This window comes from Cervus canadensis, chromosome 2 (assembly GCF_019320065.1).
Source record: "Cervus canadensis isolate Bull #8, Minnesota chromosome 2, ASM1932006v1, whole genome shotgun sequence".
Lineage (NCBI taxonomy): Eukaryota > Metazoa > Chordata > Mammalia > Artiodactyla > Cervidae > Cervus > Cervus canadensis.
This window is the reverse complement of record NC_057387.1, coordinates 95262112-95405461: the sequence shown is the minus strand read 5'-3', so window position 1 is coordinate 95405461 and position 143350 is coordinate 95262112. Positions and strand designations below refer to the sequence as shown.

General features: G+C 41.2%; 6 protein-coding genes, 1 non-coding gene and 1 pseudogene across 11 annotated transcripts; 5 read left to right on the top strand and 3 right to left on the bottom strand.

Annotated features, from left to right (window-relative positions):
• Positions 1-10597: 10597 nt before the first annotated feature.
• LOC122437539 lies at positions 10598-10710 on the bottom strand (annotated as a pseudogene).
• A 3311-nt stretch (positions 10711-14021) lies between these two features.
• On the top strand, positions 14022-26066 carry AKR1A1 (aldo-keto reductase family 1 member A1). 2 transcript variants are annotated; one of them, XM_043461490.1, is made up of 9 exons: positions 14022-14214; positions 19879-19967; positions 22962-23081; positions 23251-23402; positions 24010-24205; positions 24536-24735; positions 24985-25057; positions 25197-25283; positions 25899-26066. In XM_043461490.1, the coding sequence occupies exons 1-9, from the start codon at positions 14124-14126 to the stop codon at positions 25962-25964; spliced, it is 1074 nt and encodes a 357-aa protein (XP_043317425.1). In that variant the 5' UTR covers positions 14022-14123; the 3' UTR covers positions 25965-26066. The 2 variants fall into 2 exon arrangements, with proteins under 2 accessions (XP_043317425.1, XP_043317426.1); XM_043461491.1 differs by lacking the exon at positions 14022-14214 and adding an exon at positions 14280-14436.
• Positions 26067-36693: 10627 nt separating this feature from the next.
• TRNAS-GCU lies at positions 36694-36766 on the top strand. The gene has a single exon. It is a non-coding gene; the product is annotated as a tRNA-Ser (tRNA).
• A 1521-nt stretch (positions 36767-38287) lies between these two features.
• LOC122437044 (nuclear autoantigenic sperm protein) lies at positions 38288-67820 on the top strand. Of its 2 annotated transcripts, XM_043461484.1 has the most exons (15): positions 38288-38464; positions 52083-52133; positions 54546-54656; positions 56838-56918; positions 57965-58074; positions 58790-59770; positions 62960-63039; positions 63679-63764; positions 63876-63949; positions 64431-64619; positions 64773-64939; positions 65329-65385; positions 65483-65560; positions 66361-66489; positions 66959-67820. In XM_043461484.1, exons 1-15 carry the CDS (start codon positions 38406-38408, stop codon positions 67037-67039), a joined length of 2334 nt encoding a protein of 777 aa, XP_043317419.1. In that variant the 5' UTR covers positions 38288-38405; the 3' UTR covers positions 67040-67820. The 2 variants fall into 2 exon arrangements, with proteins under 2 accessions (XP_043317419.1, XP_043317421.1); XM_043461486.1 differs by lacking the exon at positions 58790-59770 and having other exon boundaries at positions 38292-38464.
• A 939-nt stretch (positions 67821-68759) lies between these two features.
• CCDC17 (coiled-coil domain containing 17) lies at positions 68760-73166 on the bottom strand. Its single transcript, XM_043449425.1, is given in 13 exon segments — positions 68760-68939; positions 69226-69336; positions 69409-69619; positions 69790-69993; positions 70148-70245; positions 70362-70492; positions 70723-70839; positions 71031-71200; positions 71297-71380; positions 71553-71715; positions 71901-72123; positions 72233-72307; positions 72394-73166. Coding segments are annotated over 13 exon segments (1932 nt in total). The 5' UTR covers positions 72559-73166.
• A 1352-nt stretch (positions 73167-74518) lies between these two features.
• GPBP1L1 (GC-rich promoter binding protein 1 like 1) lies at positions 74519-136336 on the bottom strand. 2 transcript variants are annotated; one of them, XM_043461488.1, is made up of 12 exons: positions 136234-136336; positions 105706-106728; positions 104765-104879; positions 102157-102286; positions 101482-101768; positions 87859-87931; positions 86569-86762; positions 79598-79738; positions 78993-79151; positions 77949-78073; positions 76467-76569; positions 74519-75417 (listed from the first exon to the last, which is right to left on the bottom strand). In XM_043461488.1, the coding sequence occupies exons 3-12, from the start codon at positions 104822-104824 to the stop codon at positions 75265-75267; spliced, it is 1425 nt and encodes a 474-aa protein (XP_043317423.1). In that variant the 5' UTR covers positions 104825-104879; positions 105706-106728; positions 136234-136336; the 3' UTR covers positions 74519-75264. The 2 variants fall into 2 exon arrangements, with proteins under 2 accessions (XP_043317423.1, XP_043317422.1); XM_043461487.1 differs by lacking the exon at positions 136234-136336 and adding an exon at positions 135617-135767.
• On the top strand, positions 132726-133050 carry LOC122437046 (NADH dehydrogenase [ubiquinone] 1 alpha subcomplex subunit 3-like). The gene has a single exon (XM_043461489.1). The coding sequence runs from the start codon at positions 132738-132740 to the stop codon at positions 132990-132992; it is 255 nt and encodes an 84-aa protein (XP_043317424.1). The 5' UTR covers positions 132726-132737; the 3' UTR covers positions 132993-133050.
• Positions 136337-138594: 2258 nt separating the features above from the next.
• TMEM69 (transmembrane protein 69) lies at positions 138595-142996 on the top strand. Of its 2 annotated transcripts, none has more exons than XM_043461482.1 (3): positions 138595-138709; positions 140675-140814; positions 141992-142996. In XM_043461482.1, the coding sequence occupies exons 2-3, from the start codon at positions 140761-140763 to the stop codon at positions 142703-142705; spliced, it is 768 nt and encodes a 255-aa protein (XP_043317417.1). In that variant the 5' UTR covers positions 138595-138709; positions 140675-140760; the 3' UTR covers positions 142706-142996. The 2 variants fall into 2 exon arrangements, with proteins under 2 accessions (XP_043317417.1, XP_043317418.1); XM_043461483.1 differs by having other exon boundaries at positions 138605-138709; positions 140678-140814.
• Positions 142997-143350: the final 354 nt, after the last annotated feature.

Here is a 143350-nt window from a genome sequence, read left to right as displayed (position 1 = left end):
CAGTCTCAAACTCCCTCACTATCTCTTCCTCCCATTCTTCCCCTTACTATCTAACTTCTTGAGTAGTACATTTCTGTGCTCACTCTCATTCACTGATCGAACAACCTTTCTTGATCTTGGTGAAACAGGCACTCTCTTTGAAATTAGCTGCATTTTTTTTTTTTGGCCTCTCCACATGGCTTAAGAGATTTTAGTTCCCTGACCAGGCAAACCCAGGGCAATGGAAGCACGAAGTCCTAACCACGAAAATTCCCTGAAAGTGAAAGTCACTCAGTGGTGTCCAATTCCTTGGAACCCCATACTATACAGTCCATGGAATTCTCCAGGCCAGAATACTGGAGTGGGTAGCCCTTCCCTTCTCCAGGGGATCTTCCCAAACCAGGGATAGAACCGAGGTCTTCTGCATTGCAGGCGGATTCTTTACCAACTGAGCTATCAGGGAAGCCTGAGCCAACATCTTTAATCCTATCTTCACTATTTTGTTATTTTAAGCAAGTCACTAAGCCTCTCTAACACTCAACTTACCCCACTTTAAAATAAGAATAATAATACCAACATATTGGACTACCAAGAGGATTAAATGAGATACAGGGGATCAGGAGGCATCAATCACTCTAAAAAGTTTTTGTCAGGGAAATTCCCTGACAGTCCAGTGGTTTGGCTTTCACTTTTGAGGCCCTGGGTTCAATCCCTGGTCAGGGAATTAAGATCCCTCAAGCCATGTGGTGCAGCCAAAAGAAAAAGTATTTATCAGTGTGTCCTCCGATCTGAGGCAGACGACCTATGCTCTCTTGCCTACTCAAAAATGTTGCTATTGCGATTATTTTCTCTTTCTCCTGAACTGTCAGTGTTTCTCACTCTGATGGATTAGCACATAACCTGCCATACCAGTGTGCCTGCCAATTCAGGCAGAAACATATCTCACCTTTGACTTCATTACACATCCAACTACCATCCCATTTTGCTATAGCAAAATTCCTAAAAGAATTACTTATATACACTTTGTCCACTTCTTCACCTCCAGTTCTTTTCTTAAATTGCTGTAGATGAGCTTTGTCTATATTACTTCACTGAAACATCTATTGTTGAGACCACCAATGGCTGCCATTATGCCAAACCAGTAGTCAAGCCTCATTCCTCATCTTAAATGACATCTTGGCAGCATTTGTCCTGGTTGGTCATTCTCTCCCTGAAAAGCTTTCTTTACATGACTTCTGGGATTTTTCGTTCTCCTGATTTTTCTTTCATTTATTGGTTGCTTTCCTGGGTCCTTTTCCTGACTTCTAAATATTGCAGGGCCATCCAGAAGAGAGTCTTTGGTTTTCACGTCTCTTATGTCTCATTCATTCCCTAGGTGAGCTCCTTCAGGTTCAAGACCTCAGACATCATTTATACAGTCCAAACTTCATCCCTGGGCTCTGCACTCATATACCCGAGGCCTCCTTGGTGCCCGTCTTTTATGATATATAGACATTTTAAACTCAATTGTCCAGAAAGAACTATTTTCTCCCTACCACTCGCATACTGCTTTTCCAGTTTTCCCCATTTAGGAAAAGACATCAACATTTGCCCAGTTGCTCAGGTCAAAACCCCAGGGTAATCCTTAATACCTCTCTCCCTCCTTATCTATCAATAATAATACATCCTAGGACTTCCCTGGTTGTCCAGTGGTTAAGACTTCAAGCTCCCAGTGCAGGGGACCCGGGTTTGATCCCTGGTCAGGGAACTAGATCCTTCATGCTGAAACTAAAAGATGCATGCCACAACAAAGATCGAAGATCTTGCGTGCCACAACTAAAATCCAGCACGGCCAAATAAATCTAAAATAATAATAATAAAAACACACCCGGTCAGCTCTCTCTTCAAAATGTATGCCAAATCTGACCACTTCTCACCACCTTATTACCTCCACCCTTATCTAAGTCATGATCATCTCAAGTATGGTTTACTTTTAGAGCGTCCTAACTATTCCTCACACAGCAGTCAAGGATGCAGGCCTGATGCCTAGGCAAGACTTACTTGGTCACTGCAGCCCAGGGAATTTTTATTAGGGAATCCTAGCTCAGGGGATCTTACCAGCATTTACAAACTCAGAAAGGACTGATATATAAATTAGAAAATCAATATATTAATTCACCATGGAAAGATTTCTTTTCCAGGATGCATATATGTTCCTCCTGGCCCTCCAGAACACTCTCTTCTTAGCATTAAGAAACATAGAGGACTTTCCTGGTGATACAGTGGATGGGAATCTGCCTGCCAATGCAGGGAACATGAGTTCAATCCCTGACCCAGGAGGATTCCACATGCCCCAGAGCAACTAAGCCCATGCACCACAACCACTGAAGTCCAAGCATCTAGACCCTATGCTCAGCAACAAGAAAAGCCACCGCAACAAGAAGTCGCAGCACTGCAGTGAAGAGTAGCCCCTGCATGCCACAACTAGAGAAAGCCCTAGTGCAGCAAAAAAAAAACCACAAAATAAAAAATTGTAAAATATAGAAAGCAGAACATTACTAAGAACTTTGCTTTGATGTATGTGGAATTAGGGAAAAGGCCATGAAATGGTTCCGAGGACTAATCCCCTCCGAGTTAAGGAAAACCATATGGGCTTTCAAGTCCACCAAGCCCCCAACAGAAGTGCCTTCCCCAATGACTCCTTCCCTTCCATAGTAATTTATAACATCTTGATTCCATTGTCATTGTTGTTGTTGAGTCGCTAAGTCAAGTCTGACTCTTTGTGATCCCATGGACTATAGCCCGCCAGGCTCCTCTGTCCATGGGAATTCCCAGGCAAGAATACTGGAGTGGGTTGCCCTTTCCTTCTCCACAACCCAGGGTTGGAACCTGACCCAGGGTTGGAACCTGTGTCTCCTGCTTGGCAGGCAGATTCTTCCCCAGTGAACCATTTGGGAAGTTCAGTTATTGACATTAGAATGGTGTTAATTAAGTTGGTCCTTAGGTACGCTATGACAGATTATAGTCTGTTAGAGTTTTAGCAGAAGTTTGCAATCCTGGTGCTTTTTCCCTTTGACTTTGGAGGCAGACAAGGATCGTTCACTTTATTCTAGTAATGAAGTACCTCCCTAACTCAGACTCTTACAACACAGGCTTGGGCCTTGTGCTGTTTCTGATTTCTAACCAAAACTGCATCTACCTATTATGTTTTACCCAATTAATCCTCCCAATGTATTCCTCTAATTGTTTTTTTGTTTGTTTTTTCCCACTTAGAACCTTTACTATCTCTGCAAAGTCCAAACTTCTTGGCTAAGCAGTCAATGTTCTACATGAACCTACTCCCCAGCTGAAGTGGCCCTCTGGCTAAGCATATTTTGGTTCTTCTTGTCAACCTGACTTTGCTAATTAATGTTCGAGAATATTCCCTCCCTCCATTTTTGCCTATTAAACTGATACAAACATCATGGGAAAATACTGTCTCTAAAGTTATAGCTTTCAATCTTTTTTCTAACTTATGTCCTATGACTCACTTTCCAAACACCCTCGATCCCACTATTACAGAATTTTTTTTTTTAATTATTTTCCCCAGGAACTTCACCGGAGGTAGAGTGGTTAAGACTCCAAACTTTCAATGCAGGGGGCATGGGTTCCATGGCCAACAAACAAACAAAATCTATTTTTCTCACATACACAAGCATCATGAGAATAAACAGAATTTCTATTATTAAATCACCAACAAATAAATAGAATAATTATTTTAGTAGTTTAGATTACAATACAATTCAAACCATAAACACACACAGAGAAAAACCCATAAACACAAAAGTAGGAAATAATTTCTTATATGCTATAATAGTGACTGTCGTTAAGTAGTTGGACTGTTGTTTTTGTATTTTATGAAGTTGCAATAAGGGGCTTCACTGGTAGCTCAGTGATAAAGAATCCACCTGCTAATGCAAGAGACACATTTTCAATCCCCGATCCAGGAAGATCCCACATGCTGCAGAGTAAATTAAGCTGTGTGCCACAACTATTGAGCCTGTGCTCTAGAGCCTGGGAGCCACAGCTACTGAAGCCTTCACACCCTGGAGCCAGTGCTCCACAACAAGAAAAGCCACCGCAATGAGAAACAGGCGCACCAACTAGAGAGTAGTCCCCACTCCCCGCGACTAGAGAAAAGCCTGTGAAGCAAGGAAGACTCAGTGCAGCCAAAAATAAATAAATAAATAAATAAAATTACTTAAAAAAAAAAGTTGCAATAAACATTGTAAATAAACTATACTCCAATACAAATTATTTTTTTTAAGTTACAATGAAAATATGTATTGGTTTTATAAAGGAAGCACACTATTTTTTTTAAAGAAAAGAAATACCTAAGTATGATACCTTTTGTTTGTTTTTGTTTTTTTTTTTCTTCAAGTATTATGTCTTATTTGAGACCACTCGAAAGTCAGACACTGAGACTAGGACTTAAGTATAGATCATTTATTTGGGAGACGACCCTAAGAATTAGAAGGAAGGGAGTGGGGACGTAAGACAGAAAAGGGAAAAGGTTAATACATCAACTACTTAAGACTATGGGCAACTGGAATCAATCCATGTAGGATTCTTCTGAAAAACTCTGGAAAAAAAATCTCAAAATTATCCCATTGAAGGCTGCTGGGAGGTATTACCCCCAGGCCCCTTTCTTTTCATTTTCTGAGGGTTTCCTCTGGAAACCATAACTCCCTCACACTTTCAGGTTGCAGTGGCACACAGCTGAGCTGCCTTCCACAGCATGGAGAAAGCCCCGGGGCAGCAAAGCCGAGAGACACCATGGTACACGGTTGACACTGTAAGTTACTGACCTCAGTCATGTTAGATCAGGCAGGTTGAGGCATCACACAAATCTCCTACAACAAGAAAGACAGAATAATCGTTGGAAAGTTCTGTGCCCAACCTCAGTAGCTACTGGGAGTGTCCTTGGGTTTCTATTTGGAGGCATCACTGTCTCCAGTAGCTATTTCCAGCTGATGGCAACCATACTAGCGCCTAGAGGTGTGTGCCTTCTGTCGGTGGTACTCTCGAGAACCACTGATCTACGAAGGCCTGACTCTAGTCACTGCTAATCCCTACTATTTGTTACTCCTTTGAGTGTGTGTTGGACCATATATGCAAACAATTTTCAGAAGTTTATTCACTGAGCCCTTAGTATGAACCAAACATCATGCTTAGCAGCAGGGTCACAGAGATCAACAACCCACTACGAGAGGCAAAGGAGTGTCCTGGAAAAAGCATCCTTGCCTTTGTGACTTTGGAGTCACAGATGAAGGTTGCAAGAGTTCCATTTACTGTGTGAGCTTCATAAATCGTTTAGCCTCTTCTCAACTGCAAAAGGGGGATAATGGTCCTTACTTTCAGGGTTGTTGTGAAGATTAAGCAAGGTGATTTCTATGAAATATTCAGTACAGTGCCTGATACATATAGAAAGAGCCCAATAAATATTAGCTACTGTTTTGCTATTTAAAATAGTAGCTAGGAATTCCCTGGTGGTCCAGTGGTTAAGACTTCGTGCTTTCACTGCCAGGGCCCAATTTCAGTCCTTGCTCAAGAAATCAAAATCCTATATGCAGTTCAGCCAAGAAAAGAAAAACAACAACAACAACAATTTAATTAAAAAATAAAAAGATAGCTAAGGCAAGCTTCCTAAATCGATCTCTGGCCTCAAAGAGATGGTCCCAGTCCTGTGGGTAACAGGATAGAGCACAGTCTTAGTTCACAGTGAAATATGGTACAGTGGAGTCATGCACAGGTGCAATGTCATGCTGGGGAAATGAGGGGATTAGAGCTTGAACCTAGATTGATGAGGAAGGAGTCTGCCTGGTATAGCTCTGAGGGCCTGATGCCAGCCTTGCTCCCTCAGCAGGCTCTTAAATTGGGTCACAGGCTCCAAGGAGCTGAGGAAGACAGTGATGCCTCCAAATAGAAACCCAAGGACACTCCCAGTAGCTACTGAGGCAGGGAGTCTCACTCTTAAGCAAAATTAGTCAAGTCTTGTCAAGCTGTATCATCCATTTGCTGGAAGTTTCTGCATCAAGGGCTGGTTTCTGAGCTGTCCACCGTTTAGAAATGATTCTGCCCTTTAGGGACATTCATGGATTGGAAAGAATTCAGATGTTCCCTAAATATACCCTGCCCTGTATTATTATATCACTAGAGGGTCAGCTCAAGAAGACAAGGTCTTATTTATGGTATCCCCAGCAACCTAGCAGAATATCTAGCACATGGTAGGGGCTCAATAAGTGTTAGTTGAATGACTGCTGAATGAAAAAGCAGTCAGCCATGAGCACCTGAAGGTGAGACTAGATTTAAGGTCTCCCTCTCCTTCCAGGAATTCTGACATACAAGGGGTTCAGATCCAAGAGTTTGAGAGGCCCAGCTGAGGAGCAAGCCAGAGGGTATGAACCCCTTTCATGGTCTTGTCTCAGGTTCCTTTCATCTAGATAAGGTACTTAGGCCTCTGCTTCTCCTGGCTATGTTTCTGGAGTGGCCTTTTTATTACCTTGATTTGCATAAGGCTCCTTGGTGAACTTGAACTTTGTTCTTGAATTCTCAGATAATCCATTCCAAAGTAAGCAGGAACTGCCAGCAAACAAACCACTGGTATAGACTCAGAAACCTGGAAAGAGGCCATTTCCTCATCCCTCTGACCTGACCACATTCCTCTCAGATTCTATTATAGACACTTTTGCCAAATGCTGAAATGCTTGGTGAAGCAGGGCTGAGAAATTGTTACTCCCACCTAGTAGTCCAGAGTGGGGCACACCCTCCTCATTCCTAGGAGACCCCTCTTACTTTCCAACTCTTCATCTGTTTGAGCCTTGTCTCGCCTGCATCCCATGACACTGCCTCTGTGCACCCGTCTTGGGGTCTGCTTTCCACCTCTTTTACTTTAGCCCCTCTGAACTGTGAACCTTAAAGCCAGATGACAAGTCTGATCCATTTTTATGTCCCTCTTTGCACCTAGAAAAAGACTAGGTGCTATAGTCTGAATGTTTGGCTCTCTGCCTCTCCACTCCCATTAATATGTTGAAATTCTAGTACCCAAGGTGACATGGTAATTCCCATGGGGTATCTGGGAAGTGTGTAAGTCATGTGAGTGGAATTCCTTATAAAAGAGGCTCTGGAGAGATCCCTTGCCCATCTGCCATGTGAGACATACAATAAGTCTATGATCTAGAAGAGGGCCCTTACCTGATCCTGCTGGCCCCTGACCTTGGACTTCCATCCTCCATAATGGTTGGCAATAAATTTCTGCTGTTTGTAAATCACCCAGTCTGCAGTATCTGAAGCAGTCAGAAAACAAACTAAGATAGTAGTGCTTAGTAAATTCTCAGTAAATGTTAGCTGAAAGCATGATTCCTCCCATTATTCTCTCTTTTCATAGCTCCACTTTCTTCCACTGGACCCTTCCCTTAGCACATGTTCATATTCAAATTCCCCATATAGAGAAAAACTCTCCCTCTATCTGCTTTTCTCTCAAGCCACTAATCCATCACTTTCCTTCCCTTCTTTATTTTCTTGAGAAGTCTGCCCTCTGATTTTCCACATCTTAATCTCCTCTTCACCCCTAAATCCAAGCCATCTGGTTCAGGATTAACCAGCCATTCCACAGAGCCAGCTCTCCACAAAGTCACCAGTGATCTTCATGCCAATTGAATTCAAAAGTTTCTGCTGTGAAGATTAGAGAGCAGAAACATAAAGAGTATGGCAGATAGTAGATGCTTAGTAAAATGGTAATTGTTCTTACCTGTCTTAGTTTCCCTAACATTCCTCACTTCTGGTATGTCTTTTTAATCATTTTCCCCTCCTTCTCTCCACTCATTATAAAGGTATATAGTTTTATCCTAGCCTGTTGCCCTGGAAAACGAAAGCTCAGGGCAAAATTTACATGCTAAGACTTTATTCTGATGTTCAATAAACAATATTCAGGGCAAGAATGAGGGGAAATCAGGAAGTAAGAGAAAGAAAAGTAAAGGTGGTGTGCTACAGAGCTACAGATTTATAAGATACAGCTAATTGCTTAGTTATATAGGACTGAGAGATTGTGTAAAATGACTATATGGTGTCTAGGAATAATTTCTCAGGAAGAGGAAGAGAAAACTGCTGACTCTTCCCTTCTATCTCACATGAATCAACTTCCTTATACTGTGTGTGGGTGCTAATCGCTTCAGTTATGTCTGACTCTGTGTGACCCTGTGGACTGTAGCTGGCCAAGCTCTTCTGTCCATGGGATTCTCTAGGCAAGAATATAGGAGTGGTTGTCATCCCTCCTCCAGGGGATCTTCCCGACCCCGGATCAAAACCACGTCTCTCGCGTCTCCTGCATTGGCCGTCAGCTTCTTTACCACTAACACCACCTGGGAAGCCCTGAATGAAACATCAACTCCCTTGTACTTCCAGATTATATCCTGGATCCTCAAGGGAGTCTTGGGAGATTGATCTCAATCCACAGCAAGTCATTCAGCTTATTTTGGAAGTGGTGTTGAGTGAGATTTTCAATGGATCTGGCTAAGTCAGACCTGAGTGTCATAGATGCTGCAGCTCCTGCTACAGCAGGTGAGATAAAGAAAGTACAGAAGTCTGGCCCGCACACTTGGGGAAGCTGAAGCAGACTACTGCATCAGGAGATGGGCTCACTGTAATGACTAGCTCTCCACTGAGTGGAGAGGCAGGAAGCAGGTGGGTCCAAGTGAGTCTGGAGAGGTATTCAGCTGGATTCAATACAAGAGCTATGTTTCAAAAACTTGATAAACACAGAAGAAAGACAAAATAACCTATTCATCCAGAAGTCAAAAGCAATGCTGCAATTATTTTGGTATTGCAAAAGACTGGTATTTTCCAGTCTTTTTCCTTACACATATAGGTTTTTCTTTTTTTAATTTGAACGGATTTTCTTACTTTCTGATTGGAGTGTAACATATGGAAAGTGTACAGATTAAGTGTATAACTTGATAAATTTTCACAAATTTAATGTTTCTTTTTAAATTAAATCAAGAAATAGATAATTACTATCACCCCACAAGTTTCCCTTCTTGCCCATTTCCAGTCACTACATCTCTAAGGGTAATCACTATCCTGACTTTTAACAAAATAGATTAGTTTTTACTGGTTTTATACTTTATAAAAATAAAATTATACAGTATATATACTCTTTCATGTCTGTTTTATTTCACTCAAAAGTAAGTTTGGCAAATTTATTCTTGTTGAGTGTAGAAGTAGTTAATTCCTTTCCAATGTTGTATAATATTCTATGTCCAGCATTTCTATTTAGCACTTTTTGGCTCTTTTTCTTTCATGCCATTGCATTCTTTTTTTCTTACTTGTAATATTTTTATTAAATTCATATTAAATGAAAAAAGGTTGCTAACACCATTCATATAATATGCATTTTGAGAGTAAGCTCACATAAAGGATTTTCTTTTTTTAATTAACTTATTTTTAATTGAAGGATAATTGCTTTACAGAATTTTGCTGTTTTCTGTCAAACCTCAACATGAATCAGCCATAGGTATACATATATCCTCTCCCTCTTGAACCTCCCTCCCGCCTCTCTCACCATCCCACCCTTCTAGGTTGATATAGAGCCCCTGTTTGAGTCTCCTGAGATATACAGCAAATTTCCGTTGGCTATCTATTTTACACATGGTGATGTAGGTTTCCATGTTACTCTCTCCTTACATCTCACCCTCTCCTCCCCTCTCCCCATGTCCATAAGTCTGTTCTCTATTTCTGTTTCTCCATTGCTGCCCTGCAAATAAATTCTTCAGTACCATCTTTCTAGATTCCATATATATGTATTCATATATGATATTTATCTTTCTCTTCCTGACTTACTTCACTCTGTAAAACAGTCTCTAGGTTCATCCACCTCTTCTGAGTCAGTTTGCGTTTATGGGAAGCTAAAGACTGTTTCTGATGGTCTTAGGGAAGGATTGTCCCTCACTCATTTGAGAGCTCTCAGAAGTTAGTTCTCTGGAAAAAAAAAAAAGAAGTTAGTTCTCTGAAGAATGTGGTAGCTGATATGAGGGTAGAAGTGTCATAATCATTTGCCACCATGAGGGGGTCAACTTCAGGATGAAGATGTGAGACTGAAAAGCAGAGAGAAGAAATGGAGAGAAAATGGGATCCTGATGACATTGTGGAGCTGCCAAATCAAACCAGGCTTGAAACCTGTCTATGTGAGTCCATAAATTTCCTTATTGTTGAAGCCAATTTAAATTAGGTTTTCTGCTAAGGGCAACATAGAGTCTTAACTTATCTATGGGTCAGTGGAGGAAGCTTTGGAAACACAGAAGTGGGGCACATAACTCAGTCTGAGTCAATCAGGGTGAGAGAACTAATTCTTAGGTAGATTGATAAGGAGTCTGGGGCCCTCAAGGAGAAAGGGGTCCGGGGCCCTCAAAGAGGAGAAAGGGGTACAGGGTTCTTGAGGAAGAGAAAAGGACAAACATTTTTTCCTATATTCTTTTGTCTTTTTTTTTTTTTTTAATTATTGCAGTAAGTTTATTTATTTATTGAAGGTCAAGTTTAAATTTAATGACTTTGGTATTAACTACAGACATACTAGTAAGTGCTAAGACTTAAAATCTTCCGGTTCGGTTGTGACTCCAGACAGGATCCAGAGAGGAGTTCTAAAAGTCTCTTCTCTGGGTTTTATGGAGACTTTCTTTACCCTCCTGTGTTAGCCTCTTAAGGAACTGTGTCACATTCTTTTGTCTTAATCACAGAAAATGTTTTTTCTTTATGCCTAGAGCTAATGGCTCAATGGTATGTTTTTCCTCAAGCTCTGTACTAATGATTATATAATAAAAATGTGTCTTGCTCGAGGACATGTTTCTCCTTCTTAACAAGAATCTTCTGACTAATCTTGTTATCTTCAGAGTTATGTTGTGGGAGTGGGTCTGATAAGACCTTTCTATTGTTCTAATCTTATTAATTTAAGATGTATGTTGTTGGAGTAGGTCTGGTAAAAGTATATAAGGCCTTGATAAGACTAGCAAGTGGGGCATTCTCCATCGCCCTTCTGATATCTATGTCGAAAACTTTTTCTGAAAAAAAAACAAAAAAGAAAACTTTTTCTGTCCTTTTTCACTGTAATAAAACAAAAGCTCTGAGTAATCAAGCCTTGTCCCTGATCCTGAAGCTGAATCTTCTTCTTCGGAGATCATGAATCCGAGCCGTTTGCTGTAAGCTATCAAGGGGAGGCTTCCTCAGTAAAGATGTTTTGGAAGTAGGGGATATTTAAAAGAAAGTGTGTTGTAGGTAGGAAGAGCATATGCAAAGACCCAAAGTGAGAGAAAACATGGTGTGTTTGGGAAACCATTCACCATCCTCACCAGCCTCATATGTATTCAAGCTGGAAACCCAGGAGTCATTCCAGGGTTTTTGTTTTTATTAAAGTATATTAATAAAAAAAATAATAAAAAATAAATTTAAAAAAACCAAAAAAACAAAAAAAAAGTATATTAATTTGCAATGTTGTGCCAATCTATGCTGTATAGCAAAGTGAATCAGTTATACACATGTACATTCTTTTTTATATTCTTTTCCATTATAGCTTATCATAGAATATTGAATATAGTTCCCTGTGTTATAATAGAAACTTTTTTTTAATCCATTCTAAATGTAACAGTTTGCATCTACCAACCCCAAACTCCCAGTCCATCTCTCTCCCTTTCCCTCTTCTCCTTGGCAACTACAAGTCTGTTCTCTATGTTTTTTTTTAATCTCCTTCATCTAGTGGATCACATTACATCTAGTGCTGCCAATTCTACTCCTAAATATTTCTAAAATGTGTCTCTATTCCATGATGAGAGTGTGAGCTGCTGTCCTAAGACAGACTTTGGAAGAACACCCTCCACAGACAGAATTGTAGGCTATCTCAGAAGGTGAGGATGGTCCTGAAACATGGGAGTGATTAGTTTTCATGGCTGGGTAATTTCATAGGCTACCAAGTGGGAAGGTTATTCCAACTATTTCGGGGGAGGAGGTGGAAATTTCCAGGAATTGGGCCATCACCCACTTTCTGGCCTTTTATGGTCAGTCTTGAAACTGTCATGGTACCTGTGGGTGTGCTTTTAGCGTATGTTAATGTATTATAATGAGTGTATAATAAGGCTCAAGGTCTACAGGAAGTCGAATCTTCCACAGTCTTGGGCCTAATAGTTTCTAACCAGTTTTTGTTGCATCCTCAATGGCTATATCATTCTCCTAAAGGATATGCCTTGACCTCTTCCCTCTTATCTCAGTTCCTCTTACATTTTATGCAATACCTGAATCATCACGAAAAGACATGAAAAAACATATTCACAGTTTAGTAAACAATCCTAATTTGATATTTTCTCTTTCCATCACCTTTTTTTGAGTAACCTATGATTTACTTCTTCTCCTTGTAGCCTCTGATACTATTTTTACTCTCTTGTGTCTGTTAGAGTTCTCTAGTTGTAAGCAGCAAACACTGGCTTTATTTAACCAAAGAAAAAGAATTTTTTTGGAAGGCCATAGGAAAATTGCAGGATCAAAGGGAAGGCAGGGCATAGGATTGGCAGAAACCAGGTAACTTCAGGGAGGCTTCCCAAATGGCACTGGTGGTAAAGAACCTGCCTACCAATGCAGGAGACTTAAGAGATGCTGGTTAGATCCTTGGGTGGGGAAGATCCCCTGGAGGAGGGCACAGCAACCTATTCCAGTATTCTTGCCTGGGAATTCTGCTGCCCACTGGCAGCAAAGCCTGGTGGGCTACAGTCCATAATGTCTCAAAGAGTCAGACATGACTGAAGCAACTTAGCACACACACAGGTGACTTAGAGTTCAGTTCAGCCGCTCAGTTGTGTCCAACTCTGCGGCCCCATGAACCGCAGCTCACCAGGCCTCCCTGGCCATCACCAACTCCCAGAGTTTACCCAAACTCATGTCCGTTGAGTTGGTGATGCCATCCAACCATCTAATCCTCTGTCGTCCCCTTCTCTTCCTGCCTTCAATCTTTCCCAGCATCAGGGTCTTTTCAAATGAGTCAGCTCTTCGCATCTGGTGGCCAAAATATTGGAGTTTCACCTTCAACATCAGTCCTTCCAATGAACACCCAGGACTGATCTCCTTTAAGATGGACTGCTTGGATCTCCTTGCAGTCCAAGGGACTCTCAAGAGTCTCCTCCAACACCATAGTTCAAAAGCATCAATTCTTTGGTGCTCAGCTTCTTTATAGTCCAACTCTCACATCCATACATGACTACTGGAAAAACCATAGTCTTGACTAGACGGACATTTGTTGGCAAAGTAATGTCTCTGTTTTTTATTTGTTTATTTATTGATTTTTTGTCTCTGCTTTTTAATATGCTGTCTAGGTTGGTCATAACTTTTCTTCCAGGGAGTAAGCGTCTTTTAATTTCATGGCTGTAATCACCATCTGCAGTGATTTTGGAGCCCAAAAAGTGAAATGTTGGAGACATAGTTCATCAGGACACCACTTCTTTTTTTTTTTTTTTTTTTTGACACCACTTCTACTGGAGAGACAATGGGGAGTAATCCGGCCTATAAACAAATGATGGGGAAGGGACTTCCCCTGAGACATTGGAAGGTTACGAATCCACCTTCCAATGCTGGGAGCCAAAATTGGATCCCTGGTTTGTTAACTAAGCTCCCACATGCCTCACAGTGTGGCCTAGAAATAAATAAGCTTAAAAAATGAGAAGAGTCGCGCTGGCAGAGTACGGACTGCAAGTGCACTAGATGGTGATTACAACGAAAAAGAAAAGAATCAGAGTTGTATGTTTAAGATTTGTGCATTGCTCTGTATGTACTAATGAATAAAAAACATATTGACAGTCTAAAAGTTGAATTATGTTTTATTCGGTGGAGCGACGGAAGAGCCCACTGCAGAAGAAGCCGCCATGAGGCCGCCGGATTCTCCCTCCCGCAGGAGAAAGAGCAGGGACCGCCCAGAGCCGCCTTACAGGCGGCGCGCGGTGCAGTGTGGGCCAGGCAGAGGCGCGGCCTGGTCCCGCCCTCGGGGCCGCCTACGTGACCCTAGGCGCGTGCCTTTCACGCGGGAGTTCGCCAAACCAGTGGTGTGCAGTGTCCAAGCTCCACAGCAGGATACGCTGTGTGGACCCACATTCCGCAGGATGCTCGTGGGCAATCCACTCATCACCATCCTGCGGAATGGATGGTGCAGCCTCCGAGCTCAGGCTTCCACTCCTCGGCTTCTTTCTGGAGGTAGGGGCGGGGTCCACCACGCGCGTGATGCTGAACGCCCGGCCCCGGCCACTCCTCTGGGAGGAGCTTCCGCTTCGCCGCCAGGCTTAAGTACCTGCCTCCAAGCGCAGGCGGGTTTCTCCTGCTGCCCATCAGTCCCGGAAGCTGAGGCTTGCTTGGTGGCTAGCAGGGCGCGGGACTGAGCTGAGAAGCCCCACTACCCTGTTAACGCTCTGTGCCGAGGTGAGTCTCTCCTCTGCTGCCCTGTTTCTTTGGCGCAGTGGAGATGGCCTCGAACCTTTACTCCAGATGTGTACGCCCCCATGTTTCGAGCGAAGAGCAAATGCTCTGGAGGCGGCCAGACTTTGTTTCGGATTTGCACTTCCTCTTATTCTCTAAATGATCTTGGATAAGTCCTCAGTTTCTCTGGCCCTCAGTTTTCTCAGCGGTAAAAATCAGTTTCTACATCAGAACTGGAGCAAGAGTTAAGTGAGATAAAGCTCTTAAAAGCTACACGCACCGATTGTCAGTTAGTTTTGGTTGCCATCTTCTTTTTTTGTTTGCCCACCGACATGGTTTTTCCAGGAAATCTGGCTTATATTAATTATGAAGTTAATAAAGCCTGACGTGGCAAGAGGGGCGTGGGTTCGCTAGCTTTGGGACCTGCCTTGGGTTTGGGAAAGCCAGGGCATGTTTCTGTTTTGCCCGACTGCTCTTTCAAACTGAAATCTGAACCTTCACCGGATGGGGTTATTATTAATTAACTCTTTCCTTCTGCCTGTCCATACTCAGGGCTGCACGACCTCCCTTAGAAGAGTCTTGAGGGTTCTGATGAGTCTTGTTACTGTCCCCAAAGTCTCAGTTTTCTTGCCTGTAATGCGAGAGCAATACCTAATGGAATCACTGGGATTTTTTTTTTTTTTTCCTTAATCGGAGATGGTAAAGTGCTTTGTTATTTTTCAGAGATCGTTGTTTCCAGGTTGTCTAAGAAGTAAAGGAAGAAGGTGATGGAGGCAGTGACTTTCTCAGATGCACCTCCAGCTGTCAAGATCTCCCCTGTTTGCCTGTGTGTGGGGTAGGGGAAATGGGAAGCAGGCATTGTAGCAGCTACCAGATTAGACAAATGACAGGCCCTGACCTTGAGGAGTACTTAAATTTCTGAGGGAAAATGAGCACACAAATGCAGTGTTATGCACAGCTATCAGTTCATGGGAGGAGCCAGGAATTTAAAGCTAGCTGAAGGGTGAGCTGCAGTTAGCCAGGCAAGGGTGGGACTTGTGCAGAAGGGAAGTGTGCAGAGGCCTGGGATCAAGTATGGTGGCTGCTTTTGCAGAGTCTGGAATATGTTGTCTGAAGTGAAGAGGTGGAGAGATGGGGGAGGTGGGAGCCGGGTTATAAAGGGTATTACTAAGGAGTCTGGACTTTACCCGGGTGGTAGGAGAGAACTACTGGAAGAGAGCCTGGGAGTCACATGGTCAGATTTGGGGACTGCTTGGTCGGGGAGAGGGGCCTCACTGGATCAGAGCAATCCCTGGTTCTGGGAAGGGTGGTCACAGCTGGAGCAGTGGCCCTGGAGGTGGATATGGATGGGTTGGGTAAAGATTTAAAGAGTATATATTTTAAAATTCTTTTCACATACATTAAGAAGTCCAGAGAGTAGTATTGCAGTCTTAGGTGTTACATTACAGTTTAGAGCAAATAGTATCTTTTTAAAAATATTTACAAGTATTTACAGGATTTTTAACCCAGTCAGATAGACCAAATCTTGGCCACTGTTTCATATTTAAGGTGGCTTTCCATGTTGGCGTCTTCAAAGTTCAGGAGAAACTATATTCCCCTTCCCACTACCTGTCAAAACCCTAATCTTATAATACTCAGAAATGCCTCAAACAAACTGAAATACTTGAGACGGCTTTTGTAAGATCCCCATGGACTATACTGTGAACATGTTGTCTGGTTTGCTTTCACACTTGTCATGCAGGGCCTTGAGTCCTGGGGGAACAGAGTATATAGAACAAAGAACATGATCAGGCGCTGTGCAGAGGGGTTTAGGCATAATATCTCTTCAAAATGGAGGAGCTGAGATTTAAGCCCAGGTCTGTGCAACTCCAGAACTTGAACTGTTTCCTCTGTGCTCTGTTGTTGGGTTTGATAAGTTTAGTTCTGGACATGTTGAGTCTCATACCTGTAGGATATACTGGTGGAAATGTCCAAAGGGAGGTGAATATATAGAACTGGGGTGGGAAGAATTAGTGATTAATGTCATCACTGAAGCTTGACTAGGGAACGAGAAGGGATTGAGGACAGAACCGTGAGGGACACCAATATTTTTTGTGGGGGAAGGTGGCAGAGAGGGAAGGCCTATGCAGCCAGGGAACACTCATGTGAAGACTGCTTCTTCTTCCTGTGTTTTCAAGTTTCTTGCATCCTGGCAGCAACTACAGAGCCCTTTTCTGAGAAGGGAAGACTAAGCCCCAGAGAGGAGGAACCTAGCCACTGATCTGGGATTAATAAAACCTGAGTCCTGATACTGCCCTCACCCGGCCCCCTACACACTCAGCTGCTCTTTCTTTTCCACCTTGAACCTCTCCCATGATAATATGGGGGGTGTCTGAATGCTGCTAGAGGTCCAGCTAGGCAGATGCTGACAAGCTCAGAGCCTTTTAACACAGGGCTAGGCCGAAAGGCTGATGCACAGGCAGAAGATAAGGAAGTCAGGACCTGGCAGAGGATGACTTCCTGTCCTCTGATAGAGAAAAACATCTGTCCTCTGCCTTCCATCTGTCCTTTGGAGCATTTGTTCTTTGAAGATCTGTGTTTAGTGTTTCTACCTCTGATCCCTGCCCCCCAAGCCTTAGCCTTTTTGGTTTTCAGTTTCACCAGCAAAAGAAAGGGGAGAGGCAAGCTTCAGGTTTCTTCTTCCTTTTCCCCCCAGGCCAGGTTTTTGTTCACACTCTCAGCCCAGGTGTAATTTCAGAGCCAACCCTTGTGTTCTGAGAAATCTGGCAGAGGCCAGGAGGTCACAGGTTGAAGATCAAGCCCAGGAAACCAGCCATAGTCCCTGGTAGCAGCTGGCAGGCTAGTTCCTCCTGTGAAGTACAGACATGTTTGCCTGATCCTGGACAGTTTGTGTCCCTGAGAAGTTTGGTAACAGAGTATTGCCCTCAGTGGTCCATGGTTTGCTGCCAATATTGAACTGTTTTCATTTTAGCACAAAGGGTGGTCTCCAAAAGGTTGTGTGTATGTGGGTGTGTACGTGCGTGCTCAGTCAGGTCCGACTCTGCCACTCCGTGGACTGTAGCCCACCAGGCTCCTCTATCCATGGAATTTTCCAGGCAAGAATACTGGAATGGTTTGCCATTTCCTACTCCAGGGGATTTTCCCGACCCAGGGATCAAACCCGCAGTTGTGTTTCCTGCATTGGTAGGTGGCAGTTCTTTACCACTGAGCCTCCTGGGAAGCCCACTAGACTATAATAATCTTCCTGGTGGTCCAGTGGTTAATTTAAGACTCTGCACTTCCACTGCAGAGGGTGCAGGGGGTGTGGGTTTGATCCCTTGTCAGAGAACAAAGATCCCACTTGCCACAAGGCAAAAATAAATAAATAAATAATAAAGTAATAACCTTAAAAAAATTCTTCCTGAGTCAGAAATGTTAAGGACAGAGTTGGTGTGTCAGTTACACTTGCAACTTATCCAGTTACCTACTCTACCATAATATTCTTGATATCCTTTCTGAACTTGGAAACAAAGGTTATGATAATAAAGGTATTGACCAGCAATGAACTCAACCCCAAGAGAATGATATTTACAGTATTGATGAGAGCAAGGGAAAAGGTTGTTTCTATATTGATTCTTGGGGTGAGCCCTCTTTCTCCTTCCCCTTCTCTTGGATAAATCCTGTTCATCAAAGCTCGACTCACATGTCACCTCCAAGAAGCCATCCCAGCCAGGTCACTTTTTTCTTGTAGCCCTTGTGCAGGTTTTGGTCCCGTCTTATGTGTTGTGACATCCTCTGTCCTCTCCTGACCAGACCATGAACTCCAAGAGAGCAAGAACTATTTGAATATGTGTGTCTCTTGTGTCTAGCATAAGACCATTCATCATCTGTTGACTGAATGAGTATTCTTGGGCCACTGGAGACTTCTGATTTTCATAGCTCTCCAAATGGGGTTGTTGCAGTTACCCACATGCTTTGTTCACTTGGAAATTTTTAGATACATGTGATTTACTGCTTTCCACTGCACTGAAGTTCTGTGTCTGGTTCCTCTTCCTGGAAAGACTCCTCTTTTACTCTTTTTTAAAAAAATTTATTTATTTTTGGCTGCACTGGGTCTTTGTTGCTTTGCACAGGCTTTCTTTAGTTTAGGCTAGTGGAATCTATTCTTTGTTGCAGTACTTGGGCTTCCCATTGCGGTGGCTTCCCTTGTTGCAGGGCACAGGTTCTAGGCAGCAGAGCTTCAGTTGTTGAAGTATTTGGGCTCTGGATTTCAGGCTCGGTAGTTACTCTGGGGCATGTGAAATCTTCCCGGACCAGGGATTGAACCAGTGTCCCCTGCATTGGCAGGCGGATTCTCATCCATTGTGCCACCAGGGAAGTCCTTCCTTTTACTCTTGGGACAATCCAACTCATCTTAAAAGCCAGTGTTGGGACTATCCCTAGTGCTCCAGTGGCTAAGACTCTGCACTCCCAATGCAGAGGGCCTGGGTTCAATCCCTGGTCAGGAAACTTGATCCCACATGCTGCAAATAAGAGTTATGCTGGGGGGAAAAAAAAAAGAGTTATGCTGCTACTAAAAGATCCTGCATGCCACAGCTAAAGATCTCGCATGCTGCAGTGAAGATTGAAGATCCTGTGTGCTGCAACTAAGACCCGGTGCAGCTGAATAAATAAATATTTAAAAAAAAAAAAAAAAAGACAATGTCATTATTCTCTTGTCCTTGCCCTACAGAAGTCACTTGTTTTTCTGTAATACAGTGTACACGTGTCTGCTATGAGGCATAGCACATGTATTTTATTGGCCTGTGTTCACTTGCCTTTTCCTGCCTTTTCTATCAGCTCCTTCTTGAATTGTTGGCTCTCTCTGTCACTTAGCTGTTGATTTGGGGCAAATAACTATCTGTCTGGGCCTGTTTTTGTGTTTGTTTTTTTTTTAATCTAAAAAATAGGATACTTCCCTTGTAAGAGCCCACTCAGGCCTCGTAGCATGGCTGATCAGATCTCTGTGAGAGGGACTCAGTCTCTGTAATGCTAACAATCTCCTGGAACGTTCATCTCATCCTTCAATCCTGAGCCTGTCTGTCACCTGGTCTCCCTTTGTCTCATAAAGGCTTTTGCTTATCTTATACTGGCTTGAGACCTCATGTAGTCAAGGTTGAGTACTTCTGGGTAGCCACCTCACCTTTGTTTTTAGGTTTAAGAGCTCTTTAACCAGACCCTTAGCCTGGTGAAAGGAAGGGCAGCCAGACTGGTGGTCCTGTTAGTGTTTGTCTGGGAGCTACTGGCTTTGGTTGGTTCTGGGCACCCCGTCTCAGCCGCCTTTGCTCCCAGGCATATACACATGACCCAGTGTCTGTTCTCCTGTCACCTCTGTGCCCCTTTCCTCCCATGTTTTACAGGAGCCTTGACCAGTCACCCTAACAGCAGCACTGACCCTCACACCGTTCTCTTCCATCTGTGTTTCAGGGGCAATGGCGGCTTCCTGTATCCTCCTACACACTGGGCAGAAGATGCCCCTGATTGGACTGGGCACCTGGAAGAGCGACCCTGGCCAGGTGAGGGGTGGGGGCAGAAGAAGGGGGTTCTTGCCCCTCTTCTAGGGAAAAGGCACTATTGGGGAAAGGGTCCTTGTGTTTTCACTATCACCCCCACCCCTATACTTCACATCTGGTAGGGATAAGCCTGGAGGGCGGTGGGAGGAAACAAGGGAAGAAGGGACCCATAGTGAGCTCTTGGCGTCCCCAACTGATCCAGAGCAGTGGTTAAGGGGCCCAGCAGGGCCTCAAGCATAGGAAGGAGCCCATTCCCTGATGATCTGCACTGAGTGCTATGGAGATGTGGGACTCCTTTGTGCCTGACCCTGGGCTGACCCCTAAGGTGCCATTTATCACCCTGCACTGTGATCGTGTTTTCTGTTCCACATTTGGTTCCTTATACACAGCAGGTTGTTGTTCAGTTGTTCAGTCCTGTCCGACTCTTTGCAACCCCTTGGACTGCAGCACACCAGGCTTTCCCGTCCTTCACCATCTCCTTGAGCTTGCTCAGACTCACGTCCATTGAATCGGTGACGTCATCCAGCCATTTCATCCTCTGTCGTCACCTTCTCCTCCTGCCATTCCAGTATCAGGGTCTTTTCCAATGAGTTGGCTCTTTGTATCAGGTGGCCAAATTATTTGAACTTCAGCCTCAGCATCAGTCCGTCCAATGAATATTCAGGATTGATTTCCTTTAGAATTGACTAATTTGGTCTCCTTGCAGTCCAAGAGACTCTCAAGAGTCTTCTCCAACACCACGGTTCAAAAGCATCAATTCTTCAGTGTTCAGCCTTCTTTATGGTCCAACTCTCACATCCATACTTGACTACTGGAAAAGCCATAGCTCTGACTAGATGGACCTTTGTTGGCAAAGTAATGTCTCTGCTTTTTAGTATACTGTCTAGGTTGGTCATAGCTGTTCTTCCAAGGAGCAAGCGTCTTTTAATTTCATGGCTGCAGTCACCATCTGCAGTGATTTTAGAGCCCAAGAAAATAAAGTCTGTCACTGTTTCCATTGTTTCCCCATCTATTTGCCATGAAGTGGTAAAACTGGATGCCATGATTCTTAGTCTTCTGAATGTTGAGTTTTAAGCCAACTTTTTCACTCTCCTCTTTCACCTTCATCAAGAGGCTCTTTAGTTCCTCTTCACTTTCTGCCATAAGGGTGGTGTCATCTGCATTATTGATATTTCTCCTGGCAATCTTGATTCCAGCTTGTGCTTCATCCAGCCAGGCATTTTGTGTGATGTACTCTGTATATAAGTTAAATAAGCAGGGTGACAATATATAGCCTGATACCGGTGACAATATGCAGCCTGATACGGGGTGACAATATGTAGCCAGATACACACAGCGTAAAGAATAACTAAAGAATAACTCGGTCAACTGTTTTTACCAAAGGTCAGCAAACTGTTTCTTAAAGGACATGGTGGTTAATAATTTAGATTTTGTCAGACAACTTGCAAAATGCAGGTGGTTATGTACTTATATAACTATTTAAAAATATAAAACTTGTTCTTAGCTCAAGGGCTGAAAAAAAACAAAAGGCATCTGCTAGCTGGAGTTTAGTAACCCCTGCTATAGACCTTCCAGCCTAGGGGAGCCTGGGAATGAAAACCTGCTTTCGTGGATGGACACAGGTAGAGACTCAGCTCCCACCTAGGGTGGAGCAGCTCCCACCTGGGTGTTCCTTGTTCTTGGAATCTGAGTCAGAGTTGATAGAAGTTTGGGAGGAACTCTGGCAGGGAGAACAGCCTCTTCTTTCTGGGATTTAGGCTGGGATTGGTGGCGTGGTTGAATGAACTCTGTCTGCCTTTTCTCCTTTTGCTTTCCTTTCTACAGCTGCCTAGAGTCTGGTGCTGTAGGCAGGCACTGACACTGCCTGGGACAAGTCCAGGAGCTAGATGAAGGCCGGGGGTGGAGGCCAGAGCCAGGGCCAAGACGGGGTCAGGGATGGAGGGGTGGGAAATGGGATGGAGTAGGGTCGGTGAGAAGGGCACATGTCTGGATAGTAACAACTGCACCTAAATGGGGATCTTGAGTGACAGGGCGCCTAACACCCTTGGATCTGCTCCTGATGCCATGTTTCTAATCTGGTTTTTAACAAATTGCCTGACCCATCATCCTCCTTGGTGCCTGCTTTATTCTCTTCTGGTGGGAGACTCTGGGCCCAGCTTCTATTTCACTTTTCCACCTTCCTTAGTTTTCCCTTCTCCCCCCTTCACCTCTTCTACTTGTCTGAGCCATGGTCTACATGGCTTCCCCTTTAAGTATATATATATATTTAAAATGGAATTTCAATTTATATATATGTGTGATTTTTTATTTACATTTTTTGGGCTGCACTGGGTCTTTGCTGCACACAGGCTGTCTCTAGTTGCAGTGCAGTGAGCGGGGACTACTCTCTAGTCACGGTGCATGGGCTTCTCATTGCAATGGCTTCTCTTATTGTGCAGCACGGGCTCTAGTCTCCGCAGCTCAGTAGCTGCAATGCACAGGCTTAGTTGCTTCATGGCATGTAGACCCTTCCTAGACCAGGGGTGGAACCCATGTCCCCTGCTTTGGCAGGTGGATTCTTAACCACTGGACCACCAAGGAAGTCCCCACTTGGCTTCCTAAGGATCTCTCTCCATGTGGCCTTGCTCTGGGAACTACTTACCTGTGTATCATGTTTCCCTAACCAGCTCCTCAGGGTTGGAACCTATCTCCATGACTATACTTCTGCTTTCTGTCCTATCGATGTATCCATGCATCTTCTGAGCATCTAGCAGGGAACGTATTGTTAGTTTTTGCTGGGCCCTGCTGAGATCACTTGGATAGGAAGGAACCTTGGAAGTTAGTGGCGGGGAGGAAAAAGGGTTTGGGGTCTCCACGCCATCTTCTATCTTCTCACTTCCACCGTGTGGATGACTACAGTGATAAATTCCTGCCCCCTCCCCCCATCAGTGACCCTCAGGAGGGCAGTTGCTGGTCCAGGCCAACAGAGTTAAAACTTTCGCTTTTCTTGCCTGGCAGGTTAAAGCAGCTATTAAGTATGCCCTGAGTGTAGGCTACCGCCACATTGACTGTGCTGCTATCTATGGCAATGAGACTGAAATCGGGGAAGCCCTGAAGGAGAATGTGGGACCTGGCAAGGTGAGGACGGGCTACAGAGGGGTGGGGTGAGAAGACTCAGAGGCTGGGGCTGAGGGCTGACTAGAGGGATCTGGCATCAGCTTCCTTCTAATTCTTCTCCCAAAGGTGAGGGTGGGCAAAACTGGGTGCCCTTGGCTCTTCTCACTGTGGACTCTGCCCCCTGTACCAGTTGGTGCCTCGGGAGGAGCTCTTTGTGACTTCCAAGCTGTGGAACACAAAGCACCACCCCGAGGATGTGGAGCCTGCCCTCCGGAAGACACTAGCTGACCTGCAGCTGGAGTATCTGGACCTGTACCTGATACACTGGCCCTACGCCTTTGAGTGAGCCTTGCCAGGGTCTTCATCTAGGAATCAGGGACTGGGGGAGTCATGTTAGTAACTTTTTGTAAGTAATAGGAGCCGAGCAAGAGAGGAGTACTCAGTCTTTTCTGCTACAGTCTAGCTACAGAAAAATGGAGTGCCGCTTCACATGGCATGTATCCTAGGGTGTATACGGATGAGTCCTCCTGCTGCCTTTATACATTGGGGAAATGTTCTAGCTTTTGCTGGGCTCGGCCCTGGGGTTGCAGTAGAGTAAGCTCCCACAGAGGGTATGGGAGGAGACGACCATAGCTCCGTGCTCTGTACTTGAAGAAGGCTGTAGGAGCCTACAATGCAGTTTCCCGAGACGGGGCAGAAGGAGTTAAGGATGACTTCCCAGAGGGGAGGGGATATAATCTGTGTCTAGGAAGAAGAGAAGGGGGGATGGGCATTCCATGTGGAGTTAACACTTGGCTCATGACCTGGAAAGGTGAAAAACCATGCTTGTTTCTCATTCTTGGCCCTTTACCCTTTCTGGGCTTCGATTATGGGATGTAGAATGGCTGGACGGCAGATAGACAGGAGCCTGGCATGTGTGCCCACACCTGGGGGGCTGTCTTTCACTCAGGCGGGGAGACAGCCTCTTCCCTAAGAATGCTGATGGGACTATACGCTATGACTCCACCCACTACAAGGAGACCTGGAGGGCTCTGGAGGCACTGGTGGCTAAGGGGCTGGTGCGGGCTCTGGGTCTGTCCAACTTCAACAGTCGGCAGATTGACGATGTGCTCAGCATGGCCTCTGTGCGCCCAGCTGTCCTGCAGGTGAGCACAGCAAAGCAGATCAGTTGGTTTGGGGATGGTGTGCATGTATGTGTGTGTGTGCGTGCGTGTGTGTAAATGAACATGAGTGAGCAGATGATGAGTTTACTTCAGGAAATAGCTAGAAAGTTGTCAGAAGTGTTGGTGCAGAAATCCTCCGAAGTGTGGGAAAAGAATGAAATAGACATTGGAAAACTGTCTAGAGAGTGAGAAAAGCAGAGTGAGGGGAAGTGGGGGGTCAGCAATTCAGGGTTGGTCAGAACGTGCATGTCCGGGTGGGGCCAGCAAGCCAGCTGCGGCCACCCCGTGCTGATAGGTTGTTTCTTGGCTTAGGTGGAATGCCACCCATACCTGGCTCAGAATGAGCTGATTGCCCACTGCCAAGCACGAGGCCTGGAGGTGACTGCTTATAGCCCTCTGGGCTCCTCTGATCGTGCATGGCGTGATCCTGAGGAGCCTGTCCTGCTTAAGGAGCCAGTGGTCCTGGCATTGGCTGAAAAGCATGGTCGGTCTCCAGCTCAGATCTTGCTCCGGTAAGAGCAGTCTTAGGGAAAGACAATCAGGTTAGGGAGAGGGCTCCTGGGCTGGGAGGCAAGGGTTGAGGGGTTCCCAGTGCCTGAATGAGACTGAGAATCTTGCCGTGTTATCTCGGGAGAGGCCATTCTGAGGCTCGTTCCTTCTTCCAGTGGGGCTCGGGGGCTCTAGGAGCTCAGAGAAGCCTGCATGGAGGACAAAATGCTCATGAGTACTGACTGTTTCGTTTACTTCCATCCCCCACTTAGGTGGCAGGTCCAGCGGAAAGTGAGCTGCATCCCCAAGAGTGTCACGCCTTCCCGTATCCTTGAGAACATCCAGGTACTTGATGTGTCTGTCCTGTCTTCTTTAGCCCACTGGGACACAGTCTGACCCTGACTCTGGCTAAGAAGGCAGTGGTCTGGAACCCCAACTTCCACTCACAAAACTGGCTTTCCTGACCCCCACCTTCCATTCCCAGGTGTTTGACTTCACCTTTAGCCCAGAGGAGATGAAGCAGCTGGATGCCCTGAATAAAAATTTGCGATTGATTGTGCCCATGCTTACGGTGAGTGTGTATCACCCCCCAGAATCAGGGAATGTGAGATTCGGGGCAGCATTCTGGCCTTCATGTTGCTGATTAGAGGCTTGGCAGGATGGTATTGTTGGTAGGATTGCTGTCCTGGACACAGTGGGCTGTTTTTTCTTTATTGAGCTCCCAGAAGTAATCTGGTTCAGGGATAAGGCATTTAGCCTGTGAGTTCCAGTCCTGACTCTCAATACCTTGTAACCTAGAGCAAGTGATTTAACTTGTCTAAGCTTTAGCTTCCTATGTGTAAAATGATCCCAGTTCCTGACACGTAACAATTTCTCAGTATAAATGGGGCATTCTCAACCTTGTTAGAAAGGGAAATAAATAGTTCCTTATCCCAGCTGAGACTGTAAACTCTTAGGGATAGAGTCAGCCACGTACCAGGCTGTGGGTTTGGTGCTGGAATGTTGTTGGTACTGTGGCATTCTCTGAGGCTAGGTCCCTGTCACTGACATCTGTCAGTGCTGTACACAGGTGAGGCTGTTCAGGAAGATTCTTGGGAAAAGATGTCCTGGAATGTCTAACTAGGGGGACGGGCAGGGTGCGGGAATGTCACCTCCTGCTAATGGAGTCATCTGTCTGTCTCTCCAGGTGGATGGGAAGAGGGTCCCAAGAGATGCAGGGCACCCTCTGTACCCCTTCAATGACCCATATTGAGATCACAGTTTCCTGGCTTCCTGTTCATCTCTCCGGCTGTAAGGTCCTGCGGTCCCCAGAAAGGAGGAGTTAATAAAGCCCTTGGAGTATCCATCCATGCTACTTGGTTGTCTTATTTGTCTGGTCAGACTTGGTATGGAAATTGTTTCTCTTTGGGATGCTGGGTGTGACCTGCCCTGAGCCCAAACCCCCTTGTTTTCTCGGTTCTGGAGAAACAAGCATGTAGCTGAATTCCATTTCCACTTTCATAAGTTAGATACATTAGTGGAGTATCGCCATCTAGTGGCATCTATTAGCACTGCATGCCGCCCCAGAGTAGTCTTTGTGAGAATAACAAAAATTGGTCACTTATGGACTGATATCAGAGTCCTGTGGTTTCTTGGTCCTGCTGGGCATGGGTCTTGAGTTCCCACACTCTGCCCCTCCTCCTAGTTAGTGCCTTGATTTATGAATATGAAGAGCCAAAAAAACTTACATTCTGAAGTTTGGGAGTTCCAGCTTGGAGAATCAGGACAGAGGCTTTTTCTCTCAGACACTATAGTCAATGTGCATAGGCTACCTGAAGGAGGCAGAGTCAGCACCAAAACTTGTCATTGTACCTAAGTTTCTATCTTATATAATTTATGGTCCCACCAGAGACAACTAAGATTTTAGGAGGGTTTTTGGAAAAACCCTCTAAACTCCAAGCACATAAAACTCATTTTAGTTTGCTAGTTGAACCATTGCTCTTCATTCAGAAGATATTAATGGAGTCCTTATATGGGTTAGACACAAATGCTAGGCCCTGGGGATATAGCTATAACTAAGACACAGGTCCCTGCAGCTTACTTGAAACAGACTAAGTAATTGCATAATTAGTTTAATTACAGTTGGTAGAAGTGCTGTGAAAAAGCACAGAGCAAGAAGCCTACTGATTTAATTGGCTAAGATCTGAAGGATGAGTAGGAAATAATTTGTTAAAAGAGGTGAGAGTGGTAATAGTGTTCCAGGCAAATTGGATAGCTTTGGGGGAAAACTTTGTAACTGGAAGAAGCTGTTGGAAAAACCTAAAGAAGTCTTCTGTGACAAACTGGAAACGAGGTGGGGGTAGTGGGGGTATGGAATGGCATGGGACAATGCTGGAATAAGATAGGGACCTGATGCTGGGAAGCCTAGGAGACTGGGTTAAGATCTTAGGTTCTTTAATCCTGAATGCAGCAGGAAGCTATGGAAGAGTTTTGAGCAGGAATAACATGGCATGATTTGTATCTTAGAAATACAGCACAGCTGCTCTTGCCTTCTGAGATGGCCCATGCTCTGTGGAGTGTGTTTCTCTCTAAATATATCCACTTTTTAATCTATCAAAAAAAAAAAAAAAAAAAGAAGAAATAGCAGCACTAGAGCAGTGGGGAAACTGGATTAGTAGGATAAAAAGTGGTTGGAGGAAGGCATGTTGCAAGTTAGTCTTTTTTTATTTTATTAATAGTGTAGTCAAAGCTATGGTTTTCCCAGTAGTCATGTATGGATATGAGAGTTGGACCATAAAGAAGGCTGAGCACAGAAGAATTGATGCTTTCAAACTGTGGTGCTAGAGACTTGAGAGTCCCTTGGACTGGAAGGAGATCCAAACCAGTCAATCCTAAAGGAAATCAACCCTGAATATTCATTGGAAGGACGAGTGCTGAGACTGAAGCTCCAAAATTTTGACCACCTGATGTGAAGAGCTGACTCATTGGAAAAGACCCTGATGCTGGGAAAGATTGAGGGCAAGAGGAGAAGGGGGCAATAGAGGATGCAGTGGTTGAATGGCATCACTGACTCAATGGACATGAGTTTGAGCAAACTTCAGGGTATAGCGAAGGACAGGGAAGCCTGACATACTGCAATCTGTGGGGTCGCAGAGTTGGACATGGCTTAGCGACTGAACAATAGTTGATTTACAATGTTGTGTCAATCTCTGCAGTACTGCAAAGTGACTGTGAAATACATATGTACATTCTTAGGGCTTCCCAGGTGACACCAGTTGTAAAGAACCTGCCTGCCAATGCAGAAGACAAAAAAGAGACTTGGGTTCAGTCCCTGGGTTGGGAAGATTCCCCTGGAGGAGGGCATAGCAACCCACTTCAGTATTCTTGCCTGGAAAATCCCACAGACAGAGGAGCTTGGCAGGCTATAGTCCATAGAGTCACAAAGAGTCGGACACGACTGAAGTGACTTAGCATGCACATGTACATTCTTACTTTTTATGTTCTTTTCTGTCATGGTTAATAACAGAATATTGAATATAGTTTCCCATGCTATACATTGGGGCTTCCCTGGTGGCTTAGACAGTAAAGCATCTGCCTGCAATGTGGGAGACCTGGGTTTGATCCCTGGGTCAGGAAGAGCCCCTGGAGAAGGCAATGGCTACCTACTCCAGGATTCTTGCCTGGAGAATTCCATGGACAGAGGAGCCTGGTGAGTGACAGTCCATGGATACATTAAGACAGTCAATGGATACATCCATTCTAAATGTAATAGTTTACGTCTAGCAACCTGAGAAGTTAGTCTTTCATCTCCAGTCCTTTCTACCTGGAACCTGTTACCCCACTGTTGGGTGAACATCTATTACTAAACATTCCATTTAGCTGTCACTTCTCTGGAACATTTTCCTGATCTCACTTTCCCCAGGTGGCTTGCTGTATGATTCCATAGCCTACTTATACCCTTTCATGATCCAAGTTTCCACAGTTAGGAGATAGTGTGAGTTTGAAGTGTATTAGTTTGCTGGGACTGCCATGACAGTACCACATAATGGGTGATTTAAACAACAGAAATTTGTTTTCTTACAGTTTTGGAAATTTAGAAGTCTGAGATCAAAGCAGGATAGGTTCCCTCCGGTGTAAGAGAAGGGTTGTTCTAGGCCTCTCTCCTTGGCTTGTAGATGGACATCTCCCTGTGACTTTATATTGTCTGTCTTCTGTACACATCTGTGTCCAAATTTCTTTTTTTGTTTAATTTTTTGGCCATGCTGCATGCTTTGTGAAATCTCTCTTCCCCTACCAGGGATTGAACCCAGGCCCCCGCAGTGAAGAGGTAGGGTCCTAACCACTGGACTGCCAGAAATTCCCTGTGCCCAAATTCCTTATAAGGCAGTCTACTGAATTAGGGCCCATCATAATGATCTCATTATAACTGAAGACCCTGTCTCCGCGTACAGTCACATTCTGAGGTATTAAGGGTTAGTACTTAAGCACAGGGGCTTCCCAGGTGGCTCAGAGGTAAAGAATCCACCTGCAATGTAGGAGGTGGCCTGCAGCGCAGGAGATGGGGGTTCGATCCCTGGGTAGGGAAGGTGCCCTGGGGGAGGAAATGGCAACCCACTCCAGTATCCTTGCCGGGATAATCCCATGATTATCCTGATGGGCTGCAGTCTATGGGGTCACAAGAGTCGACCCTACTTAGTGACTAAACCACCACCACCATAAGAATTTGAGGGAGGAGGACACAATTCAGCTCATATCAGGAAGTGAAAGTTGTCATAACATCAAATTATTCATGAGTAAACTGACTATTTAGGAATCATTCTTGACTCAGACATCTCAACCTGCTGAATGTTAGCATTTCTCTATTGACATCTTTGTCTAAATCACTGAGCAGTACAGTTTATATCCACTGAAAAATGAAATTGCACAGCTTGCAAAAGAAAAGTCTTTAAGAAGCAATGAAGTGATATTGGGAACTTAACACATCATACCCAAAGCAATAGAAAAGTGAGGATCTGACAGTTAATTGGGAAAGAAAATCAAAGATTAAGACACTAGACTTCAAAAGAAGATACGTGGCTTATCAAGGTATTAAGGACGGACTTTGAGAAAACCATGGCGTCCTTGGGACTTCCCTGGTAGTCCAGTGGTTAAGACTCTGAACTTCCAATGTAGGGGATGTGGGTTTGACGCCTTGTCAGGGAACTAAGTTTCTATGTACCATTCAGTACAGTTCAAAATAACAGCAACAAACTGTCAACAACAACAAACTATGAGGTCCTTAAGTAGTTTTGCAAAAAAGGATTCTTTATATGACTGTTTTGAGTAAAAGACCAGAGACTCATTTTAAAATGAGACTTGCCTTTATAAGACTACATTCTAGAAGGAAGGGGTTGCTCACCAGCCAGAGGCTAGCACCACCACATTCCAGTTCCTTATATCAGAATTCCTTATACACAAGTACAATCTTAAACCCCTCTCAGAAACTGCTCTGTGGTCTGCAAGGGAGGAGGGCTGGGCTATCTCACACTCAAGTAGGAAAAATGAGACTTTGTGATGTTCTGTAGGAGAAGAAATGTGAACCTGTAGTCAAAGTCAGGCAAACTGAAAGAGAATACTTGAAAAATGGGACTAATAACATACATTTGAAAGAGATCACAATATTTGTCCAGGAAAATGTGATCTATGGAGTTCTTGCATTTGTCCAAAGCAGTAAAACGCTGAAAATCTCTTTATTTGTTTGAGCTGTTTACTTCTAGAATGTTCATGACAAGTTCTGTTGATTTTCCTCTTTGAGGATCATCTGTACTCTGACATCTGTTTATTCATGAGGCTATAAATATGCCTGTACAGATGTATCTTTGTTTTATTTCACTGCCCCTTGGGCCTTTGGCTAATCAAGGTTTTAATAGGTTGTTTTATACAACATGACAAGTAAGCCTAAGCCAGTATAATGAGTACAGGAGAGCATTTTTTTTTTTCAGGATAATTAATGCACTTTTGTTATTATTGTTGTTCAGTTGCTAAGTTGTGTCTGACTCTTTTGCAGCCCCATGGACTGTAGCCTGCCAGGCTCCTCTCTCCATGGGATTTCCCAGACAAGAATACTGGAGTGGGTTGCCATTTCCTTCTCCAGGGGCTCTTCTCTACCCAGGGATCAAATCCACTTCTCAATTACATTTAAATATCATTCTGTTTCATTTCCCTACATCCAGGATCTATCTGAATTAATTAAACAGTTCTCAATACAGTGGAGAACCAAGACTGTTTAATTTCAGAGATGTTTCTTTTGTTTTTCTTCTTCTTTTTTTTTTTTTCCTTTCTTGTGTGGGATCTTCCTGGACCAGGGATTGAACCCATGTCTCCTGCATTGGCAGGTGGATTCTTTACCACTGAGCCACCAGGGAAACCCTAGGGATGTTTCTTTCTAGTTGACTATACAGTTTAATAATTTGTGTTGACAACAGTGTAAACATCACCATGAGCTATGAACATGAGGTCAAGAGCCATTCAATTCTGCCACAACAGAGGTAGATGATACTTCTGTGTGTGGGGATCTGGGGTGTCACTTTTTGCATTAAAGCTTTGCTCTAGTATTCCAGAGATATTAAAATGACTTGTGGTGACCAATAAAAAGAAAAATTATGTGTTGGTTCCAAGTGAAGGCTTTAAGAGCAAGTATACGTTCCAACATATTCTCTCTTTCCATCTGAAACGGTGACAAGCAATACTCTACAGTATAATTTATGGTCGCTGTTTCATCCGCTTGAGACCTAGAGTGAGGATGACACAAACAAAGGCTCCAGCTCACGTGAGATGAAAACATAGTGTGAGTGAAGACTGAACCTTATTGAATGAAGACATTGAAGTTTTGGGGTTACTTGCTACTACAGCAAAATTTACCCTGTCTTGATTAGTGCAGTTAGCTAATACTTTATTTAGGATATATGCAATGACATTCATAAGTGAAAGGGGCTTGCAACTCTGTTTTGTATATTTTTCTACTTTTAGAATCAAGAATACATTACCTTTTGGACTTCCCTGGCAAAAAGGGATTAAGTCTGTGATTCCCTGGTTTAAGGGAATTAAGACTGTGTTTCCACTGCAGGGGGCACAGGTTTGATTCCTGGTCAAGGAACTAAGATCCCATGTGGCCAGTGGAGTGCCCCCCCATTGCTATGTATGAATGCAGGTGCTCAACCCACCATTTTAATTGGAAGTCTTCCCTAAATCTATTAATAAAAATCAGGGTTCTGGACTTCCCTGGTGGCACAGTGGATAAGAATCTGACTGCTAATGCAGGGGACCTGGGCTTGATCCCTGCTCCGGGAAGATCTCACATGCCTTGATGCAACTAAGCTCAAACTCCACAAATACTGAGCCCCTGCTCTAGAGCCTGTGAGCCACAACTACTAAGCCTGAATACTGCAATCACTAAAGCCTCAGCGCCTAAAGCCTGTGCTCCACAATGAAGAGTAGCCCCCACTAGCCTGTGCAAAAAAACAAAGACCCAGCACTGCCAAAAAAAAAAAAAAAAAATCCTAGAAAAGCTTTTTTCCCCCTATGTATGGAAATGTTTCTTGAAAATATGTTGTGAGAGTGTTAGTCACTCAGTTGTGTCCGACTCTTTGCAATCCCATGGACTGTAGCTCACCACACTCCTCTGTCCATGGAATGTGTTAACTTCACCTATAAAGCCATCTGGGCATTTGAGGGAAATGGTAATTCAACTACCATTTTCAAACGTGTATTATTTATTGATCTACTTAAAGTTTCTGTTTCTTCTTGTGCCAGTTTTGGCACTTTTTTCTTAGGATTACTCCATTAGGTTTTCAAATTTAAATTTATTAGCAAATAGTTATTATTAACATAATTATCTTTCCATTGTACTTATTTCTTCTGCACTTCCTTTTTTTTTGTATTTGCCATCTGTATTTTTCTATTTTTATAATTTTTTTCAAATAACTAGTTTCTAGTTATGTTAATCTTTTATTTCTGTTGATTCCTGCCCTGTCTTTCTTATGTCCTTTCCTTTTTTAAAATAATTTTTGGTTGCACTAGGTCTTCATTGCTGCACCAGGGCTTTCCCTAGTTGGAGTGAATGGGGGCTACCCTTCATTGCAGTGCTTCTCATTGTGGTGGCTTCTCTTGTTGTGGTGCACAGGCTTCAGTAGTTGTGGTACACGACTTAGTTGCTCAGAGGCATGTGGAATCTTCCCAGACCAGGGATTGAACCTGTGTCCCCTGCAGTGGTAGGCAGATTCTTATCCATTGTACAACCAGGGAAGTCTCCTTCATGTTTTACAAGGGCTATTTATATTATTTGTACAATATATAAATGTTAATTTGCAATGCAATAAAATTTTGTGGATAGAGAAGATTGTCTACATGATAATGATTCTTTAGAATGTCTGAGGCTTTCTTTGTGGCCTAATACATGGTCCATTTTTGTAAGTGATCTATGATGTTTGAATATAATGTGCATTTGCTGTTTTTAATATTTAGTTTTTGGCTGTGCTGGATCTTAGTTGCGGCATGTAGTATCGTTTTTCCTTTAGTTGTAGCATGCAGAGTCTTCAGTTGCAGCATGAGGGATCTAGTTCTCTGACCAAGGTTCCAGCCTAGGCCCCCTGCTTTGGGAGCATGGTGTCTTAGGTACTGGACCACCGGAAAGTCCCTGTATTTGCTGTTTTTTGAGTATAGATTTCCATATATGTTTAGTGACTGAGCACACACACAAACACACTAGAGCATATCAATAATATTGGTCGTATCTTCTCTATCTCTGTTTATTTTTTTTGTCTACTTGTTTCTGAGTGACATGAGTTAAAAATTTTCAACTACAATTGATGATTTATCTCTATTTCTTTGGCAGTTCTTATAGTCTTGGCTTGATATATGATGGATATATCTAAGAAGTTTATTTTACTCTTATATAACATTTTTGGAGTAAGTAGTCTAGAGCTTGTACAGTGGCTCTGCGATGCTAGGAAATAGTCCCTGGGGTCGCAAAGAGCTGGCCACAGCTGAGCGACTTTCACTTTCACTTTCAAGCATCTTACTAATTTGTCATTCCTGGTGCATCACACTGATTTGACTTTGTCCAAGTTGGTTCACCACCATGTCTTCTGGAAAGACAGGCCCCTTCCCTTTGATGTTGCTACATGGAAGTTGCACATGTTACTTCTGTTCACTTTCCTTTGACCAGAATGTCATCATGTGAGCACTTCTAGTTCCAAGGGACATTGACAATTTTGGTTTTTGTTCTGGTGGCTATGCACTAAAATGAATGTATAAATAAATTAATAAAAATCAGGGTTCTATTTACTACTATAGGAGAGAAAAATAGATAGTGGAAGACAACTAGGAGTCTATCACAAGGTCTCAGTGTTTTGTATGTGGTCATTCATTTAATCCCTTTCTTTTCTATATACTTCTTCTACCCTCAACTTTCACTTAGTTCAACCTCCTTATTGTTTTACCCTCTCCATAAAATAAACTTCCAGTTTTCCATTGCCTTGGGGAAGACGATTTGTCAGCCTAAGCTGCTTTTTAAAGCCCTGGGAGACACAGGTTAGATCCCTGGGTCAGGAAGATCCCTTAAAGGAGGAAATGGCAATTCACTCCAGCATCCTTGCCTGGAAAATCCTATGGACAGAAGAGCCTGGTCTGCTACAGTCCATGGGGTCACAGAGTTGGATACAATGAGTAACTGAGCACGGACGCATGTACTTCTTCCCATACTCTTAAAAGAACCTGCTGCAACCAATTCATGAGCCTTTTGTGACTTCTCTGTTGTCAACCTAATTGCTTCTTGGCTTTCCCATTCGGATTCTCTCTCTCTCTTTAATGATTTTATTTATTTATCTATGGCTGTGCTGGGTCTTCATTGCTATGCAGGGGCTTTCCCTAATTGTGATGAGCAGGGACTACTTTCTAGTGGAGGTGCACAGACTTCTCCTTGTGGTAGTTTCTGTTGTGGCCCAGCATGAGCTCAAGGGCATTCAGGTTTCAGTAGTTGTGGCTTGAGGGTTCTAGAACACAGGCTCAATAGCAGTGCCTACTTGGCTGCAGCAAGTGGGATCTTCCTGAACCAGGGATTGAACCCATGTCTCTCACATTGGCAGGCGGATTCTTTATCATTGAGCCACCAGGGAAGCCTGAATTCTTTCTTGGGTGCTAGGTCAGTTACTACTTGTCCATCTCTTTTCCAGCTTTAAAAATTTTGTTGCTATTGCTTCCTTTCCCATTCTCTGTGATCTTGCCAGTCTATCTTTAAAAAACAAATTAAAAGTTTCTTTATTGCTATGTAGACAGGTTTCAAAGGAAATGGGTATAAATGTGTTCAACACACCATCTTTAACTGGAAGTCCTCCCTAAATCATGTTAAATATAATTTTAAAATTACTATGAAATCTTGTGGCTTGTTTTGTTTTTTGCCGCTGCTCTTGGGATCATATTTCCCCAACCTTGGTCCTTAACAGTGAAGCATGGAGTCAACCACTGGATTGCCAGGAAATTCTCCAAATCTTGGTTTCTATTTTAAGTAGATATATTTTAAGTGAAACTCTTTCCAGTTCTAATTATGATTATATTATGATTATTTTATTCATTCATTTGATAAGTTCATTTTGGACACCTAGTATGCATCAACCACTGGTAAATGCATTGGGCATTTAGCTGTAAATAAGACAGAAAAGGGCACATGAAGCCTATATATTTAGAAGTGGTAAGAATAAAATAAAAATGAATAACTTCAGATTTTGATAAGTACAAAGGAAGAAATAAACACTAGGAAGCTAACTTTGATTGAGTGGCTAGGGAAGGTTCCTTTGGGGAAGTAATACTTGAGATGAGGCCTAAAGGAAGAAAAGCTGCTGCTAAGTCACGTCAGTCGCGTCCGACTCTTTGTGACCCCATAGACGGACCCTGTCCCTGGGATTCTCCAGGCAGGAATAGTGAAGTTGGTTGCCATTTCCTTCTCCAGTGCATGAAAGTGAAAAGTGAAAGTGAAGTCGCTCAGTCGTGTCCGACTCTTCACAACCCCATGGACTGCATAACACAGTCTCCTCTGTCCATGGGATTTCCCAGGCGAGAGTACTGGAGTGGGGTGCCATTGCCTTCGCCAAAGGAAGAACAGGAGCTAGTTATTCAAAGTATTGGTAGAAGAGCTTTTTAGGTAGTAAGACAGCAAGTGTAAAGCCCCCTGGATATGAGAAAGGGCTTGTGCATTCAAAGGAACAGGGAGAAAGTGTGGTAGGAAAATCAGGTGAAGGAAGAGGAGTAGTATGAGATGAATTTTGGAAAGGTGAATTGAAGCCAGATCATGTAGGACTTGTAGATAATGATAAGGAGCTCAAAATTTCTTCTAACAGCAATGGAAAGCTATTTCAGGAGAGTGACATGATCTGACTTACACTTTAAAAAGATTTTTCTGGAGAGGGTTAAGTAGAGATCAGAAGGTATGCAGTAGTACAGGCAAGAGATGAGTGGTGGTAGTAAAAACTGAAGGTAGTGGATGGATTTAAAATCCATTTTTTATAAGACTGAGTTCCTCAAAGGCAGAGACCATGTATTTTGTCCTTAGGACTTAGAACAAAGCCTTGAGAAATTATAGCTGTTCAGTGAATATTAGTATAATGAGGGACTTCCGTAGTGATCCAGTGGTTGAGAATCCATCTGCCAATGCAGGGGACATGGATTTGGTTCCTAGTCCAGGAAGATCCCACATGGCATGGAGCAATTAAGCCTGGGTGTTGAAACTACTGAAGCCCACACACCCTAGATCCCCTGCTCAGCAACAAAAGAAGGCACCTCATTGAGAAGCCCGAACACCTCAACGAGAAATTAGCCCTTGCTGGCCACAACTAGGAAAAGCCCCTGCACAGCAATGAAGACCCTGCACAGCTAAAAATAAAATAAAAATATTTTAAAAATTAGTATAACAAATGAGTGGATCACACAAGTTTCTGGACTGGATTTGTCAGGCCCTACTCCTGGCTGCTTCCCTGGTGGCTCAGATGGTAAAGCGTCTGCCTGCTATGCAGGAGACCCGGGTTCGATCCCTGGGTCAGGAAGATCCCAGGAGGAGGAAATGGCAACCCACTCTAGTACTCTTGCCTGGAAAATTCCAGGGACAGAGGAGCCTGGTAGGCTACAGTCCATGGGGTGCAAAGAGTCGGACATGACTGAGCAACTTTACTTCACTCACTCCTGGCTGCTAGGACTCTGGAGAGATCTCCCCGGAGCTCAATCCTCCAGTCACTGTGTTATCAGGCTGTTGTAGCCATTTAGTAAATGGTTAGCATGACCCAGGCATAGTGCTGATTGTTGAAGCATCATCTGGAATTCTCACAATATTCTTAAAGGGTGGATACTGATATTGTCCTCATTTTACATTTAATCTTATATGGTTACTTGACTTGGCTCAGGTCACCCAGCTATAAAGGGAGAACCCAAATCTGTTTGCTACAGGAATTGGCATTTACAGGAATTGGCTCTTTTTCCCTAAAAGTTCCCAACTGCCTGAGTCTTGACAGGCTGGAATAAGAACACTCCCCAGGAATCTTTCGCAGTATGTCTGAACCTGGACGAAAATAAAATTACTGTTCTGCTCACGGTACGCAAGGCCATGGTGGAAGGCAATGGATGGTGCTCCAGGTGTGAGGAAGTGCAATCATTTCAGCCTGCCAGTTATCTTCCACTCAGCCAGCTGCAGGAAACGAGGCACACTACTTCCCATAAACGGCTTGTCTTGCAACTTTCTGCGCTAGTCAAACCTTCTCTGAACTTTGGTTTCCATTTCTACCAAATGGGGCTGAGAACACCGTTGTCACTAGTAAGCTTTGGTGTAAAGTTAAGTAAGACAGTTAATAGCTTTAGATGTTTAAGCACAGTGCCCCCGCATGTAGTGGAGAAACGATAAGATAAATCGAAGCTCGATAAATCGTAATCAGCTAGTCAGATTTGGAGTCTGGGGTCGGGTCTAAGAGGATGGCGTCAGCGGATTGGGCCAGTCGAAGCGGGGCGGGTCCAGAGGGAGGAGCCAGCTGCGTCCCGCCACAGCCCCGAGCTCTGAATCAAGCGCGGTAGTTTCAAGCGGTGACCAATCCTAGGACAGCACTGTTATGCGTCAGTTGTTGCGGAGGTTCAGAGCCACGCGTCTCTCACCGATAACAGTTCTAGCCGTTGCAGGTATACCCGTGCTCGGCTCCTGCGTGTCCATCCGTTACGACTCAGAGGACAGAGAGAAAGTCACAGTTCCCCTCCTAAGTATCGGGCCTAGAAAGAGACTCCAGGCTACTCGCTCTAAAAATGTAGAGCAGCACTAGCTTCTTTTCTGGAAGCCGCTGGCCAACGTCCAGTTAGGAGCTGTAGTGCCAAAATCCTAGTTCTTACGCGACTTGCTAGAGAAGCAAAAAGTTGCTTTCTTCGAGGAAGGCAGACTAGGGAGGAAAGGTACCCGGCAGAACCAGATGGTGCGGGCGGGGGATATCCTTGGGTTGGTTTGGGTCTGGGTCCTGGCCCTTTAAACTCGAGGGGGAGGATCCGGAAGTGGATAGGCGGGGCGAAGGGCCCTGGTATATAAGAGGACCCAGCCGCGCGGGGTCTCCAATCTGCCATTTTCTGTCCCTGAATAAGTCTCTGGTGTCCCGAATTCCGTCTGTTTTTCTCACAGGCTGTGTCCCGTCCGTTGGCCCACCACCTCAGGGGAACGATGGCCGCAGAGTCCACAGCCACTGCCGCCATCACCGCAGAGCTGGTTTCCGCCGACAAGTAAGCCGGACCGGGGAGAGCTTGAGGCACTGGCCAGTCCTCAGGGAGGGGGTGGTGGACGGAGGCTCCCTGGGAGGGGCACACCGGAGGGTTGGAGGACGTGCCTTCCAATGAACAACCGTCGCTATTCGGGAAGGCTCGGACACTGGAGAAGCTCACCTCTTGTAGAGTCTCTCTCAATATCAGTAACGCCGGTCGGCTGGCGCCCCCTGCCCCGCTTTTCGCGGCCGCCATCTTGCCGGGGGCAGCGGTGGCTGTCTCCATTGCCTGCCCCTCTCTTTCCTCCCCCGGCCCGGGGCTATCGGTGGGGGGGCGGGGCCCAGGAGCGCCGGTGTGCCTTCATGCCCCTGCTATCCCCACACAACTGGTGTGCGCCTCCGGTAGTATTCTCAAACACCTCGGGAAAATAACCAACAGAGATTTGGCGCCAAAAAAAAAAAAAAAATCCTGCACGAGGAAGGAGGCTGGACTGCTGGCTCGGGGTGGGCGGGACCTCTAGGGGGCGGGGTCGTGCGCTGTTGCGTTCGCTTCCCTCCGCGGGCTCTGGAGCAGGGGGCGGGGCCCCGAGGAGGCGGGAAAACTCCATTGTTTGGGGCTGTGCGGCTCGCGGTCCGCCTCGGACTTCCGTGGTGGGACACTGGGAAGCTTGTTCCCCGCTGTCTCCTTGCTCACCTAGTAACCTCCTACCCACAGCTAGGCCCATTTCTTTTTGTGGTGGAGAGCATCGTGGTTCTTTTTGATTTTAGCAATGTTGGCAGGGGACTTGATTGCTTGTAGGGGACTTGATCGGGTCTGAAGCATCTTCAGCGCTGCGTTGAGGTCTCACTTGTAGCAGCGTTTGGTTGCTAGGAGAGTGGGCAGTATTATGCGTGAAGTGCAGTAGAAGGGAAGACATGATTGCTGTAAAAACGGTACAGTGCCACTCAGGTATTTTTTGAACAGTGAGGGCAAACGGGACGTTTATTTGAAGAAACATAATTTAAATTATTGTCAGATTCTGGTTAAGCCCTAGTATTTCACGTTTTTATTCCCTCATTTCTCATCCTTCCTCCATCCCCAAAGCTTACTTGAGAGGAAATTGCATGAAAATTTAATTAGCTAGTTGGAGAGAACAGTAAAGGCAGCATTCCTCAGTTAAATTCTTGGAACAGTTCAGGGGTAAGGCGTTTATGGGGGAGGGTGAAAAAAATTAACATGAATTTAGATTCTATTAAGAATGCACATTATAATTCCAGTAAAACCATTGAAAGAATAAAAAACACATAACTTTCAAACCAGTAGAGAGAAAAAAATGGAATGAGAAATAAACCTTAATTCAGAGTTGACTTTGATACCACTTTCATTGCTCAAGTAGTGAGCGTAGGGCCACAGTTTTGTCATCTCTAAAAAGCTTCAGTTTGGCTTCTGTTCCCTTATGCCATTTAAACAGCATTGGTAAAGTTTATCAATGACTGTCTAAATGTTAAATCAGTCCTTGTCCTCACTAGCTTTCTGAATAGTTCTAACTAATTTTTAATGTTTTTATGTTACAATAGATAAAGAATATAACAGTTTGTAATGTAGTGGTAAGGAGGAATGAGAAAACTTAGGAAGTCTTATGTGGTGCACTGAATTTTAGTTTAGCTGTCTTATTGTTTCTGAGCTACATAATTGTACCTTTAGATGAGAGATGCCAAAGTAAAAATGAGTGGTTTAGCTCAATCCTTAAAGTTCTGGAGTTTGTTGTTTCTGTAAGTGTAAGGTTCATCTGTGTTGGTGTGAGGCTTATTTTGGTGCTTAGTATTCAGCTATTTAAAGTGAGATCAATAACTTCTTGTATTGGGTTGGCCAGAAAGTTTGTTTGGGTTTTTTTCCATAAGCTCAATAACTAGGCTTTACCATGAGATGCATTAATGTCACAGTAATTAGAATATAAGATTTAGCCAAGGTAGCCATGGTACTAATTTTTGGTGGATTGGAGATGTTAGGCCAGTATATTAGCTCAGATGTGTAAATGAGAAGAGTCTCGGTGGACCTGCAAAAAAAAATTCCTGTTCTTACAAGATCGTTTTATTTACTCATTAATTTTTTTGTGGCGTGGCATGTGGGATCTTAGTTTACCGATCAGGACCTTGAACCCGAGCCCCTTGCATTGAAAGCTCTCGGTCTTAACCATTGGACCACCAGGGAAGCCTCTTTAGAAGATTGTTTTAAATGAAATCTGATATTTGATAATCTCAGGATGGTTTTGAGGTGAAGGACAAGAACAGATCAGAAAAATAAATGGAATATTGAAATTATTTCTGAACAAGATGAATATGACTTGTACTCTTAGGACAAGCTTTCTCATCATGACATCCATTAACTTTGATAATCTATGTGTGTCCAAAAGAATTCTTCACTTACCACTTTAAAAGCTGGGGTTCAGAGAATTCCTGGTGGTCCACTGGTTAGGACTCAGTGATTACACTGCAGAGGGCAAGATGTGCGGCCCATCCAAAAAAAAATAAATTGTTTTTAAAAAAGCCCTGAGGTTCACCCTTAAGATTCCACACAAAAAAAATGTCCTTTGTTCATGGGCTGGAATGCTTGATACTGTTAAGATGTTCATACTACCCAAAGAGATCTGTAGATTCAACAGTCTGTCAAAACACCAGTTTTGTAGAAATAGGAAAATGCATCCTAAAACGCATAAGAAACCTCAAGGGATCCCAAATAGCCCAAACATTTTTGTTGTTGTTGTTTTTGGCCTTTCCTTGGCCTGGGCCCTTAGCAGTGAGAATGTGGATCCACTGGACCACCAAGGAATTCCCTGCCAAAACAGTTTTGAAAAACAATGAAGTGTGTAAGTCTCACTTCCTGATTTCAAAACATTGCAAAGCTATAATAATTAAAACAGGGTGGTACTGGCATGATGGAGCAATGGAATGTAATAGTCCAGAAATAAATCCTTGCATGTCGTCAAATGATTTTTGTTAAGGATGCCAAGACCACTTAGTGAGGGCAGGACATTCTTTTCAACAAATCGTGTTGGGACAACAGGATGTACACATGCAGAAGAATGAAGTTAGACCCTTGTATACAAAAATGAGCTGAAAATGGATTAAAGTCCTAGATATAAGGCCTTAAACTATACATCTCCTAGGAGAAAGCATAAGTTGAAAGTTCCATGGGACTTCCCTGGTTGTCCAGTGGCTAAGACTCTGTGTTTCCAGTGCAAGGGATGGGGATTCGATCCTTGGTCAGGGAACTAGATCTCCATATGCCTCAACTAAGAGTTCACCAAAAAATAAATAAAAACAAATATTAAAAGCCCGTTGGAAATTCCCTGGTGGTCCAGTGGTTAGGATTCAGTGGTTTGACTGCAGTGGCCTGGGTTCAGTCCCTGCTTGGGGAACTGGGATCCTTCAAGCCATACTCCCAACAAGGGTAGTTCTGACTTACAACATTACAGATTAGTTTTGTCTGTTTTTGAATGTTATATCTATGGTATGTTATTATATGACCTCTTATACACAACTTTATGTGAACCATCCACATTACACAGTTTAGTGATTCTTTTTGCTGTGTGGGGGCCCGCTTTTGAATAGCTTTATCTGTTCTATTGTAGGTGGGTGCTGAACATGTATTTATTTGTAAGGGTATCTTAAAACTTTTTATGGAGTGACTTCCCTGGTGGTCCAGTGGTTAAAACTGCAGGGGGCACAGATTTGATCCCTGGTCAGGGAACTAACATCTTGTATGCCAAGTGGTGCAGCCAGAAAAAAAACAAAACAAAACTAGACAGATGATGTCTTTGATGACTAGGAGTCAAGAAAACTGTATTCTATTTCTGGCTACCATGGTGGACCTCAGTTTTCCCATTTGTAAAATAGTAGCAGTAATGGGGAAGATTCTTTCAGGAAATTTTCTTTTAGGAAAATTTTGTGAAGCAGGTTTTTTTTTTTGTCCTACTTAAGGCATAGTGAAAGTGTTAGTCCCTTAGTCATGTCTGATTCTTTGTGACCCCATGGACTGCAGCCTGCCAAGCTCCTCTGCCCATGGAATTCTCCAGGCAAGAATACTGGAGTGGGTAACCATTCCCTTCTCCAGGGGATCTTCCTGACCCAGAGATCTAACCTAGGCCTCCTACACTGCAGGCAGATTCTTTACCATCGGAGCCACCAAGGATTCCCTGTATTTATTGAGCATTTGTTTTATATAATGAGACAGAAAAGATCTCTGCTCTTAAATGGAGACTACTTGGGATAGAGACCATAAATATGATGTAGATTAGAGAATATCAGTGATAAAGTGCTATGCAAATAATTGCTTTACCTTCCCCTAGTTTAAAGAGATGTGAGGTAACTGGGTGGTTATTTTAGATTGGGCAATCTGGAATGGCCACAAGGAGATGAATGACCAGGAGCCAGCTATCTGAAGTTTCCATTCATGAATAGGAGAGAGTGGATACAGATACAGGCAGGTTGATGGTTTTAGTGGTTGAGGGAGACTTTCTGTCTAATGGTGTCTATTTGCTCAATGAGGGGTAAAGCAAGACCTGCTTAGAAGTAAGGGAGAATGGAATACAGTGTAGGAGATTTGAGGAGAGAAATTGTTACTTTGGAGACTTGGAAGACATTTTAGGGAATGTAGTAGGATTGCCAGTTTTGTCCTTGTTTCAGATTTGGGGCCAAGAATTTTTAAAAAGTGCTGTTTTTTTAAGTGCATTCAGCTGCTTTTTTGGAGCAGACACAGAATAGACAGCTAGAGGGTTGAAACCACCTCTTGTGGAACTTAAAAGTTCTCTAGAAGAAAGGCCTTCTTCACAGAATGAGGGTTTACGTTAAGGAAAAAAATTTGAAGATAAGACAATTGGAGATTTTCCCCCTACGTCTAGCAACTACCTATTTGGTCTCTTGGTGCTTGTATTCCTTAGATAGAGCACCATCTTCTCTGCATTCAAACTTCCCAAGGTGAAGTGAAGTGAAGTCGCTCAGTCGTGTCCGACTCTTTGCGACCCCATGGACTGTATGTAGCCTACCACGATCCTCTCTGTCCATGGGATTTTCCAGGCAAGAGTACTGGAGTGGGTTGCCATTTCCTCCTTTTCCAGGGGATCTTACTGACCCAGGGATCAAACCTGGGTCTCCTGCATTGTATGCAGATGCTTTACTGTCTGAGCCACCAGTTGCTTTCTTTGCTTCTTCCCTTTCATAGCCAGGCTTCTTTAGATAAGATTCTGCATTTCTAGTCTCCCATTTTTTCCCCTTCTATTTGCTTATACATTTAACAGATATATTCAATATATATTTTAATATGTTGGGTTTTAGAGATACAAATATGAATAAGATACTAGTTTCTGGTCATCAGATCACAATCTAACTGGACAACTATGTTCTGAGAATATACACATTTGTCCATCCTGTCTCAATTGGGCTTCTTTCTTTCATGTCATTTAAACAACATTGCTAAAGATAATCATTGTCCAAATGCTGAAGTAGTCCTTATCATTTTTAGCTTCCTAATTAGTTCTTTTTGGTACCCTTTTGCTGCCTCTGATACCAGATACTCCCTCCTTAATTTTGTTTTCCTTTGATGCGGCCTCTAATTCTTCCTATCTTTTGGTTCTTTCATTGTTAATGATTGCTAGTATCTTTTGATTCCTTATGTGCGAAGCATTGAGCTAAGCACTCTGTGAACATTCTCATTTAATTTTCAAAACAAGTCTTGTGAGATGGTACTGTTAATAGTTGAGGAAATTTAGGTACTTCACATGGTAAGTGGCAATGTCACTTGTCCTTAATCCTACCCTTAGTGATTCAGAATTGTTCACTTACTTTAACAAATATTGATTAGATGCCAGGCTTTGTGGTTGATTGTAGAATACAGTTTAGGATAAGATAGACGTTGTTTCTCAGATCATAATCCAGATGGGGAATACAGAAAGTCAGTAGGCAGTTAGAATATAGCATGAGTTATGATTGGTGTTATGTATAGATTAGTAAATCATTTGTGTAATTGGGTAAGTTACTACTCTGGAAAATAGGATATTGACACATACCACAAGGTTTTTTTCTTTTTTTTTTTTGGTGAGAGGATTAAATGATAATGTAATAGGTGCTGCTCTGTGACATGTTTGCTCTGAATTGCCTATTGAATCTTACCCATTTAGGTGTTTTATAAGCACCTCAAAACCAACTCCGAGGGACTTCCCTGGTGTTCCAGTGGGTACGACTCCACTCTCCCAATGCAGGAGGCCTGGGTTCTATCTCTGGTCAGGGAACTAGATTCCACATGCTGCAATTAAGAGTTTGCATGCTGCAACTAAAGATCCCTCTTGCTGCAACTAAGACAATTCAGCCAAATAAATACATACATATTTTTTTTAAAAAACCAACCAACCAACTCTTAATATATGCCCACAGTTTTCACTAATGAATCCTGTTCTTGTTCCTTACTTTGCTCGGATAGTGCTCAGTTTCCCTATCCCAGAAATAAAAATTCAAGATTCACCCTCTCTCCTTTCCCAGTTTCTAAACAGTCACCAATATTTAGTAGTTTGGTGTTTTGTAGCAGGGCTTAGAGGGCCAGACAGGAAAAAGTGACGTGGTGGTGGGGATTGAAGTGAATTCTCCTTTATTAGTGTTTGGTCACTACTCAGCTTTGCTTGATTGGGGAGAATGTATGCCACAGTGGCAGATATTTTTGAGATTTAAAATATTATTTCTTTGAATAGGACATACATTCCTAGTTCAAAATCCAGAAGAGGGAGTATACAGTGAAATGTTAATTAACCGTTATTAGCATTTTCTCCTTACAGTCCACCAGTGTTCATAATTTACCAGTGTTTGTAATTTATTATGTATCCCTCAGTGATATCTTTTGGGCTTCCCTGGTGGCCCAGTGGTCATGAATCCTCCTGCCAATGCAGGAGATGCATGTTCAATCCCTGGGTGGAGAAGATCCCTGGAAATGGAAATGGCAACCCACGCCAGTGTTCTTGCCTGGGAAATACATGGACAGAGGAGCCTGGCAGGCTACAGTTCAGAGGGTTGCAAAGAGTTGGACACGACTCAGTGACTAAACAACAGCAATGATATCTAATCATATAAGAGCAGATTGTAGTTATTAATTCTACATTACCGTACAAATGGTAGCACACTTGATACATCTCTGACCACTTTATTAGTAATGTATCTTGAAGATGATTCTTCATCAGGATGTAATTTCCTCATTAAGGCATAGTTTTCCTTTTTTTTTTAAATGGCTGCATTTTATTCTATTCTGTGGCTGTCTCATAACAGTTTTCCTTTTGGTGGACATTTGAATTCTGTCCAGAATTTAATTATTACAAATAATGCTCTAGTGAATAATCTTGTAAACCATGGACTCATCTATAGGATAATTTTCTACAAGTGGAACTGCTGGATCAAAGAGTGTTCACTTATTATTTTTGATAGATATTGCTAATTAGACCGGTGTAGAAGTTTTGTAAATTTAAATTTCTAATAGCAATATATATTTAAACTTCTGTTAGCAATTGGTTAGCGTGCAGTACTTACACAGCAGTCCATGCAGAGCATTGCTGAGGTTGTGAGTTCAAGCCTGACATGGAGCATGACTCTTTTGGATACCCTCATGTCCCTCCTTTTGATTCCCTGGTGGCTCAGACGGTAAAGTGTCTGCCTGCAATGCTGGATACCTGGGTTTGATCCCTGGGTCAGGAAGATTCCCTGGAGAAGGCAACCCACTCCAGTACTCTTGCCTGGAAAATCCCATGGACTGAGGAGCCTGGTAGGCTGTATGGTCCATGGGGTCGGAAAGAGTCGAACACGACTTAGTGACTTCACTTTTAGCAATATATGGGAACAGTTGTTTCTCTTACATTCTTGTCTTTGAATATTTGATGGGTAAAAAATGTTTTCTCATGGTAGTTTTGTGTTTCTCTGAAGAGTATGAGCACATATTCAGACATTTGAGCTCTTTGTGTTTCATTTTCTGTGAGTATGCTTATACCCTTTAATCTTTTCTTGTTGGACCTTTTTTTCTGTTGATTATAATACTCTATATTTGGTAAGTTAACCTTTTGTGAAATGAATTAGATGGAGTAGAATTTATCAATCTTCTATAATTTCTGAATTTAAAAAGGCCTTCTCCAGGTGAATTACAAAGTAATTCTCCCATGGTTTTCTTTAATACTTTTTGGTTTTACAGTTTACATAACAATTTTTCAAGAGAAGCAGAAATACAGATTTTTTATGTGATATCTTCATAGTTTTAAATGTAGTAGCTACTGTAATTAACAGTAAAAAAAATAATTGTGGATAAACATGTCTGTGTCTCAGATAAGACATGAACATTAGTGTATAATTTTTTTCCTAATCTGGTGTTTGTTACATTGTGGTCCCCAAACCAGTAGTAGCATCACCTAGAAAGTTGTTAGAAATGCAAATTCCTGGACCTCATAGTAGATCCACTGAACCAGAACTCTAGGGTTGGGACTCAACTATTTGTTTAATTCATGTAGACTGAAATTTGAAGAATCACTGCTTTAATTATGTCTTTTCTTATGACTGTACTAGTATGGCCTTGATTGGTTCATGCCCTTTTTGTCTAGGCTACTAAGTAAAAGTAAGTTTATCACTGCTGAGTGCTTTACAGTGCTATTTAATAATATACTGAGCTATTTCAAATCCTGAAAGATGATGCTGTGAAACTGCTGCACTCAATATGCCAGCAAATTTGGAAAACTCAGCAGTGGCCACAGGACTGGAAAAGGTCAGTTTTCATTCCAGTCCCTAAGAAAGGCAATCTGAAAGAATGCTCAAACTACCGCACAATTGCATTAATCTCACATGCTAGTAAAGTAATGCTCAAAAATTCTCCAAGCCAGGCCTCAGCAATATGTGAACTGTGAACTTCCAGATGTTCAAGCTGGTTTTAGGAAAGGCAGAGGAACCAGAGATCAAATTGCCAACATCCACTGGATCACTGAAAAAGCAAGAGTCCCAGAAAAACATCTATTTCTGCTTTATTGACTATGCCAAAGCCTTTGACTGTGTGGATCACAATAAACTGTGGAAAATTCTGAAAGAGATGGGAATACCTGGTCAGACCACCTGACCTGCCTCTTGAGAAACCTGTATGCAGGTCAGGAAGCAACAGTTAGAACTGGACATGAAACAACAGACCGGTTCCAAATAGGAAAAGGAGTATGTCAAGGCGGTATATTGTCACCCTGCTTATTTAACTTCTACGCAGAGTACATCGTGAGAAATCCTGGGCTGGAGGAAGCATGAGCTGGAATCAAGATTGCTGGGAGAAATATCAATAACCTCAGATATGCAGATGACACCACCCTTATGGCAGAAAGTGAAGAACTACTAAAGGGCCTCTTGATGACAGTGAAAGAGGAGAATGAAAAAGTTGGCTTAAAGCTCAACATTCAGAAAACTAAGATCATGGCATCCGGTCCCATCACTCCATGGCAAATAGATGGGGAACAGTGGCTGACTTTATTTTTCTGGGCTCCAAAATCACTGCAGATGGTGATTGTAGCCATGAAATTAAAAGACGCTTACTCCTTGGAATGAAAGTTATGACCAACCTAGACAGCATATTAAAAAGCAGAGACACTACTTTGTCAACAAAGGTCTGTCTAGTCAAGGCTATGGTTTTTCCAGTGGTCATGCATGGATGTGAGAGTTGGACTATAAAGAAAGCTGAGTGCTGAAGAATTGATGCTTTTGAACTGTGGTGTTGGAGAAGACTCTTGAGAGTCCCTTGGACTGCAAGGAGATCCAACCAGTCCATTCTAAAGGAGATCAGTCCTGAGTGTTCATTGGAAGGACTGATGTTGAAGCTGAAACTCCAATACTTTGGCCACCTGATGCAAAGAGCTGACTCATTTGAAAAGACCCTGATGCTGGGAAAGATTGAAGGCGGGAGGAGAAGGGGACGATAGAGGATGAGATGGTTTGATGGCATCACCGACTCAGTGGACATGGGTTTGGGTGGACTCCAGGAGTTGATGATGGACAGGGAGGCCTGGCGTGCTGCAGTTCATGGGGTCACAGAGAGTCGGACATGACTGAGCAACTGAATTGATACCCATTTTTCCTAATTTTATCCACTTCATACTTTTGTACCACAGGGTATATAAGAAGTAAATTTGATGATATTACACGTTCAGTGCCTCAGCTTGATAAAAATTTAATGATTTAGGTTGGCATCAAAACTAAATGATCTGTTTCCTAGGAAGTGGGGACATGGAAAGTAGGGTGAAGGACAGTTACAAAGGTGTAAAGTTCAGGTAATTTCCTGGCGGTTCAGTGGTTAGGACTCCACATTTTCACTGCCGTGGTCCCTGGTTCAATCTCTGGTCCAGGAACTAAAGTCCTGCAAGCTATGCTGTGCAGCCCAGTCCCCACTCCCACTGCCCCCCCCACCCACCAAAAAAAAAAAAAAAAAAGATTTAAGTATAAAAACTGAGAGTAAACATTTGGAAATGAAGAAATTTGACATTATTCTGACATTTCTGTTTTATATTACAAAAACCCATCTCTTGCACATTGAAATTGAAAGTCTGGTCCTTCAGTCACAGGTAATTTGAGAAACTCTGCTAGAATTAGTGAAAGAAGCTATTTGAAGGTAACTAGCTATGACAGGGGCTTCCGCTGGTGGCTCAGTGGTAAAGAATCCACCTGTCAATGCAGATTCAATTCCTGGATCTTGAAGATCCCCTGGAGAAGGAAATGGCAACCCACTCCAGTATTCTTGCCTGGGAAACTCCATGGACAGGGGAACCTGGCAGGCTACAGTCCATGAGGTCACAAAAGAGTCTGACACGTCTTGGCAACTAAACAACAGCAAGCTATGACAGGAAGTATATGTAGATAAGGGTCCTGGGCCATCCAGGGTTCTGGTCAGATCATTTGCCGCTTAGCGTGCAGCTGAACGCATTAGCTTTTAAATTGTGCTTTTTTCCTGTCACTGTGAAGTCTGCTTATTTTCAACCCCATTTCCCTGCCCACCTCCCCTCCCCAGGACTTTTCATCAGACTTGTAAACCAATATACTATTTATAAAAGGTTTAGGAGTTTCTAGCAAGGATACTGGAGAAGGCAATGGCAACCCACTCCAATACTCTTGCCTGGAAAATCCCATGGACGGAGGAGCCTGGTGGGCTGCAATCCATGGGGTCGCAGAGAGTAGGACATGACTGAGTGACTTCACTTTCATGCTTTGGAGAAGTGGCAACGCACTCCAGTGTTCTTGCCTGGAGAATTCCAAGGATGGGGGAGCCTGGTGGGCTGCCGTCTGTGGGGTTGCACAGAGTCGGATACGATTGAAGCAACTTAGCAGCAGCAAGGATACTGGATCCTGTTGAAAGTAATTGACAACTTTTCATCTCTAAAGCATTTTCTAAGACTCAGATTCCAATATAGTTAGCCCCTGCTTGTCATCTAATCTCTTCTGCTTTTCACAAATTGTCCTCTCTGCTTTTTTTCCTGGGGTGGGGGAGCGTTGGCGCCTGTGGCTTGTGGGATTTTAGTTCCCCCACTTGGGCCATTGGCAGTGATGGGGCGAATCCTAACCACTGGACAGCAGGGAATTACCCTGTGTCCTTTGCTTTAACTTTTGTTGGAGGCTGATTCCGATCCTTAGCATACAATAGATACTAATAAAATGTCTATTGAATTTGACTTTTGAATTAATATATTTTTTGAATTGAGTAAGCTATTTTTTAATCGTTCATTTATTTTGTCCATATTGTGTATATTACTCCGCTGTTTTCATAAATTTGGTATGCTAAATAAGAAAGTCCAAGTGTGAAAAATCAATTGACTAAGTTCTGTTTGTGTGTATGTTTTAACCTTTGAAGTTTTCAGTAGTTTATCTTCTGCAACTTTCTGTGTTCTCTCATACTCCTAGCTTTCTTGCTGCATGTACTTCACTTCTAATGTATGGCTTCTGAGGTGTTTAGTAGTAAAGTTTTCTGTTTTCCCACTGTCCTTTTTCTCCATTTCATCACAGCTAGCAGCATTCTCTGCTCTCATTTGAGATGTAACCGTCCTTGGTTTAAACTCTGGTGTGCTTTGGGGCCACAGTTAAAGATGATACATATCCTTAACTGAATATTTCCTTTGGGATATAGGTGAAAACTGATGATAGAGTAGGTAACAGAGGCAAGGATTTAAGTTAATGCCAAGTGAATGGTGTCAGTGTATAGCATTCCTAAGTAGTAACTCAGGTCAACCCTTTTCTTGAAACCTACCTAAGGTTTAACTGTATGGTAAAGAAAGGGTAAATTCTTCTTTTCCTTTATTTATCAATTTTCAAAATAATGCAGTGGTCTCCCATCATTTTCCAGATGACTAATGAGTTTTTTTGTTTTTGTTTATATTATTGAGAACTCATGAGTTTAAACATATTTGGAGTTTTCCAGTCAATTGCAGCTATAATCTTTTTTAAAATGTTTAAAATTTTATATTGCGGTATAGTTGATCAACAATGTGTTAGTTTCAGGTGTACAGCAAGGTGATTCAATTATATGTATATATGTATCTATTCTTTTTCAAGTCTTTTTCCCACTTAGGTTATTACAACATATTGAGCATATTTCCCTGTACTACACAGTAGGTCCTTTGTGCTTATTATCTGTGTGTGTGTTTTATATTTATTTATTTGGCTGCTTTGGGTCTTAGTTGCAGCTCATGGGCTCTTATATCATCATTGCAGCGTGAGGGATCTTTCAGTTGTGACTTGTGAACTCTTAGTTGGGACATTTGGGATCTAGTTCCCTGACCAGGGATCGAACCCGGGCTTCTTATTGAGAGCTTGGAGTCTTACCCACTGGGCCACCGGGGCAGTCCCTATTATCTTTGTTCATGCTCACTCACATTGTCCCTCCTTTTGGACAGTGAGATTTTGTTGAGGTTGGCTCCTAAGTGTGCTTTTGTAATATTTTTGTAAATATGAAACATCAAATTTATAGAGAAGTTGAAAAAGTACAAAGAACTCTTCTTGCTTTACCCTGGATTCCCCACCTTTCCTTTTAGCATGACCATTAGTAGATATGATCCTCAATAATGCCAGATATAGTTTTGTTGCCTTCTGGCATGATATTGCCCCAGATTCACTTATGTACTTCTACAACCCTGTCTTAGATCAGTTATTTCTCAATGGAGCCTTGGTTCCTTTTAGTGGGAAATGGATTTTTAGGAGCACAGTCTAGGTTCTAGGGGATACTCATTGCTGCTGAGTTGGTCATTATTTCTAGACTTTTTCAGTAAACACGACTATGAAATATTTTTAAGATATTTATTAGTACTTTTCCCCCCAAAAATGGAATGTTGTGGGAAACTTTGCTTTTTCCTTTTTTTAAAAAACAAACTTATTTTTAGTGAGCTATAAACTGAAATCTAGGATGTAACTGTCTTGTTCATTATATCAGTAGTATCATGTAGCAAATAAGCATTCAATAGTTACTTGAATGAATAAGCATTAAAGTTGATAATGTAAGTAAATGTTCTGTAAGATCTGAATATATTGGACATTTAATAAATAGCTCTTTTTATGACTTTATGTTTTTAAGTTTCTAGTCTTAAAATAGCCTTTCATTTTTACTTTTTTTTCCCCTTAATTTTTCTTTACAGAATTGAAGAAGATGCCCCTGCTCCTTCTACTTCTGCAGATAAAGTGGAGAGGTATGATTGTTTACAGTGGTGTGATTTGATTTATATCTAGAACATAGACATAAGAGCTATGTAACTTGAGGGCAGTTTATCATCTTTAATAGGTAACAAGTGAGAGTGAATATTAAAGTACTTGTTCATTTTAAAGTATGGAGTCCTGACAGTGATGTCATCAGGGTTTTTTGTATTAAAATATTTGAATTTTAAAAGTTGTTCAATTCTGCTCCTTACTTGGTACACAGCGTGCCTGGCAAATGCCAGCTTATTCTTTGTTTGAATATGTCTACTGATTTAGATCTCAGTTTTGTAAGGTTGCTATTTTCAATTTTGTTGTTAATTCTTGTTGAAAGTTGTAAATTTTATATTGCGCCCACATGTATTTCCATGTAACTTCTGCATCTTGATGTGACCATAGTTCTTAACCAGAGGAAACATAATAATTGGAAAGCTTATCCAAAAGGTAAATGCCTGGGTTGCCTTCCTGGAGATTTCATTTGTTAAGCTTTGAGTGTATGAGTGTTTTAGAAAAACTTCCTGGTAAATCTTAAACTCACTTAGGTTGAAAACTACTGTTCTAAATTCCGTCTAATCCTTCTGCAAAATATATGCACATCTTTTGGGGGTTTTTTGAGTCTAAGTTTTTCTTTTTTTTGGTTTTCATTATTTTATGTTTTTTACATTGTTGTCTTAAATTCCTTTGTTATCTTGGTTACTTAAACTATGTCTTCTACAAATACTATCTAATGATTTGTGAGTTAGTCTCGTTTTTGGGTGGAAGGAGTACTGCTCAGGATTGATCCTAAACACATTCACATAACTTTTAGAGGGTTAATCTTGGTATATACCATGATATTAAATTTCTGGACTGAGCATAAGGTGTAAATATAGCTAGGCTATTTAATTAACCCCTGGGACACTGCTGATAGGTAATTATTAATGTTACAAGCGTTTATGATTTTTCAAGGAGTATGATAATACGATTCTGAGAGAAACAGGAAGGATAGTTGGGAAAAACATAAAGTCTCATAAATTGGTAACAACTGACCTCAAATGGTTACTTAGTACTGCCCAGCAACTATAGCATGTTTCCCTGGCCAAGTTGTTCTGTTCTGCTGAGCAACTTTTTCTTAACAGTCAATACCATCACCTGTCTTCTTGCTCTTGAAGATTTTACTTTTTAAAAAAAAATTTTGATTGTTCAGTGAATCAGCAATAGGCAGGGAATTTTTTTTTAAGTTATTTTTTAGTTGAAGGGTAATTGCTTTACAGAATTTTGTTGGTTTCTGCCAAACATCAACATGAATCAGCCATAGGTATACATGTGTCCCCTCCCTCTAGAACCTCCCTCCTATCTCCCTCCCCATCCCACCCTTCTAGGTTGTTACAGAGCCCCTGTTTGAGTTCAGTCACTTTATCTTAAATCTGTACCCATACATTCTTTTCTTTTGGATGTGGGTCCATGCTCTTATTCAGAGGTTCTCAAAGTATAGTATAGTTTGTATGCCCTTGGTGTCCCTAAGACCCTTTGAGAGATTCTGCAAGATCAAAACTTTTTGTAATTGGAAGAACATTTGCCTTTTTGACTGTGTTGACATTGATACTGATGGTGAAAAAGCAATGGTGGATAAACTTGCTGGCCCTTTATTTAACATAAGTCAAGGCAGTACAAGTAGTGCACTACCAGTTTCACTTAGGAATGTCCATTAGAAAGCAATACCAGCTAATTTATTCTCAGTCCTTCACTAAATGATTTTATAATCTGTGTGACAAAATGTGAAGTATGAATGCTACTTCTGCATACTAAAGTAGGTAAGATGATTGTCTTTGGGAAAAGCACTGTGTGACCATTTGAATTAAGAATTAAATTTTTCTTTGTGGACATGGGGACAGGGGAGGAGAGAGTGAGATGTATGGAAAGAGTAACATGGAAACTTAACATTACCATATGTGAAATAGATAGCCAACAGGAATTTGCTGTGTGGCTCAGGAAACTCAAACAGGGGCTCTGTATCAACCTAGAGGGGTGGGGAGGGACATGGGAGGGAGGTTCAAAAGAGAGGGGATATATATATATATATACCTGATTCATGTTGATTCATGATGAGGTCTGACAGAAAAACAACAAAATTCTGTAAAGCAATTATCCTTCAATGAAAAATAAATACATTAAAAATAATTAAAATTTTCATGGAATTCTGGATTTGAAAGGATGACCAACAGACAAACTGATTACGCAGACTTTGTAGTGAGCTTTTGTAGTGATAGATTGTGGGTTAGCTCAGCCTTGCCAGAGCAGTTGAGAGGTTTAAGGAAATAAAATACTATGGTTTAAATGTAGCGGGTATTCAAAAAATGTTGATTTTAAAAGTATATGACAAAAAAAAAAAGAAGTATATGACACCTGAAAAATCTTTTTTCTTGCAGTCTGGATGTGGATAGTGAAGCTAAGAAACTATTGGGATTAGGACAGAAACATCTGGTAATGGGTGATATTCCCGCAGCTGTCAATGCCTTCCAGGAAGCAGCTAGTCTTTTGTAAGTACTGTATTTTGGTATATTTTGTATTTTGATATAACATTCCTAATAAACTTGAGTCATAAAAAGTTGTTTAATGGGAAGAAGAATGAAAAGCAAGAGTTTAAAAAGATTTTTCATGTATGAGTTTATTCCGATAAAACTTACATATAACTGAGCAGTTTCAGCCTTTGATTTTCCTGAGTAAATGAAATTTGTTTTCTGTTGATCACTAACTAATTTGTCCCAGTTCTGAGATTTGTTCCATTTTTAACAGTGGAAGTGTTTTTTTTTTTTTTAACTTACTTTTTAATTGAAGTGGAGTTGATTTACAATGTTATATTAATTTCTGCTGTATATCAGAGTGACTCAGTTATACTCATATATACATTTTTTTAAATATCCTTTTCCCTTTAAGTATATATCCCAGGGTACTGAATATACCTGTATAGTAGGACTGTGTTTATTCTAACGCTTGAAGTTCTGTATCCAGGGAAAGTCCGTAATCCCAAGCAAGGTATGGTTAGTCACCCTCTCACTAATGCTGTTATTAGCACAGCATTTTTCATAGATTCTTAGCACCTTTGTTATCTGTACAATTTCTTAGGTATTGGTAGTTGACCACCAGGTGGCCATGTATATCTGTATCTTGGGGGAACAGGTTAGTCTTAGTGCCTCAAGAGTGATTTAGTTTAGCCAAAGACTTTAATGTACTTTGTACACTGAGAGAAAATGTCTTTTAAGTGGTAGCCTTTCAGCCTGTGACTTGTTTTCTCAAAAATACCATTACCAATAGCAATTGAAGTCAGTCATGCATGCTCATTAGTTGATAACATTATATTCAGTGGAATTGAAGAAATCTTCCTTATGAAAGAGATGCTTAATAAACCTGGGTTTCAGGTTTGAAGCTTACTGATGAAGTCTTTGGCTTCTTCATTCCTTTTTATTCAGTCAGTCAGGGTTATATTGGTGCATTTTTTTCCTAACCCTCACTCCCTCTAGAACAGAATCTTGGATGCCTGCAATAATCTCTTGTTGATTTATTGGCCTTTGGCCTCTCTGTCATCATCGGGGCCTGAAGAGCTGAGGTTCTGGTATTCAGTGTTGTGCTAAGGGTAGGGCCCAGGTTTCATCTGATGCTGAGTAATTAGGTGTTTTTATGTAAAAATCTTACATTGTAAAATGCTAAAATCTAAATTTTTAAGATCGAGCCCATAGACAAACTTATTAGCTTATTCCTTCCAGATTACTGAAAAGTTTAGTTTTCTCACTGTCCTGCCATTAAGGGTATTTGAGGAGAATTTGAGATGCAGTCTGCTAATCTAAGAGACTTTCCTTAAACATGACTTTCATCACTATAGCTTTTATGCTTAGTTGCTCTGGTTACTCTCACTAGACTCTTAGGCTATTAGTTGACCTGACTTAGCATGATTTCTGCAGATCCTTTACTACCATAAAAGCTAGTCTTTTTACGCCACATAAAGTATTTCCTCCTTCCTATTTATTATACTTGTGATTTTCCCTCTGCTTCTTCCATGCTTATAGGTATTAATAGCTAAACTTGGTATATATATTGCTATCTATATTTCTAAGCATTATTTTGAATGATTTTATATACATGAACTTAATTAGTTCTTGCAGTAGACCTAAGTGGTTCTTAACATTTCCATTTCATAAATGTGAAAACTAAGGCATTGTGAGATTAAGTTAACTACTAAAGTTTAAAGTTAGAGGCAGGATTTGAATCTAGGCAGTCAGGCTCTGAAGAACATTAACTCTTTATCATGATGCCTTTCTATGGACGTGATTCACGCCTCAGTCCCAGCCAAAGGCTGTCTTAACTCCTAACAATAATCTGGCTTATATCGACCCCTATCTTTTATTAGGAGAAATACCTATTAATAGCTTGGATCTTAGATTATATATTGTAGCAAATAGATGTCTTTTTAGAATATATATTCTAATTATATAATGTATATTATATATCTAAGTACATAATTATGATATATACTATATAGATGAAGAACTGGCAACATTAACTTAATCATTGTTTCCTAAAGCCTCTTGAACCTTGAGTTCAAGAGGAGGGGAGAGTATTGGTTTCCTAGAAGGATGTGTTACAGAAGAAATGTCATTTTATGGCTAAAGAACTAGAAAAAATAGAAGTTTAATTCAGATCCTAGCTGTTTATTCTCTTTTTAGAGGTAAGAAGTATGGAGAGACAGCTAATGAATGTGGAGAAGCCTTCTTTTTTTATGGGAAATCGCTTTTGGAGTTGGCAAGGTATGTCTTTCAAGCTAAGTTTAAAGTAAGATGTTTGTATCATAATGATTTATTTAAAAACTTTTAAGTTTCTTTGTTAAGATTATTTACTAGCCTTGAGATTTCACAGGAACTGAGTGAGACTGGTTTTACTCAGAGGTTTAGAAAGGAGGATGAAAAATTGGTGGGTTGTTTTTGCTTCTCTTTTTCTTTTTTTGGTTGTGCTGCACAGTTTGTGGGATCCTAGTTCCCTGACCAGGGATTGAACCTTTGCCCTCAGCAGTGGAAGTGTGGCGTTTTAACCACTGAACCTCCAGGGAATTCCCTTGATGGGAGTTTTGAAAGTCACTTAAAAGAGTAAAGTTATACTTAAGTTTTGACTTTTACAGTTATTAGAAGCAGAGATCTTTCCATTAGTGAATAATCAATAACTTACCAAAGTCTAGTTTAGAGAGGGAACCTTTAAAAACACTCTCAGCTAGCCCATAATGATCATCCATAACAAGGATGGACTGAAGGACAATTTGAAAACACTTGGCATGTGAAAATGTCTTAAAATAAAAAAAACAGAAGAAGAATCTCTGGATAAGGAGTCTTAACTGTTTGAAAGTTGTTGTGATATTCCACCAGAATTTATTAACCAGAATAAAATATATTGAGGGTACACAGAGTAGCAAATAATCTGTAATCTATTTAATCTCTCACTTTTGCTAAGTTTTCTAATTTTGTAGAGCAGTCTAAGGATTTGTCATGAAAATCTTGCCAGAATGTTTTTGGCCATCTAGTGACATAGGTGGATGAGAAGTTTGGGAAACATGGCCGTTTTGATAAGGGTCATCAGTGGTTTTTCTGATGGCTGGATAAAAGGGTATGTTTATTTTCTTCAGCTCCTAAAACCTTAGTTTATATTCATTTTGATCATTGCTTTTCTTTCATGAGTGCTTATAGTTTATATTCCCTGTACTTACTTTTCTGTTGCTTTTGTAATACAGGACTAAGTTTCTTTCTTAAAAAGACTTAGGTTCTAGCCATCATACCTTTAGTGCTTTCTCCTTTTGTTCTGCTAGAATGGAGAATGGTGTGTTGGGAAATGCCCTGGAAGGTGTGCATGTGGAAGAGGAGGAAGGAGAAAAAACAGAAGAAGAATCTCTGGTAGAAAATAATGATAACATAGATGGTATGTGGAGTTGCATGTGACATTCAAGAGATGCGACGTATATTTCTTGTGTATAAGCGATGGAAATAGGGCTCTCCTTATCTTGAATAGTCTCTCTTGGGGCTACACCTGCATCTGGTGGAGACTGCGGGGGAGGTCTCAGTAAGACTGATGTTAGGCTCTTTTTTTTTGATGATAGGCTTTTTTAAGGGGATAACTTAATTTCCTAAATAAATCTAGTTATTTAAATTGATACTCTGAGTATTAAAATAACCTAAAATATTTTTCTGATGTAAATTTTTAAAAGTTTGCAGCTCAGTTATTTTAATGGCTGGACTTTTGGGGCCCTTTTGCATTTTTTGTGTCTAAGAAAATTAAATGTTAATTTCTAATCTGGGTTTTGCTGTTAGAGTTTTACATATCAGATCTACTATATATATATATATAGTGTTGAGAGGAGAATGTAAAGCTTGGCATCTCTTACCTAACTGATAATTAGAATGCTCAAGTAAAATAATACCTAATTTAAGGAGCTTGGGTTTCTTTTGCAGTAAGTTGCTCTGCTAGTTGGGATTTTCCCTTTGCTTTTCTGAAGGGGGCAGGTAATTTGTAGGCCATCTTAAAACATAAGCCAGGCTGTTTGAGGGTTTAAAGGGAATGTATTTTTAGTTTCCATTTATGCCTTTATCATTAAACTCGAAGACATGTTTATGCTTCATGTTCTTTAACCATGTAGAGGAAGCAAGGGAAGAGTTGAGAGAACAGGTTTATGACGCCATGGGAGAAAAAGAAGCCCAAAAAACAGAAGACAAGTCTCTGGTAAAGCCTGAAATGGATAAAGAACAGGAAACTGAAATGGAGAAGGGTGGAAGAGAAGATATGGATATCGGTGAGCCTGCAGAGGAACTACAGGAAAAAGTTAAATCAACTCCAGATCAGTTAACTGAAACCACTGAAGAGGGAAAGGGAGCAGCAGCACCAGAAGGATTGAGTGAAGCTGAAGTCACTTCTAAGAAGCCAGATCAGGAAATACCGGGTGCTGAGGAAGGAAAATCAGTTTCTGGAACTGATGTCCAAGAAGAGTGCAGAGAAAAAGGGGGTCAGGGAGAAGTAATTGTGAGCATAGAGGAGAAACCAAAAGAAGCTTCAAAAGAACAACCTGTTGTGACTCTAGAAAAGCAGGGCACTCCAGTGGAGATAGAAGTAGTCAAGCCAGTGGATATGGGTGGGGATGAGCCAAAGGAGCAGGTAGCTGCCTCTGAAAGTGAGCCAGGAAAGGCTATTCTTGAGCAGTTGGTAGGGCAAGAATTACCTTCTGCCGAAGAGTCACCAGAGGTGACAACACAGGCTGCAGATGCTTCAGCTGCAGAAGCCGGATCAGAAGTCTCTGAGAAGCCTGGAGGGCAGGACACAGTTCTCCCTCAGGATGGTGCAGTCAATGGACTGTCAGCTGCAGGGGATCATGCCTCCACTCAACCACAAACTAAGGCAGAAGGACTGATAGGAACAAAAGATGGCTCAGGACTAGAGAAGGTCAGGGAAGAGTTGGTTCCTAGCCAGGAGACTAAGCTGTCTGTAGAAGAGTCTGAGGCAACTGGAGATGGGGTGGAGACTGAGGTGGCCCAGAGGGCTACTGAGAAATCCCCAGAAGACAAAGTTAAGATAGCTGCTAATGAAGAAGCACAAGACAAAGAAGAACAGATGAAAGAGGGTGAAGGTAACCGGGACATACAAGAGCTGCAGTGGGTGGAGTACATTCTGGATTTGACTCACTAATCATGGGTAAAAGTCAGCCTTCCATTCAGAATTTTCCGTCTGCCTTTGGATTAGGAAAGGGCTAAATGAAAATGGGAGTAGTTTAAGAAGGTGGTGATAAGTTGAGCAAGTTAAAAGCAAGTCGTCTTTAGCTGGCTTGTAGACTAACGCTTTTACTAACTGCAAAATAGGCCTTTCTGAGATTTGGCTAGCTATCAGTAACTTGTTGCACTCTACTAGCCAACAAAAGTGGGTGGTGGGGTGGAGTAGGTAGGGAAATAGTGTGCTAGGCTGGCAGAGAATGCTGAATGGATGTTCACTTGCATGCCTCTGGATTTTCAAATTTACTGTTCACACGGTTCCTTTTTTTCTGCTTTAGGAAGCAGGATTAAAGCAGTAGAATCCACTGAATTGATGCACTTAAGCAGGCATGCCATTTAAGTGAAGGCAGTTTTACCCTTGAATGTTTTATCACCAGAGTGAAAGAATTCTGGTAATCTTTACTTTCAGTCTTCAGGAAGTGTTTAGAGGCTTATTCACATTAGTTAAATTAGCCCCCTGCAAAAGATAATTGAAAACTGTGAAGCACTCTTACAGCTTTCCCTGCTCATTTCATGCTTGCTTTGGCTGCTAAACTGACTGTTTTGTTACTTAGAATGTTACGAAGTGTGAATGCTTTGTGTCGTATCATTGGTCTAATTATGATTCCATTTCATCAAGATGTATAAGCCTCTAATTAGCAACTACATAATTGGCATGTCTGACTTGAGTTGTACTATCATTTGAGGATTCTGCTGTGTCTGTAAGATTCATCTAACGTTGGTATTAATAACCACAGGTATAGTCCAATTAATCGTTATTACTTATATATAGACACACACATAATTACTTATATAATTGACTACTTTTGAGTTTTCTTAGGTTTGAGATGTTCAAAGACCCATTATCAATATCTGTAGCTAGTTTTGGTTAACTTCCTTCTACCTATGTGCAGGTCCTTGTACTCCAGCCAGCACAAGCATGGTAACGAGAAATGAATTGGCTAAACGGTAGCACCATTGGGCTGCTCATTGGGCTTTAGGAGAGTGTATGGAAAAAGCACAGAACTGAATTCCTCAGTTTTAAAAAAAACCTCTCATGTCTTAATCTTTAGAGTTTCTCACATACATTACTTTACTTTTGATTCCAAAATACATTACTGTGTAGTAGTTAGTATTACTCCAGTTATAGTGATGAGGAAATGGACGGTTAGGGGTTATATGACTTGTTTGGAGTCAAACAGTAAATCATAGGACCAGAATATGACCCTAGATCTGATATGAATGTGTTCTTCCCAGAATGCCTCACGCTGAGGAAGGCAACTTTCATCCCTTCCTTTAACCCACTTCTTGTCAGAAATTTATGTGGTAGCACTAGCCTGCAAAAATCTTGAAATAGGTTTTCTCTTAAAACCCCTTGAAGAGATATTTAAGAGTCATTCTTCTGCTTTGCACAGCTCTCTTGCCACATTGTTTTGAAGAGGCTATAAGATTAGAGAAATGGTATCTATAAAACGTTTCTCTTTCTCTGAAGGATGACATACTACAAAAACGATTCCACTTTCAAAGAAGCTTAGAAAATAAACAGATCTCTTAACTGAGGCCTTCAGTGCATTTCTATTAATACCTAGGTACAGATTACCAGGTTGAAAAATAATGGCTTTCTCATTAACCTAGCTCCTCTCCACCACTCCATGAAGGTAATGCAGATTCCTCAAGAGAAACAAGTATTTTTCTCAGACCATTATAAGAATTTTAATTTAAAAATTTGATGTAAAACTCCAAATATCTAGATGTCACTTTCTAGCATGCTGGTATGAGTTGAACAGATACCAGATAAATAAGAATATAGAACAGCAACATTTTGTCAAATTTTCCTGCAAGTTGGGAAGATAAAGTGTTTGATATTAAAAAAACCAATCTGTTTCACCTGTCATGTGTTCTAGTGGAGGATGGGCTTCATCATCAAAGGCAGTAAGACCGCCCATCTAGCCTAACGTTAGGAAGCTAAGTACACAAACCACTTCGAAATTTGGACACGGAAAGGTACTGATATGTGGTGGTGAGTACTTATATTTCAGAAGCACCAAATTACATGGTCAACAGGAGAAAAGGGAGGTACCTGATAAAACAGTGTTTGCTATAGAGGTTAACTTGTAACTTTAACTGGTTCTTAGGACTTTAGTTTGTCCTAATTTATACGACTTTTCTTTGCCTATTTCCATCCTAAAGAAATATTGGTAGACAGATAAAAGTTTTCTAACCTGACTTCATTACTCTAATGCCTAATTTTTAGTCAGGAGACAGTATTTGAGCTCTTCTGATGGTGTTAAATGCTTAATGAAAGATGGCAGAAATAGGCACATTATACCCATTTCATGAATTGTTTGAACCCAAATGTGTAGAGCTATTTATCAGCAGCCTGTCCTCGCAGGCAGTTAACTTGTATTTGTCAGTATGGTGAAATATGGTGTTGGTATGGCTGCAGATTTTAACATGGTCCTGGAGAGTGAAATAACGTGGTACTGCTCACGCAGATTCTGTACATGCTGGAGCTGGCTGGAGTGTGGCATGCTCATTGGTGAGAGGTGGTGAGGGCCGTGCTTTTCTCTCCACAGCTGTGTTGTGGGAAAGCTAGTCTCTTGAGCATCTTTGCTTCAAATGGACTGGAGTAATTTAACTTTTGGTATTTTCTTGGCCTTATTAGTATTAACTGACAGTTGGCTTAAAGAACCCAGGAATACTGGCTGAGGCCTCCAACTGACTCTGGTTGAGTAGATGGGAGTTTCTAGCCAGTGAATCAAAGTCAGTAGTTAATTTCTTTTGATCTGAACTGTGCAGGTTGACTTTTAGAAGAGAAACACAGCCTGTTGGTCATTGAAGGTCTGAATTATTTAACATTATGCTAAGTCTGGATTAGACTCGAATTAGACTGTTAACCACTGACTTTATTATTTATATCCAGTTCAAATGTTACCCGATTTGGCTTGGATCTGGCCTGTCCTACCCCAGAATATATGTCATTTGACATGTTTATTGGCATTTCTGACTTGTCTTGTCATCTTTGTCCGTTATGCTTAGTATTCTCAATACTGAAGAATTTTTGCTTGCAGAAACCGAGGGCTCAGAAGAGGAGGATAAAGAAAATGACAAGGCTGAAGAAACACTAAATGATTCAGCTCTTGAAAACAAGGTGAATTATTATTTGCTGAGTATTATCTGCTTTCTGATTCTAGGACTATGGTTTACTAGTGTAGGCATGATTATTACAGTCATTTCTTCGTTAGGGATTGAGGACCCTTTTTTCATGCTGGAAATAGACAGATCCATTTGGTCCTAGGGGTCCTGTCAGTTAGGACAGGACCCAACATACCATTGCTAACTATCACTGGTGCTGAAGCTCCAGTACTTTGGCCATCTGATATGAAGAACCTACTCATTGGGAAAGACCCCAATGCTGGGAAATATTGAGGACAGGAGGAAAAGGGGGGCAACAGAGGATGAGATGGTTGAATAGCATCACGATCTCAGTGGACATGAGTTTGAGCAAGCTCTGGGAGATGGTGCAGGCTAGAGAAGCCTAGCGTGAAGTCCATGGGGTCACATAGAGTCGGACATGACTTAGTGACTGAACAATAACTGACATAAGGTGATACAGGGTAGACTTTGTAGGGGTCCATTGTGTAGGTTTAGAGAGAAAATTCTGAATTTTGAATCCTATACCAGTTCTGCTCCTTCACCTCAGCTGTACTAAATTAATACATTTTGATTTGTAATCAAAGATGCCTGTCTTGTACTTCTGCCTAACACCAATGATTTGGATATACTTTAGTCCCTTCAAGAAAATGAAGAGGAGGAGATTGGGAACCTAGAGCTTGCCTGGGATATGCTGGATTTAGCAAAGATCATTTTTAAAAGGTAAAACTCTTGGTGCTTTTAGGCTTAGGTTGGGAGTTTGGCAGTTGAAAACAAAGCAGTTAGGCTTGGTCAGATGTTGTTAAGGTTTCTAACTATCTTTCCTTCTTTTAGGCAAGACACAAAGGAGGCTCAGCTTTATGCTGCACAGGCACATCTTAAACTTGGAGAAGTTAGTGTTGAATCTGGTAATACATTTTCTGTTCTACATACTGTTTCCCCACCTGCCTTACCCTTCCTCTAATTCCTTAAAATCCAGCTCACTTGAATTGTGGGCAGTTAGTTTTGAATGGACAGTAGGTGTTTTAGATTCCTTATGGTTCCTAGAACAATGAATGGTCTTTTAAATGATACTCTAAATGAAAGTCTCTCAGTAGGTTTTTTTTCTTTTGGCTGCACTGTGCAGCATACGGGATTTTAGCTCCCTGACTAGGGGTGAACCCATGGCCCCCTTGCATTGGGTATGTAGAGTCCTAATCACTGGCTCGCCAGGGAACTCCCTCCCAATAGGTTTTTTAAGTTGTTTTGATGGATTTTAGTCAAGGGTCCTGGAGATACTACAAAGAAAAGTGAAATATAACATGGGAAAACGTTTCTGCAGGATGGTCTGGAATTTTAGAAGTTCTGTATATTAAATGTATATTTGCTTGCTATTTTTCTCTTTAATAGAGAATTACCTCCAAGCTGTGGAGGAGTTCCAGGCTTGCCTAAACCTCCAGGAACAGTATCTGGAAGCCCATGATCGACTCCTTGCAGAGACTCACTACCAGCTGGGCTTGGCCTACGGGTACAACTCTCAGTATGATGAAGCAGTAGCACAGTTCAGCAAATCTATTGAGGTCATTGAGAAGAGAATGGGTGAGTGTGCATCAGCTGTTTCCACAATAATTATGATGGATCCAGTATTGACAGTTTTGGTTTTTTTTAAAGAAACTCATGTTTCTTTAAACTCAAACTCATGTCCATTGTGTCATCTATTACTTACTGATCACTTCAGCCTTTTCTTTCTAGCTGTACTAAATGAGCAGATGAAGGAAGCTGAAGGATCACCTACTGAATATGAGAAAGAAATTGAGGAGCTGAAGGAGCTGCTCCCTGAAATTAGAGAGAAGATAGAAGATGCAAAGGAGTCCCAGCGCAGTGGGAATGTAGCTGAACTGGCTCTGAAAGCAACTCTGGTTTGTTTGGTTTCCTTGTGGAGTTTTGGTAGTCACACATTGGATATTTTTGAAGGCCCTTTATCATGGTACTAGTGTTCCATTTGCTAGGAATCTTCCTCATGACTTGGTTTCCAGGGAGTCGGATGTCAGAGGGAATGTGAGAAGTCTATACAATTTCCTCTCAAATAGTAAATACAGTGCTTAAGACAGTATGCTCTGGAGCCAGGCGGTGGGTTTGAATTCTTTCTCAGCTATTTACTGTGTGACCGTGGGTTTGAGTAGAGAGGGTGGGTGATGTTGCTACCATATGGAGGCCACTAGTATTTGAAGTCTTAGTCAGTTGCTTGTAGGTAGGTAACCTGGTGGGTTCTATCCTGGGACCCACTTGGGTTTGTCATTTCTCACAGGTGGAGAGCTCTACTTCAGGTTTCACCCCTAGTGGAGGAAGCTCTTCGGTTTCCATGGTGGGTATTCAGGTGATTTTTGTCAATTAATATTAAGCCTCAGTGTATATTTCTTATATAGCAGTACATTGCTAACAAAGGTTTCTTTTTTGCCCAGATTGCCAGTAGAAAGCCAACAGATGGTGCTTCCTCATCAAATTGTGTTACTGATATTTCCCACCTTGTCAGAAAGAAGGTAAATCTACATGTGATCATTTCTTTTCTATATTCTTCCTACTCTGCATTTCCCTCCCTCCAAATGATACATGAGAATTACCTTTCACATAAACATCCCTAATACTTGGTACAATAAGACATCTGTTTTGGGACTTCCCTGGTGGTTCAGTGGGTAAGACTCCAAGCTCACATTGTAGGGGGCCTGAGTTCGATCCCTGGTCAGGGAACTGGATCCCATAGGCCACAGCTAAAGTACACAGATCCTGAGTGCCACAACTAGGACCTAGTGCAGCCAAAAGAAATATATATATAAAGAGTCATTTTTCAAAAGTGAGTGAGAATTGAAGCTAGTTCTCCATTAAGTATGTCTTCTAGCAACACTCTTCTGTTCTATTTTAGTCCAGGGGCTATTAGGAAAGCTGCTGGTCAGATTCCCACTGGTCAGATCAGCCCATCTTGGGAAACTGGCAGGTTTACAGTAGTCATTCAGCAGCAGACTCCCTAAACTTGTGAGAGAGCCTCCACTCTTACTTTGCTTCCTAACTCACCAGTAGAAATTCAGATTTGTGGGCTGGTTACTGTTGTCTATTCCTCATCCCTCTCCTCACTCTTCATCCTTAGAGAGGCTGAACTGGTATGTTTGGGCATACCAGAGGACAGGCTGTGATTTGGGAGACCCCTAGAGCTGTGAATCCTGGTGTTCATAATCTTTGTACCATAGGGAAGAGGCATGTGTTACAAAATTGTTTTATAATTGTCCTTTTTTTAAAGACAGTAAGCACATTTGTGAAGCTTTCACAATTAATTATATCTTTATAGAGGAAACCAGAGGAAGAGAGCCCCCGGAAAGATGATGCAAAGAAAGCCAAACAAGAGCCGGAGGTGAATGGCGGCAGTGGGGACACTATTTCCAGTGGAACCGAAGTTTCCGAAAACATGGAGGAGGAGGTGGGCAGTTAAGCAGGGTTTGGACTCTTGCCTCATTTCCCTTGTTCTCAGGGCCTGGGGAAACCAATGCATGTTCCCCAACTTGATCTTTGGATTATTTGGTTACTTTTCATAAAAACAATGATTGTACAGTTTGGTTATGAAATGTAAGATGTCTCATTGTCAAATACATAACACAGGTACCCCTCTAATGAATGTGTGAGAAGACACTTGATTGCCAAGACCATTCGGTCACTTTTGCTTGCTCCTCTTTCTAATATATGAACACTGGCTCTATCAGCCCTATTAGAGAGGTTAGGAAATGGCTATATACTTGTGATCCCTTTTAGTGTAGAGAGCAAAGCAGAATTTAAGGGACCTGTGTTGTTCCTCTGACTGAGGCCAACTCAGTTGTTGGCCTCAGTCAAGCCTAAGAAAGAACGGCTTAAAGTAGGGTTACTTATGCCCAGGCTCCTTGTTTATCTTCCAGGCTGAGAATAAAGCTGAAAGCCGGGCAGCAGTGGAGGGGACAGTGGAGGCCGGAGCTACAGTTGAAAGCACTGCATGTTAAGAGAGGGAGCAGAGCCTTCCTCCCAATGGAAAGTGTTTTTGTATATAATGTATTTTTTCACTTTTCGGGGATTCTTTTTGTATAACTTCAATAAAGATTGTAAGCAAAGGTTGAGGCTTTGATTTTTTTTTTCTTGGCTTAATCTGTGCCCCTTGGAGCACTCCGGGTTTTATACAGTGGCCAAAGGTTTTTGTGTTTTTTTCCTCCTCTGTATTGATCTCTGTTGGAAGTTCTAATCCATATTCCTGTCTATTGTGGAGGTGATGAAATCAAGCATGGCTGCAGGCCCTTATCTTCCAATGGTGCTATATCTTTTCCATTACAAATACTCTGAACCCGGGCTGTCTTGCAAATTGAGTGGTGCTCTCCCTGGACAGGGGCTACAAAACAAGACTTAGTGAAGGTCTTGTTCTTTGGTGCTGATACTGTTTGATGGACTTTGTGAGCTAATAACAGCTATGCCAGGCCTTGGGTGGCACCTTGGTATCCACCTGGTCTCCAAGTAGGGCCATAATCCTGTCCTGGAGAAAGAACTGAGGAAAACTTGGGGCAGGGGAGAGTGATCCTTGAGGAAAACTGTTGTGCTAACTGTATAAAATTGAGCTTGCAAGTGGCTGAGGGACTGACTGGTCACTTTGGATGTGGTTGGAAGAATCTGTGGGGCGAACTGGCTGGTTGAGTTACATTGTTATATTTGAACCTTTCTGTACAGAAAATATCAACAATTGGAATTGTTACCTGTTCACAGTTTTGACTTCTTAAATAAAGATGCTAAAATGCTTCTGGCCTCTGGACTTGTGTTTAAAGATCTTAAAGTGGGATCCTGGGCCGCCTGGAGCATTTCAGTGGGATGTGGGGCTGAAAGGTGGAAACTGGCTCAGCAATTCTGGCTGCCCAGTCCAAGGGTGCTGGTGCTTAGGCCACTGGTATTGAAGCCATCCCATTGGGCACTTGCTTATGTCCAGGGTGCAGAGCCAGTGCAAGAAACTGCTTTATACCAGGCAGGATCTGAATTCCAAACAGTGCCAGCCCTCTACTACCTAAGGGGGTTTGATAATTCCAACACTCACAGGGCTACTTTGCTGCACTGGGCAGAGAGCAGGTTAGAACCTGGAGTTTGAACATCAGTGTTGGAGGCAAAGGCAGCTCTTAATTATCAAGCCTTTGATTTTGCTGACACTGGGGTCTGGGGCCAGGCCCAATGTAGTATCAGCTGGATTTCACCTCTGATGAGCCCCCCTGCCAACTTGGGGGGAACATGACTGGGTTGTTTTAAGTAGATAGGCTACAGAAGCTCCCTGTTTTATGGACACCTTGAGAATCTGGAAGGCTTCCTGGAGGATGTGAAGAAGCTGGGATAAATAAGTGGGCAGTAAGACTGGCTTTAGCAAAACAAACAAACAAACAAAAAACAACATGGGGAGGAGCTCATAGAGTTCCTTTAGCTGAATGAAAGACTGTCTCCAAGTCACCTTTCAAAGAATTTATATGCTAGACAATACTGTAAGCCTGATGTGTTTAATCCTCACATCAATCTTTTTTAACAAAAGGATAATAGGTAAAGAAAGGCCAAGTGCTTGTTGAAGTTAGAGATGGGATTGGAGTACATGTTATGTGTTCACATCTCTATTTGTTTCCAGACTTGTCAGAACATGGAGTTAGTAAAGCTGCAGATCCCAGAAGAGGCCTCAGTCTAGGCCCCAGTCTTGTGCACATTAAGCTACTCATACCCCCATTCTTCTGGACTCAGAACCAGTGGGGGTGGGTCAAAGCAGTGGGGAGGGCCCAAACCCTCTTTATGCCTGAGTCTGCTGGTTCAGGCATCTTCGGGAGGAGGGGGGTCAACAAAGGCAGTTGCTGGGGCGAGGGGGCTGGCTTCCGGTGAAGATGAGTTGGGTACCTGTGGAACAAGGAGAGGGTAGATCTGTAGCAATCGGTTTGCATAGAGGTTAACAGCACAGCGTCTGGTGTCACACCACCTTAACTGCTTACTGTGAACCAGGTTAACCTCATTGTGCTCTCATTTCCTTATCTGTTGACACAGTAGTATGGACCTAATAGGATATGTAAGTTCATTCACAGAAAACACTTAGTAATGGCTTGGTAAGTACATAGTAGTCAACAAAGGCTGGTTATTAACCACATCAACCACACCTGTGGTGTCCCCACTCTAGTTGGGCCCTCACCAGAGGTGGGTACTGGTACTCATGGGCATTTGCTGGATTGACCTCTGCCAGGGCCTGGACACCTGCATCTCTTGCATTCACCAGTCTCACAAAGAGCTCGGCCTGATTAACCTGGGGAAAGGTGAAATGGTCTTCCATCTGTAACGTGGAGGAGCAGACCCAGCCCCTATCCTCCACACTCACCTGGGGAATCCCGTTCAGCTGCCCAGGGCTAAGGCTGGGGTCCAGAGGGAGGGCCCGAAGTGGGAGACGCCAACAACCACTTAGCAACCTCTGATTCTGGTCAAATAGCACTAGTGAGGCCCAGGCCTTTGGCTGTGGTGCCTTAGCCCATGCTAGCCCCTGCCAGGCCTGGAGCTCACAGATCAAGGCTACTGATGGTGAGGGTGGTAGTCTAGAGCAAAACCAAAAACATGTCAGGAGTCAGAAGTGGTTATGTTCCCTTCCTAGGACTTGGCCGTCAGAGCCAGAGTCCTTGTTATACAGATGAGAAAATATAGCAGAATGAGAGACAAGCCTCAACTGTGGCAAAAAGCACCAAGGAAATAATCCCCATGGACTGACCTGGGTACAGGCTGCTTGCTGGCAAGGATGGCACAGTTGCCGGTGGGCCCAGGAGCTGGAGGTGGGGGCAAGCAAAGGGCTGGGGGCAGCGCAGTGGACCCTCCTGACTCCTGTCCATCTCGGGCCAAGCCAGTCATTAGTTGCACCCAAACCCAAGAAGCCTCAAGGCCCCTCAGGAAGTCATAGAAAATGACAAGGCCAGCCCTAGGAAACACAGGTCTCAAAAACGCACACCCCAGTCCTTCACCCTCCCACCCCCCAGGCAGTTCCCCCATCCTAGCTGGCCTGAGTGGGTCTCCTTAACTAGCAGCAGTGACCAAGTCATAGAGGATGTCCCGAAGGAGGGAGCAGGCCTCACCCGGGGTCGTAGGGTGCAGGGCCCAGGACGTCAGTAGAGGGCAGGAGGTAGTACAGATCCCTGGCCAGGTTTCTGGTCATGGCTCCCGGAAGCTGCGACTGCGCCGGGAGGAGAGTTAATTCCTCCAGAAAGCCTCCCAGGCAGACACTATGCTCCCTGGGCTCCCCCAGCTGCACAGAGCAGAACTGCCCCCATCCCAACCCCCGGTCCTCACAGCCTTCTCAGCGCCACCCAAGAACAGGACTCCGGTGGAGGGCGGCAGCCGGGGAGCCACTGGAGGCGGGAGGCGATCTTCCCTCCTCAGGCGTGGGCTCGGATTGGCCGCAAGTCTCGGCTCCCCGCACCCTAGGTACAGGCAAGAGCCGGGGCCCTTGAGCAGGACGCAGCAAGTAGTTGGGCTGAGATACCTCATCCCCAAGAGTCAAACCCATGCGGACACCTGGAGATGCGCGTGGACACGGACTGATGGGGCGCAGACACGGGTCGCATTCCCTGTGCATGGTCCCTCTAACCCCTTTCTCTGAGCCTGGCCTGCTGGGGAGGGCTAGGCAGGGTGGAACTGGGTGCTCACTGACCCCAGGGCATCTGGCCTGCGCCCCTCTGCATTTGCAAAGCCAGGATTTCTGCCTCCAGGCGCCGGTTTTCAGCCTCCACTGCTAGAAGTTCCTTGAATGCAGCACCTGCCCGTCCTCCTGAGATTAAACAAATGTGACCTGTCACCTCTTATCTCTGGTGACCAGCTGCTCTGAGCAGCTCTCCAGCCTTGGTACTCTCTGAACACGGTCGACTTGTAGACTAACAGTCTTGCCACCACCACAAAGACAAGTGTTCTACTTCGGACTTTTACTTAAGTGGTTCTCAAGCTAAAGGCGTCCTCCCTCACCGCCCTTTCCTCTTTCCAGAGAGGTCTCCTGGCTGGCCCGCTCCTGTTCACCCCTGCCGGTCCGCGACCGCCGAAGCTCCAGAGCTGATGCCTCCGCTTGCAGCTGCCACATCCAGCCCAGAACGCCGCGGTCCCGGCCCCCGCCTCGAATGTAGGCCTCACGCAGGGCCCTAGGGAGTACGGGACAAGAAGGCAGCAGCGTTTTACCAGAATTGATCACCCGTCCCGGGGCCCGGACCTCACCCGTCCCCGGGCCCGGACCTCACCCGATCTCTGCAGGCAGAGTCCCTGGGGTGGCTTGTAGCACCGGACCACAGAGTTCTGCTTCTCTCAAGGTGTTCAGCCGGGTGCTGAGGTGGGGGCCGGCGGCGCTGGGACGGCTTCAGAGATCAAGACGCGGGTCTCCGGTAGCCCCGCCCCTTCCCGACGGCTCCCGCGCGGCCTCCAGGCAGAGCCCCCTCCCCGCCCAAGCCCCACCCCGCGCAGGCGCGGCTCTCCCGGGTTCCCACGCGCCCTGCTTACACCGGCTTGGCCTGGAGCTGCTGAACGTGCGCCCCTAACTCCTCCACAGCTCCCCGCGTTCGCCCTGTCTCTGCCCGGAGTTCTCGAAGCTCCCGCTCCAGACTGAATATGCGTGATTTCCCGCTCCCGGTCCGGGCCAAACCTTGGAGGCGCCGGCTCAGTTCTGAGGGGGTAAGAGATCGAGTCAGGCGATCTCCCGTCGGGCGACCTCAGGCCAAGGGGGAAAGGTGGGCCCTAGCCCCTCTGTCCCCTCACCCTCGGGCCTAGCCCCACTCTGTCCCCTCACCCTCGGGCCTAGCCCCACTCTGTCCCCTCACCCTCGGGCCTAGCCCCACTCTGTCCCCTCACCCTCGGCGCGTTGCTCTAGGGCCCAGCTCTGTGCCGCGGTCTCTGCCACGCGCCTTGCGTGAGTCCAGTGCAGCGCCAGCAGCCGCTCGCCCAGGCTGCCAGCAGCCTTGAAGTAGGCGCTCCGAGTCGTCGCCTCTGAACACCTCCAGGGCCCCTGTGGCCCCCTGGGGACTTCTGTTATCCAGGGTCTCATTTCCTGCAGATACAGCCGCAGCCGCTGCACCTGGAGGTAACAGTTACCGGCAGCCTCTGTTGGAGTAATCTGACCCACGCGTGATCTCTAAGTTTGGGGGGGAATGCTGTTTTGAGCCCGTGGGGAAAGCCAGGTGTACCTCCTCTGTTAGCCTCTTCAGAGCCGATTTGCTGGCCTCCTGGTCCGGGAGGCCCTGGTGCTCTTGTGGCACAACCTGTGGACGGGGTGTGGGGTGAGCAATGTTGAGAGTTAGTCACTTCAATACCCACTCATGACCATGGAGGCCCTTTCCCCGGGTACCCGTGGTTCAGTGGCTACTGGGGGCTGTGCTCCAACTGTCACCTCCCGGGTCTGACCGCCAATGCAGAAGCGCCGAGTGTGGGTGGCCAGCAGGGGCCAAGAGCGGAAAACCATGTCACAGGACCCGCAGGGCAGGTGCCCTGGCTCCCTGGAGTGGGAGGCCATGGGAGGGGACCCCTTTCCTGACACCAGCCAAGACCTGGAGAAAACAGGACAGAGGGGTAGAGGGAGAGGGAGAGGAGGATGAAATAGCCAAAGGCAGAGAGGAAAGTTTACCAGGTCAAGTTTGTTTGGGGAGAAGCTTTAGCTCCCTGGGCAACCACCTCAGGTGTGGGCAGGTCTGGAGAATGAGTGGGAAGGCTTAGTCACCTTAGGGAGGAGTCCCTGGCTTGAGAAACACTGTTAAAACATTGTTGCACCTCATTGTATGACTATAGGCAAGTCTCTTAACCACCACACCTTGGTTTTTCTGCCTACATTAATAAAGGGGAGCAAACAGCTGCCTCCTAGAATAGCTGAGTCCGTATCATGTAACTCCATCTTGGTCATTTAATAGCCGCTGGCAGAAAAGTGTCATTTTCTTCTAGTTTTGCCCAAGTGGATGTATCCCAAGTTACATGTCATTGTCCATCCAGGGAATGCTTGAGAAGGGATTGTGCCTGGAAACCATGATTTGCTGGTTGAGTAACACATTTCCATCTACCATGCCTCTCTGGAGGTAACATCTTTTGCATAACCAAGTCACACCAAGGCTCCCCAACTCCCAGTTCCCGCCAACCCCCCGCCCCCGCCCCCGGGCCCTGGCCCCCATCAAGATAATCCGCACAGCCCAGCAAAGAAGGTTCTGGGAGAACACAATCCATCAGAAGAGAAAATCAAATATAGAAAGGTACCCCTTCACTCGAGACTGGGGCCCGCACAGGCCCCATTCTTGCTGACCAGATCTCCCTGCCAGCTCCCCAAGTAGATAAATCCAACAGAAACAGGAGCTCTGACCTAGCTCCATGTTTCTAAACAAACAGGTAGTGGTTACCCTGCCCCCAGGTGCTTAAGGCCAAGGTATGAGGAGCAGCAGGTTACAAAGTGTTTCAAAGTATGTAATTAAAGTCCAACTCAATTTCAAGTGAGAAAAGGGCTACATTTTAGAAATTTGTTCTGAGAGCGCTAGTTAAGTGGCAAAGCCCAAGACCAAATATACAGGATATGTCTAACTCAACGTACTTCTCATTTCCAATTTATAGTTCATTTAATAGTATTTCATTGATCCTAAGATGCACACTTTTTCATATTTTAATACTGAAATCAAGGTTCGCAATTAATATAGTGTCATAACTGTCAAGTTTTTTGTTTTCCTTCCTTCCTCTATTCTCTCTCTCTCAACCCCCCACATGGCACATGGGATCCTAGTTTCCTGATAAGGAGTTGAACCCTTGCCTCCTACACTGGAACCGTGGTGTCTTATCCACTAGATCACCAAGGAAGTCCCAAGTTTTCTTATTAGTACTCTGCCTTCCTCTCCTTTACAATCTACCAAGCACCATGGTGGTTTCTCTTCCTCTAGTCTCTACCCCTTCTGAAATCTACACTGTAAGACAGTGATCCTAACTAGTGGTTGGGCCTGTTACCCCTTGGCTTGTTGTCTCCCATGAGAGTATAATCTTGGGCTGCTATATCTACTAGGGACCACGTGATAGACAGCTGGTCAAAGAATGCCACTATCAGTGATCTGTTCACTTCTAATTGTCCATCAAATCTTGGCTTAAGATTCCATTTTTAATGTAACTGTTTCTTCTCTTCCCTATTAAGTTGGGTGCTCCTTGCATTCCCAGGGCCTTGCATAATGCCTGGGACACCCTCCCTATATTCTTATTTAGCAGGAATATTGAGGCACAGAGTTCCTTAAAATAGGCACACTGGCAAATACATGGGCAGTGAAAAACAGCGTCAGAAAGGAAATTTGGGTTTCTGGTTTTATTACTGGTAGTTTATTGCACAGGTTTTTCTGCATCAAAAATGTATCTGCTAAAAGGAGAAACAGGTGTGTCTGAATTCGGATTTTCCTCAGACCTCTAAATCCACTTATTTAATTTTAAAGAAAATATACTTCTTACACAAGACAATCCAAACTGATGCAAAATATTTATTCCAAGTTAGTTATTTTATGCAGTAGTTTTCCCCCTCAACAGACTTGTGATAACCACATCTTTTAAATCTGTAAATAATGTTATCAAAATAATCTTAATCTTTGAAATCTCACAAAAATTTATATTTTACAATCCACCCTGAATATCAAGGCTGCAAGAATAACACAACATTTCCTATATCCAAATATTTTACAGCTGTACCCAGAAAGAAAAAAAAAAAAGGGAAAAAACCACATATGCTTGGTTAAGGGCTAACGTTACCCGAGCAGCCAGAAATAAAATAAAATATCCAAATTATTAGCATTAATTTAATACAATTATAACTTCAATAGTCACTTTGTCATTGACAATGATTGCTTGAGCACAGGGGTGAGTGCCCCAAGGGCTGGTAGTAGAAGCTGTTGCTGCAGACCAGTGTCTCCTCCTCTCTGCACTGCCAGCTCCCACCTGTGCATTGCCCCATATATACTGTGTGTATGTGTGTTTTAAAAATCTTTCCCACCACACAAAGTTCTCTCTATTAAGCAGATAACAGGGAAGAACAACAACAAAAGCTAAACAAGCCAATCGCTTGCTCTCTCTTTGGGATATGATTATTTCCCTTGTGCATGAAGTACTCAACAATAACATAGGAAAAGGAAAAGGAAAAGAACGATTTCTTCTGTATAACCCCTAAACACACAAGCTGAGTTTACTGGGTCAGATTTAACTGTGAGCATTTATACGCCTACTTCCAGGCATCGTCATCAGATGTCTCACTGCTACTTGTCTCCGTGTCTGAGTCCTCAAACTCTGCTCTGCAAGTGCTTCTCCAAGGGGAGAATAGGCTGGAACTTCGACTCTGCAAGAAGCCATTCTTTCCAAAGCCATTTCTTCTCAGCTGTGGTTGGCATGGGAAAAAAAGAAAAAGACAATCATCAGTCACTACACTGGCCCATGGGGCCTGGTAAAGGCCAGAAAGCCAAAGTGTTAGTTGCTCAGTCAACTCTGCAACCCCGTGGACTGTAGCCCACCTGGCTCCTCTGTCCATGGAATTTCCCAGGCAACAATACTGGAGTGGGCTGCCATTCCCTTCTCCAGGGGATCTTCCTGACCCAGGAATCAAAACCAGGTTTTCTGTATTCCAGGCAGATTCTTTACTCCTGAGCCATCAGGGAAGTTGGGAAAGACCAGACTTCAGCTCAATTTTAGCCAGAAAGTTCTAAGAATGTTCTTTCTTCTAAGAAACTGAAGATTTCTTGTAGCAGTGCTTTTTGAACTGTAGTGTGCAAATGAATCACCTAAGGATTTCTTTAAAATGCAGACTGATTCGGTATGTTTGAGGTAGGGTTCAAGATTTCTTATTTCCACAAGTTCTCAGGTGATGACAGTGATAGGGGAACAGAGTTCTGAGTCCTGAAGTCTTTATGTCAGCCTATACTTTTCTTTATAGGATTTAACATCACTGTTATTTATACTTTAAATACATACCACCAGAACTTAAGTTCCATGAGGTTTGTAGGGACCTGGCAGTGTTTTATTCAGAGAAAGAATCTAGGCATTTGTTGAAGAAATTCAGAGAGACTATTTGGTTTCTTGGCTCTGGGAATCCACAGGGCTGCAAGCATAGCTGCTTCCCCAGGGACCAAGGGCTCAGCCCATAACCTTGGAACATAGCCTTGTGATTCTGATGAGGAGTTAGAGCTTCCAGGATGAAATAACATATTGCTTTCTGTAATCTGCTAACCACTGACCTGGTTTCTGTGTCCACCACTGGAGATCGTTATGGCCTGGGATGCTCCTCTGTATTTCTACAATGGCGACTTATTTACTGTTTTCTTTCTCAAGATCCTTCTCACACCCAAAACTGGGACTTCCCAAGGGCAATGACTGCCCTAGCACTTTTTTCTCTTACTCATTAACTGGTCTCCAGCGAAGTTTACCACATACCTGCTCTGTCTTCATGTGGAACTCTCTGAGCTCATCCTCTGTGAGGGGAAGACAATTCTCGTCGTTTTCAGGATACTCCTGCCATCCCATTGCTTTCAGTAACCTAGTAGAAGCAGGTCAGGCAAAGAAAACACAGCTTTAAGTGGGAGGGAAGCCCTTAACTTTCCACAGAAACTTTCTTGTCCAGGGACAATGGTATCCGCTTAGAGAAGAAACGTGGGTTTTATTCTTTATACCCAGTAGGATAATCTTTAATTATGACTACTTAGGTGCTTGGAATTAGATGGTGGATCTCCACAATTGCTCTTTCCAATCTCAATAGATGCAGAAGAGGCCTTTCACAAATTCAGCACCTATTTATGATTAAAACTCTTCAAAAAATGGGCATAGAAAGGACCTACCTCAATACAGTAAAGGCCATATAAGTTAAGCCTACAGCAAACATTCTCAATGGTGAAAAACTGAAAGCATTCCCCCTAAGCTCAGGAACAAGACAAGGGTGTCCACTTTCACCACTATTATTCAACATAGTTTTGAAAGTCCTAGCTACAGCAATCAGAGAAGAAAAAGAAATAAAAGAAATTCAGATGGGAAAAGAAGAAGTAAAGCTTTCACTGTCTGCAGATGACATGATACTGTATAAGATAATATCAGAAAATTACTAGAGATAATTATGAATTTAGCAAAGTTGCAGGATACAAAATCAATACACAGTTGCTCTTTCCAGAGCCTAAGAGTTATAGAGAACTCTTATGTTGAAGCCCCAGAATAAAGAAAAGAGTCAAACTGTCCCATAGACAAAACCAAAGAAATCTCACTGTCTCCTGTGAGCAAATCAGCACATAGCCACATGTACCTAAGTTCTTATTTTTCTTGACTGCACAACACAGCATGTGGGATCTTACTTCCCTGACTAGGAATGGAAGCCATGCCCCTGCAGTGGAAGCATGGAGAATTAACCACTGGACCGCCAGGCAAGACGCTCTGAGTGCTCTTAATTTCACGGCATTGTGAACCCCATAAACATGTGATCTTGTTTACCCCTTTTTAAGTTCCTCTGGACAGGAGCTCCTTTTCAGGAAGGTACCTGGCAGGTCCCATCTGCCATCCAGTTGGCCGGACACCTTGGCTCTGTGTTCAAGGCCCTCATTTAAAGAAGAGGCCTCATAAATCTCGAGAGAGCCCAAAGGGGCCACCATAACAGCTCTAGGAAACAGGTCTCACCCACTCCACCCCTTCCAACCTAAGCCATAAATTGAGTCTGAAACTGAACTACAAGAAAGCCTTGGAGAGAAGCATGTGGAAAGCTGGTTCAATCTATAAAGGAATACACCCAGTGGGCAACAGGCCAACCTGTGGCCCACAAGAGAACAAGCTGTGCTGCTGTGGGCACTTCTCTCTATACTTGAAGTGCAGCTGTCTTAAGTATGTTCAAACTCCTTGTAGGTCATACACAGCCTTGTGTATCTGATCTTCACTTACCTGTGCTCTGCTTCCAAAGAGTGAGAGAGGACCTCCCCTTCCTCTTCTACAGGGAGAGCAAGACCATTCTGATGACAGCCTTCCTCTCCATTTTCCTTTGGTTCAGGTGTGCTGTTGTCCTCCGACTGGAGGACAGGAAGGAAAGGAAGGACATGTTTAGTTTAATAATCTATTGGAGCAAGATAAGTAATCTTAAGAGATTAAGGAGATGCTTTCTACCTTGGCCCACAGGTTTTCCCCACTTAAAAATGAGAACTTGCTCATCTTGCCAAGATTTCCAAAGGATGCCAACTTGCTACCATCTTACCTTCAGGCTAGGTCAACTGTGGCAGAAGTTACAAGCTGCCTATGCAGTATCAATTTTCTATTCTTCCTTACTGATTTGGACTAAAGAACCAATGTGCTAAGTTTTTAAAAAGTTCCCTTTCCTAAACTTCTTCGCAGCTAGGAGTGGCAATTTGACAGCTGCCCACTTAAAATGTGAGTGGAAATTGCAGGGGTGGCTTTTAAGAAAGCATTTTAAAAAGGACATCCCTCTTCCGGTTTTTGGCTTTGTCCTTTCCATAACTAGAAAGTGGATGGGAACACAAGTACCCTAGTCCAAAGTAACCAAAAGTTAGAAGTTTCCTGATACTACAGATGCCATTACCTCTTGGACTAGGAACCTGCTGCAAGATACAAAAACAAAAACCCTTGTTTTATGGTTCTGTTTGTCAGATTTTCTTCCATTACAGTTAAATATAATCCTTAAAAAAAAGCTTCTATAGTTTACCAACTTCTTACAGCAATGACCAATTCAAGACTCAAGCAGTGCTGCCCTGTTTAAGAGCACCAAGTCCCAAGGCCACTATCATTGAAATGAGCCATAATCTGAAATATGCTGAACAAAGAACTGAGCTCACTTTTATCACAAGCTGTTACTCCTATAAACAAATCTCTGTACTTAAAAAAAAAATGTGCCATATCTTTCTCTCTTAAAAACAAAAAGTACATATATAATGCAGAAAAACACTTATGTTGCCCCAGAAGAACCCACAGTCTTACATCTTCCAACTTCTCACACTCTCTGCTCTCTGAGAAGTCTCCATTCCGGTCATCCTTCAGAGTCTTCAGGAACTCGCTCTTCCTGTCAGTAGTTCGGCGGGTCAACTTGGTCAGACGAGAGGAGCTGATCTCAATCGGAGGAGTGGTGCTGGCGGGGCTCTGGGCAAATACCACAAACAGGTTGTTCCTGGCAGTAAACGTAAGTACTGGGATTCTCTAGGCCACTTCTACATGGTAATGCTTTCCTGACTCTGGCAGTCTGTTTATTACTGTCTTTTATCAAAAATAAACTATCCTTTTCATTTACACAGAGTTCAGTTCTGCAGAGTTTTTACAGTTAAAACCAGATGGTTTAAATAGCACCTCTCTGATCTTTCTCCAGAGGCAAGCATAAGGCCAGTCTGACACTGGCCAAAGACCCCACCCAGCTACCGCCTATCTTTGGATGCTAATGGGAATCACCAGTAAAGAAATGACTCTGAGCTAAGCATAGCTACAAAGTAAATGAAGTTAGAGCTATACATACCACAACACTTGTCTCAGTTTAAGTAAATGGGGAACGGCAACTTCACAAAAAAAGGCTGCTTTCCTTTATCCTCACTCACCTCTTTGGGAGAGCTTAAAACTACACCACCAGCCAGTACTACTGGTTTGGTAACAGAGATTGGACTGGTAAAAGCAGACTCTCGGCTAGAGGAAAGGGGTCCTGATTTGTGTTCCATTCTGTTAGCTTTCCACGCACTGGCCTACATAGGAAGAAAGAACAATCAGTCAGAACAGCACACAGACAGAAGCTCAGCTTATAAGATCACAAAGCAAAGAGTGAAAAGCTGTGGAAATAGTATGTGGAATGTTATGTTGGGAATATGAAAGCTCACCTGTCTCAACACGTTTGGAAGGTATACAACCTTGAAGGGAAAAGGTAGATAGGAATCAGAAAAGCCATGGGATATTAACAGGTATAGAGAGCTCTAGTCCAATAAGCCTGGGAGATGCTAGGCTGAATATAGTTCCACAACAGGTTTCTTTTACTGTGCTATTTCACAAAGCATTTTCATGTACGTGAATTGAGAGGCAGATATAATCTACAGCATTTTCTAAACTCATTTGACCCCCCCAATTTTTTGTTTTTGTTTTTTAGTGGTGTGTTGTATGTTAACCTTTGAAGTAATCCTGACAAACCCCCACCCTCACAAAGCACATCAGAAAAAATGTTGTTTTCTAAGAACTCTGATGGCAGGAGGCTAAGTTACAGGGCAGAGTGGGCAATATAAATGGCTGGATGATCCTGGTTTAGTCCAGAAGCTCTTCCCTTGCTCTGCCTTGTGGGGTCTGGGCCCATTCTGTCACTCTGGCCCTGGCCCCAACTCAAATGGCAACATAGTGTAGCTAGAATACTCATTTTCCCCTGAGTCACACAGCCCATCTGAGGCACATCACTGACGTCAGGCTGAAGAAAGTAAAAAAGCCTGTTTTTCCAAAATGAAACAATTAGAACCAAAAGACCTCTAGGACAAAATAAGGGTCTGAGTGAAAAGAGCTTCATTCTTGTTATTAAAGAAGATACTGTAGGCTTTAGGAAACTTAAGAGGTCCATATACCAGATACTCGTTGTAGTTTATTTAATCCTTAACCCAATCAGATATAATTATGATGTGGAATCTTTACTGAGAATTATACTGACATTGTGTGTCAGTTGCTCAGTCATGTTCGACTCTCTGAGACCCCATGGACTGTATCCTACCAGACTCCTCTGTCCACGGGATTCTCCAGGCAAGAATACTGGAGTGGGTTGCCATTCCCTTATCCAGGGATCTTCCTGACCCAGGGATCGAACCTGGGTCTCCTACGTTGCCACTAGGGAAGCCCATACTGACATTAAGGAAGTTACATAATTTGTCCAAGGTTACTCAACTGGTATATAATACTGTTTTCCACAGTGCCTCCAAAAACAACATGCAAGTCAAGAAATAGGCAATGACCCAACTAGAATGGAGATTAATTTTTTTTCTTTCACTGAAGAAAGTCTAAAGATGGCTGCTTATTCAGGCCAAATATCAAAGACACAGTTTCCCAGAGTTGTACAAGGTCACCAGATACCTTGACTCTGTTAATATTGTACATTATCCACACTTCAATCAACCAGTAAAATAAAGGAGAGGGGAAAAAAACCCCATTAAAATGAACCACGTATCAACCGTTTTCTTTTTAAAGTATCTTCTCCTTCCCTCCAAACCAATCTCAACTCTCCACCTCAAACGGTCATGCCTTTTCCTACTGGACAGAAGTCAGAAGTTACTAGAGCCAAACTCTCCCCAATTCCCTTCTTTGCACCTCACGTTCCTTTAATAGCTCCACCCTACCTTTCTATCATTCTACATGTTTGTTCTCATTCCTTTGTGAATTTATCAATTATTTCTCCTTTGTATCTTTAACCTCCTTTCTATTAAGTTGAAGCTAGGGGGAAAAAGATTTTCCTTTTTACTACCATCCTTTTATTGCCGAACTTTTCTGCACAGGTCAGTTATCTGCTTTCACTTGCTGATTATTACTATTTAATTCCCTGTAACACACACTTCTATCCCCATTTTAATAAAACAGCTCTTTCAATGAGTAAGCAAAAATTCTGTCTTCATATTCCATTCAAAAGCCAGCTTTAAAAAGTCTGTTTTTGTAGAAATGAGAGATTGCACTTTACCCATCTTTTCTGAACTCTTTTCCCTTTTTTGGGCTTCCCTGGTGGCTCAGATGGTAAAGAGTCTACCTGCAGTGTGGGAGACCCCAGTTCGATCCCTGGGTTGGGAAGATCCCCTGGAGAAGGAAATGGCAACCCACTCCAGTATTTCCTTTCTCAGTTCCCTGATCCTTCAATCTCTTCTCACTTCATAATTCCTTTCAGTCTTTTCAGTGGGTATAGGCATACTCAGTACTTGCCAACTGGAATCTGTTCCCAGGTGAACTTAATTAGAAAACCTAGTTACTTGTAATTGTCTAATCATTTAAGTTGTTAAAACCATATAGCTGATAATATGACCCCTAAACTCTCACTTGAGTTTTTATAAAGACCTCCATCACTTGGCTTTAGTCTTCAAGTCCCACCACTTCCTAACTACCTGCCATTCATACTTAACCACTTGTCTTTTTCCAAACATGGCATGTTTTGCTCCCCCACCCACTTTTTTTGGGTAACACACAGTTCCTCTGCCTGCAATGCCTCACCTACTTGCTCCCTAACAAACTCCTACTGTTTTAAAACTACAGTTTGTTGACTACTTAGTCAACTACTGACTACTGCCTACAACTATTGACTACTGCCAATACTATATTCCAAGTACTTAGAATGGCAGGAAGTCTGACTCCAAAACCAGAATTCTCATCTTCCTCTTTCTTTTTTATCCTTCACCAAGATGGGAAGTATTCTGGGGCAGTGTAAACAGCCCTAGCTGAAGTCAGACAAATCTAGTTGAAGAATCCTGACTCCATAATTTTTTTTAGGATTTGAAATAGCTCAACTGGAATTCCATCACCTCCACTAGCTTTGTTCGTAGCGATGCTTCCTAAGGCCCACTTGACTTCACATTCCAGGATGTTTGGCTCTAGGTGAATGATCACAACATTGTGGTTATCTGGCTCATGAAGATCTTTTTTGTATAGTTCTGTGTATTCTTGCCACTCTTCTTAATATCTTCTGCTTCTGTTAGGTCCATACCATTTCTGTCCTTTATCATGCCCATCTTTGCATGAAATGTTCCCTTGGCATCTCTAATTTTCTTGAAGAGATCCCTACTCTTTCTCATTCTGTTGTTTTCCTCTATTTCTTTGCATTGATCGATGAGGAAGGCTTTCTTGTCTTTCCTTGCTATTCTTTGGAACTCTGCATTCAACCTCACATTACATAATTTTCTACATCCTAGGATTAAAGTAAATATTTTATGTAAAAGGCCTAGTGAATGTCCTGGAACATAGTAAGATGTCAACAAATGGTAGTTCTTCCTTTGTCACTTCAAAACCCATTTCAAATATGACCTCGTCTGTAAAGACTCATGAGGACCCTCTCCAAGAAGGCAGTACAATTATTTTTCATATCTGTCTCTTCACTATATCTCAGAATAAACCCTTTGAGATTATTTTTGTGCCTCTAGTGCTTTTAAACTTAGCTTTTAAACATACAGATACTTAATGTTTAATAACTGTTAAACACAGAGAGAAAATGAATGAATGGATACATCCACATCTGCCTATTAGTCATCTCCTCTCCCCATAGTATCCTACATTCAAGAGTCCCAGAACCACTCACATCAACTTTTTCCTGAAAACTTTGCGTTCTTTCTTCTCTAACTTCAGTGAAATGGTTCCACAATTATCCCAGTTTCTGGGGGAAGAATGCTTAGTGTCCTGTTTTCTTGCTTTTATTTGCTTCCCACTGTGTGCCATCACCACCCCTCTTCTCTGTTCACTTGCATCACATCCCTGTTCAGGCTTTACTACCTTTTGCAAAGGCAGTTAATAGCAGACTTTACACTGGTTTTCCTATCTTCATCTCTTCTCAACTCAATTCCCCACAACAAGGCTAAACTGATCTTAAGCTCTGTGTTATGACTTTTCTCCTTGTCACGTCTTCACCCACAGAAGATTTGAGACCCTGAGGCTATGACTTTGTCTCACTTATTTTCTTTTTCTTCTACAGTTTAACATAATGTTTGCAGATATTCCCAATGAAGTAACACTTATGAAAACTTTTTAAACTCTCAAAAACCCTTAAGAGACAGGCATTACTACCTTCATTTTATATGATGAAGTTGAGGTTCAGAACATTAGAAACTTGTTCAAGGTTGTAATATAAAGGACTTAAGTGTCATCTGTCTACTCACAAGTCCTGCTGTTAATTTCCATGCTAGGTTCGTTCTTTATAGGAGTTGCTCTCTTGACTGAATTCACATTCTTTCCCTTCTGTATCAAAGGAAATATTCTAAACCCCTTTTAAAAATAACTCCACTTGTCAATCAGTGTATTCTTCTTGGGTCATGTTCCTTTAATGACCTTTCAAGTAAATTTAAAGTCCCCACAGGCTTCTTCCTACAGATTTTCTTCATCCTTTCACTTTTCTAGCACCTATACTGTTTCCTTTTACTGTCAAGTTTCAAACGTGCCACTGCCTTCACTTCCACTCATGTAACTATAGAATCCTCTGAAATCTTGTTTTTCAGCGTTACACTACTCTCCTAAAACCTCGACTCAGAGTCACCAAAAACTTTCTAACTGCTGAGGTCCAAACCCCCTCTTTTCAGTTATTGCCCTTGTCAGCAGCAACTGACAAATGCTGACAACCCTGGCTGCTATCTTAAACTCACCCTCGCAGATTTGTGATAGCTTACCATTTTTTCTATGTCTGAGTACAATCTCTTAATCCTATTAACTATGTTGTTATTTTCCTAATATTTATTTATTTTTCCCCCTAATATTTATTAAATAATAAGTATTTTCCCAAGTCTTATTTTCCTATTCTTTACTCTTGTATCCTCTTTCCCTTGGTGATCTTTTCTACCCTGAAAAGCTTCATTATCACTAGGATAATGACCATCAGTTCTGATATTTTTCCAGTACTACCAGGCAATTAGAATGGTTCATTCATTATCCCTCAAATATGCCCACTGTTTTCTATTTTCAAAACATTTTACTTAACCACCTCTTCTAATCTGTAGTACTTTCCAGGCTTTTTCCTATCTAAATCTTGACTAGCCTCTAAAACTCTGTTCAAATTACATTTTCTCCGTAAAATTTCCCTTGATGGTTGTAGTCTAAGCTGATCGTGCTCCTCTGAACAATGTAAAGAGTGTTTTAATTTAGTTGTTCCAAATCTGTTTAAGCTTTGTTTCTAGGATTTGTTATTTTATTTCATATACAATCATATGACCTTATACTGTTGTATCTTGTCATCCCAATTAAACTTTCAGCTCATGGAGGCTCAGGACCAATGATGTACTTCTTTGTGTTGCTCTTAAGCACAAAACAAGTGTTTTGAGTCTCAGTCGTGTCCGAGTTTGTGACGCCCCATGGACTGTATCCCACCAGGCTGCTCTGTCCATGTAATTTCCCAGACAAGAATACTGGAGGGGATTGCCATTTCCTCATCCAGGGGATCTTCCAGACCCAGGGACTGAACCCAGGTCTCTTGCACTGGCACACAGATTTTTTACCACCGAGCCACCAGGGAAGCCTAAACAAGTGCTGGTGCACAGAGAAAAGTGAATTAATGCTCATTAGTATTTTCTCTCAGTAACACAGTAAAAACTGTTTCCTTACAGTGGCTAGAATTTATTCAAGCAATTATTGTGTGCTTTTGTGAGAATGCTAGGGATACAAACATGGAAAAGACCTGAAGCCCTTAATGAGATTACACCAAGTGAAGAAACAGATGCAATAAATATCATGATTAGAGACAGAATGCTATTCAATCAGCTACAACACTTAATTAGATCTTTAGACGTATGTGACAGAAAAGGATTCACAGAGAGGATGACATAAACGTGAAGGAAAATCTCCTAGGTAAGAGAAAGAAAGGGCAGTAAAATATAAAAGACATATTGGGCTTAGACTATACAGAATTATACATGCCAGTGCTAAGGAGTCTGGACATTGTATTATAACATCAGTGGTTGCTAAGCTATGACCCATGGGCCAAAATTGGCTTGAGGACTACTTTTATATGACCCATAAGCTAATAATGTTTTGTTTTGTTTTTTCCCCCCAATTTTTAAAGGGTTGGGGAAAAAAAGAAAAAGAGTATGTTACCAAAAGGTCATATGTCATTATGTGACCAACAAAGCCTAAAGTATGAATTATCTGGCCCTTTACAGATAATGTTTAGCCTGCCAGGCTTCTCTGTCCATGGAATTCTCCAGGCAAAAATACTAGAGTGGGTTGCTAATCTCTTCTCCAGGGTATCTTCCCAACCAAGGAATCAAACCAGGGTCTCCTGCACAGCAGGCAGATTCTTTACTGTCTGCCACCAGGGGAGTGCTAAGTTATCCAACAACCCTTGGTATACTGATGGTATGGATCACTAAAGGGACTTAATGGGAAAGGATGTAATATATTCAGACTGCTTAAGGATAACCATTCTGACAGTTCAGTGGAAGATAAACAGAGAGATGAGGCAGTAGAAGGGTACACAGAAATTGTGAGATGACGAAGACATAGGATATCATAGAGGAAAAAACTGACAGAGACTTTGTAACTGCTTGGTATAGGGGAATGAGTGAGGAGGAGGAATGAAGCAGCAGCCATGGTATTCAGCTCACTGATAGATAAATGCTGATATCATTAATGAAAACAGCAAATCAAGAGAAGCAGGTTTGTAAGATGAAGCTAGAGTATGAGAGGCCTACTAAACATGTAGTTGGCAGCAGTAGGGCAGTAGAGAGTTTGGAGACAGAGTAAAATACTATACATATAAGTTAATGGTACCAAATGAATATCTGGTGAGCGACTCAACAGGAAAAAACAAATTTACTAAATTCTTATTTATTCTCCCACCTCTGCTATATAAAGTTCTGAAACTGATTCCAAATCATACCTTGGATGGAGGTGGTACAGGCTTAGGAACCAGGTTCTTATAGACACTTGGAACCATGGTTGACGATTTGTTTCCATTTGCATGGTGAGATCCTGGTGAGGTGAATGCAGCAGAGAAGGCAGCAGCAGGATCTTCTTTGGAAACTTTTTTGATGACTAGCATTTTGGAGGGTTGCTTGGCACTAGGTGGGTTTTCTGTGAAACACAACAGTGGAGAGCAAAAGAATGTCAAACCTTTTGGTTAACACACAGCATAGTTCAAATGAAGGCCTCACTTTCAACGAAGAGCTAAGAGTTGTGACTGAGTGACAAACATTTCCTGGTGTGCACTTCACAGATATTCTCAAAAGTGACACTACTCAGGAACCATAAGAAAAAAGGCAGTATGTCAAACACTTGATTCTGAATTCATACTCAACCAAAAAGCCCAAAGATGCCATCAATCTTTCAGGCGTACAACATGTCTCACATGTGGTGTGATCACTCAGGCATATACCAAACAAGAATATATCCAAGGGTAGCAACTCCTGTCAGCATGAGAATAGAGAGAGTAGAGAAAACTGGAAAAAGGAGTCTGCTATGGGACCTTCTGATGAGGCGAACTGGAGCAAAGCTATTCATTAACAAAAGGGAAGTGGTACAACAACCGCCCTTAATTCTGCAACTCGGAATCCAAACCCAGTATTTAGATACACTAAAGCCTTCCTAATAAGATGCCTGGCTACTGAATAATATAGAAACCAGGAGAGTAAAATTTGTAAATGCCAAACATCCCAATGCCACAGGATCAGGTTTGGTTTGAAATATACTGATTTGTCTAGTAACTTTTTATAAAGCTAGTTATTCCCAACATATACATATAAATGTGTGTATTTATAGGTTTTCCCTTACCTACACAACAATCATCATTTATAACTGCCAAAAACAAAGACATCACCACCACAGTCAGCAAACAGAACCTGGCTGAACAAAATGTTCTATAGGATGTGGTATTATATAGCCTATCAAAGAATACTTTAGAATCCATTTGCTTAAAATCTGACTTTCAAATTCAGGGTTCTACAAGCTCTCAATTGTCTTTATTCTGACTCCACTACCTTTACATCCCAAAAGAATTTTCGGGGGTGGGGGCAGGGGCAGAGTAACAGTTAATAGGTGTTAGTTACCATGTGCAAATGGATGAGATGAGAAACCAGAGATAAAGAAACAAAAAAAGAGATAAAGAAATTATTCTCCTCTCCCTGCTAAGATAAATTTAAAGTTTTGCCTTTAAAATGGCAAATCTACCTACCCCACACTCCAGAAGGGGTCCCAATAGGTCTGCATGGCTGATTCTGTTTGCCAGCTTCTGGATTCAAAGAAGGCTACGAAAAAAGGGTATATTAATGGTTGATACAGAAAACTAATCATTTCAGCACTTTTTGCAAAGTAACCTTCATCATGGAGCCTATCAAATAACTATTTATCAGCAGCACTTATTTAACACTATATTCAGAATTAACAAACAAACAGATGATGTTGAAATGCCAATCAATAGGTCTTACATTGATCTCAGGCTCTTGTGGCTTTCATTTCCTTTAACGTAAGAGGATTAAAAATTAAAAAAAAAAAAAAAAAAACAAAACCAAAAAACAAAAACACACTGTGCAAATTCTCATCTTCCTATAGGATATATATGCCAACTAAGGAGAAAGCTGAATGAACAAGAAAGTAGATCACTTTTCTCAGATTTAAAGAGCACAATCTGGTCAGTGAAATGTGTAATATCCATAGCATTTTTAATAAGACTGCTTTAGGGCAGAGGCACATCATGTGCTAGGGACTGTGCTAGGAATTTACAAAGGCAAATAAGAAGAATCCTAATCCCCACAAGGGACAGTCTTCCTACAAAGATAAACTTGCAGCCAAAAGTACAATAAAAGGTTATAGGTGCTATGATAAACGTTCACATTAGGGAAGGGGTACTAAGGAAGGAATACTCAATTCTACTAGAAAGAGAAGTTCTATCGGAAAAAGTTTCATTAGAGGAGTCCTTAATGATGAACTCCAAGGCTGGAAAATGGGTGATTCCAGGAACAGAATGCTCAATGAACACCAAGTCAGGAAAAACATGAAAAAGAATCATTCAGAGATCTGCACACAGCTCAACATCAGTGCTGGGAATGAGAGGCCCTTTCTTTGGGGAAAAAGATGTCTGGCAAAACAGGAAAATGCCAGATTGTGGAGCAGTTTTAAGGGACGTTGAATCTTATTCTTTAGGAATCGGGATTCACCTCTCATGAAGAGTTAACGTGATCTGATCATTAGTTTACAAGTCTGGGAGCAGCTTGAAGGATGTATTTCATGGCTTTTAAGTATCAACTAGGAGACTATTAGGAGACCAATTTCATTGTTCAGAAAACTACGAAGGTGACATGAGTACAGGAAGAGATGACAGGAAGGATCAAGAAGTGTTAAGAGCAACAGACTCAATAATGAACTGTATAGGGAGGATGACATTGGTGTCCAAACTTCAACTTTACAACCTGGTACAGAGTAGGAAAATGGCCTTTGGGCACAAATGACCAGGAGACATTAAACAAACAAACAAACAAGAGAAACAGATACTCAGACTTGACTACAGAGTCTGAATCAAAATCTCCAGGAGTGGGGCCCCAGCAGGTGTGTTATTTTCAACCTGTCAAGAGGAGATGGACTAGCATAAAACAAGCACAGACACAATCTGAACTATTAACTCAGTATACAAATAGACAGATCTGTGACAGAAAAAGGACAGGTAAATACACTCTGGATGGAACAGTATGGGCAGGAGGAATCTACATGGCTGTATATTCTTATTTGTTTTAAATAGGCCTGTATTCTTCATATTCTATCTAGAGGTCTTGGAAACACTGACCTATTTAGTTGGTTATCTTTGATCCATCTCTACTAATTTTTTAAAATAGTAAAATATAACAGACCCAGAAGACTGCATAAAACAAGCGGGCAAAGAGTTCTTGTAATCACCACTCAGTTTAACAGAACATCACCAGCCAAACTAGAAACATTTTATAAGCCTCGTTAAATTGAAAACAAAACCAAAAAACACTTCTTCCCTCTCTTAGTTTCATCCAAAAAACATCTCATATATATATTTCTCTAAGTTACTGAAAAATATCTTATATCTCTGCTTTTCCTATAAATTGGTAGTCAGTTCTAGAGACTATAGGATCCCCTCGCCCTTTTTTATTTTGGCAACTACTTGCTGGTTTTGTGTTTCCTCCTTCAGTTCAGTTCAGTCGCTCAGTCATATCCGACTCCTGCGACCCCATGAATCGCAGGCCAGGCCTCCCTGTCCATCACCAACTCCCAGAGTTTACTCAAACTTATGTCCATCGAGTTGGTGATGCCATCCAGCCATCTCATCCTCTGTCATTCCCTTCTCCTCCTGCCTTCAATCTTTCCCAGCATCAAGGTCTTCTCCAATGAGTCAACTCTTCACACGAGGTGGCCAAAGTATTGGAGTTTCTTTCAGCTTCAGCGTCAGTCCCTCCAATGAACACCCAGGACTGATCTCCTTTAGGATGGACTGGTTGGATCTCCTTGCACTCCAAGGGACTCTCAAGAGGTCTTCTCCAACACCATAGTTCAAAAGCATCAATTTTTCGGTGCTCAGCTTTCTTCACAGTCCAACTCTCACATCCATACATGACTACTGGAAAAACCATAGCCTTGACTAGACGGACCTATGTTGGCAAAGCAATGTCTCTGCTTTTTAATATGCTAGCTAGGTTAGTCGTAACTTTCCTTCCAAGGAGTAAGCGTCTTTTAATTTCATGGCTGCAATCACCATCTGCAGTGATTTTGGAGCCCCCCAAAATAAAGTGTGACACTGTTTCCACTGTTTCCCCATCTATTTGCCATGAAGTGATGGGACCAGATGCCATGATCTTAGTTTTCTGAATGTTGAGCTTTAAGCCAACTTTTTCACTCTCCTCTTTCACTTTCATCAAGAGGCTTTTTAGCTCCTCTTCACTTTCTGCCATAAAGGGTGGTGTCATCTGAATATCTGAGGTTACTGATATTTCTCTTGATTCCAGCTTGTGCTTCCTCCAGCCCAGCGTTTCTCATGATGTACTCTGCATAGAAGTTAAATAAGCAGGGTGACAATATACAGCCTTGACGTACTCCTTTTCCTATTTGGAACCAGTCTGTTGTTTCATGTCCAGTTCTAACTGCTGCTTCCTGACCTGCATATAGGTTTCTCAAGAGGCAGGTCAGGTGGTCTGGTATGCCCATCTCTTTCAGAATTTTCCACAGTTTATTGTGACCCACACAGTCAAAGTCTTTGGCATAGTCAATAAAGCAGAAATAGATGTTTTTCTGGAACTCTCTTACTTTTTCGATGATCCAGCGGATGTTGGCACTTTGATCTCTGGTTCCTCTGCCTTTTTTAAAACCAGTTTGAACATCTGGAAGTTCATGGTTCACGTATCACTGAAGCCTGGCTTGGAGAATTTTGAGCATTACTTTGCTAGCCTATGAGATGAGTGCAACTGTGTGGTAATTTGAGCATTCTTTGGGACTGCCTTTCTTAGGGGACATTAATCTAATGTCTGGCTGTACTTCTGTTTTTGTGATGTTGGCAGACACTGATGCTCATAACCTGAAACTATTAATTCACTACAAGCTGCAATACAATGATCTAATTTTATCATCCTTTCCTTATAAGCTAATATATGTACTTCTACAATTCAGTGGTAGAATTCATATGGAAAAGATCAAATACATGCTTGTTTCTAGGGTGAGGTATCATTGTAAACTCACAGCTTTAATCATATTTAATGTTATTTAAGGGCTTCCCTGGTGGCTCAGTGGTAAAGAATCTGCCTGCCAATGCAGGAGATGTGGGTTTGATCCCTGGGTCCGGAAGATCCCCTGGAGAAGGAAATGGCAACCCATTCCAGTATCTCTGCCTGCAAAATCCCATGGACAGGGAAGTCTGGCAGGCTACAGTACATGGGGTTGCAAAAAAGAGCTGGATATGACTTAGTGACTAAACAACAATGTAAATCAAATACTTGAAATTACCCTTAATTGATGCATGAAACATCCCATGTTTGGCCAGTGGGAACCTCTTAAATTTGGCCTCTGAAACCTTTTGGTACAAGCCTAGTTGTCTTTCTTTCTTTGCTTTATAGTATAACAAAACATTCTAAGCTTATCTGATAAATATCCTGTCCAGAAATGGCATTTCAAGACCATGATCTGGGCACTAGGGACATTGTTATGGTACTGGTCATTGTGTTCAATAGTTTTTAGTGGATAGAGCCTGGAAATGCTCAAACATGTGCATACACACACATTTTGAAAGATTAAATACCTCATGGCTTAGTGATATTTCCAATTCAAATTGAGGGCCTTGGGCTTTTTACTAAACATCTTCTATTTTCTATCTGTATTTCCTTTCTTATACCTCTGATTTTTAAGAACACAAAATATAGAATATGCATTTAGTTACTTTATCCCATATTACAATAATCTCAGATAACAATATCAACATTACATCAACATTATGATTAATAAAATGTTCTTACACACTGTTTATTTGTGACCTTTATAAATGAAGATAAGCGTGACAGAGTATAAAATGCTTGGCTCACATTTTCTTTGATTGAGTATCCAGTTAATTCACTGACTTGGGTTATAAAGCTTTGTTGTCAAAGTGTATCTGATTTTTTTTTTCTTTTATAAGTCACTTGTTCTTTATGTCTTGATACACAAAGGATGACTGGTCTGGCTGTCCTTTCAATTTGTAGCTTCAAGTCTTACTGTATTTCATGAAATTATTCTTGAATTACACTTTTTAGCACCTACATTTTTGTTACTCTTTTTTTTGAAGGGAGAGCTTTTGGATTTTTTTTGTCAAATTACTGCATCTCTTTTTTTCAATTCTAAATTTCAATCTATTTGTTTCAGCTTCATTTAAAGTTTCCTTTAATTCTTGAAAAACACTACTGGTTTATTGTCTTGTGCTCCTTGTTTAGTCTTCATTTTTCTGAACTTTTATTGTTTCTTCCCCAAGTTCCAGCACTGTGAATTTTTCTGGTTATGTTTTTCTTGTACCATTTATTCAAATTTTAAAATAGCAGGTTATGGTTCCTGTCTGTATTGTGTACATCTTGCAGGTGTACTTTGCATGATCTATAGAAATGATATTCTGTTCCTTATTATCTTCATCCTTTCATGATATTCCATTTTTATGTGATGAATTTTTGTGAATGTGGATCAAGATAGCTTTCTAGTATCACTCTTTATAGCTCTCTCTTTTGTTGTTTTCATGGAGTGCTCAAAAGGACTATGGCATACTTTCTTTGATATCCTAGCTCACCACCCCCTCCCCAAGCCTTTTATATGAACCTTTTCTTCCCTTTGTCTCTATTGTCTGTCTCTGCAGCTCAGTCTGGGTTCTATTTCCAATGGTTTTGTTGTCAGTGAGGGGCTTTGTTTTGGAAGGGAGCACTGGCTAGTTATGATTAAAAGGGATAGAACTTTGTACTGGTTATCATTTTACTGCCTCTTGGTTCCAGTCATCCTTTCTGCTTGCTCTATGTAAATTTATCTGGGCACTTAAAAAAAACTCCCTTTGTTAATTTGCTGGCATGGTAATTCTGTCAGTAGACAGCAAGGAGAGACTTTTGCTTCTTGTTCCTGTGTGCTTACTCAGCAGACTCCTGCAGTATCCTGCTCCCGCTCTAAGCTAGGTTCTAAAGTGCAAGTGAGTGCTGACTTGAGTGGTTTTATAGCATTGACATCTCCCACAAACAGCTTTATGAGGTACTCTAAAGGGGATATTTCCAGTATGTTCCCTAAAGAAGCACCTTACCAACTGCTTTGCCATTCAGTGAACCACAGCTAAGCCCTTCCAACAAGGTCTCAATCTCAATTTTGGGCGTGGTGATGGGGCAACAGAGCACTCTTGGGCACTCTGTCTTAGCCCTAGGGTGAGTGGCAGCTCCTTGGATCTGTTAACTTGTTACAGAATTCCTTGGAATTCTATATATTTAAAAAAAAATTTATTTATTTGGCTGTATCAGGTCTTAGTTGTGGCATGCAGGATCTTCACTGTGTCATGCCAGATCTTTTGTTGCCTGCTATGCATGGACTTTAGTTGCAGAGTGTGGGCTGTCTAGTTGTGGCACACAGGCTTAGCTGCTCCACAGCATGCAGGATCTTAGTTCCCCAATCAGGGATCAAATTTGCAACCCCTGCACTGCAAAGCAAGACTCTTGACCACTGGACCACTAGGGAAATTCCAGAACTCTGTATTCTTTATATTATTTAGAGTTCTCTTTACTTCTTGCTAGCCAATGATTCATTACCCCATTTGTTACAGTTCTTTATATTAACTTTCCTTGTTCAAGTTACTCAAAGATTTCTCTCTCCTAATTGATCCACTTAGACCCTTCAAACCACATCCCAGAACACCTCTATATTTACTAGTTTTGGGGATATGGAAAACCACCCCTAATTTCTAGCTGCTGTTCTCAAATGTTCTCTAAGCTTTCCAGAATAATTACTGGCTCTTATGAAAATCCTGGGGTTGCTCGATGCCCTATTGTTTCCTTCAGTTTCCTCTGCACAAATGTTACTACCTAATTATCATTCAAGTTTTATAGCTTTTAGTGATTTGCCCCTGTGCTGCAATACCTCACTTTATTTTGCTGTAGATGATGTCCATGTCATTTCTGGCTCTTCAATCCTGTAATTTCAGACTTAGAAGTAATACAAAAAAAAAAAAAGAAGTAATACAAAGAATTCCTATATATCATGCCATGCATTTAGAATCTCATGTCTCCTGCTTGGCAGGCAGATTTTTTACTATTGACACACCTGGGAAGGCTGTTCTAGAATGTCATATAGATGGGATCATGCAGTATGTACTCTATTGTGTAAAGCTTCACTGAGATTCATCATGTTTTATCCAGTTATTCTTTATTACTGAGTAAGTAGTCTATTAAGAATCCATCTGCCAGTGCAGAAGACAGAAGAGATTGGGTTGGGAAGATCCCTTGGAGTAGGAAATGGCAACCCACTGCAGTATTCTTGCCTGAAAAGTTCCATGGACACAGGACCCTGGCAGGCTACAGTCCGTGGGGTTGCAAAGAGCACAGCATAGTATTAAGTAGTCCATTAGATGATTACACCACAATTTTTCTATTCCTGTTTCTATAGACATTTAAATTGTTTGCTGGGAATTCTCTGGGAGTCCAGTGGTTAGGACTCCATGCTTTCACTGCTGAGGGCCTGGGTTCAATCCCTGGTTGGGGAGTTAAGATCCTACGGGCCACATGGCATGGCCACCAAAAAAAAAAAAAGTTTCCAGTTTTGTGTTATTATGAAAAAAATTACAATAAATGTACATAGATTTCCATTTCTCTTTAGTAAATACACAGAAGTACAAGTACTGGGTCACCAGATTTATGTTTAGTTTTATAAGAAACTGCCAGATTTTCCTTTTCTCAAAATGGCAGCACTACTACACACACCTACATGAGAGCTCCAAGTACTCAAAAATATCACCAAATTTAGTGTCCTCAGACTTTTAAATATTAGCCAGTTTGTAGAGCAATATCTCACAGTGGTCTTAATTTAAATTTCCACACTTCCTTTATGACTAATGACACTGACCATTTTTTCATGTGCCTACTGGCCATTCATATATCTTCCTTGTGAAACATTTGTTCAAATTTTGTTTATAATTTTAAAACACTGATTTGTAGGAGTTACTCATATTATGGGCACAGGCCCCTTTTCAAATCTATGTTCTGCAAATATTTTCCTGAGTCTGTGAGATAAGAGCAGAAGTCCTAAGTTTTGATAAAGCCCAATTTATCAATGTTTTCCTTTATGGTTACTGCTTCCTAGGTCCAAAGAAATCTTTTTTAAAAATCCCCTATGTGAGAAAGATATTCTCCTAAGTTCTCTTCACTTCAGGCCTTACCATAGGTCTATAATCCATCTCAAATTCATTTTGTGTATGCTAGGTGATAGGAGCAGAGAAGATATATACCCATACCTATGTGTGTGTGTGTGTGTGTTAGTTGCTCAGTTGTGTCCAACTCTTTGCAACCCCATGGACTGTAGCTCGCCAGGCTCCTCTGTTCATGGAATTCTCCAGGCAAGAATACTGGAGTCGGTTGCCATTCCCTTTCTCCAGAGGATCTTCCCTACCCAGGGATCAAATCCGAGTCTCCTGCATGCAGGCAGATTCTTTACCACCTGAGTCACCAGGGAAGCCCCATCTATATCTAAGAGAAAGTATAGGTGTAGATGGGGAAGCCATCAGGGAAGCTACCCTGGTAGCTCAGTTGGAAAGAATCTGCCTACAATGCAGGAGACCTCAGTTTGATTCCTGCATGAGGAAGGTCCCCTGGAGAAGGGATAAGCTACCCACTCGAGTATTCCTGGATTTCCCTGGTGGCTCAGACGGTAAAGAATCCACCTACAATGTGGGAGACCTGGGTTTGATCCCTGGGTAGGGAAGATCCCCTGGAGAAGGGTATGGCAACCCAATCCAGTATTCTTGCCTGGAGAATCCCATGGACAGAGGAGCCTGGCAGGCTACAGTCCACAGGATCTCAAAGAGTCGGATATGACTAAGCGAATAAGCACACACACACTTGCAGCATCTATACCTATATATAGATAGATACACAGTTCCAGCACAATTTGTTAAAAACATTTCTTTCTCCACTGATTGGCTTACTTTGGTACCTCTGTTGAAAATCAGAGGAACATATTAATGAAGGTTTATTTCTGGGCTCTCTATTCTGCCCTACTATCAATCTATATGCACAATAACGTCACATTATTTTGATTACTGTTGCATTATACAAAGTCTTCATGTTAGCAAGTATAAATCCTCCGACTGTTCAAGATTGCTTTAGATATTCTAGGTCTTTTTATTTCAATATAAGAAAGCATGCTTGCTGGGGTTGTACAGTCCATAGAACTGATGTCCTAACCATGTTGAATCTTCTAATTCAAAGCCTTCCATTCAAAATGTATCGTTTATTTAGATCTTTACTTTCCCTTGGCAATATTCTGTGGTTCAATATTAATGTCTCTCACATCTTCTGTTAAATTTATTCCTAAGCAGTTTTCAAAGGTTTTTTAAAATTTTGTACAAAGCCCTCTGTATACATATAAGCTGTTGAGTTCTGATCTGTGGATTCAATCAATTGCATATCATATACTGCAACTGTAGTATATACTACTGAAAAAAATCTCCATACAAGTGGACATGCAAGCTCGAACTCTTGAACATCATGTTGTTCAAGAGTCAACTGTATATAAAAATACAACTGACTTAAAAAAAAAAATTAATGCTGTAGCCTAAAACCTTGTTAATTCTCTAGAGTCCTTAGGATTTATGTAAGCAATCATGTCACTTGTGAATAGAAATTTTTATTTCTTTGTTAATTTATATGCATTTTATTTCTCTTTCTTGCCTTACTGCACTTGCTAGGATCTCCAGTACAATGCTAAATATAAGTAGTGAGAGTACACCTGCTAATACTGCTCCTGATATTAAAGGGAGCTCAGCTGTTTGGTAAGACTCAAAGCTATGGCTACACTGTTGTACTTTCTTAGAATCCCTTCTCTTGTCCACAAATTTCTTACTCTCCACGAATTTCTTACTTCCACACACATTAAAGTCCAAATCCTATAAGACTACCCTCACACCTGGCTCCTTCTGCTTCAAAGAACAGTGTACCATGCATCATCGATTCATTCTCTTATCCTTGGAAGGTAATATCAAACTGCCAGGAACAAAGCTCTCACTCACATTTACTAACAGCTATCATTTAAAAATATGTGTGCTACACTTTTCTGGCAGTCCAGTGGTTAAGAGACATTTCTACTATAGGGGGCGCAGGTTAGATCCCTGGTTTGGGAACTAGGATCCTGCATGCTGTACAGCATGGCCATTAAAAAAAAAAGAAATTTTATTTTTTCTTGATATATCCCATTCTTTTTCAACAAATCACTTCTTAATCCCCCTTATTGCTATTCCACACACCTCCTCTCTGAATATACTACTTTCCTTAGATGAGTCTGTCTATTCATAAACCTCAACTACCACCTCTGTTTCCAAAGGCATTTACCTCACCCATCTCTTTGGTACTAAGACCTCTTTATCTTCTACCCTCCAATTCTGCTCCTCCTGTTTTTTCTTTTCAAACGAATTACTTATTATTCACTAATTCCCTTTGAATAGAAATCTTATTTTTTTTTTTTTTGGTAGAAATCTTATTTTTCACTCTTTCTTCTCTAGTTACAATGCCATGGTTTCCATTCTTTAGATTTATCCTCCAAAACAAGATTTTTAACAAACTTAATGTCTGTTAACAGGAAAATGGAGAAACAAACCTAGTATATTCATACAACAGAATATTTCCTATACAGCAGTGAAAAAGATACACAGCAGAGTTTCTCAACCATGGCACTACTGACATTTGGGATTGGTCAATTCTTTGTTATAGGGCTGTCCTGTGCATTGCAGGAAGTTCAGCAACATCTCTGATCTCTACATACTAGATGTCAGTAGGACTATCTCCAGTTGTGACAATCAACATTTCTCTAGATATTGTCAAATGTGCTCTGAAGGAGGCAAATCTGTTCCTGGGTTGAGAACCACTGATCTAGAGCCCTATGTATCAATATAGACAAATCTCAAACAATTTTAAGGAAATAAAAGAGAACTATGTCGGACACAACTGAAGCAACTTAGCTGCAGCAGACGATGTGACAGTATTCATATAAAATCAGAATCAGGCAAAATTGTATTACAGATTGTTTATGGATACATTCATATACGGCATTGGTGCAAAAGTACTTGTGATTTTACACTACTGAACTTTGCTGTTTGATAATGGAATATTCTTAAATAAATGTGGTAATGTTATATACATCATTTTAATGTGCATATCTCACTTTATGGTGTTTTGCTAATGAGTTATTACTTGCTATTTACATTTATTTTAGACTATGGAAATGTGAAATGATGTTAGACAAAAAGCAAATGTGAGTGATTTTCTTATTCAAGTTCAAAATGGAGAGCAGTAAAACAGTGGAGACAACTCACAACATTAACAACACATGTGGCCCAGGAACTGCTAACAAACATATAGCGCAGTGGTTGTTCGAGAAGTTCTGTAAAGGAGATGACAGCCTTGAAGATGAGGAGTATAGTGGGCAGCTGTAGTGGAAGTTGACAACGACCAATTCAGAGCAGTCATCGAAGCTGCTGCTCTTATGCGAGAAGTTGCTGAAGAATTCAACATTGACCATTCTACAGTCATTTGGCATTTGAAGCAAATTGGAAAGGTGAAAAAGCTCAATAAGTGTGTGTCTCATGAGCTGACTAAATTAAAAAACCTGTTTTGAAGTGTCATCTTTTATTCTACACAAGGACAATGAATAATTTCTTGATCAGATTGTGATGTGCGACAAAAAGTGGATTTTATATTATAACTGGTAATGACCAGCTCTGTGGTTGGCCTGAGAAGCAGCCCCAAAGCACTTCCCAAAGCCAAGGTTACACACACACACAAAAAAGGTCATGGTCACTGTTTGGTGGTCTGCTGCTGGTTGGATCCATTACAGCTTTCTGAATCCCAGCGAAACCATTGCATCTGAAAAGTATGCCCAGAAAATCACTGCGATGCACAGAGAACTGCAACACCTGCAGCAAGCACTGGTCAACAGAAAAGGCCCAATTCTGCATGACGATGCCCAACCACACATCGCACAACCAATGCTTCAAAAACTGAACGAATTGGTCTCTGAAATTTAACCTCATCCACCATATTCACCCGCTCTCTTGCCAACCACGTACCACTTCCTTCAAGCATCTTGACAACTTTTTGCAAGGAAAATGCTTTCCACAACTAGTGGGAGGCAGAAAATACTTTCCAAGAGTCCGTCAAATCCCGAAGCTTGGATTTTTACGCTACAGGAATAAACAAACTTATTTCTCATTGGTAAAAATGTGTTCAATGTAATGGTTCCTATTTTGGTTAACAAAATTGTAACAATTTAAAATTCAGTGTGAAACCACAATTACTTTTGCACCAACCTAACAGTAAAAAATCATATATGATGGGAAACACTGAAGTAAAAACGGTGATTACCTTTAGTGGAAAGAGGAGAATATGGTTAGGGAAGCTTTAACTGCACCTGTAATATCTTGCCTCATTTGTAAAAGAATGGTCTGGAGCATACTGGGCAAAATGGCAATATTCACAAAGCTAGGTTATGAGTATACTTGACCATTTTCTCCATACTTTAATGTACACTTAGAATATGCCATAAAAATGTAAACACAAAATAAACCTGCCCTTAATGACCTTGTTCAGGTATGATGTTACTTAGCAGGTGAGGATAACGCTGCCTTAAACATTTCTTTCCGTTCTCAACTCATTTCTCACTGGAAAAGCCACAGAACTGATAATAGACCTTATCAAACTATGCCAATCAGTAGTACAGTACCAGTTTAAAAGGTACTCCAAGTAAATTCTACCTTACCCCACACCAATTCTCATTATCTTTTTTTTTTTTAAAGTAATGCACACAAGAAACTTAAACTACTAAAAGAGATCTTGTTTTCCATGTGCTCAGCTGACTGTGGTCAGAATATATATTTTAGATAAATATTCAGGTAAGATAGAAATTACAACTACAGTAGGTTCATTTAATTGTGTGAAAATTATAACATGAAATTCATTTTATAATAGGAATACCATTCAACTTTTTTTGTTGTTGCTGCTGGTTTGATGAGGATTTCATCAAGTTCTCAAAGTGTGATGAGCAAGAGAGATTTTGTTTCCTAATCACTACCACTGGTCTTGTTTGAATTTGTTTATTAAATAAATAAAATTATAATTTAGTGTAGTCATTTTGGACTATTGAGTACTTAAGACATTCTGGTCAAATACTTAATGTATTGGTATATTATAGACTTTTCCATGAATAAAGTTTTAAAGGATGGGCACCTTGAAATAGGAATATCAATAAGTAACATTTAAATTAAGAGCCCCCAGATCATTTGCTGAACTTGGGAGAGTAGGGGCTGAATGCCTAAATTTTACTCTTTAGTTGGCTCTGATAACATGAAATGGGTGTCATAAAAGTGACTAGCTTATCTAATGTGCTACTTAAAATTACAACTGCACTAACAGGATTTTGCTACTAGTCATATATGGCTTCTGGGCACTTGGAATGTGTTATCTATATTAAGATATAGTACAATTATAAAACACATAAAGAATTTTGCAGACCTAGTATAACAAAGAATGTAAATTATCTTGGTAATTTGAAAATAATGACTACAGGTTAAAATAATAGTAATTTGGATATATCTGGTTAAATAAAATATATTATTAAACTTTTTAAGGTGCACAAAAACTACTTTTGGCTTAGAGGTCAAAAGGCATATAATTCAACACACAGTAGCATATATAGGCAACAGTTAAAATATTCCTAACTGCGTGTTTCTAAATTTATCACAACTGTTTTATATAAGCAAGCAGAATCAGAGGAAAAAAATCCCTCATGATAGTTGGAGAAAGACAATTTAGCAGTTTTCCATAAATATATTTGAATATTCAATCTTATAAAACTTAGAGAAAACTCAGAATTTCTTTCAAGTTCCAAAGGCGTAAAGATGAAAAAATATTAAAATTTGCTAAAAATTATACAGGAATTTTGGTCCTCATCTTCATATTAATCAACTCCTTCCTAAAAACAATAAAAGTCTAAATGTAGGACTCCCTTTTATGTATTTCCTCAAATGTTCTCATTATTAACAGGGTTTTATGTATAAGAATCATTTTAGATTTTAACTGCAGAACTAAACCTTTATACTTACAAAGTCTTCCTCTTCAAACTGCAACTTTTCCACCTTATCTTCTTTCTTCTCTTCCCTAATATCTGTAGGTGGCTTTTCCTGAAAGGCACAGCCTTTCCGGGAGTGGAAGCTGCCATTCCAATGGCGATGGATTCCTGTGCCACCCCCACTACGCTGGTTCATGCCATCATGACCTCGTGAAGAGCCATGCCAACCAGATAGGTTCCCTGTGATTCCAGCATATGCTCCCTTAGAGACACCAGAGTCCACAGAATCATGGCGGAACAGGGAGGGCTGGTGCCAAGAATCTGAAAAAGTAAGGAAAAGTAACACATTAGTGTGTTTGCTTTCTGGAAATTCAGAAACAAGTGGGCCATATGCTTCCTGATCTAATTTACGGTATTGCCAAAGCCTGTCAGGGGACCTTCTAAATAAAAAATTAAGTCCACACACACAAAAAATCACAAGATACATCCTTTTGTTTTAATGTAATTTCTGTAAGAGTTCTTTAACTGCATAAATGACTTAAGAGAACCTGAGAATGTTAGAAAGCCAATATAGCTGATTAATGACTACTGGAGGATCTAATTGAGTATTATGTTTACAAAAGATCATTATTCCAAGGTTATGGACATGTACCCTCAGCCTGGGCTTCCTGAGTAGCTTAAATAGTCATGGAAGTTGGGCATGTCTTACCTCCTGTCGTTCGAAGAGGTCCATTGTTGAAAAAGCCATCAGAGGAATTATGTCTACGACGGCTTACTCCAAATCTACCATCTCCTCGGGGTAGGTGCTCTCCGTGTTTTTCGAAAGTCGCTGTAGGTGACTAAGATGATAATAAAGTATAGAGAAGCAAACAGATAAGTACGTATGAATCTCTTTCATTATCTTCGGTTTTGCATCAGGCTTCTAGAAAACAAGTAATATTGGTGGCAGAAATCTCCATTTTGAGCACATGGGACATAGTTAAGGGCTATAGTTCTCTGAGTTAGAGAAGCTCTACATTGCCTATTTAATCACTGATTGAATTAATTAACAGGCTACTTCAATTACTTGCATGGGGCGGGGGGGGGGGGGGGGGGGGGGGTGGGGGCAGGCAGGGAATCAGTCAATATCCAGAACAAGAAGCTCCAAAACTTACACTTAAAAATGTTGTTAATCTTGAAAGGAAAAGAAAGATGCTTGCTTTTAAAATAATTCTAAATAGCTTATTTGTGTAAATTACTCTCGAATTGGAGAGAAAGGAACAGTTTAAATACCACCTTGGCATGCCATTAACGACAACACAAAAGTTTTTATAGTTTTATAAAACACTTATTTCCATTGTTTAATACCCATAACAAGATTACAATTTGACATCATCCCCATTTTATTTACACATGAGGAAGGAGGTCAGAGAGAATAAGTCTCTGAGGTTACACAACTGAAATAAAGCATTTTGAGAAACACTGTATGTCCTTTCCTATTCCTAACAGCTGTATTCTAGGACAGTCTTTTTCTCAAATAATAGAAAACCAAAGTTTAAAAATCCATGAAATGTATGGTTTACAGGCCCACCACTCCCAACATTTGATAAGCGCTTAGAGGAGAACTACAGGTTGTGTCAGAGACATCTTTACATCTATTTCCTTATTATTAATATCTTCACTTATACTTGGTATTGTCAGATTTTATTTTAGCCATTCTAGTGGGTTACAAGGGCTTCCCTAGTAGGTCAGCTGATAAAGAACCCGCCTGCAGTGCTGGAGACCCCAGTTTGATTCCTGGGTCAGGAAGACCTCCTGAAGAGGGGATAGGTTACCCACTCCAGTATTCTTGGGCTTCCCTGATGAATCAGCTGGTAAAGAATCCACCTGTAACGTGGAAGACCTGGGTTTGATCCCTGGGTTGGAAAGATGCCCTGTAGAAGGGAACAGCGATCCATTCCAGTATTCTGGCCTGGAGAATTCCATGGACTGTATAGTCCGTAGGGTTGCAAAGAGTCAGACATGACCGAGAGACTGTCACTTTCTTTCAGTGGGTTACAAAGAGTTCTCCTTTCCTCCGAAAGTTTAATGGGTTTTAATTCTTCAATTTAGGTTATAATCCACTTCAAGTTAATTTTTATGTATGATATAAAGTCAAGGTTGAGGCTCTCCCTCCTATTCCCCCATAAATATCCAGTCCTAAAGACACTTGTTAAAAAGGATTATCACTTCTGCATTGAATTACCTTGGTACTTTAGTCAAAAATCAACTGACTAAATATACAGGACTATTTTTGAATTCTCTATTCTATTTTATCACTTCACATGGCTATCTTTATGCTAATACCACAAATGTGCTTACTGTAGCCTTAATGGAAATATTTATTAATAAATTGTATTTCCTAATTCTTTTTACCAAGTTCATGGTGCTAAATCAATTGTTTTTTGCAGGTATAAGATCTGCCTACTTTAAACAATTCCCTAGATACCATATCTAATCCCTCATCCCACCACCTCCAACCCTTGAGGCAGATTATGTCAATTATGAGATGGCTGGGAATTTCACAAGCACAATTCAAACTGAAGTTTAGAGCAAAGGGTTGTGGGTCTAGACAGACCAGGAACATATTCCCCAAAATTCATGTTTAAAAAAATGTTTTCTTCCTGAGACCAGCTATTAACTTTGTCCCTCCTCTATTAGGTGGCAAAATGGGAAGTATTTTTATTAACTTCCCGGAAGGTTTCCTTTACCAAGAATATATTCCATTTGTCTTTATCCTTAATGCAAACATTTTCTCCAAAATCAGTAATCAGACCATTGTCTCTGAAACAGAATTTCAGATTTAATTAAATTAATTAAAATAATTTAAATTTATTTTACTAATAAAATAAATTTAATTAATTAAAATTAATCAATTTAATAGGATTTAATCTGAGAGTCATGTAGTAGTCAATCAATTACTGTCTATCCTTTTTCCTCATCAACTACTACTTTAGGCTATGTACATTCATTCTGAAGATCCAGTTCCCCCCAAACCAAAGTGTTCTGCAGCTAACATAGGAAGTCTTAAGTGTGCCACATGATGAGAAAAGCTTAACATGTAATGAAATAAACAGGACACTTGGGTACACATTGACTTGAACTGCCTAAGTATTTATACCCTATTTATATCCTAAAAGTAAGATAAAAGAAAGATAAGTTTATGAAAATATATCTAAAATTCTCAGACAAGACTGAATATACACACAAAAAAACTAGATTATAAAACAGAGGCTATAAGACAAGACAAGGATGCAAAGAATTGGCATTGAGACAGTTACTAGAATGGAGAATAGTACCTTAGCTGACTGTGGTGTTGAGAAATTTAGCCAAGCAGGAACAAAGTCATGCTGCGCCATTTAGGTCCAGTGTCTCTTTTCAACAAGGTGAGGCATCCAACCTCATGGCCAGGATCTGAAAATGAGAAAATTAAAATCATTTATTCTTGGAAGAACCTGGTATCAAGTAAAGGAGTCTGCGATTACTTTAAGGTCCCCCTTTTACAGAAAGACTTGCTCTCTGAGCCTTTCTAGAGTACTCATCTGGCCTCATACATCAGAGAAGTTCTAAACAAAAACAATAGTCTGTGAACATATAACCATGAATATGCAACACAAACAGAGAAAGTGGGACATAGTCCTGAAGGTTATATGACAGAAGCTAATGAATTCTTGGGTTATAGCAGAAGAACCTTAAGAATAAACAACTACTCATAACTACAGATATATGCTATGCCAGGTATATGCTAAGTTGCTTCAAACACTGCTGACACTTTGCGACCCCATGAACTACATACAGCCCACCAGGTTCCTCTGTCCATAGGATTCTCCAGGCAAGAATACTGGAGTGGGTCGCCATTTCCTTTCCCAGGGGATCTTCCTGACCCAGGGATCAAACCCATGGTCTCTTATGTCTCCTGCATTGGCAGGCGGGTTCTTTACCACTAGCACCACTTGGGAAGCCCCAAACTAAAGGTATTTATTAAAAAAGATTAATCTGCTTCAGGTAACTTCAGGCAAAAGCAGTAGAAAAAAAATCTTCCTAGAGAAGGAAGTTATAACTTCTCAAGTTTTTTTTTTTTCTATTTAGTTCACATTAACTTCTCCTAATCAGAATCAATTTTCCTGAGAGATCCGTTGGTGTCTCCAAATCACCTCACTGATAGTCCCCAGAATACATCAGAAAAGAGTAGGTATTTTCCATGATACATATACATACACAGTCATAGGAGGATACTTACCCCAGAGTATAACCTCTGTGGTCCTGCTTCCTGAACTTCTTGAGTTGCCAGCTGGATTTCCACGAGGTTCTCTTGTTAAAAGGGTACTTAATTAGGCTGGCCAGCACAAGGCCTTACGATGAAGCAAAAAGAATCCAGGCTCTGTGTGGATCAATCTATCAGTCCCCTCAATTGCTCATCTTAAACTATCTAGTTCCTGACACGTTTCCCAAAGGGGAAGGGGAAAGGGGAAGGGGGAGGGGAACATAAAAAGTATTTGTTACATTTAAAAAATGGGGGGAAGGGGAAAGAGCTATATCAACGTTCACCTCATTCAACTTCCTTGAGTGATAGCACTATGATGTTGCTTAAATAGATAATACATGGACATTTGCACAGTGAATGCAAATACTGTTCATAACAAGGTCATAGCTTAGAAAGACAGAATGACTTTTGTTTGGTCAAATAATGTCATTGAAGTGATAGATCAAAAATAAAACACTGACGAGCTATAAAAGATCTTCTGAGTAGTCAGTCAACTCTAGGAGCAAAACATCTACATTACAAAGCCCTTAATTTATAAATCTCATTATTCTTACACAGCTGGTAAAAATAGTCTGCAGGTATGAGTTTATATTTGTCTTATCCTTCAAAATCTAAGGACATAAGAAAGCTTGTTAAAAAAAAAAAAAAAAACAGACAGGAACTTGATATGCTTTTCCCTCCAAGAATAGCAGCTTTCAAGGCAAGTTTTCTTGGTATAAAGCTCTCAAATGTTTCTTCTATTTCTTTGGTCTTCACTATTTATAAATTCACAGCAAAATTAAAACAAGTAGAAAGGCAGGGCTTAAGAACAGTCACGGAGAAAGTTCCAAAGTGAGGTTTTCTTCTCTTCAGTTTTCTGTATTTCACTTGTTCTGCCCGTTCCCAAAGACTACATTGAGTTAATGGAAGGTAATAAGAATCTTCTGCTTCAGTAGAGAAGTCACTTTGGATCCATTTTCATTGTTATTCAATCATTTAAAAGGCCACAGGAATCTATCACTATAAATGAAAAAACAAAATAACGTATCACAAGAGGCAAAATTACTATATATAATTGCTAAAATGAGACATGGGTCAAATGATGGACCTAGGAGACAAAGGTCTAGGAGACAAAATTCAAGTCCAATTTAAACATTAATTTAATGTACCACCACCTACAGCAACAATATAACTGGCTAAAATTTTTTTAAGGATTTTAAAAGGATTTTAGAAAAGTGAGGTGAAAAAAAATCTACCTTTAAAATTACCATTTCTCCAATTAGCTATCAAATGCAATTCAGAAATGCAAATTAGAGTCCATTAGATTTAGACTTTCCCTCATATTTGGAACAGCTTGCCATAAGTGGTCAAAGAGGCATAACTAACTGGTTTATTACACAGTCATCAACTATTTAATTATTTAGTACTAACCACGGTTAGATGCTTAAAAACAAGACAACTGTCACAGCATTCCTCATGTATTTACGTATTTTTAGATACCTACTTATCAATTAAGAGACTTAAGTGCTTATTCTCTGACGTAAGATATGCAGTAAGAGATGACATAAATATTTCTTTGGCAAATTCCTAACATACTTCCAAGGGCTAGAGCATTTTCTGATATAAGAGAATGCTTGCATCGGTGGACAATTCTGGTCTACACTGGTAAATACTAGTTTATAGAATATTTCTCATATAATCAATTCCTGTTTAAAGAAATACTAAATTCAGAAGAGTAAATACCTCTGTGGGGAAACAATGGGAAAGGAATCAAAAAAAGGTTCCGGGGTGCTTCATCTGTATCTGTAATACATTATTAAATTGATGGGTATTCACTTGTTCTCTACATTTTTTATATCTTTATAATACATATATGTGTAACATCAACCACGCAGAGTACACACACGTTAATAATTTTAAAAAGTGACCTTATTAATATGTAAAAGAGGTCTCAATAAGTTCCAAAGAATAAAAGTCTATGTTCTCTTACAATGTTAAAATCAGGAAACAATATTCTCTTCAGTTCCCACTCTCCTTCCCCTTCCTGAAGAAACACTGTACAAACCCATTAGGAGCGGTCAGGCGAAGTAAAAGCAGCAAAGGGGGCGCTCCAGAGGCCAGAGCAAGGTACTGGGGCATAATCAGGATGTGAGGGTGTCCACCGAGGGTGGAAGGATACTGAAATGTGTGTATGGCAGCAGTCCTGCACAGGTTGTTGGACCTCATTAGGTGAGTGTCCCAGTACAGTCCAATGCAGAGTATGGGAACCCCAAGAGGAATAAGGAGGGTTTCCTCGTTATTCAAGTGGGTTGCAGGCTTCCATACAGCAATGTGCCTTCCACAGTTGTTACAACTCTGACGTGATTAGGGAGAAATACATATAAGGGAAGAGATGATAAATGCAGGTTGGTTACATACCAGGATTTGAACAAAAAGTAAAAAATATTAGGAAAAATGGGAGTCAGATTTCTTACTGTGAGAGAAGTGATACAAAGATAAACTTTCAAAATCTTTAAGTAGAAGAAATACTATGAATAAATTTGCACTATAACAGCTAGAGCAGTACTCAAAAAATAAGCTTTAAAAACTTATTTTTTAAGAAGATTAAATCAAACTGAACTTTATTGCTCTTTTTTTTCATGACAGGTAACAAGCAATAAAAAAAAACCTAAAGAAACACAGAAAGATAAGGTCAGAAAAAAATCAGAATGATTTTTTAAAACAATAATTATTTTGAAACAGATTAATAATTTTTTAAGACAGCATGAAAAAGAGGAAATAAACACAACAGATAAATAAATATCATGCGTAGGGACTTCCCTGGTGGTCCAGTGGTTAAGAATCCACTTTGCACTGCAGGGGATGTGAATTCAATCCCTGGTTGGGGAACTAAAACTCCAGGAGCCGAGGAGCACTAAGCCCACACCACAAATACACTCCAGTATTCCTGCTTGGAAAATTCCACGGACAGAGGACAGGAATAGTTAGTTCAAGGATAATCTCTTGATATTGGTTCTGTAGTCCAGCCTAGAGATTTTGAAAATCAGAACTGACTGCAATTCACAACCTGGAGAAAACTTGATTTTTTTTTGAAAACCAGTTTTTAATATAAACAAATTAAAAGCCAAGTCACAAAATACTTAGGAAAAAGTAAAATAAACTGAACTACATAATTGATGGGATACGGGAGTAAAAGAGAAAAAGAAGTTCACACTCTGATTTCTAGTTTGGGTAACTTGGTAAATAACTACCACATCACTGACTGATACAGGGAGTAAAAGCTAACTGGCTACTGTTCCTCCAGTATAATTCAGGTGTTTTTTAAAGAAATTAAATTTATTTATTTTTGACTGCACTGGGTTTTTGTTGCTGTGCACAGGCTTTCTTTATTTGTGGTTAGCTGAGGCTATTCTCTCATTGCGTGCACAGGCTTCTCTTGTTGTGGAGTACAGGATCTAGGTGCATGGACTTAGCTGCCACTTAGTTGTCCCGCAGCATGTGGGGTCTTCTTGGACCAGGAATTGAACCCGTGTCTCCTGTACTGACAGGCAGATTCTTCAGGACAGGACCACCAGGAAAGCCTCAGGATTGTTTTTACTTAGGTCTATCTATACCTGCAATGAAACAATCCTATGACAAACCTAGACAGTGTTTTAAAAAAACAGAGATACCACTTTGCTGACAAAGATCCATATAATCAGAGCTATGGTTTTCCAGTAGTCATGTGTGGATGTGAGAGCTGGACCATACAGAAGGCTGAGTGCCAAAGAATTGATGTTTTTGAACTGCTGGAGAAGACTCTTGAGAGTTCCTTGGACAGCAAGGAGATCAAACCAGTCCATCCTAAAGGAAATCAGTCCTGAATATTCACTGGAAGGACTGATGCTGAAGCTGAAGCTCCAATACTTTGGCCACCTGATGTGAAAAAACCCTGATCTGAGAAAGATTGAGGGGCAAGAGCAGAAGAGAGTGACAGAGGATGAGATAGCTGGACGGCATCACTAACTCAATGGATGTGAGTCTGAGCAAACTCCTGGAGACAGTGATGGACAGGGAAGCCTGGTGTGCTGCAGGCCATGGGGTTGCAAAGACATAACTTAGTGACTGAACAACAACATACCTATAATACCTAATACATGATGACAATGTCCCTGTAACAGTTTCTTATGCAAAAATATCAAATCAAGTTTCTATCTAAAATAACATAATTAACTATTTGTTGCACCCTTTCTGTTTTAAGAATTTTGTTTTAAACCACAGAGAACCAGGAATTCAAGGCAGGAAGATCTATTAGGTTATAAAACTGATTGACATGAAGGAAAATACCTCAGTTTTATACACAAACATTTCCCTTTAACAAAGCACACTAGGCATATTCTAATTGACACACATTATCTTTTCAGTCAGTAGTTTAGTTTTAGTTTAAGTCACTCAGTCGTGTCCGACTCTGCGACCCATGGACTGTAGCCTACCAGGCTCCTCAGTCCATGGGGTTTTCCAGGCAAGAACACTGGAGTGGGTTGCCCTTTTCTTCTCCAGAGGATCTTCCCAAACCACGGATCAAACCCGGGTCTCCCGCATTGTAGGCAGATGCTTTACCGTCTGAGCTACCAGGAAAGCCCAGTCAGTCTTCAATCCCAAATTACTCTAGTAGAGTTTCAGCTGAGGCAGTGACTGTAGAGGGAATATTAACTGGTGATGCTTTGCTGCTGGAGTGAAAGTTCCAAATTTGTTATATAGCCCATAACTACTTACTGACCATCTCCAACATACTAGGCTGTCAAGCTTTCAAAGTGTGGTCTGTGCATGTACATGTACAGCATGTGGTGGTGAGGAGATGAATGACAAATGGGAAATGAAGAAAGAGGACAGATAAAGGAAATAGAAATTCCTGTTTTAGAAGCAAAAGACTAAAATGTCAATAATGGTTTTATTAGGATGGTGTAACTACAAGCATTCTGTTTCACCTTTGTAGTAAAATGTTTTTGTAATGAAATGTCTTTACTCTGGTTATGCCTTCTGCGGCTGTGGCTATTTTTACAGAACTAATTGGAGCAACTTTAGCCTAACTACTGAGGAAAAATACATCACTCAAAACTCTTTCGGGGTGGTTATCAAGACTTAAAAAATTTAAATATGAAATGTCAAGTATGTAGTCTGGATCTCAGAGAGGTCTGTTCTGGAGAGAGAATTCTGGGAATTGTCAGTGTTTGGTGAAAGTTGCTCAGTCGTGTCCGACTCTTCGCGATCCCATGAACGATACAGTCCATGGAATTCTCCAGGGCAGAACACTGGAGTGGGTATCCTTTCCCTTCTCCAGGGGATCGTCCTAATCCAGGGATTGAACCCAGGTCTCCTGCATTGCAGGCAGATTCTTTACCAGCTGAGTCACAAGGGAAGCCCAGTGTTTGGTAGATGATGTTTAAAATCAGAAGAGATGAGATCTAAGAAGATTACAAAGATTTATATAAGAGTCTCCAAGTCCTATCTATTTACTCCTTAGTTTCCATTTCTGTGTTACTCTTCAATTAAAAACCCGGCTCCAGGGACTTCCTTTGGCAGTCGCGTGGTTAAGACCCCACATTCCAATGCAGGGGGCACGGCACTGATTCCTGGCTGTATGTCCCAGAGCAGAGCCAAAACAAACAAACAAAACTGGGTTCACAGGCACTACTAGACTCTTCCGCCCTCTACCTCAGCCTCTACTCTTGGCTGCTAGATTTCTCTTCCAAAGTCCAGGTTCATTATATTACTACCCTGCTCAGAAGTTTTCTGGCTTCCTATCAACTACACAACAGGGTTTAAGTTCCCCTGTCTGACAGTCGACAAATAAGCCTTTCAGGACTTACCTGGTGGCACAGTGGTTAAGAATCTGCCCGTGAATGCAGGGGACACGGGTTCCATCCCTGGTCTGGTAAGATTCCACATGCTGTGGAGCAACTAAGCCCCCTAGGCACAACCACTGAAGCCTGTACACTGCAATTACTAAAGCCCACAGACTTATAAGCCTGTGCTCCTCAACAAAAGAAGCCACTGCAATGAGAAAAAGCCTATGTACTGGAACGAAGAGTAGCCCCAGCTCACTGCAACTAGAGAAAATCTGGGCAAAGTAACAAAAGACCCAGTGTAGCCAAAAATAAATAAATATTTTTAAGAGAAGAAGAAAAGAACTAAGCCTTTCCCCATTAGTAAACTCTCTGTCTAAAATCTTCAAGGTAAGTTAATTGTGCCTTCTATGGCACTTAACACTTGCTCCTTTCAGGATAGTTATAAATGTTGACTCTAACTCCCAGAAGGCCAAAAAACTGTTGCTTCTACAAAGTCTTGTCCTGCCCTTCTTTGAAACTCACACAGCATCTAGCATGGTACCCTGCATGCATAAGGATTCAAAGGTTTAACAAACTAATTTTTACAGATTATGACAAAGCAAAATGCAGAGAAATTGGAACCCTCGTACATTGCTGGTAAAAACATAAAATGGTGCAGGTGCTGTGGCAAACAGTTGGTGGTTCCTCAAAAGTTAAACAGAGTTAGCATACAATCTATCATTTCTATTCCTAGATACACAGCCAAGAGAAATGAAAACACGTGTCCACACAAAAACTTGTAAGTGAATGTTCACCGCAGTTTTATTCACAAAAGCTACAAGAAGAAACTCAAATGCCCATCAGTGGATGGATGAGAAAAATGTGGTATATTCATACAATAGAATATTATTCAGCTATGAAAAGGAATGAATACATGCTCCAAGGATGAACTCTGAAAGCATTATGCTAAATGAAAGATACCAAATATGCAAAACAACACATTACATGACTCCATTTATATGAAATATCCAACCCAGAGAGACAGAGAACAATTAGTGGTTACCAGGGGTTGGAGGAGGGGATGTAACTGCTTAATGCATTTGAGGTTTATGTTTGGGATAATGAAAAAGCTCTGGAACCTGACAGTGATGACAGTTGGAAAACACTGTGAGTGTACTTGCTGCCATCAAACTGTACACTTTAAAATGGTTACAACGGTAAATCTTATATGTATTTTGCCACAATTTTAAAAAATAGTATTATAGTGCAGTTAAGTCAATAGAAACCATAATATTAAATATAAACAATGTACTACATCATTCTTTTTAGGTTTTATCTAAATAATTTTTAGATAAAATGCTCTCTTCCTGCACACGCCTATCAGAACTGCCTATGTGAATACTTGATCCAACCATTCATTCACAAACATCTGTCAAATATTTTAGCTTTACAAATCCTCTGACTTTCTGGCTACTTCCCATATGCCCAGCAATCTACAAGATACTTCATAACACGATCTAATTTTATACCTTGTAATAAGTTGCTAGAGAGGATGTCCCTGCCAGGGACCTTATCTCAATCTCCTCTAAGTTAAGTTCCCATTATCATTCCACATGTGTTCATGGCCTCACTAACTCTTATTTTCTCTACAGTCCGATATCCCTCTAGGTATTTAGGTTCATTTCCCTTCAGTCTTAACAAAACTTCCATAAAGAGCAGTGTACTGTCAGTATCTCCATTTTCTCACTCCCCATTTATTTTTCTTTTTTTTTTTTTAGTTCTACCACTTTATTGCTACCAACCCATTTCCCTCCACCCTTGTGCACACATGCTCAGTCATGTAATCCCATGGACTTCAGCCCGCCAGACTCCTCTGTCCATGGACTTTTCCAGGCAAGAATACTGGAGTGGGTTGCCATTTCCTTCTCCACCCATTTATTTTTCAATCCATTGCAAATTTAATTTCTTCCCACAACTCCAATGAACACTCATCTGTCCTCTTAATTCCAAAATTTGAAGAGTATCTCCCAGTTTCTTTACCACTAAAATGGAAGCTGTGCTTCTTACATGTTGAAGGTTAATAAGCCAACAAATATATAAAAACAGCACATTACTTTTTTATCGACTCTTAAAGGGCTTCCCAGGTGGCCCTAGTGGTAAAGAACCTGCCTGCCAACACAGGAGACGTAAGAGACTTGGGTTTGATCCCTGGGTCAGGAAGATCCCCTGGAGGAGGGCATGGCAACCCAATCCAGTATTCTTGCCTGGAGAATCCCATGGACAGAGGAGCCTGGCAAGCTACAATCCAAGGGATGGCAAAGAGTCTGACATGACTGAGCACACAATCAAAGAGTGGATGAAAGGAAATATAAAGCCAGATGGTTTATTTAGTCATATTCTGGGAGAATTTTTAACTAAAACACAAATCTGTGCAACTCCTAACATATACTTTATTCTTCTTTCCTTCCTAACACCAGGTTAGCCATCCACTCAGAGATTAACAAGAAAAAGCCAAGGTAAGCTCTAAAATGTTAAGGGACTTAACCAAGGTTAACACATCTAATAAGTGACTGGGTTAGGTCTAGAACACTAATTTTCTAATTTCACTGCTTTCTGAATTATATACACTGTATTTGTTTCCAGTTATGAAATAATTCTAATACTTAGAAAAACAGAACAAATTCCTTAAAATCCTATGGAGCAAGAATCTAAAGAGGGATGTTAATTTATACACTTTTTTTTTTGCCTTCTTTATTTCTCTTATTATTTATCTCGGTTAGTCAAGAGTGGCTGGCTTCCAGGTAAAGATGAATGACGAAAAATTAAACCTTTTGGTGCTAAGAAAAAAGAAGCACATAAAAAATGTGGCTTTAAAGTACATGGTTCCTGATCCTTAAAAAAAATAAACTTTATTTATTTATTATGGCTGCACGGGGTCTTCGCTGCTAAGCGCAGGCTTTCTTTAGTTGCAGCAAGCAGGGGCCACTCTCTAGTTGTGGTGTGCGGGCTTCTCTTGCTGTGGGGCATGGGCTCGAGGGCCTTTAGTTGCAGTGCGCAGGCTCAGTAGTCAAGGCCCATGAGGGCCTTGGCTTATTTGCCCCAAGGCACATGGAATCTTCCCAGACCAGGGATTGAACCACATTTCCTGCAATGGCAGGCAAGTTCTTAACCACTGAACCACCAGGGAAGTCCCATGGTCCTGATCTGAATAAAACTGCAATCTCATGTATTTAGCCATGCCAATACCTTAAAAGAACATGACCCATATATCCAACTCCATCACAGGCAAAAATGATTCAGAACATGTACTGCTGAGCCATGAAGTTCCAAAGACCTATCATATCCACAGCTAGCTCAGGGAAAGAATGCAAAGAAGCCACAAGGGGTTCTTTCTACAAAATGTAATCAGGCTTATACCAACTGATCTTGGCTAAAAGGGATAATTGGACATAGAGTTTGAAAGGAACTTCTCTACCTTCTACTTCTATATGTTCACTTCTCTGAAACTGCATATAAAGTTTCCGTATAAGGAAGCACCTGTATGGGGCTTCCCTGGTGGCTCAGTGGTGAAGAATCTGCCATGGCAGGAGTCACAGGTTCAACCCGTGTTCAGGAATATCCCACATGCTGAAGAACGACTAAGCCCATGGGCCACAACTACTGAGCCTGTCCTCTAGAGCCTGGGAACTCCAACTACTGAAGCCCACACACGCTAGAGTCTGTGCTCCAGAACAAGAGAAGTCAATGCAATGAGAAGCCCCGTGCACCACAACTGCAGAGTAGCCCCGGCTCTCCACAACTAGAGAAAAGCCCACACAGTAGTGAAGGCCTGACACAGACAGAAATAAATGAATAAAATTAAAAGAAAAGAAAAGAAAAAAAAATAGGCATCTGTGGCCAAGACCTCACGTTAATTCTTCTTTCCCAGGAATGTTTCACAAGTGCCCTTCTCCTCACCCATCTTACTATGGTGTGCTATTCCAAGTGGATTAAGAAGAAAGTCTTTTGATTCAGGCTGGAGAGTTCTCATTGTAGAATGTGGTGACAGGAGTGATAACAACTTTTGTTTAATGATGTCACTTTTTGGTCCCCTTACTAGTATAAAAGAATGCTACTGTAAGCAAGTATGATGAGAGCACAAAGTTAGATAAGGGTAAGGCATAAAGCATTATTTCACCTAGGTGAAAGAATCCTAGCAATGCTCCTGAATTCTGGGAAGTATCAATCTACTGGGAAGCTCAGCAAGGACTCATTTACTTGTGTTTAAGACTGTGTCCTAGCTGCATTAAAATGTGTCCCAGTACATGCTTTGCATGATTCCAAGTTGTCGAGGTTGAAAAGATCCTAAAAATTTACTTTTACGAGACCAACATTACATATCTGAATAAAAGGAACTTACAAAGTTTGAAAACATTAAAGGGAACATACTAGACATATGTTGGGGATTTGCATTACATTTTGTTGAACAGCTATTCAAGACATGAAGAAACATTTTAACTGACTTTTGCTGAAAGATTTGATACTATAAATCCATATTCATTTATGCACTATCATATATCAGTATTTCACTGCACCTTTACTCATTCCTACCACATACTTGGGCTTTCCTGTTGGCTCAACAGTAAAGAATCCCAAGGTGAGGGTGGGATGTTGCGAAAGAACAGCATGTATACTATCTATGGTGAAACAGGTCACCAGCCCAGGTGGGATGCATGAGACAAGTGCTCAGGCCTGGTGCACCGGGAAGACCCAGAGGAATCGGATGGAGAGGGAGGTGGGAGGGGGGATCGGGATGGGGAATACGTGTAAATCTATTGCTGATTCATGTCAATGTATGATAAAACCCACTGAAAAAATAAATAAATTAAAAAAAAAAAAAACCAGTAAAGAATCCATCTGCCAATGCAGGAGACATGAGTTTGATCCCTGGGTTGGGAAGATCCCTGGGGAAGGAAATGGCAACCCATTCCAGTATTCTTGCCTGGGAAATCCCATGGACAGAGGAGCCTGGTGAGTTACGACATGCGGTCACAGAGTCAGACACAACTCAGTGACTACACAACCACCACCACAGACTAATAATTTACAAAGACTCTTAAAAGAGTTTTACTGCTTAAAAAAAGTTCCTAGCAAAATAAATTGATTAAAAACTACATCTGCATATTAGGTAATACAAATATTCCCAAAATGCAATCTAGGACATACATAATGGCCTGAACTTACAAACAGCAAACAAAAAACCACAAAGCAAAAACAAAAAAACTTCTTTCAACTTAATCATTTCTTCCTCTCAGATGCTGACGTGTCATTTAAATTCATTTAATGAAAGCATAACCTTTAACCATGAAATGAAATTTCTATTCTATCTATACTATATACGACAACTCCAAAGTTACTTCTACAATACCACCGAGGTTTGGTTTTAATTTTTTTTAAATAATCTGTGAGAAAATTCCAAAATATGCAGTGTCTAATTTTTAGCCAATCTTGTTTTAATTTTGGCTCCATAAAAACTGCTTTTAAGTAAAAAAGTAATAGGTATACTTTATCTTTTAAATTTTTATTTATTTTTATTTTTGGCTCTGCTGAGTCTTCACTGCTACACAAGGGCTTTCTCTAGTTGTGATGAGTGGGGGCTACACTTTACTTGCAGTGTGGGGGCTTCTTATTGAGGTGTTATGGAACATGGGCTCTAGGGCACACAGACTCCAGTAGTTGTGGCTCATGGGCTTAGCTGCCTTGCAGCAGGTGAGATCTTCCCAGACCAGAGACCAAACCTGTATCTCCCCTGCACTGGCAGGCAGATTCTTAACTGCTGCACCATATTAGGGAAGTTAAATAGTCTTATTTAGGCTTCAGAGACAAAGAAGAGCAGGCCTCTGACCTTGCTTCTAATCGGCCTGGACACTGCTCTGACTGTGGTCTGAGTGCAAGCCTTGCAGCAGCATAGATAAGATACCAGATGAATCTTAAGACTGTTGAGTCCCTGGAGGGGGGCTGGTCAACCAAGCCCTGGGCTTAACAACATTCCAAGTTTTGTCAGAGTTTTGACAAAACATGGTCCACTGGAGACGGGAATGGCAAACCACTTTAGTATTCTTGCCATGAGAACCACATGAACAGCATGAAAAGGCAAAAAGATACCACACTGAAAGATGAACTCCCCAGGCTGGTAGGTACCCAAAATGCTACTGGACAAGAGTGGAGAAATGACTCCAGAAAGAACGAAGAGACAGAGCCAAAGCGAAAACAACACCCAGTTGTGGATGTGACTGGTGATGGAAGTCAAGTCTGATGCCATAAAGAACAATATTCCATAGGAACCTGGAATGATAGGTCCATGAATCAAGGTAAATTGGATGTGGTCAAACAGGAGATGGCAAAAGTGGACATTGTAGGAATCAATGAACTAAAATGGACCGTAATGGCTGAATTTAATTCAGATGACCATTATATCTACTACTGTGGGCAAGAATCCCTTAGAAGAAATGTAGTAGCCCTCATAGTCAACAAAAGAGTCTGAAATGCAGTACTTGGGTGCAATCTCAAAAATGACAGAATGATCTCTGTTCACTTCCAAGGCAGATCATTCAATATCACAGTAATCCAAGTCTATGCCCCAACCACTAATGTTGAAGAAGCTGAAGTTGAATGATTCTATGAAGACCTACAAGACCTTCTAGAACTAACACCAAAAAAAGATACCCTTTTCATCACAGGGGACTGCAATGCAAAGGTAGGAAGCCAAGAGATCCCGGGAATAAGAGACAAATTTGGCCTTGGAGTACAAAATGAAGCAGGGCAAAGGCTAACAGAATTTTGCCAAGAGAGTGCACTGATCATAGCAAACACCCTCTTCCAACAACACAAGAGACGACGCTACACAGGGACATCACCAGATGGTCAATACCGAAAGCAGATCGATTATATTTTTTGCAGCCAAAGATGGAGAAGCTCTATACAGTAAGCAAAAACAAGACTGGGAGCTGACTGTGGCTCAGATCACAAACTCCTTATTGCCAAATTCAGATTTAAACTGAAGAAAGTAGGAAAAGCCACTAGTCCATTCAGGTACGACCTAAATCAAATCCGTTACGTTTATACAGTGGAAGTGACAAATAGATTCAAGGGATTAGATCTGACAGACAGAGTGCCTGAAGAACTATGGACAGAGGTTCATGACATTGTATAGGAGGCAGTGATCAAGACCATCCCAAAGAAAAATGCAAAAAGGTAAAATGGTTGTCTGAGGAGGCCTTATAATTACCTGAGAAAAGAAGAGAAATGAAAGGCAAAGGAGAAAAGGAAAGATACACCCATCTGAATGCAGAGTTCAGAAGAATAGTAAGGAAAGATAAGAAAGCCCTCCTCAGTTTTCAATACAAAGAAACAGGAAAACAATAGAACAGGAAAGACTAGAGATCTCTTCAAGAAAATTAGAGATACCAAGGGAACATTTCATGCAAAGACAGGCACAACAAAGGACAGAAATGGTATGGACCTAACAGAAGCAGACGATATATTAAGAAGAGGTGGCAAGAATACACAAAAGAACTATACAAAAAAGATCTTCATGACCCAGATAACCATGATGGTGTTATCAGTCACCTAGAGCCAGACATCCTGGAATGTGAAGTCAAGTGGGCCTTAGGAAGTATCACTAACAAAGCTAGTGGAGGTAATGGAATTCCAGTTGAACTATTTCAAATCCTAAAAGATGATGCTGTGAAAGTGCTGCACTCAACATGCCAGCAAATTTGGAGACATTACCAGTGGCCACAGGACTGGAAAAGGTCAGTTTTCATTCCAATCCCAAAGAAAGGCAATGCCAAAGAATGTTCAAACTACCACACAACTGCACTCATCTCACATGCTAGCAAAGTTACGCTCAAAATCCTCTAAGCCAGGCTTCAACCAACAGTGAACTTCCAGATGTTCAAGCTGAATTTAGAAAAGGCAGAGGAACCAGAGATCAAATTGCCAACATATGCTGGATCATCAAAAAAGCAAGAGTTCCAGAAAAACACTTCTGCTTTATTGACTACTCCAAAGTCTTTGACTTTGTGGACCAAAACAAACTGTGGAAAATTCTTAAAGAGATGGGAATACCAGACCACTTTACTTGCCTCCTAAGAAATCTGTATGCAGGTCAAGAAGCAACTGTTAGAACTGGACATGGAACAATAGACTAGTTCCAAATTGGGAAAGGAGCACGTCAAGGCTGTATATTGTCACCCTGCTTATTTGACTTCTTTGCAGAATACATCATACGAAATGCCAGGCTGAATGACGCCCAAGCTGGAATCAAGATTGCCAGGAGAAATATCAATAACCTTAGAAACACAGATGATAACACCCTTATGGCATAAAGTGAAGAAGAACTAAAGAGCCTCTTGATGAAAGTGAAAGAGGAGAGTGAAAAAGTTGGCTTAAAGCTCAACATTCAGAAAACTAAGATCATGGCATCCGGTCCCATCACTTCATGGCAAATAAATAGGGAAACAGCGGAACAGTGACAGACTATTTTCTTGGGCTCCAAAATCACTGCAGAGGGTGACTGCAGCCATGAAATTAAAAGACGCCTGCTCCTTGCAAGAAAAGTTATGAGCAACGGAGACAGCATATTAAAAAGCAGAGACATTACTCTGTCAACAACGGTCCATCTAGTCAAAGCTATGGTTTTTCCAGTAGTCATGTATGGATGTGAGAGTTGGACTATAAAGAAAGATAAGTGCCAAAGAATTGATGCTTTTGAACTGTGGTGTTGGAGAAGACTCTTGAGAGTCCCTTGGATTGCAAGGAGATCCAACCAGTCCGTCCTAAAGGAAATCAGTCCTAAATATTCATTGGAAGGACTGATACTGAAGCTGAAATGTGAATACTTTGGCCACGTGATGCAAAGAACTGACTCACTGGAAAAGACCCTGATGCTGTGAAAGACTGAAGGCAGGAGGAAAAGGGGATGATGGCAGCTGATTAGATGGCTGGATGGCATCACTGACTCAATGGACATGAGTCTGAGCAAGCTCCGGGAGTTGGTGATGGACAGGGAAGCCTGGAGTGCTGCAGTCCATAGGGTCGCAAAGAGTCAGACACAACTGTCTGACTGAATTGAAGTTTTACGTGTGAACATAAATCAGAGCTTCAGTTTGCTCACAGATTGATGATGCTATCAGTTTGCGTCCTAGGATTACCCTTGGGAATCGTGAACTGCAATTTTGCAGTCACCCTCAGAACTGACTGGCTGCCTGGGACCTTTTCCCAGTTGGGTCTCCAGATGTGCTGTGACAAGGGACTTCTCAGCACTCCTTGAGTGTAGATGTTTGTCAAAACCCAATTTGAAATAAAAAGACCAATTTGGTGATGTATCTTCTGCTGTTTCTAGTTCTCTTTTCTTTTAATGTTAGTATATTGAAAGTAAGCTAGATAATGCTCTAATAAATATTCGTATTATGTATTTGTATATAATGAGTGGCTTATTCAAATCCTTTGAACCTGAGGTGAAAGTTGTGGCAAAACAGACCACAGGGAAACTCAATAGATACAATTTAGTAATTGGACAAGCTTTTGGCATATTTCCTAGAATGCAACATCATCTCATAGATAGGATAGTTTACAATCTGCTTATACCACAGAACTGAAAATGGATGTAACCTATTTCTCAGCTAACAGATCATAAAAATTACTTCTGATGATGGATTGATGAATGATTTTTTTTATATCATTTAGGTAAATCTAGAAGGACTCAAAGAATGCAGTGGCACTGCTTAACAAACTATACATAACACTTTTAGAACTTTATCCAAAAAAGTGAAAAACAAGAAGTGACCTGATAGCAATCTGTTTTTATTCTGTCAAGTAACCTTTTTCTATAGGACTGACCTCCTGTACATTTTTAACGTCTTCCACTGAACCAAAGCACAAAGAACATTATCTTACATAGTAGGTACTCATTGCTGAATGCATACATAAATAAATGAAGGAACTGCTGACTAACAGGTAGTACATCTTCAACTTCACAAGGTAATGCCATATTGCTTTTCAATCAGGTCACCAATTTACACCAGCAGAAGTGGTTATTTTTAGAGTTCCATCTGCTCCACACTCTCACAAAGCTAGATACGGCTAGACTGGCAGTTAATTTTCTGCTCTGCTGGTGGGTATAAAATGATGACCTACCACAGTCTTTGCATCATTTAATCTATTTATCATCTCTTTGTGTTTCATTTTTTGGTAAAATTATCTATTCTTATCATTTTACCATTCTTTCAGTAGCTGGTCTTTTTATCTGAAGTAAGAGACTACAATTAGACCCATCTTTTCCAACTTCATGGGGTTTTTTTTCTTTTTGATGAATAAGTTCTTATTTTAAACGTAATCAACACACCCGAACGTAACACAACATTGTGAATCAACTATATTCCAATAAAATTTTTAAATAAAAAGCTGAGAAAAAAATGTAGTCAAAATTGCTGATCAAGACATGATTATTTGGCAGGGCTGGGGGGGGACACCATGCAGCATGTGGGATCTTAGTTTCCCAACCAGGGATTGAACTGGTGCCCTCTGTGCAGCAGTAGCACAGAGTCTTAACCACTGGACTGCTAGGGAAGTTCCTAAGATACATATTTTTAATCTAAAGTATAAAAGCCTTTCTTCCCTAAAGTTCAAAGAATTTACCTACATTATCTTCTTAGTTTTATAGTTCTGCCTTTCACATTTAAGATATCAATCAGTTGGAACTGATTTGTATCCAGTATGAATCCAGGTTCAGTTTCTTTCTTTTTTTTTTTTACTGCATGAGTAACTAGTCCCAAACCATTCTTTCTCCACTGATTTATAAAGCCAGCTCAGAGTTCTCTGGTGGCCTAGTGGTTAGGATTTCAGGCTTTCACTGCCATGGCCCACGTTCAATCCCTGGCCAGGCAACTGAGATCCTGTAAGCCGTGGGCTATTACCCCTCAAAAGGCCAGCTCAATTTTAAATTGTTTCTACATATGCATGGATCTGTTTCTAGACTTCTGTTCCACTTGTTCATTTGTCTATTCCTATACTACAACTCACTCATGTTAGGAAAGAAGGAAAGGAGACAGGAAAGTTGACACATCCACACTGAAAATATTCACAAAGGACTGGTGTAACCTTTGTCAGGGAGCAGCATAGTGGCAACCATCCATTGCATCAGGATATCCTGCTCTTCTCCCTACTCCGTGATTACTACTTTTCTTATTCTTTTTCTTTTGCTCTGTAAGTATAACCACTACCTAAAAGCTCTGATGCAGCACATTTTGTTTCTTTGGAATCTCTTCACCATCTCATTCATTTTTAAGTCTTCAGTTCTCACCTCTAAGTGGGTGACTTAATAAATCTCTACTTCATGAAGCATTAGATCATGCACATACCTATACTCAGGTATCCATCACCATGTATTATTTACCTGTTTATATATTTATTTCCCTATGCTTGATAGGGATTAAGAGCAAATGTGATAATCTCTTAGTACAGACAGGATGACCATTAAATAATCATTTCTTTAAGAAATGTTGGTAACTTTATCCATTAGCATCTCCTTTAACCTTTCTTAAGACCTCTCTTTAAACATTCTTTATTCCTTAAACTGCAGAGTCCAAGACTATTGACTTTGCATATCTTCAGATATTCACTGGCCCTAAAATTTCCTTTCCAAATCTCATGATTTGAAAAAAATATTACTTAGGTTTAAATGTCTACCACTTTCAATTCCTCTAAAGGACTGAGAAACCCTACAACAGTCTATACGCATTTGTTAACTGCACATTAGTTTCCTTCCCAAGTCCTTAATAAGGAGAACTCCAGGGTTACTGGTGCCTTGCTTAATTTTTAACCTTCACATTATTATTTCATCAGAGGAAAGAGCCCGGGGTCATATTCTACTTTATTTTTTTTAATTTCAGGAGATTAACTCATACCTACAACTTCTAAGCCATGAAATGTGAGCACATCTTTCAATGAACCAAAAAGAGATAAGATATACCTTTCTTTCAAAGAAAGATTTCTTTCACTGCATTTCTGTCTGTTAAGATAACACTTACCAGCATGATTATTAATACTGATAAATAAGGTCTGCTATTACATGATAGGAGTCCAACAAACAAAAAAATTCTAGTATAAACTCAATGATGACCAAGTTATCTGTCAAAAAATATAAATGCATATTTAACATATTACCCTGCCCATAAGAGACATGCATGCGATAATTGAGTGTTCTGAAATACAATAAAGCACTACATAATGTATTACTCAGAATTACTCATAAACTCATACTTTTAAAACCTCTGAGTAAAATTATGAGGTACTATCTCACACTCTCCAGACTGGCAAAAACAAATCCTGAAACTATCAAGTGCTGATAAAAATATAAAGCAACAAGAAATTTTCACATATTGCTGGTTTGAGTGTAAACTCATACAACTACTTTCGAAAACAGTTTGACAAATACAAAATTGAAGCTGTGAAACATCTATGACCCACCCAATCTTAACCATACGTGAAAGTAAGACAAAATGCTTAAGAATATTTGCTACAGGATTGTATACAGTAGACAAAAAACTAAATTACCTAAATGTCTACCAGTAGACAGATTTAGAGTTTCTCTGGTGCCTCAATGGTAAAGAATCTGCCTGCCAATGAGGAGATATAGGTTTGATCCCTGCATCGGGAAGATCCCCTGGAGAATGAAACGGCAACCCACTCCAGTATTCTTGCCTGGGAAATTCCAGGTACAGAAGAGCCTGGCAGGCTACAGTCCATGGGGTTGCAAAAAAGTCTGGACACGACTTAGCAACTAAACAACAACACAAGACTGATTAAATTGTGGGTTTGTACAGTGCTGTACAGCAGGAAGTGATCACATTAGAGATGTGCACAAACAAAATTGATGACTCTCACAAAAGAGAATAAAAAAGTTGTTAAAAATAAAAAATTATGATACCATATAAAGTTTTAAAAAATGAGTACAAAAAATAAAAACAAAAAAGGAGTAACAGTATCAGATAGTTTTGGGAAATGCTTAGTTACTCAGTCGAGTCCGACTCTTTGTGACCCCATCGACTGTAGCCCACCAGATTCCTTTGTCCATGGGGATTTTCCAGGCCAGAATACTGGAGTGGGTTGCCATGCCCTCCTCCAGGATATCTTCACAACCCAGGGATTGAACTCAGGTCTCCCACATTGCAGGCGGATTCTTTACCATCTGAGCAATCAGGGAAGTCCAAGAATGCTGGAGTGGGTAGCCTATCCCTTCTCTAAGGGAACTTCCCAGAAATCAAACCGGGGTCTCTTGCATTGCAGGCAAATTCTTTACCAGCTAGGCTACTAGGGAAGCCTTAGTTTTGGGATATAGTCAAAGAAAGCACAATTACTTAAAATTACAAGAGAATGACCAACACCAAATTCAGGATGAAAGACACAAAGATATATAATCAAAAAGGAACATATATAAGGGCTTCAATTCTGCCTACTGGCATAAGGATAAACACAGAGGTCAATGGAGCAGAACCAAGAAACCAGAAGTAAACCTAGTAAGTATGGCCAAATGATTTTTAACAAAGAAGCCAAGATATATCAACAGGGGGAAAATGGTCTTTCTTTTCAACAAATGGTGCAATGACCACTGGATGTCCACTACAATAACACAAAAATTAACTATAAGTGGGTCAAAAGCCTTAGTATAAGAGCTAAAAGTAAACAGAGGAGTGATTTTAAGTTAGGGAAAGATAAATTGAACTTTCTTAACAAAATTAAAAACATTTGTGCTTCAAAGGACACAGTCAAGAAAGTGAAAGGACAATGTAGAGAGAAAACATCTGCAAATCATGTATCATGTAAGGGACTTGTATTCCAAATAATATCATAATAAAATATCATCTTAAACCTATGAGAATAGTTATTGATGTTATAAAAAGGACAAGATACTGGCAAGGATGTAGAGAAAACGGAACCCTTATGCACTGTTCATTGGAATGTAAACTAGTGCAGTCACTATGGAAAACAGTATGGAGGTTCTTCAAAAATTTAAAACAGAATTATCAAATGATCCAGCAATTCCACTTCTGAGTGTTTTCCAAAGGAAAGGAAAGCACTAACTTGAAAAGCTATGCACCCCCATTCATGTTCACACACACACACCCTGAAATATTATTCAGCCATAAGAAAGAACGAATTCTTGTCATTTTCAACAACATGGATGAACTGTGAGGGTACAACGCTAAGTGAAATAAGATAGAGAGAGAGAAATACTTTATGATCTCACTCATATATAGAATCTAAAAAAGCAGCACCAAGCTCATATAAAGAGAACAGATTGGTAATTGCCAGAGGTGGGGTGGGGTGGGCCAAATGGTTAAAGGGGTCAAAAGGTACAAACTTCCAGTTACAAAATAAATAAGCTATGGGGATAAAAGGTATAGCATGGTGACTGTAGTTAATTATGTTGTTTAGCTACCAAGTCATGTCTGACTCTTTTGCTACCCCATGGACTATATTCTGCCAGGCTCCTCTGTTCATAGGACTTTTCAGGCAAGGATACTGGAGTGGTTTGCCATTTCCTTCTCCAGGGGATCTTCCCTACCCAGGGATAAAACCTGCATCTCCTGCACTGGCAGGTGGATTCTTTACTGCTGAGCCACCAGGGAAGCCCCACAGTTAATTATGTCATTCAGTTGCCCAGTTGTAGCCAACTCTTTGTGACCCCATGGACCGCAGCACGCCAGGCCTCTCTGTTGATTATACTGCAGTGAATATTTAAAAGTTGCAAGTTCTCATTACAAGAAAAAAATTCTATATGGTGACAAATGTTAACTAGACTTATTGCGTTGCTTATCTTGTGATATCTGCTGTAATTATAAAATTATCATATACACCTGAAATAAAATGTCAAACTTCAATTAAAAAAGAATCCTACAACAGTAAAAAGACAACCCAAATATAAAGCGAGCAGAGGATATGGAGAGATATTTCTCTCAAGATGCCCAAGAGACCAAGGGATCAATTCAGAAAACAGTTTCTTAAAAAGTCAGTTACCAAAAAAAAAAAAAAAAAAAAAGTCAGTTACCATATGACCCAGCAATTTCACTTCTAGAAAGATCCAAGAACGATGTAAACATATATCCACACAAAAACTCAAGACATGAATGTTCATAACAGCATTACTAACAACTGCAAAGAGGTAAAAATGCAAATGCCCATCAACTGATGAGTAAAAAAACAAAATGTGGAATATTCATACATTAGATTATATGGCAAAAAAAAAAGAAAAATACTGAAACATACTACAACATGTATGAAAATTAAAAACATTATGCTTAGTGAAGGAAGCCAGACACCAAAGACCGCATACTGTATAATTCTATTTATATGTAATGTCCAAAATAGGCAATTCCACAGAGACAGAAAGTTTAGTGGCTGCCTAGGGTTGAAGAGGTGAATGCTAATGGTCATGAGACTTCTTTCTGGGGTGATGAAAATGTTCTAAAATTAGATAGTAGCGATGGTTATACAATTGTGAATATAGTTAAAAAACAAACAAAAAAAAACCCCCCATTAAATTGTACATGTAAAGTGGGTAGTTTGTTATGTAAATTCTATCTCAATAAAGCTGTCTTTAAAAAATTAGGCCAATGATTAACAACAAACAAGGAACTTGTATAAAGTAGCAACACTCAAATTAGTTTCTTGTTGCAAGTAGCAAGACTTACTATTTAATATATGGACACAACTATTATCACCTTAATCCAAGAACCAACCTTAGCACTACTAAAAGTAGGTCAACCAGGTATTATGTGAATTATGACATGATGCAAAATGAGATAGAACTATGATGTATTCTCACCAAAATGTTTAGATATAAATCTGTCAAGCTTTTACCTGTAAACTTTAGAGATAAATACAGGAACAAAAGGAATAAACTAAGTGATACCATAAGAATGCAACTGTACAAAAGCACTCTCAGGACAACCAGTCCAGTCTCAAAGTCAGCATCACTGAAAAATAAGGACTAAGCTAGGTTAAGGGCTTCCTAGGTGGTGTAAGTGGTAAAGAATCCAACTGCCAATGCAGGAGACACAGATTCAATCCCTGGATTGGGAAGATCCCCGGCAAAGAAAATAGCAACCCATTCCAGTACGCTTGCCTGGGAAATCCCATGGACAGAGAAGCCTGGTGGGTTATAGCCCATGGGGCCACAAAAGAGTCAGACACAACTTAGCAACTCAACAACAAAGTTAGATTAAAGACAAATTAAACAAAGTGCATTTTAAATTACTTTTATTATTTTTAAATTACTTTATTTATTTTTGGCCACACTGCACAGCTTGTGGGATTTTAGTTCCCCAATCAGGGACTGAGTCCAGGCCATGGAAAGAAAGTGCTGAGCCCTAACCACTGGACTGTTAAGAAATTCCCTAAACAAAGGGTTACAATGGACAAGGTCCTGGTTCAGATATTAGTTTGGATAGATGCAGTAGCAAACATTTTTTTTTTTTGGATCAGCTGGGGAAATTTGAATAATAGCACCTGCATACCAAAGGAAAGGAATATGGAGTGTGGGTATCACCCAGTTAAAAAAAAAGCCAAGCTGTAAACTGATCTCATTTTAGTAAAATAAAAGTAAAAACTTACATATATGTGCTTAGAGAAAGATCTGGAGGGGAAATGCACCAAAAGATAACAGTAGTGATTTCTGAATGACAGGAATGTCAAGTTTTTATTTTCACATATCTGTATACTCTAATATTCTACACAGCACATTCACTGTTTTTTAAAAAAATAAAAGAAATAAACACAGAATCACACAGGGGGCTTTAATAAACTAATAATGTCCAGGCCTTATCCCATATATATTTAAAAACGTTGAGAACGACTGCTCTTAAGAATTGGGAGTGGATAAAAGGGAAAATTCCTGCCTGGATTTATCTTTAAAAAAGACATTCATGGACTTTTTATTTATTGAGTTAGGACACCACTCTAAATAGAGGCAGTAACTGTATCTTTTAGAAGGGGCAAATTTTATTAGTCAAGTTTACAAATTAGGATCCTTGGTTGAAAAACAGAAATCCGGTTTTGGCATATTAGCAGAATAGGAAATTTATCAACAGGATATTAAGAGTTCCAAAAAAAAAAAAAAAAGATGATTTGGCAAACCTGTAAAAATCAAGTCAAGTTAAGCAGTCAAAACCACCAACCAAAGTCACATCACAGGAAGAAGTCTCTCAGAAAACTGCCCACAAGCTAGTATGCCACTGCCACAAGTCAACAGAATTAATTCTAAACTGTCCTTGCTCTTTTTTATCTCTCTCACTCCAGATTCAAGTACCCAGTCAAGTGTACTTGATTGGCACAGCTGGGTCACAGCTACCAGGGGCCTGGGAAAGAAAGTACATGTGTATATGCCAACAAGTTACATGTCCTTCTCCAGCTTCCACTCCCACCAAGTTTCACAAAAAGGCAATATTGGAACAGGGTTAAATGGTAAACAGACAAAAGAAACAAAGAAAAACTTTAAAGTCCAATTACTAGAATGTCCAACATATAAATCTTCCCAGTCTTCCCATTAGTAACAAATTTTAATCATTGTGCCTTCTGATTCATTCTCCAAAAAACATTACCTGAAAGTAATTTCACAAAGTACAAAATTTTTAGACTAAAATCTGCAACCTTCCTCAGGTAGTTATCTCCTTTCCAACATTTTGCTATTAAAAGGTCACAAGCACCTGCTGCAAACATACCTATATACTATCCCACTAATAGAAATGTAATTTACTTAAATCACAACAGTTCCAAATAAACAAACATATTATGAAACATACTATGTTACAAAAGTATATTTATCACCTGATGCAATCTGACACATTAAATTCCGGCTATAAGAGTCAGATAACTAAGTGGATTAGTTTTATGTACAAGCATATTTAAAAATCTCTTCTCAAGAATAAATTTTTTGCTCAAAATCCAAACATTAATTTTAAGTTAGAAGAGCAGACTCTGGATCTGCTCTTCTAGCTCTTCTAGATTCTGGATCTGCCATGTACTAGCTGCATGACTTTGGACAAGTCACTTCACCTCTTTTTGCTTCAAATCCTTATCTGTAATTGGAGATTGTTGGAAAGTCAATGATTAAGTGAGTGAATATATGTAAAGTGTTAAGAACAGTGCCTGGATGCTTTTCTCAGGGAAATAAAAAAAGGGTTTTGTTTACAGTGAGTACTCCATAGGTGTAATGCTTAATAGTTAAGGACTAGGAGGGAAATGGGCTTCCTAGGTGGCACTAGTGGTAAAGAACCTGACTGCTAATGCAGGAGACATAAGAGACAGGATCCCTGGGTGGGGAAGATCCCCTGGAAGGCACGGCAACCCACTCCAGTATTCTTACCCTAAGAATTCCATGGACAGAGGAGCCTGGTAGGCTGGCTACAGTCCATTGGGTTACAGAGTCGGATGCGACTGAAGAGGCCTGGCTCGCACACGCACACACAGGGCGGGGCGTAAACAATAGGAAAAAAATGCTGTTTTGAGAAGAGAAATTTTCAGACCAAACAGGCTGAGGAAACTACTCACTAGTAGCCAAAAAAGAAGACAAAACCACTACAAACGCAGCATAATTAGCTCAATTTTATAATACAACAAATAAACACTAGGTAGGGAAAAAAAGGACAAGAAACAAACTACCTGGAAAAGTTAACATTGAATTGGGCACAGGACCAAAACAAACACTCCATTTTACAACCATGTTGAAGGAGGATTAATATCTCATACAATTACTCTATGCTGCTCAACAGAGAAATTGTGAGAAAATGATATGAGAAACACTGAACAAACCAGGGGGAAAAAAAAGGCTACCAATTTACAGGAAAATCTAGAATGGGGGAAACTGCAAGAGAAATAACCTGGTTTCTTCAACAAAGTACAAGGGAAAAAACCCAGAAGAAACATACAAACTAAGAGAGGCTTAAAAGAATATCAGTCAACTACAGTGTGTGGGGCCTGGATACTGATTCAAATAAAGAGAAGTCAACAGAAAAGTAATAACTAGAAAAGGAAAAAAGGAATACCAAAAAGCCCATATGCTGTTCAGATTCCATACAATTTAATTCAATGAGTAAAAGATAAAGACAATTTTGAAAGATTTACTTGACAATCATGAAGTACTTACAATGGTCAGGCATTGCATTAGGAACTATACAAATGTTATTTATTTCCCACAAAAACTCTATGAGACGGTATTATTACCCCCATTTAACAAAGAAGCAGGCAGAAATCATACCTAAAACTTTACCAAAGTTTCAAAGCTTTAGGTGGTAATGCAGAGATTCAAACCAAGGGCACTATGCTCATCATACCACCACACCATCTCTCTACATGATGTGGTGAAAATCCAGCTTCAGAATCAGACAGCTGTCTGAGTCCCCACCTTTCACTATGTTATGAAAACCACTGAACTGCTTGGATCCTCTGTACACTCACGTATAGAAGCATTAATATCACCTATTTAAACAAGTGTTTTAAGGAGTAACAAGAATATATATAATGGACTCTGTTACACCCTCTAGCTTATGAAGCCTTCAATAAATGGTTCTCACTATCCTTCCACCATACCTGGTAAGACTAATTAGAAGCAGAGCTAATAATTCATAAGCACATAGCTGGAACACTGGACAGTTCTACCTTTTAATTAACTAACTAAAAGAACCCCCAAACCAACTTTTCAACATACTTGTAAACTTCAAGGACAGCAGTAATTCAGAAGAGAACTTTTTTATATAATGACAATTAAATATATAATCTTTGGTGGCTCAAACAGTAAAGAATCTGCCTGAAATGCAGGAGACCCACGTTCGATCCCTAGGTTGGGAAGATCCCCTAGAGGAGGGCATGACAACCCACTCCAGTGTTCTTTCCTGGAGAATTCCATGGACAGAGGAGCCTGGTGGGCTACAGTCCATGGGGTCGCAAAGAGTTGGACACGACTGAGGGACTAACACTTTCAAACTTATAATCAGCAGAAACCAGAGTTTGCAATATAAAGTATAATTAAACTTAATTCTTGTAAGACAAAAAACCAAAAACACAACCAACTTATTCCACACATACAGACCTGCTACTCAGATAAGTGCACTAAAACTTTGTTCATACTGATGATCCTCTTGTCTGACATCTGATTAATATATGGCAAAGTAGTTTTATTACAGAAAAGGAAGGTAAGCTTAATGACTATGTTAAAAATTAACTGCTTTAAGAAAGACAGCTTTCTGTGTTGTTATCCTGTGAATATTTTTGTGCTTATCTGCTAAACTAAGTTCCTGGGTGGCAGGAATGTTTTATAGTCACCTAGGCATTTCTAGACCTTAACAGGCTGAAACTGGCACCACAGTATAGCCTACAGCATTTCTTAGTGTTTCTTAAAAGAATGATTGAACCATTTTGTTTGAAAAATAACATGTCCAACAGATTAGTTAAAGGTCAATTTTTAAAAAAATAATAAATAACTTTTACTATTACTATTATTTTTTGTCATGCCATGCTGCATGCAGGATCTTACTTCTCCAGCCACGTATCAAACCCAGGTTTCCTTGCAATGAAAGCGAAACTCTTAATCACTGGATTGCCAGGGAAGTCTGACCAAAAAGCTGTTTATTTGCTTCAGGAAATAAAAACAACTATTCAGTTCAGTTCAGTTCAGTCGCTCAGTCCAACTCTTTTCGACCCCATGAATCGCAGCACACCAGGCCTCCCTGTCCATCACCAACTCCCGGAGTTTACTCAAACTCATGTCCATCAAGTCAGTGATGCCATCCAGCCATCTCATCCTCTGTCGTCCCCTTCTCCTCCTGCCCCCAATCCTTCCCAGCATCAGATGCCTTTAAATATTTGTGGAGTATATTTGAAATCACCTATAAAATTCGTAACATAAGCAATATTTTACCTTATTAGTTAAGATATACCTGTGGACAAAAGAAGTTCTGCTCATCTCACTGAATTATTTTTCAAGATTGATTGTAGCCAGTTTTGTTTTGAGCAGAAATCCAGTGGGTTTAAAAATCAGTCTGATTTTGAAGTGACTTGGGCAGCTACCTCTCAGCACAACCACATATCAAACTGCAGACAATGGCAGCTATAGTCAGTTACGAAGTAGTATGTTTTCTATGTATGAAAGATAAGAAAGAAAGTGAAGTCGCGGCCGCGACCAAGATGGCTGAGAGAGTCGCAGCCTTCCTCAAGAATGTCTGGGCCAAGGAACCTGTGCTAGTGGCATCCTTCGCCATTGCGGGCCTCGCTGTAATCGTGCCCACACTCAGCCCCTACACCAAGTACTTGCTCATGATCAACCGGGCCACACCGTACAACTACCCAGTGCCCCTCCGAGATGACGGGAACATGCCTGATGTGCCCAGCCACCCCCAGGACCCCCAGGGCCCGAGCCTGGAGTGGCTGAAGAGACTGTGAGCACCTCCGTTGACAGGGAGCGGCCCCCGCCCCGATGGCCCCAATAAATGCATGAAAAGCAAAAAAAAAGAAAGTGAAGTCGCTCAGTCGTGTCCGACTCTTTGCGACCCCTTGGACTGCAGACTACCAGGCCCCTCCGTCCATGGGATTTTCCAAGCAGGAGTACTAGAGTGGGTTGCTATTTCCTTCTCCAGGGGATCTTCCTGACCCAGGGATCGAACCCAGGCCTCCCGCATTGTAGGCAGACGCTTTACACCTGAGCCACCAGGGCAGTCCCTTTCTATGAATGGGGAAAGCCAAAAACTTCATTCAAGTTTTTCATCTTAGTATCACCTAGATTCCCTCCCCATTACAATTAGTTGAAAAACCATAAATACATAGCACAATTTGCCTTTTCCACAAACTACTTTTTCAGTTGGGATATTTTAAAAATTGTTTAGGTTTAAATACATACTAGTTGGATGAATATCTGAACTTATTTTCCTCAACTAAAATAATGGGAATAAAACAATATCTACCTCACAGGAATAAACTAATAAAAATATAAAGCAATTCAGGCAACTGTAAGCCAATGGCACATTAGTTACTCCTGTTACTAAGTGCATACACTTTATGTTTTAATCATAAAACAAGGATACGCAATTTGTTGGAAGTATGATTCAAAATTGTTATGTTTTACGTAAGTATTTAAATATTAATTATAAACAGAAATATGTCCCAGATTTCTTGTCATTCCAAACTTATTAAAATGGCTGCATGTGCTGTCCTCAACCAAACTACTAAACAGCCACTGACGAGAAAACCAAGCTGAATTTACTCAAAATAATGGCTTCCTAACACCCACCACCACCAAATTTCAAGAGCTTTGATAAGATACTATTCAGAATCAATTGAAAGAATATTTGTATCAGTATGCACAAGCTGAACCTTTAAAAAAATGAGTTCTCACCCAAGTTTATGGGTTCAGTAGTCAACAAAAGCAAAACACAAAGCAACTGACTTGTAATTTCTATAAAGCACTTTAAACGTTTTTTCTGTAAAACCACCAAAATAATTTAAGAACAACAACAACAAATCCTAGGGGAGTTGACAAAAGTAAACTTTTGTATTGAACCAATGTGGAAAGGTAAATTGAAACTGACTCCCTAGGGAAGGAAGATGAAGTAAAATAGTTTATTTTCCTATTAATTCCAAACTTCTCATTCAAAATTAGCACTTTGTTATTTTATCTTTTAGACAGATTTCAACTTGAAACTGGAGCAACTTCCCAAATACTGAAGTTAACTGTTTTTGATTTCCATTCTATGCCCTTTTGTTTTCAGTTAAACCTCTGGATCTAATCGTTTTTTTTAAAGCAGCAAACAAAAAAACAGCCTTTTGTTTGAAAGGGCACAACAATAAGGCACTGCACTTAAAAGTTTGTTTTCATTTGTCTTACATTCTTCTGAGACATGTCCCAACATAAAAGACCTTAGAAAAGGCCAGCAATCGACCAAACTGCAAATCTAAGTCTACTGAAGACCAATCACTATACTTTTTGGAAAGAATTACACAGAATGTGACTTATGTTACTAAACTAAAACATGAGCCATCATAAACTTTATTTTTCCCAGATAAGCAATAAACATTAAGAGCAAGTATTTTAACAAATATGACAAACCAACTTTAACAGCACAAAGTTGGCTGATAAAATTACCACCACAGCACAATTTCAAAACTATAAGCAACTACCAAAAAAACCGCACCCACTCTTATGTAAACTTTTGGAGTAAGCAAACTACTTTAGCCTCACCTTTGTTTTCACCTAGCAAAGACTCTTCAATATAAGACAACAGTAAGATCAAAAGACCCAGTTGTTGAAAAACAACTAAGGAAAAATAACTAAGAATTCGAGATTTGTTAACGTATTTAAGTTAATAAGCTCGGGGCACTTCCCCAAGCTACAGCCATTTTAGATTCAGCCTTTCTTTTGAGTTTCACGGGGAGTAGGGAGAGGTAGATATAAAACATTAAAAGTCCTCACTAAAACACTTAAAGATCGACCAGCTTTTTTCTCCAGGTAGGGAGGAGTCGGTAGGGGCTGGACAGACAATCTAAATCAACGAAAACACCTCGCTACCAAGGGGAACCGGAACACTGGGGGCAGGGGTGCGGGGTTAAAGCTCTTCTTTTCCTCTGATACCCCACATTTGACTCACACGTTTTTTCCCCTTAGATTTTTCCATCACTGGAAAACAAAAGCCCTTGGCTCTAATTTAAGAAAGAGAAAGAAAAAGTAACCCGTAAACCAAGCTACTCAATCACCAACAAGCCGGAACGCCTGGAGAGGAGCCAGAGAGCCGCAGGTGAGTGTTCCGACCCGAAGAGCAAAGTTGAAGTAGGAGCGCTCTGGCAGAGTCTCGACGACGGTCGTGTGCAAAGCTCCACGCGTGGGGGAAGGTGCCCCGTTCGAACCACACGACCCGTGGCCTCTGCTCCCGGTCCCCGGACCGACCTACACCCAACCACCTGTGTGAGAGCCTCCTTCAACTTGTTTCAACAGCCGGTCAGTCAGGCACCGGGTGGAGCCCTGCGCCGGGTCACTCACGATCCCCTTCTGCCCGTTGTCGTGAACTCTCACTCACCGGGCAGTGGAGGGGCTACAGTTAGGGACCAGTCGCGGCGTCTGAGGGTGCGTCCCCAGTTTCCTGATCCGGCAGAGGTGGAGAGCCCACAACCATAACAAAGGTCTTCCCAAAATGGCTGCCCGGCCCACACGGCCCAGGAGGGGCAGACCGGGTGGAGGGGGAGGAGCGACGACCAGCCTGGCCCTCCCCCAATCTGATCCCGCCTCACACACGCCCACCCGTTCGCACCGCCCACAAGGGCGCACGCGCATGCGCATGAGCCCAGTTCGGGTGACCCCCGCCGGCGCCCCAAGCAGCCAACGTTTAGCCGAGAGGACGGCGGTTATTCCTCGCCCCGCCCCCAGCTCCCTCCGCTGCGGCCCCTGGCGGCGCCCCCGCCCCTCTACAGAGTTGAACATTGTCTTTCCTAGCGCCGCCTCAGAGGCGGAGACCAGCTGGGTTTGGTACTCCCCTTCATATCTCCTCTCCAGGCACTAGGGCCTGGGCGCCGGTGAATGAGTGGGTGGGGGTGTATATGTGCACCCATTTTTCCCCGCCCCTTCATTCTGCATCTTCCCACACCCCACCTCTCAGCAAGCGCACTTCTCCAAACTACCTTACAAGTACTAACAAACCGGTTTTGTAGGCGCGTGTGTTTTCCGACCCTTTCGCACCTTCGGCTCCTTCCTTCCTCCTTTCACGTGCGCGCGCCGTTAAGACTCCAGCCCCCAGCAGGCCACACGGCTGGGCTTTGGCGGCCTGAGTGGCTGGTCCCGGCGCACTACCCGCTGGGAGTGGTAGTTCCGCCCGACCGCTGGCGTCACGCCCCTGTCCCAGTACTGGGCGGTTTTCTGGCCAGAGCCTGCTCCAGTGCCAGGGCGGAGTAGCTGTTTCTTCGGCTCTAAGTCTCATTGGGTATCGCATAACGGGAAGGGGCGGCGCAGTCATGGCCGAGAAGGAAATAAAAGTGAAAGCTTATGGCGACTGAAAAGTGTTACTATTACGAAGAATTCGCTGTGAGCCTGTTCTGTACGAGAGGCTAAACCAAGTGATAGCCGGCAACCAGGAAGCTAGACTACCAAGAATCGGGAGGAATGGAGGAACTGGCTAGCGTGGACTCCTGCAGCTCTCCTTTTGTTTTCAGATAAACAAAATTGCCTGATGGTGTTTCCTTTGATAGACAGTGAAATGGAGGCCCAGAGACGGGAAGGGACTTGCTCAAGGTCACAAAGCCCACAAATAAAAGAGAGTGACAGGAGGAATAATCTAACTTACGGGTCACCCTAAAGGCTCTTATCACAGTTTTCATGAAAAGAAAAGTCTTGCCCCTTGTTTTCTTTATTTCTTAACAAAATTTACAGGTACCAGCAAAGAGAATGAAGTGGAACTTTCCCCCCTTAAGTAGTATTAGTTCAGTACCTTAATGAGCTGTGAGATATGCCCAGGCTATCCTAGAAACCCCTTTTAAATGCAAAGTCGGAGAAGGCAATGGCAACCCACTCCAGTACTCTTGCCTGGAAAATCCTATGGACGGAGGAGCCTGGTAGGCTGCAGTCCATGGGGTCATGAAGAGTCGGACATGACTGAGCAACTTCACTTTCATGCATTGGAGAAGGAAATGGCAACCCACTCCAGTGTTCTTGCCTGGAGAATCCCAGAGATGGCAGAGTCTGGTGGATTGCAATCTATGGGGTCACACAGAGTCAGACATGACTAAAGTGACAGCAGCAGCAGCAGCATTGAGTTGTTAATCCTTCTGGTTTCCAGAAAGAGTGGGAAGTCCGGATTTTTGTTTTTTGTGTGTTTTTATTTTTAATTTTGAACCATTTTTTAAATAAATTTTATTGAGGCATAATTGACATACAGTATGCATATTTAAGGTGTATAGTTTGAAAATTTTTGCTATAATATAAAGTCATAAAATCATCAGAATCACGAAGATGAACATAACCTTGATTTACCTCATGCCCTTTTACAATCTCTCATTGTCCTTCCCAAGCCTATAGGAGGCCAGTACCTTCAATAATAACTTAGTTTCCATTGTCTAGGATATATGTTTATCCATCTATCTGCTAATGGGCAGTTGGGTTGTTTCCAGTTTGGTGTTGTTAGAAATAAAGTTCCAATGAACATTGGCATATAGTTCTTTTATGAATATGTGTTTTAGTTATCTTGTGCCAGTGCTTCAGAATATGTGAATTGCAAATTGCCAAATTGTGATCTAAACCGGTTGGATCCTTCTGTGTTCCCATCAACAGTATATGAGAGCTCCTGTTCTTCCCCATCCTGCTGATCCTCGGTATTGTCAGTCTGTTTAATTTCACCTGTCTTGGTAGGGGTGTAATGGCATCTCACTGTAATTCTCTGATGTTTCATGATGTCAAGCACTTTTTTCCTGTTTATTTGCCACTTGTATATCTTCTTTAATGACTGTTAATACCAGTTGCTTATTTTGAAATGGATGTTGACTGATGTTTCCCTTTTTATTAATAAATAAAAGACACTTGTCGAACAACAAAAAAAAATAATAAATGCAAAGTAAAAAATGAGTTCCAGGGACTTCACTGGCCCTGGTGAGCCACTGGTTAAGACTCCGCACTCTCAGTGCAGGGGGTTCCAGTTCTATCCTTGGTCGGGGAACTAGATCCCACATGCTGCAACTAAGACCCGGTGCAGCCAAATAAACAAATATTTTTTAAAAAGAAAAAATGAGTTCCAGAGATAGCAAGCAATTTGGCCAAGTCATACTTGGCCTAGACTCCGAATCTCCTACCTTCCTTTACCACCATCACTCAGTAACTGCACTCTATCTTCCCGAACTCTGTGGGGCAGATTTTCTTGGCTGGGAAACCTGGCCTACAAAGGAAAGGACCATTTATATACCCTACAGACTTCAAAAGCCAGTTTCTACTAGAACTAAGATTTTACAGAAAACCCAGGGTGGGAACTAGCTAGCGCTGGTCAAGTTTCCACCCGGACTCATTTTTTTTTGCTCTCAGGAAGTGGGGGCGGGGGGGGGCACTATTTATTCTCACTTGCCGGAAAACTTTTTTCCAGAGTCCGAGTTCTTCTTGCAGTTCGGGTTTCTACCTCTGTGTGGGACGCTGGCAAGTGAGTAGCAGGGCTGTTGCCACAGGTGCAGGTTGGGAAAAGTGGTGGGGCTCCAAGGCTTTGGTGTAAATTGAAGCTGCGGGGAATGTTGAACAATATTTCCCAGGGATCTCTGCGTCCAGAATTCATCCCTTTTCTACTGATGTCGGCTGTGAGAGTTCCATCAGTTTCTACTGATGTCGGCTCTAAGAGTTGCAGTTGCAGTTTGGCGCAGTGAAAGTATTGAGCATTTTCACCTAGATTGAGTGGATTAACTCTTGGGTCTTTGTCCTTAATCTCCTCACCCGTTGTCATCCCGGGCTTTAGGCTACCACATTTTTGCTTTAATACCCTTGAGTTGGAAAGCACTTGTCACAGTGCCTAGGGAATTCGGAAGGTTGAGGGAGCATGTAGATTTTTGAAATCCCGTAAAAAGGTGATTTTGAACAAACGTGAGTAGGTCGGTCCTGCAAGTTATGTGTGTTTGGGAGTCAGGAAGTGTGTGTGTGTGTGTTTGTGCAGTCACTCAGTTGTGTCCGACTCTTTGTGATCCCATGCACTGTAGACATGGAATTCTCCAGGCAAGAATACTGGAGTGGGTTGCCATTCCCTTCCCCAGGGGATCTTCCTGACCTAGGAATCAAACCTGGGTCTCCTGCATTGCAGGCAGATTCTTTACCATCTGAGCCACCAGGGAAGCCCTTATTATCTAATTGACCCGGGATAACTTAACTCCCTACTTGCTTCCATATATGGAGAGAGAGACATTGACAGTCTGGTATACAGAATTTCTTGACCCAGCCCTAATATCTGTGATCAAGAAATTAGTTCACTGTTTTTTTTCCCCAATAGGCGAGAAATAGATTTATTAATAAAAGAAATCTTCTGAGAGATGCAAGGGGGCTCTGCCAAGTTTTTTTTTTTTTTTTAATCTGTGTTAGATCTTAGATGTGACTCCTTGTGGCTGGAGAGCCTAGTTGCTTTTGCATGTGGGATCTTAGTTCCTCCACAGGTCTCAAACCACATCCTCTGCATTGGGAGACTGCAGACTCTCAACCACTGGACCACCAGATAAGTCCCCAAGTTTTTAAATTAAGCAGCAACTGTGAGTTTTGGATTTTAGACACTTCTGTTGTTCTTGTTTATACTGGGACTCATGTAAACATAACAGATCTGGGTTAATAGTATTCTCATTCAGCCACTTACTGGTTGCTTACATTTTGTAAGGTGGGAATAATAGCTAGTTTGGTTTTCTGTTTTTTTTTTAGTGCCTGCTTTGTGTTAGGGACAGTGCTCAGCTTTTTACATCTATTAGCTTATTTAATTTTTACAGCGACCCTATGTAGTTATTAAAAGCCTTAGGTGAGTGAATTGCACTATAATCAGGTTAAATAATTGTCCAAAATCACATAACTAATACATGGTAGAGCCAGAATTCCAGCCCAGGTCATTTGACTCCAAAATCTGCACTCTTAACAGGTTATTAATATCACTCAGCACCAAGTTGATGAGGTGATTGTATTAAATAAGTTAGTGCATATAAAACACATAGTTATAATGCCTGGTTCACAGCTGGTTGTATTGATTGCTATTGTCATTACTTTTAAGCTATAAACTCCTAAGCCCCAAAATAAATAACTAAAGGGAAAAAAGAAAGCAGACAAGCTATGACTTTCAGTGCTAAAGATAAGAAGGCTGGCACTTGAAGGAAGCAATTTATCCAAGGTCACACAATTGGGAAATGATAGAGGTATTTGTAAAAATCTAGATACATTGTCTCTGCATTACTCTTCTTTACATCCAACAGCAAAAGCTAAAATAACTTTCAAAGAAAAGGATCTATTTACTACATGTTACAAATTTTTTAAAACATTAATGACTGCTTCCAAAGGAAACTATTATATGGAAGAAATTCCCCCAAATTCCTATTTTTAAAAATTATGTATGAAGTGAAGAACATTAAATGACATCTTATTTTGTACACAGCAGCATGCTTCTGATTCAGATCCTCCACTTAGCTGTAAAAATACAGTAATCAGAACTGTGTGGCATCTTCCTAAGCAAGACTTTCAATGGGACCCAGTATGCTTCACTTCATCCAGAAGTTTTCCCAAGCATCTTCAAAGGTTGGTTTATTCAGCAAATATGTAAGCACTACTTGCAAGCACTGCTTCACTGGACAGTAGTAGTAAAATAAAGAAGACAAAAATCCTTATCTTCATACTCTAGGTGATCTGGGTAAGAGTAAAATACAAATAAGTGAAATATTTAATATGTCAAAGTGAAATATTTAGTATGTCAAATGGTAAGTGCTGTGGAGAACTACAGAGCAGGGAAGGGGAATAGGGACAGTAGACTTTTAAGTACTGCATTTATAAATAGGGTGGTCAGAGTGAGGCAATGAGCAATGCAGATACCTCAGGGAAGAACATTCTAGACAAAAAAAGAAAAAAAACAGTTCTCAAGATGGAATCATTCCTAGCAATTTTGAGTAACTACCAAGATTCTTTAAATAGCTCTTTTGTTTTCTTTAATCCAGTATTTTCTGAGTTACAGTTGATCTGTGTAACTACTGAAGTATGGCATCTACTCACTAAAGAACAGAATCAGCAGAAGAGGTTATTGCTTTGGCCATATGCCATGAATAGCAGTGGGGATTTTTTTTTTTAAGGCAAAAAAAAAATATGGCTCAAGCCCTCAGGTCTACTGAGACAGACAAGTGAACATGTGATTTTAATTCACTGTGAAGAGTTATGATAGGAGTGTGCATAGGGTACTTACTTATAGCAGAATTAAATCAGATTGGAGAAGGTTTTCAGCTGAATTTTGAAAGGTAAGTTCCCTAGAGAGAAAAATGGTAATCTAAAATTCTAGGCAGAGACTTGTAGAAAGGCATGAAGCTATGAAAACTATGCGGTGTCTAAAGCTTAATTTTCTTTACATAAAACAGAATTGCCATAATAATTAGTGCAGCTTCTTTTTCAATTTATAAATAGAAGAAGCAGTTTAGAATGCCAAAAGCTAAAGGCCTAGTCTTTACCTGTTCCTCCAGATATTTCTTTCATGGGATAATATTGTGGTAGGCCAAAACATTATCACGGTTTCTATTCAGTAGTAGTTTCTTTTGCATGTTGTATAGCTATGTAATAGTCTTTGCAGCAATAACATCACCCTATACGCCAAACTTTAAGTTTCACATGCTAACAGAAAGCACATGGTTTTTATATTGTTTCATATTGTGACTAAAACATTTGGTGATTTTCAAGTCTGCTTTGTTGTCTTCTGGTTCTGTTTTCCCTATAGATGCTGAAGTACACTTCCACAGTCAGACCAGGAGCCAGCAGGAGAATAGAAACACTTTCTCACAAGACATATCTTCAGCAGAACTTTCCCCCTTTGTTTCCAAGGCTTTGGCTTTTCTCATCCTTTCCAGCATGTGTGAGCAAGACACAGTATTATCATACTTCCCTATGCAGTTTTAAGAAGAAGCAAGAGCAAGCAGTGCTTCCAGCCAAGCCACCACGAACCATCAGTTTCCTGCCTGACAGCCCAAAGCCAGCATTATACATAACTCTGGCAGGACTAATCCCCTTCGTTGCTCCACCACTAGTCATGGTGATGACAAAGACTTATATTCCTATGTTAGCTTTTACTCAGATGGCCTATGGAGCCAGTTTCCTTTCTTTCTTGGGAGGAATCAGATGGGGTTTTGCTCTGCCAGAAGGTAGTCCAGCCAAACCAGACTTCCTCAATTTAGCTAATAGTATAGCTCCTGTTGTGTTTTCATGGTTTGCTTTCTTTATTTCTGAAAGACTCAGTGAAGCTATAGTCACAGTCATAATAGGTTTGGGGATAGCGTTACACACTGAACTTTTTCTCTTGCCCCATTATCCCAATTGGTTCAAAGCCCTAAGGATAGTAGTCACTTTAGTGGCCTTTTTTTCATTTGTAATCACTTTACTAGTGAAGGATTTTTATCCAGAGAAAGGACCCAAGAGACTTGGGCAAGTAAAATAAATATAAAACTACTCTATAGATAATGTTAACATGTTGGTTAGAAGCCTTGTGTTTTGCAGTCATCTTTTTCTACCTCTCCTGTTTAGCTTTTTCCCAGGAAAGGTGATATTTTCTTTACAAACTGTTTTTCATTTGTAGAAATCTTTCTCTCATAGATATCACTGAGAAGCAGCTTGAAAACCCTTAAGTAAAATTCTCATTCAGTCTTTTATGAGTTATAGGCATCCACTTAAAATTTTCAATGTTTTAATTGTTTTGAAAAATGTAAATAAAAAAAGATGAAAAACACTGTGCTAGAGCTTTACGGTCATGGAAAACATACACACATACACTCTCAGAGGAAAACTTCATGAGTGTCTGAAAATAAAAGGTGGCTCTAGTGTGGAGTTTTCATTGCAGTTGCCCCTGGAAACTGCATTTCCAAGCTCATTTTACCTGGCATAACCTAGTAATTTGAACTGAAAGGATTTGTGGCTTTAAAAGGCAGTAGGAAGCACTATCACAAGGGAAAGCTGTGTTCAAAGAAAAGCTGGACATATTTTCTGGTTTTATCAGGATATTTGGCAGAGTATAGACAGAACTTGATTTATGGACCTAACATTCCAGATTCCTATGTAATATTGTTCTTTATAGCATTGGACTTTA

Coding starts and splice junctions, on each gene's coding strand:
- LOC122437046 (XM_043461489.1), top strand. CDS start 132,738: ATGGCTGAGAGAGTCGCAGCCTTCCTCAAGAATGTCTGGGCCAAGGAA.
- LOC122437044 (XM_043461484.1), top strand. CDS start 38,406: ATGGCCGCAGAGTCCACAGCCACTGCCGCCATCACCGCAGAGCTGGTT. Junction 63,765..63,875: donor GCAAAGATCATTTTTAAAAG/GTAAAACTCTTG, acceptor TCCTTCTTTTAG/GCAAGACACAAAGGAGGCTC. Junction 64,940..65,328: donor TGGCTCTGAAAGCAACTCTG/GTTTGTTTGGTT, acceptor CATTTCTCACAG/GTGGAGAGCTCTACTTCAGG.
- TMEM69 (XM_043461482.1), top strand. CDS start 140,761: ATGGGACCCAGTATGCTTCACTTCATCCAGAAGTTTTCCCAAGCATCT. Junction 140,815..141,991: donor TTTCCCAAGCATCTTCAAAG/GTTGGTTTATTC, acceptor TTTTCCCTATAG/ATGCTGAAGTACACTTCCAC.
- AKR1A1 (XM_043461490.1), top strand. CDS start 14,124: ATGCTCGTGGGCAATCCACTCATCACCATCCTGCGGAATGGATGGTGC. Junction 14,215..19,878: donor TCCTCGGCTTCTTTCTGGAG/GTAGGGGCGGGG, acceptor TCTGTGTTTCAG/GGGCAATGGCGGCTTCCTGT. Junction 23,082..23,250: donor AGAATGTGGGACCTGGCAAG/GTGAGGACGGGC, acceptor CCCCTGTACCAG/TTGGTGCCTCGGGAGGAGCT.
- GPBP1L1 (XM_043461488.1), bottom strand. CDS start 104,824: ATGGCGCAGCATGACTTTGTTCCTGCTTGGCTAAATTTCTCAACACCA. Junction 79,152..79,597: donor TTTTAAGCTCTCCCAAAGAG/GTGAGTGAGGAT, acceptor GTATTTGCCCAG/AGCCCCGCCAGCACCACTCC. Junction 78,074..78,992: donor AGTGTGAGAAGTTGGAAGAT/GTAAGACTGTGG, acceptor CCTGTCCTCCAG/TCGGAGGACAACAGCACACC.